Raw genomic sequence first — 144,179 nt, forward strand, 5'->3', positions numbered from 1 at the left:
ACACAATGCCCCGTCTGTCCAATGTAGGATTTCCCGCAGGACAGAGTAATTTCATAAACGATGTTTGTGGCACACTTGACGAAACGCTGGCCATGCTTCTTCTGACAGCCAAGCATTTGGCTTTCGCAAGGTATGCGACGGCTTAGCTGGGCAAGGTTTTGGGGAGCGGAGAACACCACCGGTACATTATACCGGTTAGCCACGTTTTTCAGGCTGTTCCTGACTTTATTGGTGTAGGGGACCACTATAGGCAACTCTTTTCCCTTCGTCTCTACCCTGCTCACCTCAGCCTTCAACTTCTTCAAAAGCATTTCTGTCACAGGGACCAAGACCGACTCAGGGAAGCCAGCTGCAACGAGCCTGCCCAATTGGTTGTAAGAACTGGCTTGCATCTCATGCACACACGACCTCCGGAGCGATGACTCCAAGCATGCCTCTTTTCATTACCTTTTAGTGGGTCGAATTGTACGGCAGGAGCCCTTTTCGCGCATGAGGGGAGTAAGCCCAACAAATGTGCCCATCTGAAAACTTTAACTGTAAATCTAAAAACTGAAGCATGCCATTATCCAGTAGCTCATAAGTAAAACAGCCCTTTCCCCAGGTTTCTAAAATAATCTAAAACACTACTCACTGTAGCCTCACTCGAAACGGAGCACTGCTTGTTTAAAACCACTAAAAAGTCATCCATGTAACGAAACACTTTAAGGATTTTGTCATTAATAACATGGTTAAAACGATCGTGTAGAGAGCGATCGATAGATGATAAAAAGATATTGCAAAGTATAGGGTCTATACAAGAGCCTGTGCATATGCCTTTCTTCTGCAGGTAAGGTTGCTCGTCAAAGAAGATGAAAGTACTCCGGAGATAAAATTCTAAAAGGACTAAAAAGTTAACAGTGATACCAGCGGCGTTTTGGAAAGCCACCGGGCCGCTCTCGTCTATGCAACCTTTAACAGAGGCAAACAGGTCCCGATAGGGCACTGAATAAAAAAGGTCTTCTACATCAACAGAAAAAGCATAATCTGTCATTTTTTCTCCGAAAAAATGGGCTACTTCCCCTGAGCTTTCTGTAAGAAAGGGGTCAGTTACTACGAGGCTATTCAAACTTCTCTGAAGGAACTTGCTCACGCAATGCTGCCAGGTACCAGTTTCACTCACAATGGTACGGAATGGAGCTTCGGGTTTATGCGTTTTCACGGAAAAGATTTAATGCCCCCCTCCCCTCTTTTCCTCCTCTTTTTAGTATGCAAGGTCACCAACTAGCCCAGCAGTTAACTCTTCTAAATTCTGCATTCCTCCTTCGGACGCAGAGATTGGCTTTTCTGTAACGCTTTATTGATTTATGTTTTAGCGCGTCACACGTTGAAACGCGCCGTTTGAAGAATAAGATAGAAGAGGCAAATAAAACAAACCTGCTGTTTTATCAAGAGCATGCGTTAGAATATAAAGAGCACTGCTTTCGTAAGTTGGGTATAATTTTACTAAAAGAAATATCCCGTGCTAAGTTTGTATGATGCTGTATGCGTTGCGTACTCACAAGTATCCAAGTCCTAGACGTGTAAGTTTAGATAGGAGCTAAGGCCCCAATTTTGGCCTACGGAAAACGCCCGGACTGAGGCGTTAGTTTCTTTGGGGCTGTTATTTCCTCCTCTTATATTTCGAATAATTAGGTACAACGATCAATGTGTCAACTCTCAGCAACCTCCGAATGGTAGATTACATGTCCTATTCAGCAACGCGAGAGATGAATTGCAAGAAATGAGCGAGAACTTGAGCCGGAAAACTACGAGGACAGATCTGAGAACTGATGTGCAGAATACTACGGTAACCTTGCAATAGTCTGGCAAGGAAATACACGCCCATGATTGCTTTTCAGTCCCTTAAAGCTGTAAATTATTCTTGACTAAATAGCGTCGACGGGAGGCCACTATCACGAGAAGAAAATCTACAGATGAGCAAAGATGGGTTGGAGCGCACATGGCAGGCACTAACAAGGCATGATTAACGGATTATAATACTGCAAGCCACGAGCGATTCCAGACACCCGTCAAGAATGCGTCAACAGTCTCGTAATTACCCCGTTGTGGGTCTCCTACAGCCCCACGAGCCAAGCGCGCAGGTGCGTGTGTGTGTGTGTTCATAATCTTTTTGTACGACTTCGCAGGGAACAATCGATATTGTAGAAGGTCGTAGGGAGCGAAGTGTAAATAATGAGGCCTTAGTAAACAAACATTGGGGCACCAGGTGCTTCGGCTCATCTCAAGACCCTCCTTCTTCTGCTGCTATATGCCTGTTGGGAAATGCCGAGGTTGGCATATGTCCCTTACCAGGCAGTCGAAGCTATCTCAACTCGAATTCTTGCCATATTTCTTTGTCGTTGAAAGAACATCGCATAGCATCACATCAAGTACTAGTTCTTGAGCCTCTTTCATCGCGTTTGCTGTTTCATTGATCGAATCAGAGAATAATTTTACTGCGCGGTATAGTTATGCGGTCGTTGTATTCAAATAGTGGACACGGTAGTCCTTGCCGAGGCATGTCACTCACCAAGCCGTTCTTCTACTTCGCGCTGGGCTTGCTTCTCTGGGTTTCCGGAACGTCAATTCATCGCCTACCCTACGGTGAAATACCGGCACCGCTTCGTCAACCTGACGAACATTTCGAGGCGCCAACGTGGCACAAAGTCAAGCTAATGGAAAATACCGCCCCTCTCCAGCATGCTCCAGCCTCCCCACCCCCCTGGTTTCATATCTGCGCATCAATTTATCTTCAGGGGGCACGGTGGGGCTTGCCGAGGCATGTCACTCCCCAAGCCGTTCTTCTACTTCGTGCAGGTTAGTTCTTGCTATTCTACTTTTGGTAGTGACTGTCCTTTCTTGCTGATACTGCCGTGCCCACGACAGTGTTCTAAAATATGTCGCGAGTGTTTTCATGTTCTAAACTTTTTGCTGTGTGGGGATGTTGAAACCAATCCTGGACCCTCTAACGCCGATTTATTGCATTAAAAATTATGGTGGTTTACGTGCCAAAACCACAAGCATAAAGTTTTTTAAGGTCAAAATTTGCTGCGAGAGGAATTAGCCGACTTGAAAAGAAAAACAAAAAACATGATAGTTGAAACAAGAAAACTGTTTCATAGGCTTCAAGCTCAGATATAAAACACAGTAAAGACGTTTCAAGAGTCTGTGAATACTAACGCTTGCAAACTCATTGATATTGAGGATAGAAGTAGGCGTTCGAACATAGTTATTCATGGTATCCTTGAAGAGCCAAATGAGACAGAGTCTGATCGAAAGCGCAAAGTAATTACAGAAACGCTCGAGAATAAACTATGTGTTAAGCGTGTTTCCATTGGCTGTATTCACAGACTTGGTAGGAGTGGCTCTAAAAGACCGGTCACAATGTTTCTTCAGGATTATAATGAGAAAGCAGCAATATTTAAAACTGTTTCTAAACAGAAGGGAACCAACATTTTCGTTCAAGACGACTATGGCAGGTCACTTTAAAGAAGCGTAAGCTATTGTGGGAAAGTGCCAAGAATGATAAATCACTCGGAAAGAAGGTTTCACTTCAGCATGATGAGCTACGCATTAACAATATGTTCATCTGGAATGACAAAAACCAACGCGAGATAGCCACTAATTCCCGTACTGCTCAACATTCTGATTGACCAGTGAATGAGAGGCTTATCAGATTACTAAACATTAACGCTCGTAGCATCGCGAATAAGACAATTCAACTGGAATCAATTCTTTTGTCGCATTCGCCCCACGTTGCATTTATAACGGAAACCTGGCTTCATAGCGAAATTAGCGACAAGGACGTAATCCCGCCTGCCTGGAAAATAATTCGTAGAGATAGAACTTCTAGGGGCGGTGGGGTGGCTGTTGTTAGGAAGTCGTCGAGGCCATTCTGGTATCAGACTCAAGCAACACCGAAAGTCTGTTCGTAAAGCTGAATATTTATGGTCATGTGATTGTTTTATGTGCGGTGTACAGACCACCTGACTCTGCCCCCGATTAGTTATTGATTAGTTATTGGAAGTTAGCATTCCAATAACTAATCCCAAGGCTGTTGCTAACCTTTTAAATGACCAATTCCACACTGTCTTCTCCCCGTCTACTGAACCCTCTTTCCAAACTTCACCGTCCTGCTCTTATGACGTTAACATTTCTCATCAAGGTGTACTTAACTTAACAGAAGGCACAGTTCAATGGAAATAAGCCATTAGTGGTTGATGATTTTACCTTGCCGAACATTGACTGGAATCGCATTATGTCAGGTGCCGGTTCTCTCCTCGACGCAAATGTGCTTTTTGATATGATGCTCGACCACAACCTTGTACAAGTAGGTAGTTCGTGAACCTACCAGATTTGGTAATGGTCTTGGTTCGCTACTTGACCTTGTCTTTCTTGAACGCTCCTTTTCAAATTATTTTGTATCTATCGAACCTGGGCTGTCTGACCGCGAACTTATTGTTGTATCGTTCCCGTTGAATGTTACCCGTGCGCATGGCACGCATGCGTCTATGATTGTGAAAAATTTTCCGCAGGCTGATGATGTGCGAATTGCAGACTATCTTGATTCTTGTCTTTCTGAATTTTGCCAGAATGACGTTCCGCAGCTTTGGGAAAAGTTTAAAGCAATGGGTTTATCCTGCATTGATAAATTTATACGTAACAAACTTAAAAAGCCAGCTAAACATACACCATGGATAAATAGACGCACTATTCAATTCAAACATAAAGCCAAACGCCTAAGAAAGAAAGGCCCAGCTACTGACAATTTAACCAATGTTCGCGTCGCTCTTTCAGAGGCCATTGCAGAAGCAAAAAAATTTTATTTCAGTAACACTTCACCAAATTTTATTAAGGAAGATCCCCAGAAGTTCTGGAACTCTATTAAGGAACGGAATAAATCCATAACGAACATTATCCACGATAGCATTCCAATAACTGATCCCAAGGCTGTTGCTAACCTTTTTGAATGACCAATTCCACAGTGTCTTCTCCCTGTCTATTGAACCCTCTTTCTAAACTTCACCGTCCTGCTCTTCTGACGTTAACATTTCTCATCAAGGTGTGCTTAACATGCTCCTCCGGTTACAAGTAAAATCATCTGTTGGTTCAGACTGCATTCCCAACACCTACCATCGGCGTTATGCGGAACATTTAAGTAAATTCATTGTAGTAATCTTCCAGGTCTCTCTGCATTCCGCGGTACTTCCCCTCGATTGGAAAGTAGCACGTTTTGTCCCTATATTGAAAAGAAGGTGACCCAAGCTCAGTCTTGAATTACCGACCGATTTCCATATTATCCTCTTCTCGTAAATTAATTGAACACATTGTTGCTGACTACATCAATAATTTCTTAAACGAGCGTAACATTTTATCTCCTTTCAAACATGGCTTCAGGAATGGGCTCTCGACAGTCACTCAATTAAGCACAGACATTCACTCGCTTGTTTCAGTCCTTGACAAGGCTGGCCAAGTAGATGTGATATTTTTTGGATTTTCAAAAACCATTTGATGGAGTTCCTCATGGCAAATTAATTTGTAAATTAGAATTCCTTGGTCTTCCTTGCTTTATCCTGTCCTGGGTTTCTGCTTACTTAACGCGTCGAAAACAGTACGTAGTCATTGATGGGAAGCAGTCCGATTCTCCTTCAGTTTCCTATGGCGTCCCTCACGGTAGCGTGCTTGGCCCACAACTATTCCTTATTTATTGTAACGACATAGTTGATGTGATAGAGGCCCCTGTCAATGGTCGTCTTGTTCGTAGGCAACAGCATCATTTTCAACGATATTATTAGAGTTAATCATCAACTATCTCTTCATTTAGCCTTAAACAACATTCTTGAGTGGAGCAACACGTGGGGAATGAAACTTAACTCAGATAAATCTGTGCTTCTACGTATAATAAACAAAAACCTACCCCTGCAGTTTTTTTTATTCTATTCGCTAAGACCCCTTGGCCGAAGCGAGTGAGTACAAGTATCTTGGAATTACAATTACTAACAACCTAAATTGGGATAGCCACATTGCTGCTACCGTCTCTTTTGCTTTAAGAAAGCTTCATCTACTTCGCCATAAGTTTAAACATGCATCCCATGGAGTAAAACCATTAGCCTATACCACTTTTATTCTACCCAAATTGTAATACTCGTGCGCTATTTGGGACCCGTTTACCAGAATCAACATTAACGCCCTTGCAAGGATACAGAGAAGAGCCATACGTTTTATTTTTTCCGAATACGGCCGAGAAGAGTCTATAACTGAATTACTGAGGACAAATGATTTTCACACCCTTCAAACAAGGCGAAAAATAACACGCCTGAAGTTCCTTTACACCTTCATAAACCATAAACTTTCTTTAGATCCTAGTCCATACATAACTCGTTCTACATCCAGGAAAACCCGTCATTCCCACCTCCTCGCTCTCTCTCCTTACGTTGCCAGGAAAAGTCTCTTTAAATTTTTTTTCTTTGATCGAACTATAGAAAAATGGAACCTCATCCCTTTCAATCATCTGAACTCCCCTGAATCAATTCAGACTCATATTATTCGTATTTCCTAAGTAACATTGCTGTTTTGTGCTATATTGTTTCATTTCTTAAGTTTTATATTTTGCAAGTACGCCTCTTGTACGCGTATTTTTTATTTGTCACCTTGCTCCTCCTGCTTGGGCCACATGGCCTGCAGTGTGATGTAAATAAAATAAATAAATAAAAATAAATCACTGTTCCCACGCAGTATCACTATGACTGACAAGCTTTAAATGCCATGGAAGCCGGTAGCACAATATCCAATATTTTCATGTGCCGAAGGTCGTATTTAGGTCACATGGAAAGTCGTACATGCTTGCTTGATGCGTGTTCCGCTGGCTCAGGGTGACGTGTTCCATGATCGCCCCCAGCGATTAGATCATCTCACAGCTTTACTTGTTCGGAGGGAATTGACTTCGTCAATACTAATTGACATTAAGCAATAGGATATAATAAATTATCGTTTTCTTGTTTAATTTATTGAGCATTACCACTTCGGAAACGCGCCTCAATATTCACGCATATACACTGCCTCATATCGCGTATTGACCTTTCTTCGGTATGTTTTATACAATAACTCTCTATGTTCTAAACATAGCGATATGCTTGAAGAATCATTCATATAACATAAAGACCTGCATAAATGGTGGCAGTGATGCATATAACTTACATATCTGCATAAATAGTGGTACCATTCTATAAGATCTCAGCTCATGACCTCAATTATTCGTATTCTACTTAATTAAACAATTTTTGTAGTTTACGGCGCACACATTCGTAGTTCTTGTTTTTCATAGAGGCCTTTTATTTCTTCTAAGCATGTGCACGTGTGCAATGAAAGTTTGAACAGAACGGATCGGTGCGTAGAACACACGAAAAGTTGGTTGTCTTTGTGCTCGATACACGGTTGTCCCTCCTTGGGGACCATCACGCTTCATTCTTATAGACAGTCCGAGCTCAAACACATCAAAGTTCCTCTGATGTCACTCCGTACAATACAAGCCTAGTAAAACGGACCGTTCATAGAGTAAGGCCAGGCTTCATTCGGACACATCAGCGAGAGAGCGGCTCCTCCACGTCCGCCTTACAATTTTAAAGCTAAGCAGCGTCTTCTAGAAGCCGTAATGTCGTCCTTTGTTGTCGGGGGTTTAGAGGGGCCCAACTCAATTTCAAGCTCGAGTTGTTTCGAATGAGCCGCACACGCCGTTGCGGGAGAGGAGCGACGCGGGTCGAGTGATCTTGGACAAACACCTTAGCTAATCTTTTCAGCATGCCGTGCTGCCTCAGAGAACGAAGCTAGTGGCGTAAGTCGGTTAGTTGACAGAGGCTGGTGCTCACAAATTTTGGCGGACAAGCTCTGAAGACTGGAGAGCAGTGGAGTAAGTGGCGACGTTGACTGTTGTTAGTCAATGTTGTTGTTCTTGAGTAGCGCGTCCGTGCGAAGGGGCACATACTCGCATTGATTCAGTGAGTAATAATTGGGTGTAGTAAATGAAATGTCATAGGTAAGAACAGCAAAAAAATGGAATCGACATGCCGGCCATGTGAAAGTGGATGTTCAGCAAAGCTGTTGAAAACCACGACTACAGCTGCTGAGGGAGGTATGCAATGCTTTATTGCTTAATATTAATGGTAGTGATGGTAATTTCGAGTAATGGTAGGAATGGTAAGTTTGGCAGCACGCCGCCGCTGGTCGCATTACAGTTTGTTTTCCCGTTCCCGCTCCTCGTATTCATGCTGCTCCCAGAAGTCCTAACTAAGCGTTGCCTACCCATACTGATGCTCCAACGACAATAAAATCAGATGCAAAGCTAGTTATTTTATATACGAAAAGCTAGTGACGTCACTCCGCACGTCGCACGCTGCCGTAGCAGCAACAGCTTGCGCAATAGCAATCTTTACAGGGAAACGTATGCGAGGAGCGCTACCATTTTCACATTGTTATCAGCAATGCCTTATTGTCAATGATGTGGCTTGGACGCTTGTTTTGTGCTTGTTCTTTATCGAAACGAATGCTGCTCTGTATGTTGCTTGCGTGATGCCAAAGCATGTATGCACTTCTTGCTTCAATCACTGAAGGTTCTTTTTTTTTATCGCTGAAGCTAACTTTTTTTTTTTTTTACGTGAGGACGCACCGCGAGAAATCCCGGCTATACTATATAGAGGCTACCAGCTCCACTGTAAAACAAAAATTTAACAGAATCTATCTCACAATGAGTGTCGATGGTAATGCGCTTAGCATTGAATCAATATAGTGACACAACATATTGCCACCGTCGAAACTAGTTATGTATCAGGCGCTTTCTGCTGCGTCGATCCTCTTTTGCGCTTGGATGTATTGGTTGGATGAGCGTCCCCTTCGAAACGGGGTGGTGGGTTGCACCACCATGCTTTTATTACAGTAAACTCTCACTTGTACGAACGTCAGTTTATCGAATATTTCAGAATAACGAACTTTTTAAAAATCCCCGGCAGTTTTCTTATAGATTCTATGCAAAGATGTTCCACTTAAACGAATTTCGGAACGGTCGATATTTCAGTTTAACGAACTCGCTCAGAGGACCAAGGCTTGCACTGCACTGCAGGCGCAACCGATGCCCAACCTCATCAAACCGCCGCTCCAGCGGCAATGTAACGTCGCTTGCGCTACAGCGCCCATGGGGCAAGGCGGCGGCGCGGAAAACGAACGGCAACGAGGCATGGCCTCTGAGATTGCCCGCACAAAGCGAGCAAGCATGTAATCTCGGAGGCCATGAACAAAGTAACATTGCTGGCGCTTACAACGCCGCCAGAGCAAAACGGCGATCTGTCACAGCACAAACCACGTGGTGTCTGTTTTTTTTCGATCGGCTAGTCGTGGCATGGCCGTCGTCTCTTTCTTTCGTCTCGTCGGTGCCGCGTGTGCACACAAACGACCCACGTGGTGTATTCTTTATTGATATGTACAAATTCCATTTCGCACATTTCTAACACTATGGATGCCATGTCTTTTGCTCCATCAATTGCACTTCAAACTTTTGGCTCTGAATGTGTTGGTCTAGTGAATATTCAATTTAGCGAACTTTCAGTTAAGTGAACTATTTCCTTCGGTCCCTTGAAGTTCACTCAAGTGAGAGTTCACTGTATAGTGCTTAATGTCCTACGTACGTTAAAGAAAGGAAAAGAAAGAAAAAGAAGAAAACCCACGAAGAATTGCCATAACTAAACTTTCTGAACCTCTATTGGAAACTTTGTTTTTGTACGCCTCCGTTGCTTGTCATTTCCCTACTTTTTTTTTCCACCAATATTCCAATCACCTCTCGTTTACTTTCCCCCTGGTCTCGCTGAACTCAAGAGCTTCAAGGAGGCCAGTGATTCTTAAATCGACCACTGGGCAGATATCTTCACATTCTAATATAACATGTTCCATCGTTTCTTTATCGCTTTACCGCTGGAAGCACATGCTCTGTCTTCCTTCTTATATTTCGCTTTATAAGTGCGTGTTCTAAGACATCCTGATCTCGCTTCAAAAAGTAATGAACTTTAATTTTAAGTTATTATAAATTGTTTCATCCCTGATTTCGTTTTTTCTTCTTGGGTAGTTGCTCATAGCAGGTTTCTTTTCCATTCCCTCCACCCATGACATCACCTCAGCCTCGCTGACTTTCCTCTTGACCTTCTTTGTGGCCAAGTAGCTCACCATACTGGTCGCATCCTTGCTGGTAAGCTTCCTAGTTCTTTTGCCCCACTGTGAATCAACGTTTCTTCCTGTAGAAATACCTGAACACTCTCCCAACCCATTTACTTTCTTCTATATTCCTCAGTCATTCTTCATAATCAATCTTACTCTGAGCTTCCCTCACTTCAAAACTTGTCCAGCCAATATCATCCTGCACAGCCTCATTCGTGGTCTTCCCGTGAGTCTTGTAGTCTTGCCACAGAACACTGGGCGACACCTAGCGGCGCCGCCTCGAAGCATGCGCGTGGCCTTCGAAAGGAGGCCGCGCAGCCTCTCGTTCAGGCACTGGCTCATTTGTCCCAACTAAAGCATACATGGATGCGATGCTTTAGAAGTGCGACGCGATGTGCCACTTGTCGCATTGATGCAAACGCAGCGAGTACGTCCCAAGCGCTGCTTGTGTCGTGCGCCGAATTCATTTAAGCTGTGGTCGTGCTTGCTTGGGAAAAACAGACCAGTGACAATGACAGGTTACGACAGCACTTTAGGGCCTTGAGTGTATAAAATAAGGAGAAGGCTCGAATCTAGCTTTGTACTGCAAAAGTTGATGTTGCTACCCACGGTTGAAGATTGCCGAGGTTGTCAGCCGTGGAGAAATAAAATTAGAACGTGAGTGAAGCGGTGGGCATAGCAAACAGTGGAGACGGTGTGTTCGTTAGCGTGGCTTCAATGGCACTTTTAAACAAAGAAGCGCGCTTGTTAGGTTGCTACAAAGCTAAGATCACCATTCACATCTGTTTGTTTTTATGCCTTCAGTACCAGTCGTGCGCGTTGGACGATGGACACATATGCTGCCAAATTATCAGGTTTGATGAAATTGTGCTTGCGTTGTACGCAATTTTTGTTGTCTGCCTCTCTTTTGTTGCTGGTTTCGGAATGTCTTGGGCGAATTCACGTGCTGTCTTGCTGTAGCGAAAAAGTTCCACTAAGCATTCACAGTTGTTAGTAGCATCATATATTTACTTTATATAGTGGGACTGTACAAGTATATACCGATGGTTCGGTCACGCCATCTACCACAACGGCCGCATTTGTCATCCCACAACTTGGAATTACTCAACGATTTCGATTAGACCACAATCGACATCTACGGCTGCGGAACTTGCGGGAATACGGGAGGCTGTCCGTTTTATGAGAACGCAGACACCCCATAAATGTACAATATTGTGCGATGCCAAACCAGCGCTACAGGCGCTAAAAAACTTTTTAAACAAAGGACCATATTATCTGCTCGTGCTGGAAATCGTCGAACTTTATCACAGTGCCGCGTTAAGTGTCCACGTGATCACCTTTCAAAGGGTGCCTAGCCATTGTGGTGTTTTTGGTAATGGACTCGCTGACAGTGAGGCAAGATCGGCCTCCTCTTCCTCTGATGAAGTACGGTTTGCCTACTCGCGACCTGACACCGACTCCATGATCAAGGCACTCATGCAGGACCTTACAAAGGCTTACAGAGCCCACTCTGATAACATTCACAGACGTCTACGTATGATTGACCCAGACGGTAAATTCTGTTTGCCCCCGAAGCTTACACGGAGCAAAACATCATTGCTACACAGGATTCGGCTCGGCGTTGCTTTCACCCGTAGCTACGCACACCTCATCGGCCAATCGAACAACCCTGATTGTGTACACTGCCAGATACCCGAAACACTGCAACACGTACTGTGCGACTCCCCAGCATATATGCTGGAGCGAAGGACGTTAGACAGTTTCCTAGACAGCGTTGGCAGACAACTACTGTCGGAGGAAGCTATCCTCGGCCCATGGCCTGACACTGCAATTTCAATGCGTGCAAAAAAAGTGTTGTTGAAGTTCCTGCAGGACACCAAGCTCGACGAGCGGCTCTAGCGAAACAACTGTCTCATGTACATAAGCACTCACCACTTCTCTTATCATCATCATCCATCCAAATACTTTCACTCCCCTTCCCTCTTCCCCAGTGCAGAGTAGCAGACTAGAGCGCACTAGCTCAGGTCGACCTCTCTGTCTTTCCTATCAATAAATTCTATTCATTCGTTCCCGTCCGCCTCGTCTTCGTTTTGTGCCGTGTATCGGTCTTCATAGTTGTCAAATATATGGTGCCTGCGTGACCGACCGATAGTTCATTTCCTGCTTTAGCCTCCCGGCTGGATACCGTATGTACGACTGCCAAAGATGAAAGCTCAAACCAAAAAAAAAAAGAAGAAGACGTTGAGAGCGATGCATGCCGAGATGTCAACCATCCTGATCGACATCGCACCAGCATCTGGGTAACCACAGCTCTGCCCGGCGTCTCATTCGTCGTGCGTCATGCGGTGGCCGTGCGTAGCGGCCTGCTGAAATGCCGCCGAGGTTGTGCAGTGCCGCGGTGGTGTGCTCGTGACGACATGAGAGGAATCGCCGAGCCTAGCCGCACGCGGCCTCCTCTGCAGGCTCAGCAAGCGCTCCTCGATCACTTCTCCCTGCTGGCGCCAGCGTGTGCCGCTGAAGTGAGCAACCCGCGTTTCGAGTCTTTTCCTCGACACACTCGGTAGAGGCACTAAATACAACAGGTATGCTACCGAACTCTTTTTACTAGCGCGCCAATCAAAACCTTAAAATCTCTGTGCCTGTTCACGAGCGTCTAATGCATGAGGCGAACGTATTTGCCACCAGCCGGCATTGTAGCTGATAAGTAACGTAAGTGGCGGCAGTATCTCATGCACAAAAATTATCATTTCAGTTCCGATTAGTTAACGTTTCGCAAAGCGAGATTGGCTGAATGGGAAACATACGGGCGCATACACTCTGTTATGTCGAAGCTACGTAATTCACTTTTGTTTGCATCATTAATGCAAACAAAAGTGACCTCCTATGAACAAGAAGAACGTTTGATTGGTCTATTCAGACAACCCTGCGGGTCACCGCCCGATGCTTGCGTCAGCAGTTACGAAAATTTGACGTCAGGAGATTGGAATAAAAAAAAATGGCTGTGGCTTAGCTAAGGTTAAGCCCAGGATGCGAAGCATACTAGCCTTTATTTTAGTTGTTGAACCACTGTTTAGCCTGGTGAACTGCTCTTGCTTGGCTGTATTTGGTTCGGCTAGACGAAGAAACAACTCATGCGTTACTCTGCTTCGCCTTCAAGAGTGGAACGCGACAGCGTTCCCGTCGACCCGCCAAGGGGTGTAAGACAATGGGCTACGGCGCAGCGACTACGCGCCCCGCATTGGACGCGGTGAGCGTCGAGCAACGCAGCGTTCGGCGCGGCAACGAAATGTGCGCCTGAGCAAGCGACGCACGCCTGAGCGTTAGAAACAGCTCGTTTCTAAGGCAACACCGCATTCACTAGAGGCGCTTTTGTACCGCTTTGAAGCATCGTACTCGTGGCTCAGTAGTAGCGTCTCCGTCTCACACTCCGGAGACCCTGGTTTGATTCCCACCCAGCCCATCTTGCAAGAGTTGAGCCAAAGCCACCTAGAAAATCAGTCTCTGTAGCACGCCGCAACCTTCGCTTCTCATTCCAACGAGCAGCTCTGTCTCCAGGAGGCATCTCACCTCGTGAGTGTCTAGCAGGGGCAAGCGCAGCTGCTTATATACCGCCGCGACGCCGCGAGCGACGGCGCGAGTTGGAGCCCCGTTTCTCCTCTGTCGTGACGTCACGGTGTCACGTGGTATTGGAGGCGACACCGCCGCGCCTGAGCAGCTGGGTTGAGCTCTCGTAATATGCTTCGCATAAAACATATTAGAATAGTTTTACATTATAGGGCCCCCTATTCCAATCGGTTTTCTATTCCAATCTTCTGACGTCAGATTTACGTAACCGGCGGCGTACGCACCGGGCGGTGACCCGCAGCGTTGTCTAAACAGCCCCATCAAACGTTCTCCTTGTTTATAGGAGGTCACTTTTGTTTGCTTAAAAAAAATCGCCTACATTGAGCGGTCCTCCTTATCTAATTGGCCGACGAGAGGGGAGGAGCACGCTCAAGTGGATGGGCTTTTATGGCGTCGAGACAGCGCAGTCAAAATAGGCAGCTGGAGGAGGAGAGTGGTGCCGCCGTCTGCGATTGGTCCGCTTCCTCTTACTTAGATTGTGGTGGTTGGTCAAAAATTGCAGCGGCGTGCAACGGACAATTAAAAAAAATTCCACTAAAACGGATCCTCAGCAAAGAAGAGTTGGCAGAGCGAAATCGTATAAGTGCCGAAAGGTCCCGATAACGTTTTACGGCCACGCAAAAAGTTTTGTTATACGCAAATAAACCCACACTCTCCGGCAGGTGCGAATAGCAAGTGCCTGAGTGATCGGCAGGCAACGATATTCTATCCCTTTACGAACGGGGGAGTCTCCGGGTATTCAGAACAAAAAAATCATGTTTGTTCGGCATATTAATGCATCTTTAACGCGTACACGTCATTTTACACGTCGTTGAGTTATCGCGGTTTTGTTACGTCGCGTGGCAGACGGGCGAAGTGGGCGCAGCCCGAATATTTTTGAGGAATAGCAGAGGCGAAAAGGCATTTGATTCAATAGAGATACCAGCAGTCGTAGAAGCATTACGTAATCAAGGAGTACTGACCACTTGCGTAAATACCTTGGAACATATCTACAGGGATTCCACAGCTACCTTAACTCTACACAAGAAAAGTAGGAAGATATTTCTACAGAAAAGGGTCAGACAGCGAGACACAATCTCTACAATGCAATTCACTGCGTCCTTGAAAGAAGTATACAAGCTATTAAACTGGGAAGGCTTCGGAGTAAGGATCTACGGTGAATATCTCAGCAATCTTCGGTTTGCCGATGACATTATTCTATTCAGCAACACTGCAGACGTGTTACAAGAAACGATTGAGGACCTTAACAGAAAGAGCGTAAGAATGGGGCTGAAGATTAATATGCAAAAGACAAGATAATGATGAATAGATTGGCAATGAAACAAGAGGTCAGGATTGCCAGTCAGCCTCTACAGTCTGTGAAGGAGTGCGTTTACCTAGGTCAACTAATTACCGAGAACCCTGATCATGAGAAGTAAATTCATAGAGGAATAAAAATAGGTTGGATCGCATACGGCAGACAACGTCAGCTCCTGACTCGAAGCTTATCGTTATCACTGAAAAGGAAGGTGTACAATCAGTGCATATTGTCGGTGCTGATATGGGGCAGAGACTTGGAGATTGACAAAGAAGCTTGAGACCAAGTTAAGGACCGCGCAACGAGCGATAGAACGAAGAATGATGGGCGTAATGTTAAGAGACAGAAAGAGAGCGGTTTGGATCAGAGAGCAAACGGGTATATACGATATTCTAATTGACATTAAGAGAAAAAATAGAGCTGGGCAGGTCACGTAATGCGCAGGTTAGATAACCGTTGGACCACTAGGGTTACGGAATAGGTACCAACATAAGAGAAAGGCAGCCGAGGACGGTAGAATACTGGGTAGAGCGATGAAGTGAGGAAATTCGCGTCAGCTATAGTTGGCATCGGTTGTCGCAGGACAGGGGTAATTGGAGATGGCAGGGAGAGGCCTTCGTCCTGCAGTGGTCATAAAATAGGCCGATGATGACGACGACATTGATGATGATGATGATGATGACGATGATGATTCGCGAAAATGCGCCAAATCAGCAATAATTATTTGTATTTTCTTCGGTCTTTTTAAGCATAATCAGCGTGTACTCGTCATATCAGATGGAGAGCTATCGCGGTTTGTGTGGCGTCCCGTGACGGACAGGCGAAGTGGGGGGGTCCCCTGAAATTTTTTTTCACCAATGGTGGAGTGCTGATTGTAGAACTGGAACAGAAAAGTCTGGAATAGTTTTACGTTACATAGCCCCTAGTTACAATGTCTGCTAAACAACAACTGGAATGCTGGGGACATCCTCTAATCGTACAGCACCTTCTTTGGGAAGTAGGCCTTAGGTCTGAAGCCGTGCTTTTTTTTTACTTATTGTCTTAAGTCAGAATCTTACGGGGTTCTGAGCGTACGATTCGGCCAACAGGCGCGAAAAACGACAACGACCCACAGATAGACAAAAAAGATTTTTGCGCCTTTCGTCCCAATAGGCAACACCAGCTTGCCCAAATCTTCCTCCTAAAGTGTGCGCGCGCACGCACACACACACGCACACACACACAGTGTTCGCCCTTGCACAGACCAACAGGAGCGCGTGGTGGCTTCCGGTATAAATTTTAAGAACGCTGACGTGATAATGATTTGCGGCTGGAGCTAGCCTTATATTACGAACTTTTTGCGAAATTGTTCCTGAGCTGTACCGATGAGTGCCAGCTGGCGGCAAAATATTGAGTCAGGTACACTTGCAGCAACGACAGAGATTCGGCTTTTCTAGTGCAATGAACGTGCTATATAATGTGCCCCAGCTAACATGTGCTCCGTGTCAAAGAAGAAAAGCGTGTGGATGAACTCAACCGAGCGTTGTTAGCAACCTCCTGGAGAAGTCTCCATCATTCTTTGTATTCTTTTGAATAGAGTAATTATGTAGCACTGGTTAATTAACACGCGTTTTAGTTATAAACTTTACGGCAGCAATGTCCATGCACGGTTTGCAGAGCCCATTCGAAGTCATAATCTTCACTTGTTTCCGACGCTTTACCGTTTCTGCAGCTCTTCTAACCACGCTAAAAAAAAAAAGACACAGAGGCGTGGAAAGCAGCGGGCCGCGGCGGCTTTTTAATAGTTTTGCGGGCTTTGCCCTCTGCACACTGTACGGTTACGTTGCGGTCGTCAGGCCAGTAATCAAGAAGTTTTCTGCCTTGTCGATTGTAATAACTCAATTTATGAGAATACAAAAAAAAGGAGGCTTCTCCGAAAGGTCGCTAATGGTCGCTAACGTATCTGCAGTTGGTTTCATCCTCGCAAATAGCTTCGTGTTTTTCCCCCTCTTACATGAGCCCTGTTAGTTGGGACATCCTGCATGAGCGTAAAGCATGCCGGATGGAAGTTGCGGCGGCGGCGAGTCGTTGCCGAAAACTGCGAATGCCGCGACGAACGAGAGCCCGTTTGCGCAGCTTCCCCGTCGACCGAAGCGATGCAAGGCAACTCCTATGCTTTCATCAGACCGGTGCGGCGCGAGGACATCCCGGAACTGCTCCGCATCAAGAGGGCGCTGAGACAGCTCTGCGGGGAAGCCTCGGCGCAGGCGTTTCACAGAATCGACCCGCAAGGCTTTTTGGTCGCACTCACGGACGCAGGTGATCACGAACTACGCCAGCTTGCTTGTATTCTGAGTACCGACCGTTACTTATGGACATGCTATAGTAATTTCCGCAGTTCCGCCTAATTTCTGAAATGGAGGACACGCGGTGCGTGCACTTACGTCAGCCATGATTGCCTCGGCAGCGCATCGGAAGCGCTCAGCGTAGCGTTACCCGAACGACGCGGTTGGCATACATGTACAGAGTGTTGTCGACAATATAACTATACGCGAATATACGACACGAAACACCGTTTACGCCTTTCTTACGATCAAGGACTGTATTCGTTGGTGCATCCATTGGTAAGAGAAAGCTTTACCTCAGGAGCTGCTGTCTGAATTCATCGAAACAGCAAGATTATTTTGTTAAGCATTCACTGCGTTCATGTTGATGTTATTGTTACGTTTAAAAAAAGGTAGAGTGTTTCATTGTTGTTAGCAGGTCTTTTAGGACATCAGTCTTACAAATGTCGGCGAAAATTTGAGAGTTGCTAGAAGAAAGTTAACCATTAAGTTCACAGTTCTCTAACAAAGCAATAAAAAACGACGTTACGATTCTCTAAACAGCACATTCCGGGACATACACAGCGAATAAATTTGGTGCTTTGTACACCTCTAAATTATGTCACTTATTCCTGAAACAGGATTTGTGCAAAAGTCACATTCATATAACCGATGTAACGTAACAGGGTGTGAATTCGATCGAGTTGGCAGTTTATATTTCGTCATACAATATCGTGCCATGTGCAAAACACCTTTCTGTCCAGTTTATAGCTCGTTCTTTTTTAATCTGTAGAGAGTGCACCGATTTCGGCATGTTTTGTACTAATAATCATACTTATACGCTTCTATCAATGTAAGAGAGGCACTGGGCAGAACTAGGATATGGTTTTGATTCAGACTTACGAAATCGGAAACTTAATTCTTGCTCCATTTTTTTTAAATGTACCGATTTACGCTAATCTTTTATATAGATATAAAAAATTTTAATTCTGGGGTTTTGCGTGCCAAAACCGCGATATGATTATGAGGCTTCCGTAAAAAAAATATCAGGCCCTAAATAACGCTTTTGCTGTCGACAGTAAAAACAAAATTTAGCTTTAAATCCATTGGAATAGGAAAATCGTTACAATTTCCGAGCCCTAGCTTCCTCTTAAGGCGGCGACAAAGGTTGACGGAGCAAGGGGAACACTTGACCCTTTACACGGTCTGTCAAGCAAGATAAGAGGTGGGCTGGTCTGACATCGCCCGTCACCTGTTCTCACTTTCCCATCACTTTGACCGTGCCTATCTTTTAGACCTTATATTAACAAGAGACACCAGTCCAGCCGCGGCTGCACTGTTTCCATCCCTCTTGGTCATTGCAGACGCGTGAAATGACACCACCCGCCGCGGTATAGCCCAGCTGCTATGGCGTGTTCTGCTGCTGCGCACCATGTTGCGGGCTCGATACCCGAGTTCGGCGGCCACATTCCTATCGGGGGCGTCATGCGGAAAGAGGCTCATGTACTTAGAATGCACTTAGATTTAGAGGCTCGCTGAAAAACCCCCAGGTGTTCACAATTAATCCAGAGCCCTCCGCTACAACATGCCTCGCATAGCCTATAGCGCTGCCTTGGGACGTTGAACCACATGAATCTATGAATGACATGCCGCCGTGCGCATTGTTTATTGGTCTTCATAAACTAATAAGTGCATCTTTGTCTCGCTTACATTGCACTCTGAAAGAACGTGAAAGTTTAAAGGTACGTACGGTAAATGAAAAATATTCAGCCGTGTTAGATAAGTAGATTATTTGTGTAGAAGTCTATCCTCGCCCTCTGTGAGCCAATATATGACTCATAGTTGCGTATAATATTGCCACTCAGGGCATCGCTGCTGCACCTTCAGTTTGAACCGCCCGAGCCCAAGCGTACGAGGTGACCCCACGCGACACCCGCCGCGTTGGTTTAGTGGCTGCGGTGTTGCGCTGCTAAGCACGTGGTAGCGAGATCAAATCCGGGCCGCGGCGGCCGCATATCGATGGGGGGCGAAATGCGGAAACGCCCGTGTCCCGTTCATTGGAGGCACGTTAAAGATCCCCTGGTGGCCAAAATTATTTCGGAGTCCCCCACTACGGCGTGCATCATAATGAAGTCATAGTTAACCCGCCATGGTTGCTCAGTGGCTATGGTGCTGGGCTGCTGAGCGCGAGGTCGCAGGATCGGATCCCGGCCACGGCGGCAACATACCGATGGGGGCGAAATGCGAAAACACCCGTGTACTTAGATTTAGGTGCACGTTAAAGAACCCCAGGTGGTCGAAATTTCCGGAGTCCTCCATTACGGCGTACCTCATAATTAGAAAGTGGTTTTTGCACGTAAAACCTCAAAATGTAATATTTATGTCGCCGTTTCGGCCCATCAAGCCCCAGAATTAATTCGCCCCACACGACATCTCTCTCTGCCTGTCTCTGTGAATCAGCCATGCAATAGTCGAGAATAGGTGGCGCCACTCGAATTTCTTACAGCGCAGCTCTTAGGCACCCGTTCCTGCGTTGAGCGTCAGCGTAACCGAGCGAACGAGCACAGCGAAAAATGAAAGAGCGAACACGGAGCGCAGCGAGGGTTGAGAGAGAGAGAGAGAGAAGGAGATTCTTGATGGGAAGGAAAGGTTGGGGAAAAGTGCAGCGCAGTAACTGTCTCTCAGTAGAGGACACCTCAACCGCGCTGCACAAGGGGAAGGGAATGAAAGTAGGGGGAGAGAAAGAGCACCAGAAACAGCACGCCGCGGAAATGTGAGGGAGCTAAAGGCGGTCGGCGAGGCCGACAGCCTCGGCGAATGTCAGGAGCGCACGTAGAAGTGTCCTGTGTCGTGAAGGGCAGCCCGAGGGGTGCAGGAGTTGTCACGGTGTCGCACGGCAGGCCGTGCCCACGGTAGACACGGGCAAGGGACGCGCGCGCGAGCGACAAGTTGGGACACTCACACAGCAGGTGCTTGAGTGTCTCGATCGCGCCGCAATCGCCGCAAAGGGGAGAGGGGGCTCCACGCAGTCGATGCCGCCGCTCGGCAGGCCACACAGAACCGGTCCGAAGGGCGAGGAGGAAGGCTCGCTCGCGCCTACTGAATCCCGTCTGCGGGAGATGACGCGGTGGGCGCCCCTGCGCCACTCGGTCGTCGGGATGGCGGAGCGCGAGCTCCCGTCTGAAGTGAAGGGTTGAAAGACGGTGAGAGCGAAAAAAAAAGCGCGAGAAGGAAAGCGGAGGAGGGAGGTGCAGGGAACCATGAGGAGAAAAGTGGAGTGCCGCACGAGACAGACTCTCCATGGCAGTGACCAGGCATGCGGCGAGCGCGTCTGCCGCTGACGTGGTCTTCAAACCCACTGCGCATGCGCTACTTCGCCTGCGGCGCCGCCATCGCTAGAGAATGCGCTCCAGTCACGCGTTCCCGTGTTCACGCTTTCTTTCTGAACAATGAGCGACGCAACCGGTGGAAACGCTTCGCCTGCCCCTGCTGCTAAACGAGCTGCACAAGCAGAGAGGACTGTCGTTCAGAATGAAATTCTTTGCCACTATATATTGGTAATTTAACATACCTATTCAAAATTCGCATTAGGGAGTATTATATTCGTCGGTGATTTTTTTCGTCATTTCTTTTCATTTCAGAAGCTCAGTTTCTTGTTACGAATGATGGATTCGTTATTATGCAGAAGCCTGTCCTTTCGATCTAGCTGTATTTAATATTTTCCCTTAGTCTCCCTCCAGTGAAGGCCTCTTCGCGCAGGCGCAGGCGAAGTGTGCGGCGGCTGCTGCATCAGCATCCTCTCCGACAGCGTGGCGACGGTCGGCTTCTGGTGCGTTCGGCCCGAGATGCGCCACAGCACGCTGCCCGAGCAGCTTCTGCAGGCCGCACTCCGGAGGGCCGGCGACAGAAACGTGATCCTGCGCAGCGACGGCTGCACCGTCCGCGAGTTGCAGCGCGTCGGGCTCTTCCCCCGCGTCGGCCGCTGGCTGTTCCACAAGGTGGGACCGGCACTGCCGCGCCTGGACGCCCTGCCCGAGAGGGTCGAGGGAGTGCGCGTCAAGGACTTCAACGTGCACAGGCACGCCGACACCGTTGGCTCGTACGCTACGGACGTGCTCAAGATGCCCATGCGCGACTACCTCAGGTGAGCTGCAGAGTAATCCAAGCAACCGCGGACACTCGCGCCGTCGTGCTGACACGGTGTCGACGGCGCATGCGCGGCACGCGCATGGTGCTTAAATATGTCTCCAGTCTCTCGCAGTACGTTTGGATGCAAAAGACGGCGCGCCGCCAATTCCAGTGCAATAACTTTTTTGTGAATATGGGTCCTAAAAAGCTAGTGCGCGCGTGCACTTGATTATACGAAGACTGGTGATGGTACCACTTCATTATAGTTCTTGTCAGTGGGTGATCTTCTTATTTTCTTGCATGATATTTATACTTGCGCTTTGCTTCTGGCGCTAAGGCAGGTTGGAATCGAGATATTGCGGCTCACATCTTCAGTCGTACGTTGCGTTCTTACGTGCTTTGCTCTTATTTGCTACTGATGTCCTGCGCCACGGCCAATGGTCAACTGCCAGAGAAACAGTGCTCCAGGTTTCTAATAGCGACCGATACGATGCATGGTGCGGACAACTTGTATCACAAGCAGCTTCTTCAAAGTTTTCAAGTTGAGTTATAGTACAGGATGTTCACATTAAGGAAAGCAGCGCAAATTTTGTGTTTCGCCCCTCAATCCCTTCTCCCAATCTGTTTTGGTAAGCATATAAATGTTCGCCCTTGCCTTTTGATCCAGGAAGTATACGGGGGGGATCACATTTAAGTTTCATGAAATTTTTAAAAATCACCTGTGGCAGAAATCATCATTTTTGTCCTTGAGCTATTACTAGCACAAGAACTCTAACTCAAATGAATTAACAAAAAATAAGAAAATGGCAATGGCGTAAAATGACAGAGAAAGAAGATAGCATGAGAGAACCTGGGTAATGCTGCGCCAGTCTCATCGCGAAGTCAGGGATAGCAGGCATTTATTCGTTGCAAAACATGGCGCGAAATACGAACAGCTTGCATGCTCGTTACTGCGAAGCCAAACCACAAAACACATACGCAATGGGAGAACATGAAGAGTTCCTTGCGCGTACTTGAAAATAAAATAATGTTGCGCGCATCGTATGTCCCGCTGCATATAGCCTTTAAATAAAACCATTCAAGAAAGCTTCGCTTAACGCGAGTTCCAACGAGTGCACTGAACATGCCGTAAGTTTTTTTTTTTCGTTTAACATTGTTTCTGCGCCCCCAATGTGCGGTTGTGTTGGGGGATCGCAGACATAGCGGCTTATCGAGAAGTGACCGTGTCTATAGCAGGCAGTGCAGATCATCGTGTGTGCGAAAAAGAAAGTCCACTCGGAAAAGTCCAGGAATATCGAGAATCTTGCGCAGCGCACTAGCATATAGGTGAACATAACGAAAATTTATGAACACCAAGCTGAAACTCCTTTTGTTCTTACGCTGCTGTTGCGCTGCCGTGCATGAAGTCGTGGTCTCGATCCCACCACTCTTTTTCTTTTTCTGTTCTTTTTTTTTGCATTTTTAATGCGTTCGCATCCTTATGGTACCTCACGCTCTTTCCGGGGCTATGTATGTATGTATGTATGTATGTATGTATGTATGTATGTATGTATGTATGTATGTATGTATGTATGTATGTATGTATGTATGTATGTATGTATGTATGTATGTATGTATGTATGTATGTATGTATGTATGTATGTATGTATGTATGTATGTATGTATGTATGTATGTATGTATGTATGTATGTATGTATGTATGTATGTATGTATGTATGTATGTATGTAAGCACGTACGTACATAACCGTTTTCCTGCCTACCTGGTTCCCTGTAGCCAAATGGGTAGCGCATCGGACTGCTGTGCTGATGGAACATGGTTCGAAGCCAACCTACGGACCAACTTGCGTGACTGGTTATGTGACTGTAGGTGTGTGTAGCTCCTCAACGAACGTCTTTCACGCCGACTGTAAATGCAGACGGAGTCAAAAATTTGTCCGACATAGCGCGTATACGCTATGTGCAGTGTCAAAGTTTGAGGACTCAACGTGCACTTCTACTCTGTGCGAGGCAACATGTAGCAAGTGAAACCTCCATCCTTGTCGCGCGCGCAGTGCCTTGTCCAAGCAGCCGGGAGTCGTGTTCAAAGTGGCCTTCGCGCGCAAAAGCGTGTGCGGCATGGGCGCCGTCGAGCGGGACGTGGGCGGTTGCGCGCTCGTTCGCCACCTCATGGCCAACGGCTTGCGTGAGGCGCACCTTCTGCTGCGAAGCCTGCTCGTCGAATTCCCGCCCGCAACCTCGGCGGGTGTCTGCATGGTGGCCACCGGCAAGCGCTTCCCGCCCACCGAAAGCGGTCCTTCTGGGGGTCAAGGAGGCCGCGGCCACCCGACCTTCTTCTACGAGCCCCTGGGACTGCAATACGTCTCCACTATGCTCATGGCGTTCACGAAGAGGGAGCCCGCTATCGATTACAATCGCATGTTTGCACTGTACGCCGTAGCTCTGTCTTCGTGTTTGTGATATTTTTTCCCAGCAAGCTTGAAATGCCAATTTACGTGCATATATTTATGAGTTAGCATTGTTAGGGTACTTCGCGCACTTTCTGGTGGCCATGTATCCATATGTGCTTGTATGTTTTGTACCTAATCGATTCCCTGCCTACCTGGGTCACTAGGTAGTCCGTGGTCGAATGGGTAGCGCGTCGAGCTCCTGTGCTGAAGCAACAGGGCTCAAAACCAACTTTCAGACCCACTTGGGTCACTGAGTATATGCCAATGTGTACATACGTCCTCAACGAACCTTTTCACGCCGACATGGGTCACTGTAGATGCGGGAATGGGTAGGTATCACTGTTCGAAGAAAGCCTGACGCCACCTTGGATCACTGGGTATGTGCCACTCGGTCTGTGCTTGTCTTCAATGAATCTCTTTGACGCCAACTTGAGTCACTGGGTATGTGCCAGTAGGTCTGTGCCGCTCTTCAATGAACGTCTTTGACGCCAACTTCGGTAGCTAGCTATGTGGCTCTACAATGACAAAACCAATCCCTTAAATTTTTCCGATGTTGAGCACAATCAAACCCACGTCACCCGGGTTCCTCAAAGAGAGCGACGCGACGCATTAGCAGGCTGCGCCATGAATTCACGGAGTATGTGCCACTCTTCAATGAACCTCTCGCCAACTTGGGTCACTCAGTATGTGGCAGTGGGTGTGCGGCAAGCGAGGGAACAGTTACCAGCATTCGCAGGCACCGACGCGACACGCTTCTTCTCTCGGAGGCCACGCCTAGAAATCTTGGCAGTGTCACCGGATGGCGCAGCGTGTCCAAAAAGAAAGGCGCGCAGGAGCCCGGTTGCAGCATTACGCGTTTCTCGGCGTTCGCACGCCATTAATTCTGGAGGCCATGTGCATGCTTCGCAGCGGCGGCGTTAGATGGCGCTGAGGGCTCTTAAGGAAGCGCGAAAGAGGAATCCTGCTGCAGTACGCGCAGGATTCCTCCAGGATTCCTCGCAGGATTCCTGCAGTCCTCACGATGGGTGATGATAATGGAAGGAACGAGGTGAAGGACACATTACATAAATGTTATCACAAGCGTAAGTCCAGGCCGGTGTCGACCAAGAAACTGTACGCCGTAACTCTCTCTTCGCGTTTGTGATATTTCTCCTGCAAGCTTGAAATGCCAACTTACATGTATATAGCGTTGTGAGGGTACTTCACGCACTTTCCGGCGGTCATGTATCTATCTATGCTTGTATGTTTGTACCTAACCGATTCCCTGCCTACCTGAGTCACTGGGTAGTCCGTGGTCGCATGGGCAGAGGGAACAGGGCTTGAAACTAACTTTCAGACTGACTTGGGTCACTGAGTATGTAGCAATGTGTACATACATCCTCAACCTTGGAGTTCTCTCAAAAATGTTTCGTCTAGGAACAATCAAGCTTATCAATATCAAACTTGGTATAAACAAAGTGTCTTAAAGAAACGTTTCAGCGGATTAGGCTTTCCTCCAGGGACTGGACAAAACAGCCCCTCTTCCCCTTCCCTTACGTAGAGTAGCAGGCCAGATGCTTCATTTTCCGGCCGACCTCTCTGCACTTTCCTGTCATTAAACTACTTCTTCTTCTTCAGTCATCCTTGTCCTGCTTCAACTCTATAGCTTCGAAATTCCATATTTTAAATTCAAATGAAAAAAAAGAAAATTAAATAGACTAGCGGGTCACCTATTTTTTCCGTGACTAAGAAGTAATTTTGCGTGGGAAAGTAGAAGAAAGAGGAAGAAGAAACCACCGTCGGGGACGCCACGCGAGCGTTCGTGTGCCCGGCACGGCTCGTCGCCGAAGCCGCCGTTTCTCGGGACCCTTCCAAAATCCGTGCTAACGGTTCTGGTGCATCTAACCAGCCCACACCTCGGCACGCTGGCCACCAGCCCTCCGTAGAAGCGCCGTCCCGAACGTGGGCCCATCCGCATGAAGGGAGTCGACGGGATTCTTCTCCGTGTCCACGACACCGGACGGCTTGAGTGACGTGGACTACTTCGCCGGTACCGTGCCGCCGAAGAAACGTGAGCCACGCCAAGACTCGTCTTTTCTCTCTTCGCATATATCTTCGTAAGGGTAATTTCGAACAGGCTGCAGACATGTTCGACTGCTGTTACCGTGGCCTGAAGGGCAGGGAATCTTCGGACAATGTGGTCCAGAAGCGCACCTTTCTAATGAAGAACACTGGTACGAAGCCGTCCATCGGACCGCTCTCCGTCGCTACGGTAGACCACCCGACACACGAAGACAGCGAGGAAAAGTGAGTGGCAAGGGCCGTCGTTCGATTGGATTCATTGTAATTATTAGGATAGGGAGGCATGCCTCTCGAAATGGCTTGCTCAGCGTCAAATCACCTGCAGTGAAGACCGTCATCACATGCACGTAGCCCTAATAGCGCAGTTATACCGCGGGTATAGCTTGGGACGAACAATGAAGTAACTTAATCGCTGCAAACTTTGTTCTTACACCATTGTTTCTCTTTTCTAGGTAAATAAAACGATAAGTGAAGGTTTCGTAACACTGTTTAGTAACGTAAAGGAGTCATTCACTGAAATGCTACTCAGTGGCACTTGCATGTCCACAGTGTTACGTCCAGCTGTCATAGCAAAACTGCTGCTGTGAATAGACACGATAGATAACGTCTGCTCCAAAATATTCGCTCCAAGCGGGCGATCCAAATTTCGTCGTATATATTAAGAGAAAGTTGTGATCGTAGAAGCGAGACAGCAATCTGTAGAGGCGATATTGAGAATGTAAAGGGTGGTCCGAGGGAAAAATTAGGAGCATGTGGGGTAATTAGGCACGTTGTGAAAGGTTACCAGCATAATATTTATTAGGCTTTGGAGCTCTCTCAAAAGTGCTTCGTTTTGAAACAATCAAGCTTATCAATATCAAACTTGGTATAAACAAATTCCCTTAAACGTTTGAGCGGATTAGGATTTCTCCAAAGGCTAGACAAAAGTTCACAGGAATAGATTTTGGATTTCTAAGTTTATGTTCAATAAGCTTCAGAGCTGTAGATGCTTTGGGAAAGCCGTGTAAAGAAGCCCTGACATGCTTCTTTAAGCAGAAAATGAAATTTCCTGCAAGCAAACGACTCATTGATGACACAAATACGGCATACGTATACGGAAAGCCTTCTACAATGAAACCGTTCACATGCTTTAAGTGCGAGGGTGTTCATTTGGAAGGGTAATTGTAAGCGCCACCAGCGCGACGACATCTGTGGCTCCTCGCGGTTTGCCACGTAAAGTATGGACTTTTGAACCAAGGATGACGCAAGGGCTTCCTTCAGTGCAGTTCCTGCGATTGAAAAATGGTCAGGAGAGGGTTAGCACTTCCGGTCTTCATTTCATTCTTACATCGTGCCTTCACCACATAGACAGGAGTTTTCAAAGGCAGGCCGCCACGCTTCGTAACGCTGGTTACCTGAATGATTTATTGAGAGCCCTCGGCAGGAACACAAATCAAGAGCTGAAGGGCCTGCAGAAGCATGCGGTTGTGCCGAACAACGACGGGTCTCCAGGGTCCACCATCGCAGTGGTTTCGTACGTTCACAGATAGGCACAACTTTATAAAACTCGCAAAGTTCCAAGGGATCAAAGAAATTGCTCTGACCTCCCGGCCACAAGTCGTAATAGATGTGCTTGCGAGTGAACATGGATAATTTTCGACAATGTACAGTTAGACATGCGTGTAGTATGAGCAGGATGGGGTGAACTGCTTGCCCTTCTCGTGTGTGCTGTTACATGTGCTAAACTGGGCAGTGTACTAATAAAAATAGCAGTTTCGCCCGAAAGGCGAAGCATCGATTGCGATAGCAAGTTAGTAGACAGCCATCTGCCGTATAAGCTTAATAATATTTGGGGTTTTGCGTGCCAAAACCACTTTCTGATTATGAGGCACGCCGTAGTGGAGGACTCCGGAAATTTTGACCACCTGGGGTTCTTTAATGTGCACCTAAATCTAAGCACACGGGTGTTTTCGCATTTCGCCCCCATCGAAATGCGGCCGCCGGGTGCCGTATAAGCTTAAACACACTCGCTTACTAACTAAATTAACAAGCACGGTGTCCGCACGCACATGCGAACATGCGCCATCACACTCGATCACCTTGGGCACTCGCTGACAGTGACATTCATGCTGTCTGTATCGCTTCAACGTAAACTGAGCGGCGAGAACACATCACACGCAAAACTAAAAGCCATCGGCCCACCTAGACTCTGCCCTCAAAGCAAATTGCGTTCAAGATGAAGGCCGCGCGACAATGCGAGTCCATGTAACGCAGCGTTTTGGGCGCATTGTCGCGGCATGATGGACGTCGGTGTGTACCCCGTCTTTCTGTGTCCTCGCCCTTTCGTGCGCTATAAGCCACATGAAGCGAGCCAACGGCATTCGAAGTTGCTGCCGAAGTACACCCCCCCCCCCCCCCCCCCCCCTAACTCCCCTCGTCTCGTTTCCTTGCACGCGACGGAAGACGACACGCTTCCTCCCCGCTTTCCTTCCTTGCGCACGCGTGATTGTGCCGCAATCGTCGGCACACCCTCGCACGCTTTCACTCGCACATACAGCATACGGTGCGTGGTGACGGTGTTATCGCCGTTAGAATTTATGTGTAACATCACGGCGACGGCCAAATGCGCTTGGGGTGTTTATATAATTGCTATCGCAATAGAAAAACAAGGTAGCACGCGAACAGTATATGCCGGCGCTGTTGTCACTTGGCTGCACACTGTGGTAGCTGTGCTTGTAGCGCCCTTCTTGAAGAGGCATCATATACATGTTATCGGCAACAAAAAGGGCACACACGCGCGTGTAATTCAAATAAGGGCCATCGTTCTAAATAACAAAAAGGGCAGCTAATGCGTGAGAATTCCGTCATTCGCTTTACCTAGGAGGAAATATAGATATTTTTCTCCCGCGTCCACAAGCCTTCCATAGGAATACAATTGAAATACGCAGGTATAATTAATTTTCCTGTTTTCGAGAGTTTCGCTTCAAAAAATTCACTTGTTGCTCAGCGGCTTTTTTGTTTCCTAGGGATATGTCCCTGATTAATGTTGTGCTGGCCAAACCAGTTTATATGTTAACATTAAGCCAGAAAAATACCAATTTTCACTGGAAGGCTTAGCTATAATATATGCAGCGCACTCAGCAACTGCTGTCAAGGGTCTTGTAATTTTCTGAGATGTGCTTTCTTTTTTCGGACTACAACTCTCAGACGTCAGCGGAACTTTGTGATTCGGGCAATGCGACCTGAGGAGTTAGAAGCGGCCTACAATATTCGTCTCCAGACAAATTACGTGTTCTCCAAGAACACCATCCAGACATCGTGGAAGTTGCAGCCGGATAGCTTCCTGGTTGCCGTCAGCGACGACGGTAAGCATCTAAGCAACTCTAAATAGTTGTGCATCAGTGAACATCCTGAAACTTAGACGGCCTTTAGGATCGGCTTAACATAACCTCTCGACGTTTTGGTTAAGATTTCAGCAAATAAATTGGAGTTGAAACGACTGATGGAGGCTCTTTCAAGTGCATTAGCCTCGCTGCCTGCAACGCTGATACATCATTTTCAGCAGACAAACAATGAAGTATATTTTCCTGCGCGAGCGTAGCACGCACTCCCTGTGTAGAAAAATGCATATGTAGAAAATTATAGTTTATAAATGTAAAGCCAGTTCCACGCAGTGGAAGCTCTCGAAACAGCGAAGATGGTGGCCGTTTTCTCAAGTTTGAACTCAAGTTCAGTGCGATTTTCATGAAAGTCTTTTGTCTTGTCGTCATTTTGCTAGATTGGAACTTCGATTTGAACAGTTTGGAACAGTTTGGAACAGTTTATCACACACCTTGCAGCTGTGGCCGCACTCACGGTCGAGGAATTCTCTCTTGAAGCGGCCATCGGCACCCTCCGTGGGAGGAATCTTTCTGCGCCGACGTCTCTGCTCGTCCCCCTGTTCTGGAAGTTGGGGGTTAGCTTGCCTCTGCTGTCGCTTGGCTTGCGTTGCTTTCTCCTAAAAGTGGGTGTTGGCTTGCCTCCACTGGCGCTTGGCATGCGCTTCCCGTTCTCGATCCTCGGTGGTAGAAGCCTCCATCCTGCGCTTTGCTTGCGCTTCTCGCTCTCGAAGCGCGGGATTAGCGCGACGTTGGTGCTGTCGCTCTCGTGCGAGCTCCCGCTGCCGCTCGCGCCGAGGGGAATCTATGGGGCGAAAGGGCGCGCGCCGGTGAAACACCTACTCCTATACCCCTCTCCTGCACCCTCCCCCGGCGGGCGCTGTGCCCCCTGCCCTCCTGCGTGACACCGGACAACGGATGGCGAATGCTCGACTTAGAACAGCTCCACTGTTAAAAGTGATGTGTCAGCGTGCCGCGTATCAGCGTTTTCTACGCAGGCAGAGCGCGCACTCCCTCTGTGCCCCCCGTCATTGGCCTTTGATACACAAAACCGCGCATATCACCATCAGCAGCACGCACTATCCCCCCTCTTAAACTTACCTACCTCCAGTTGCTGAAGGCTGGTGGGCGGCCGAAATCCTGTCCTGTCCAATTATGTTGTCAAACGATAAAAAGAGGTGCCTCGAACCTGAGTCAACTGTTCAAGGCGGTCAGGACGAAGCGATGGCTTGACGGCTGGAAAGCAGAGAGAAGTGGTGGTGGCGGACATAACTTTCCCGCCATTGCACCATTGTACAGCTAGCGTCCCCTACCAACTGCCCGCAAGCTTCCTGCTTCTTCCAAAGCCACTGCAACTGGCTGTGCTATAAAGCCCAGGACTTGCGAAGCGAACGATAAGAAATAAAGTTAGCCTGCGTACTCGAAGCAGCTGCGTGCTATGAAGGTCTGTACGAATGCGCACTTCCACACCGTCAAAAGTGCTTTCACCTGTTCTACAGGTCACGTAGTAAGGGAAAACAGGGCCTGAATTCACAAAAACGGTCTTACGCTAAATCTGTTCGTAAGAACCGACGTCAGCCAATGACAATGTTGGACATAATATTAGCTACGGTGGCCGGTCAGTGGCGTAGAGCACTTACGAACAAAAAGCTTTGTGAATTCGGCCCCAGAAGCGGTATATAGCCCCACTGAACTGAGATAAAGATCTAAGGACTCTACGATGTCGCTGGCACTTTCTTTCTGAACGAGTTCTCCACTGTGCTGTGTGCGGTGCCGCACGAGTTAACTTCGTGCAGATGCATCGCTGCGCCTGCGTGTCACGATGTCATTGCAAATCGAGAAGAGTGTAGTGACCAGTAGTACACTGTGTCGTCTGTTGTGGGTGGCTTAGCCTTTTCAACAAAGTTGATGCATTGGAATAGAAACGATTTACTTGATGCTAGTGAAGCGGTGACTGTGGATTGTATGTCAAGAGAAACCCGTGCGAACCAAAGGAATATAATGCATTGCAAGCCTTTACCAAAGTGTCCTGACAACGATCCATGCACCGAATTTGTAATTGACCTCTTCAATTTTAAGTAACACATCACGAAAAATGCTGACAAGATTGAAAGAAGTAACGGGTATGTTAATGCTTCTTTCATTCTTACATGCCTCTTTTTCGCTTTGTTATAGCTAAGAGGAAAATTTAGCCCCGGCCTAACTCCGACGTCGGCTATACGAATACATGTAAAACGCAGAAATGCTTTTCTGAGATAAACACTAGGCCTATTTTACTGAAACTTGTTGTATTTGAGAGAAAGTTAAATTCTTCTAATGACTGCTGGAAGCGGAATATTTATTTAGGGCCCGAAAATTTGAAAACGAACTTTTAAAAATTCGGTAAGTTCGAAAAATAAAACTGGACCATGAACTTTACAAATTCGCAGCTCTGCACTAAGAACAGATATCACAGTTTATAAATTGCCTCCGTTAGAGCATCGAAAGCGGACAATTTTGATATATAAATTTACATCTTACGTGAATTTTTTACATTGTTTACAAGAGCTTTGCAAAAGCCCTACTCACATATTAGAGATCTATTTGAAATGCAGGCATAATATACCAATTTTGCCCGCTTTAAGTTTACTATTAGATAAAATTTACACAATTGCGATAGCGTTTCTCATTGCTGAGTTACAGAGTTGTAAACGTGATAGTTTCGTTTTCTGAAGATCAACCATCTTTTAACAACTTTTATTAAAAAATCGATGGCCTAAATAAAAATTCGCTGCCAAGACTCACGAGGTCCTAACTTTTTCATTTACATTCAACAAACCTCATTAAATTAGGTGCGGTAATTGCCGAGAAAAACGATTTCTCCTTTCCTATGTATTTAGATAGGAGCCCCCGAATTAAGGCTTCCTCTTAAGACAAAGCTATAACTCACCCAGATGTCGCTTCTTTTTAATTCACCTCCTTAAACGAGCCGGACTGACAGTTGTACCTGAAGTGGAAGACGTGTACGTCCGAGCACCAATGATCCGACTATCCCGATGCATTTCCTCTGTTAACCGAGAGTTTGCACGACACCTGTACTTCCAAACTAGCAACTTGCAGGAGCACCGCAAGGTTGTGCTGAGCGGGCTCCAGTACGATTTGAAATTAAAGGTCGGATTGCAGGTGGCGCGCGCTCCGTTGTCACAATTGAGCGCGAAAATTATGCAGACTAGTGCGAAAAGTGCGGCGAAATCGAATATGCCTTTGATTAGCTAGAGAACTTGTTATTAGCTTAGGGGGCCGAACAATCAGGAGCAATTCTTACGAATTTGAGCTTTGCGATTACGGGCACTACGGCTGCAACCTCGAAATACGTCTGCGCTAGAGTCTAGAGCAGAGCTCCGTCTTGAGCAGAGCTCGCGGCTTGAGCAACTGAGGGAGCGCAAGCATTTTCCGCACATTTCTTCGAACCAACGCCAGTTAGGTATAGTAAACATCCAGCGAACGAACATCGTGCACGGTACGTAACAGGCAGCGCTTCAAAATTGCGGACAGTCTATTCACAACGTCACTGCCTTCCAACTTCTGAAATACACATTCTATGTTTTATCCTCTTAACAAATACGCAGTGAAATGCTTCTTTTGTTGCTTTTTCAATACCTATGCTCCCTCTTAAGTCAGGTGGTTGTGTTCAAGAGTCAACAGCGCGCATGGACTTCGCGTTTCGCAGACCAGTGACCGCTTTACAGATGCTTAGTAAACGCGCACCACGGGGGACCACCCAGGTGAAGTGTACGGCACCATCTCGATGGTCAAGTTCAGCGAAGACGTGATGTTCCTGGGCCTGCTGGTCGTGCGGGAGGACCTGCGCAACAGGCGCATCGGTACCGAGCTCCTCAAGGCGGGTTTAGAGAAGGCGGGCAACAAGAACAAGTTCATGCGCTGCATCCTGCCGCTGGAGCCCTTGTTCAACCGCATGAACTTGTTCATGAAGCGCTCGCCCGTGCTGCTGGGGCGCAACGAGCCAGCCAAGGTGGACGAGGCCAAGCTGATCGTAGTGGATACGCGTGGTGTGACCGTCAAGCCTTACGACCCCGCCATTTGGGACAGGCTGCGAAAGTGAGTGGCAATAAGATCGGCCGCAGCGTAAGGCAGCACTACAGAATTAAGACCCGGGCCGTTATGGTGGAAGGCCGGAGTACGGCGAAATTCGACACCTCCCTATATCAGTGGGAATGCCCTGATGCGGATGAATTAGTGATACAAAGATAAATGAGGCTGCTTAAATTTCACTGGCTTTGTTTCACTAGGATCTTACCTCATGGGGTCCACAAAAAAGAATAGTGTGGCGAGAACATGAGCGGCAGGGTCATGGTGTGCGAACCAATGACGAATGCTGAAAGGAATTGGAAAGATACCGAACTCGCTAAGGATCTCGCCCAGTGGCAAATATTTCGCAATAATATTAATGAGCAAGCCTGAAAAGCAATGATACCGGTATAAATTGTATTCGCAACAATCTGACTCAGGGCTAGTTTACTAAAGCTACTGCGCGCTAACAGTGCGCTCGGGGCAAAACAAGGACGAAATAAGGGAGCAACGCAAATGCGCCTGCATGCACGAGCCATAGCAGACTGAACGCCTTCGCCCACCTGACCTCCTGTGCCGTATCGTTATCGCATCGCCAATGTGCCCTGACCAATCCAACGACTTTTTTTTGCTCTCTCTTAAGCGATTATTTCATTAGTGCAATAGGGCTTGCACAAGATCCCCGCCAGTATGACACCTTGAAGCCAGAGACAATGAATAAAATGCAAGCCAAAACATTCCTAATGTACGACGATAACTTCCACCGCTATTGCATGGGCAACACGCGGATCCAAGCGCAGTCGTTGATTTTGACGGCGCACTCTGGAAGCATGATATCTGCTCAAGTGCCTTGCCCGCGCTCAACAGACTCTTAGCGGTACACACGAATGACCCTACGCTGCTCACGGCGCAGGTACGACGAGGACCTGATGACCGTGGACCGGTCGAAGCTGCTGCAGGCCTTCATCGACGAGGAAGGCACGACCACCGACGTGGCCCTGCGAGAGGACGGCTCCGTGGCCGGCTACAGTGTCGTGCAGCTCATGACCGACGGCTCGTGGTACTTCTACATGCTGGCCGCCGACACGAACGACGTGGCGCGCATGCTCATCAGCAACTTCGTGCACGGCTGCCCGACGGCCAAGGACACGGGCGTCGTGCTGGTCAGCCCGCTCTGGCCCACCGAGGAGGAGTCCTTCATCGTGCGTGCCCTCGGCTGGAGCGTCACCAAACGCTCCGTCTGCCGCTTCAGCGACCACGAGCTCAAGTTCGACTACAGCAGGATATTTTCCATGTAGACATTCGTAAAGTGGGGCCCACGCTGCCTCGTTCTAGCAGACGCCGTGCAAGTGCTGAAAATTAAAAAAAAAAAATTAAAAAGTTGTAAGAAGTCCCCACGCAGGGGCATGTGTGTTGCACAGGGGATCGGTAGCCTTATTTGGCCCTGAATCCGACACATTTTCAATCGAAATGGCTACTGCTCCATGATGGTCACTAGGTCCCATTGATTCGATGCGACAACACTGTTACAAAATTGGGGCTTTTCATGGGACTTGCACCATGTAACCTACTAACCTCATGCTTTGGAATAAAGGAAACGGCAGCTTCGTTGCCATTCTATATTCTTTCTATGTTTTCTTTTTTTGCGTGCATGTGCGCAGTTAGCATGCAGCTGCTTCGAGTCCGAGCAATATTGTACCGAGATGCGTCGAAACCATCATTTTAGCGCAGTTGAGGCATCCCTGCCGCTTTTCCAGAACGTTCTCTGCGGGTCGCTTTAGCTGAGTATGAACTTGTGCGCCATTCTTACTGGCGCAGGAAGAAACATCTTTATTACCTAATTCTTAAAACTCTTCGATAGATAAGACCACCAAGAAGGCCAGCGCTAACTTATTTGATGTTCGCATGACCGACTCGCTAGGTTGAACACAAGTATGCTAAATTGTATTTTCGTAGTGTACTACGATTCGGCATGCAGCTTACTGTCGTAACACATTAGTGTTCATAGCATTTCATGAGTGTTTCAAGAAAGCCCGCAATTTATGAACTATGTAATGACACATGGGTATACGACCCCTAGCCTTTGCGAGTAAAACTAATTCGTCGTTGTTAGCGTCGTATGTTGATAAGCAAGCACTGTGCTTTTTGGCGGCAAAAATTTATAGAGGTGGGCTCCTTGCGATTATTGATGACCGATTGGATGGGCCTATCATTTTAAAACACACAACTTTCATTGCTTTTTCGCCCGTCGTCGGTGTTGGCCAATGGTCGGTGGTTGGATTCGGCAAGTAAAAGAAAACGTAATCATTTTAATACACACAACTTTCATTGCTTTTTCGCCCGTGTTCGGTGTTGGCCGATGGTCAGTGATTGGATTCGGCAAGTAAACGTACGTACATTCGTTCGTTCGTTCGTTCGTCCGTCCGTCCGTCCGTTCGTTCGTTCGTTCGTTCGTTCGTTCGTTCGTTCGTTCGTTCGTTCGTTCGTTCGTTCGTTCGTTCGTTCGTTCGTCCGTTTGTCCGTCCGTCCGTTCGTCCGTTCGTTCGTTCATTCGTCCGTCCGTCCGTCCGTCCGTCCGTCCGTCCGTCCGTCCGTCCGTCCGTTCGTTCGTTCGTTCGTTCGTTCGTTCGTTCGTCCGTCCGTCCGTCCGTCCGTCCGTTCGTCCGTTCGTTCGTTCGTTCGTTCGTTCGTTCGTTCGTTCGTTCGTTCGTTCGTTCGTCCGTCCGTCCGTCCGTTCGTTCGTTCGTTCGTTCGTTCGTTCGTTCGTTCGTTCGTTCGTTCGTTCGTTCGTTCGTTCGTTCGTTCGTTCGTCTGTCTGTCCGTCCGTCCGTCCGTCCGTTCGTTCGTTCGTTCGTTCGTTCGTTCGTTCGTTCGTCCGTCCGTCCGTCCGTTCGTTCGTTCGTTCGTTCGTTCGTTCGTTCGTTCTTTCGTTCGTTCGTTCGTCCGTTCGTTCGTTCGTTCGTACGTTCGTCCGTTCGTCCGTCCGTTCGTTCGTTCGTTCGTTCGTTCGTTCGTTCGTTCGTTCGTCCGTCCGTCCGTCCGTCCATCCGTCCGTCCGTTCGTTCGTTCGTTCGTTCGTTCGTTCGTTCGTTCGTTCGTTCGTTCGTTCGTCCGTCCGTCCGTCCGTCCGTCCGTCCGTCCGTCCGTCCGTCCGTCCGTCCGTTCGTTCGTTCGTTCGTTCGTTCGTTCGTTCGTTCGTTCGTTCGTTCGTTCGTTCGTTCGTTCGTTCGTTCGTTCGTTCGTTCGTTCGTTCGTAGTGGGTGGCTAATATGGGTCTTTAGCAGCTTTTACATGAATGCGACAGTGTCGCATCGCATCGCATTTCCAGCGCATCACATTCGTGTAAACAGCAGTAATGCGCTAGGAAGGCGCATCGCATTAATGCGCCAGGCGAGGGTAGATTTACGGGCGCGAGTCGACTCTCGCGGAGCATGTAAACGCAGGATCGTCGCATTAGTAAAATGATGGCGGTCCCGGCTGCCCGCTTCGAATTGAATTTGGCGTTGCTTTTGTAAAATGCACTTCGTTCGCAGCAAATGATTGTGTAAAGGGCTTTCGCTTAGTCTCAGGCCGCTTCGACGACAGGGTATTATGGATAACCTTGTGGTGCTTTCAAGATCGCTTCTCGTTTCGAACGAAGCGAAGCCTAACGAAAGAAACATTCGAGATTTCAGCGCTACCTACCTATCGCTATAGTCTGAAAATAGCCGCAACGACGACTAATGGCCTCCGAGATCCGAAGATCTCGCTGGCCAGCTAAAGCTACAAAAAACGTGCGCTGTTTCGCGTCCGCTACACTATAGCGTATAGCGTACGCTATAAGTTGCGTACGCTAAACTAAAACTGTCTATTTCTCGGCACTCAACCACCAACGTGCACTCGGCCTACTACCGGAAACCAGTTACACCGGAAGTCGGTTGCACTTCACTTATACGACACCATATGGCGCTACGTTTTTGCGAGAGTTAAGGCGCTACATGTAAACGGCGTCGCATCGCCTTTCCCAAATGCGCTTGGAAATGCGATGCGCCACTGTCGCATTCATGTAAACGGGGCTTTTGCAATATATTACGTATGCAAGTTCTCTGTGGCGTTATGAGCGTGTGGTACCCGAGCGGCGCAGAATTTAGTACGTTGCCCTGACAGATCTACAACACCATGGCACGATCAAATTGAGGGAAGTGAGGGGAAACTATGGCACATCGAATCGCAAAGTTCAGTGTGTGGGGATCAACTACACAGCCTTTGCGAAAATTTCATTTGACTAGTACTCGAAAGTGTTATGTAATAAATAAATAAATAAATAAATAAATAAATAAATAAATAAATAAATAAATTAATTATACGAGCAACGTTTCAAATGGGTGAGTAATATGCGCGCAATGTTTTAAATTGTGTGGTCAAATTTCATACAATTGAAATCCTTGACACGACTGCTCGAGAGAAGCAGATTCACTGGAAACTGGGTTTTGATTCTGCAATGCCGCACAAATCGGGAGGGGCATTCTCTGAGAGTCCAGCTAGTGGACATGCCCATTTCGTCTGCTGCTGAAGTGCTGATTAGCTGGAGTGCCTACCTCCTTCTGACGCGTACCCCAGCCCAGCCAATCAGAACTTTAGCGGCAGACGAAATAGACATGTTGACTAGATGGACTCTTACAGAATAATCCCCTGCTCGCTTTAATTTTTTCGCAGTATTTCCCCATCGGCATGACTCGGTCGTGGCGGTAATGAAACCCAACGACATCGCGCTTTGTATTTCGAACTTCATAACCACAGATGCTATTTTCGGCCGGCCCGCCAGTGACAGGCATGTTGGCTCCTGCATGCTGTTTTCCACAGACAGCGTGTTGGGCAGTGTGTCCTGGTGCCAGTTCGCCGACGAGCTGGTTATACTGGACCAAGTGACCGTAGAGCGCGACCACCACGGCATGGGCATTGGTCCAGAGCTGATGGCCGCTTTGGTCGACCTGCTCGCCTCCAAGAACCTCATGGTGCGCATAGCGGAGAATGTCGAGGAGGCCTTCGTGCTTGAGATGCCTCTTTTTCCTTACAGGCGAGTAGAGCAGACACTTCTGTTCGATAGTGTCATGCTGTATTGATGATGAAGAATGAGAAATACTCAACTATGAGTTAAGAATATAACTTTCTTTTTTTTGGGGGGGGGGGGATGAACTTGTTCCAGAATGGCGATTAACACTCAAACCACAACGATAGCGGTAAGCATGCATGGTCATCGGTCATCGGATCTGCGCAGAGGCGTTGCGACTCCGAACCTAACATAGCCTTAAAATAAATGAGAATAAATGAGCTTTATTATTTCTACTGATGCAGCTTTAGAGAGTCCCGAAAAGAAGCAAATTAAATAAAGAAACAGAAAAATACGACACCTCCATACTGCAATTTGACGTTGAAATTCGACCGTGAATCTCAGTATGCCTGTGGAGATAACTGCGTACATATCGGTTACTTCGTCTTATCTATATTGTAGACCTGAGGACACAAGATGGCACGTGTTCACGCCAGAAATATGTAAGCTTAGTATAATGTATTATGTGGAGAGAATTGATGTACGCAAACTTAATTGCAGTCTTCGTTCAGCAATAGCATTTTTTTTACTTATCAGCTGATCAAATATTAGGACATATTAGCAAGACTATTACTGCACATTTTGTTTCAAGGAAGTGTTCTTAGTTTTATTTTTATTTTTTAACTCCCTATCTAATATTTCACTTGAGACAGTCGTGACTCGGTGTGTAGCAACATAGTACGAAAGAAATGGAAGAATGCTAACGTTGGGAGGCCCCACCACTGCCACAAATATTTACTCTCAGATTTGTCCATCTTAAGGCATTCACCATTGACATGACGAAATTCATACGACGACGGCTGCATACGCCATTCAATTCTCGCCCATTTAGCGTGTTATTCTGCGACTCTTCGTTCTCATATGCAATGAGTTGTAAGATTATCATGCTCCTGGGCACATAAGAAATACGAAAGCAAATGTTACAGCGTTTAAATCCCACTTACATCAACTTCTCTATGCAGGCTTCGCCTTATGCTTAAGTCAACCTGCAAAAGGTAGTTGATGCCATGGTCTGATTCCTCTCAACAAAGAAGGTCAAGTACGAAAAGTGAGGAATGGAGGGCCGTGGGGCGGTGGCACTAATCCATGCGATGGCGCCCTATTTTGTGCGTCTTAACCACAGATGTTGCCGACTTATACGCGTAGTGCGCGATCTATAGAAGCGCCACTGATGAGCACCTAGCGGGCGCTTTCGTAAGCATGCTCGGGGCCAGTAACAGACGACAACCCTTTGCGGCAAGAATGGATAACTTCGCGACTGCGATTTCTCCTTTCTTCGGGTGTCAGACCGCTTCTTCGGCGGTAACAGCTGTAAGAAGGGCGCTGGTCTCTATGAGAACGCACATGTACACAATCTTACCGGAGTTTGGGACAATCCAGTCCGTATACGTGCCAGATGCGTCCCTCAAGAAAGTGTAACGAAGCCCAGCTACAAAGCAAAGCTCGTGTTCTGTTGCCGCTTCGTTTCGTTGACAAATGCGTTGTCTCGATTGCTTTTTTATTTCTGTTTTTATTCTTTTTGTAATTTGTTTACCCTAGCTGCAATGCTTCGCCTCAATAATAACCACACATCGTTGAGCAAAACGTCTCTCAAACGACTCCACATGGCACGATTCCGGACCACATTGTAGTGATTTTGCGACCGCTGGATGAATACACGTGGTATCACCGAACACCCGCCGTGAAAATTACCTCACGATAAGCAACTGTAAAATTGTAATGGTAATGGGCTCCCTCATCAATAAAGTCACCAAAAGCACGGGTAAATACAAGTGCGAGTTAGCGCTGGACCACGGATGCAATTCCGCTGCGTACCTCGACGAACTGTCCTTCCCGCTAATGTTTTCTCAATTTGACATTGTCTTAGCGATCTGTTAGCAAATGTACAAATGCAAAATATTAGTGTCTTCTAACTATTTTTTTTGTGTGTTATTCAGCCACTGTGATTGACTCCCTTGCTCATTTTCCTAGGCGATGGCCTGCTTTCCTGTAAGTAAGGCCTGCTGCCACAGACGTTCTGTCGTGTGGTCGATAGCAAACTTCTCGACAACGCCAATTCATGGCACCGGAGCTTGCACATTCACGCTGAACTTTAAAAGTGTAAGGACTCACAGCGCAATCATCTTTATCTTAGCGGCTCTTCACGCAGGATCTTGCACACATTTACAGCCAAGCTATTAGCTTCTAGTTGGCCGGAATTTTATTGTGGTAGCTATTATGTGGACACTCCAAGCGCATTTCTGCCGTCGGAGTCGCCGTCGCCGTGATATTCCAGATAAAGTCCAACGGCGATAAAATTGTCGCCGCGGGCCGTATGCTGTATGTGCGAGTGAAAGCTTACGCGGGTGAGCTCAATCTAGTGCACGAGAGATAGGAAGCGCGCAGTCTTACGTCATGCGTAATGGTCCGGGAAAGGGGAGAGGGAGGGAGGCGCGTTTCCCTCCGGGAGGCCCGTGCGCCTCCGCGCGCCCGCCCGGGCTGCTGTCTTGAAAGCCATCTCAGACGTGTACAGAGACCGCCGTGCGTTGTATTAACGCGATAGCGTTAAGGAGCTCGTGTCGCAGAAAAGCCGGTGTCGTCGGCGTCGGTGTCGGCGTCCGCGGAGTTGACCGTGAGCGATAAATCACGGCAGGCACTCCATAAATAAAAAGCAACTTCCAAGATGGGCTGGGTGGGAATCGAACCAGGGTCTCCGGAGTGTGAGACGGAGACGCTACCACTCAGCCACGAGTTCGATGCCTCCAAGAGGTACAAACGCGCCTCTAGTGAATGCGGTGTTGCCTTCGAAACGAGCCGTGGAAAGTTTTTTCGCTTAGTTCGCGTTGATGCGAATGGCAGCACGAAGGTCAATTCACTCGCTGCTGCTGGTGCGCTTACTAACTCCAGCGTTTTGACAGCGAGTGTCCGCGGTGATCGAGCGAGACGTGTTCATATTTGCTTGTGCGCTCGTGGTACCATGCTCGTTAACTTAGTTCGTGGTAACTAACTGACCTTCATTTATCAGAGTTGACTCAGTCGGTGGGCAATCAAGAAAAGCTCGCGTTATACAAGCTTTCTTCTTTTGTTTCGGCAGAAACGCATTACAACGACATGTGATTTCGTGTCATAGACTCAGAAGGAGAGCATGGCAAATAACCATTGGTTCAAACTTGCAAAGAAAGTAGGCACTTGTCCTCGCTGACGTTCTTATCGTCCTTTTCTCGTTTCCACGCAGCGGTTCAATAGTTCTTAGCCGAACGAGACGGTCAAACTGGGGGCCTTATCACACACCGGTGTCCACTTATGAATATATATAGATGTGTCTATCTTCACTTATTCCTTTCAGTCGGATTCGCACTGCAGTGCTTTTAGAGAAACCACCATTTGAAATCTTCCGCCCTTCTCCTCCGCGCACCAGATGGAGGATACCACAACGCTCAGCAGACCAATCCCGACGCTCCCCTCGAGACGTTTCCTCTGTTCTTTCTTCGAAGGCATTCGACGCTGCTCCTGAGCACGTGGCCGGCTCCTCTGCAACTTCAGCGCCTCCAGGCGGATGTTGCCGGAGTTACCGTGGCGCCGTTCGAGAGCCAGTACATGGACAAGTTGCTGCGGTACGATCTGGACGTGTTCCACTGCCATCGTGCGCCGCTCGTCAAACGCCTGGTGGAGGGCGAGTACAGCGTTTGCATTCTGGCCTTCAACGAGGATGTGGAGGTGCGCGTGCGCAGTAATGTCTGGCACTGAAAACTTAGCGCAACCTGCGCAGCTTTCCAGAGGGAACTCTGGCGTTGCAACGATTGTTCAGCTATAGCGTGCGGTGACGGTTAGTGTATGGCTTTGTCTGATCGTTGTGTTTGTCGCTTCAACGTTCTTGGGGTGTAACTTGACTGCCCTTTATCGCCCTCTATATGGGACTAAATTTTGAAGCAACCCTATATTTCCAAACGCGTAAAGCAAATACATGAGACTTTGCGGAAATGCGCAATTATTGCGCATTGTATCAAAGTTTTACCGCAACGTCTTGGTGAAAATGAACAATTTGCAAAGTCATTATGCCATTTGTAGCCAAAGGACGAAGGTCAGGTAAAACTAGGTGCTGGCTCAACCGACATTCTTCCAGCGGCTATACAGACACCAGCGCCAGAATTGCCGTTCCTGAATTTTATAGCGATGACGCTATGATCTTTTCCACGCTGGCTTTTCCGACAAAAAATGTCGGCGCGCCTCCTGTTGTGATTACTACAGGCAGGACAATCGTGTTCTTACGTATACACGTGCCAGCAAAGGTGCCACGCGAACAGGCGTCAGCCTTTTAACTTCTGATAAGTTGAGTGAACACGCAGAAAATGTGGTAATAGCAGGGAAACAGCCACCAGCTCTCTACTTCTTTTAGACACAGGAAATCTGGCCGCTGTATAACCCGCAGCAATAGCCCAGTGACTGCGGCGTTGCGTTGCTAAGCTCGAGGTACCCCCCCCCCCCCCCCCCACCTCCATGACGGCGTGCCTCATTTCAGATCGTAGTTTTGACACGTAATACCTGCGAATTTAGTAAATATTTTGGTCCCCCGTTGCAACGTTTGCGTTCGCCAAGATTTCTGCTTAATGCTGGATTGCCTATAACTCGCTGCGAGAGCCTTCAGGCAGAAAATGGCGTATCCGTTCTCGCCAGACTCGTTATCGAAGTCGCACGGTTGTAATGACGCAGGTGGAGCACTTTACCGCAGCTATTAACGGTCTGCTAGAAACGCTCAAAGATTGTTATTCTTCCACTTCAGTGTGATTCGGTTCATTATACGTACACTTCAAAAAAATCTGCCTGCGTCAGTATATCTTGAATTTTTTCTTTTAAATGCTACAAAAATATCAATAAATTCGGCACGGCGTATTTCGAACAAATCAATTTCCTCTGTTCCCGTTTATTTAGACATGAGTTACCGAGGTAAAGCTGCCTTCTAATGTAGTTGTTCCCCCGACAAGAGCACCGTAATTGAGAACGAAAAAAAATATACAGCGAGTGATACAGCAGAACATTGAGTGCCACGACGTTACATAAAGGCAGTTGTGCACAACACGTTACTCAACAATCATGTGCGGATGGAGCTGCGCGTCAGTGGTTTCGTTTGGTAACCCTGCGATACCTGTGCGGCGCAGCTGCTGGGCTACGGCGTGGTCCAGGAGATGAGCAACGACACCGGAGACGTGTCTGTGCTGCTTGCCGATGACGATGCCATCGCGGCCACCCTGTTGCGAGCGTTGGCGCAGAACCCCGCCACGCCCAGGCTGCTCACACTCGCCTCACCCGCGCCGTCCGACCGCCGGAGTGACTGCTTCGCAACGCGCATCGGCTTCAGCGTGCGCCAGGCGCACGTTTGTCGCTTCACGCGTCGGAAGCAGGTCATCGACTTCTCGAGGGTGTTCTCGCTCGGCGCACTTTAGGCTGCACATATCTCGCGGGTGTAACGCTGTTGACGTGTACCGTACATGTTAGGGAGCGGCGCACTTCGCGTTGACATTCCGAGCGTTTCCGGCGATCTCTCGGAAGGCAGTAGAATCGGGGAACAATTTTTTTGTAATACCGCGGGGACTTCAAATAGTCGAAATAAACGTTATTCCGTCGCTGTAACGATGTGATTCTTCCTTTATAATGTAAACACCGATACCTCGGGGTGGCTCTCGCAGAACTTACAGTCGGCCGAAAAAGTTTACGGGACACGAGATTTGCGAAAAAAATTTATTCCCGCGAAGCCAGCGCACATAAGCTCTAATATAAACTTTCCCTGCGCAGTGAACTTTGAGACTTACACAGTGATAAATTAAATTAGAAGCACCACGCCATAATTGGCAGAACCGAAATTCGCATTTGCCGTGGTGCCCGTGTCCCGCAAACTTTTGTAACCGACTGTATGCGCCAAACTGGGCGTCGCGTAGACTTTGTGCTGTCAACTGTACTGTGGAGTGCTGTGAGCGTACCCATGTGACTGCTTAGCGGCTATAAAATTAGGGTGTATCATTTGCAGTTCCACGTGGCGTCCCTATTTGCCTATGTGCTTCCATATTATTGTTCATTGTTCAGTGCAGAGGCCCGCAGCCACGAGTGCTTGATACACACGTGTCCACTCTGGAGATACTCCGAAGCTCATATTTGTTTCATGTTTCTTATATTAATTTGCCAAGTGTTTACAGTAGCAGTGCATCGATAATTTGAACATATATGTATGCAGCTACCGTAGATTGTCCACGGCGCTTCAGCACTGTTACAATAAACACGCCACATCAAATTCTTGGTGTCTCTAATGACGCTGATACTTTGCTGATACCCCCTACTAATCTGGTTGCAGAGAGCCACGCGTACCAGAGCACAGCAACAGCTACAATGAAGCTGACAACATAAGCTGATGTTGAATGCACTCTTTCTCGGAGCTCGGAGACGTTTACATCGATTGAAGATTTAAATGGATATTGAATCCCCTATGCAACATCACACCTCCTTCGAAGTGGCATGCGGAGAATATATAAACGTTCAGTTTTCACGCCGTGTGGACTGTGTACAAGTGCAGACTATAGCATATTTTTATTCAGTTTATCGCTTTAACCTGACAGTCACAATGCGATTATCACTGCTGGAATGCTCCCAACTGTTTCTCGTGTAGCACTTATTAAACTTTGGAAATGCAGCCCTGTACTAACCTCTACCACAAAAATAATAATAATGAAGAACAGCTACACCCGAAAATATATTCAGGAGCTTTTCATTGACTCGGCAACGATAAAGTTATTGAGCTCATAGCCACTGCGATAAAAAGGCTGGCTCTACCGTAATGGAGAGTACATGTAAGCATGAAATGACTACCGGCAAAGCAGATTGGTTGGAGTGATTAGGACGATTACTCACAACCATCTCACAAGCATCCCCGGTGCGCCGGACACCGCCGACCTGGTCACGCGGCGTGGCGCCACCTCTCGAAGGAGGCGGCGCAAAACCCGCGCCGCGGAACTCACGGACCGCTGGCGTTGAAAAGAGGACAGGCAGCCCTGCCTCAGCTGTAAAAGATGACAATGAAGTGCGTGGTGTACTGTATTTGCTTTTTGAACGTCGCTATTGGAAATGACACATAAAACTTCAGCATACTAGAAGTTAGAGCTTCAGGGATATTGTGAACAAACGTTAGGAAGAACTCGGAAGCAATATTTTTTGTAACTTGTCTGTGCAGTAACTAGCGTATGAAATGGGCTTCTGTACATAGGGTTACGGTCCAGAGACCGCATTTTCTATATTCTTTACTGGTTGGCCGTATGATCTCATTTTGTTCTCGCAACGAATAACGGCTCTCGCTTTTGGCTACAGGTCACTTGAAGGCCACCTATGCCGGAGCAAGGAATACGGCATTTGGACTTAAGCTTCGCCTCCAGGAGTGGAACGCGATAGCATTCTGGGATCTCCGACTGCTTCTCACGCTTCCGGGCAACTGCACCTTATGTAACCGTAATGTTCATGAAGGCGAGCTTTCTGGTAGAAACGCGGCCTCCTGCGTGGGCCGATCCCGGAGGTAGCACCCACGGCCGCGCCAAAAATATTACGTGATTTTGAGGTTTCTATTATTGTTTCGCACTTTTAATATTTCACTCTAAGAAATATTAACATAAGAGGCATGCGCTGCCGGTTTCTTGTTTCATGATATTCGTTTGTGCGATGTCATTCTCAATATTCCGAGGAATAACTTTCTCAAAAATGTAATACAAGAAGCAACTTTGGTGACAGAATGGTGTGGCAATGTAACCCGCATATACCGCATGTCATATAGCAAGGCGTGGCATATGCATATATCTAAATATATATGGGCTTTTTTTTTCTCACAGGGACGCCGGCGTCGGACGCCGACGTCGACACGGGGCCCTTAACTCTATCCCGTTAATACGAGCGATTGAAGAATCGTGCATTAGATTTGACCTCTACGAAATATGTACGGCTGCGGCCAATGAGACGAAAGAATATGTTCTGACACAGCACACCTCCAAGCCTGCAGGTTACACATTGAATGCGCACTGTGACCGCAATATACAATACTCAGCAAAGCACCCAAACCTCAACAATATTTGCTGTAAGGTCATCAAAAGTACGTGGCGATCATGAATGAACTCTGTCTTTCGGCTGTTATTATTTTTTGTTCAGGGGCTGAAGTGAACGTAGATTGAGGCGCACGTCAAAAAGCCCAGGTGGTCAAAATTAATCCGCGGTCCGCCACCGCGGCATGCCTCATAACGAGATTGAGGTTTGACATGTGATAAACCGATATATATATATATACATATATATATATATATATATATATATATATATATATATATATATATATATATATATATATATATATATATATATATATATATATATATATATATATATATATATATATATATATATATATATATTACTTGCTTACTGCTGCTAGTTTGATTCCGCCTGCACCGGAACGTACAGTTTCAGTATCCATAAAACTACGGGCACATTACATTCTGCAAAGCATGAAAACGTTGTAAGCACCTGCCTCGCTAGACGGCAACGAATTTACCAATGCGATTGGCATTCTTTGGGATTTTCACGCGCTTTCGGGGGACTTTCAATGTAAGCGTGTTTCCAGCCAACTTGGGTACACTGGATAGCCCACGGTTTAATGAGTACGAAATCAGGTGGCTGAACTGTCGGAATATAATTCGAAACCAACCATCGTACCAATTTGGGTCGCTGGGGATGTGCCGCTATTCAATGAACCTTTCAATGCAATTATTATTCTTAGAGTACTTCACGGGCACTTCGGGGGCTATGTATGTATGTATGTATGTATGTATGTATGTATGTATGTATGTATGTATGTATGTATGTATGTATGTATGTATGTATGTATGTATGTATGTATGTATGTATGTATGTATGTATGTATGTATGTATGTATGTATGTATGTATGTATGTATGTATGTATGTATGTATGTATGTATGTATGTATGTATGTATGTATGTATGTATGTATGTGTGTGTATGTATGTATGTATGTATGTATGCATGTATGTATATATGCATGTATGCATGCATGCATGCATGTATGTATGTATGAATGCATGTATGCATGCATGCATGTACGTACGTACGTACGTATGTATGTATGTATGTATGTATGTATGTATGTATGTATGTATGTATGTATGTATGTATGTATGTATGTATGTATGTATGTATGTATGTATGTATGTATGTATGTATGTATGTATCGTCGAGGAAGAACGAGCCTCGAACAGGCGCGCCGCGCCGCTCTCCTCGCACTGGTATGTGCGGATCGCCGTTTCTCCCATCGGCAGCTTGGGACAGCAGCCGTTAATTGCGAATTAGTGCGATTCTAACGTGTTCTGTCTGTGCTTGCTGCGATGTCAGATTATTCAACGTCAACGTGCTACCACTGCGCTGTATTCGGCTGCAAAAAGAACCTTCGCAAATGAACATGAAGGGCTTCTTAAGCCGCGGCGACTTCGTGGACTCCGCCTCTGCGGTTGCAGACAAGCGTCCGATTTGAATCACCAGCATAAACAGAAAGGACTCGACGCCATCAAATTCGTCGCGTGGGTGTTCAGGATATATTGTTCCAATGAGCGCACGCCGACGAACTCGACACCCATGATCAAACTGTGGTCTGAACGAAAGGTGCGTATTCAAGTCGGTCAACTTTTGCTGATGGCCGAAGTCAACTATTTCTTCGTGCACGCACAATAAAGTTATATTGTTCGAATCTCTTCTAAGATTATCATGCTCGGTAATTAACGTTCTGGTGGAAGTTGACCTAGTATGTATCACAAAAACTGTAGGTGCCGAATAAAAAAAAATGAAGGTGCGTTATTTTTCGTTCTCTAATGTGCGCGGCTACCCTTAATTCACATGGGCTCTCCCTTACACCCGGTTTTCGTCGACAAGTTTTCTGGCCGTATTACGTCTGGCTGTATTACTCCCGAAAATAAAGTTGCTGTTGCAAAGAGCAGTCGCTCGTTTTTCAGCTCTATCGATTCGGCGAGGTGCCCTTGTACAGGCAGCACTCTATAGACCTAAGAATATACGCATATTCTTTCAACGCATCGCATGCGCCTTGCTTGATTCTTCAATATTCGCGACCATTCTCATTAGGCTGTTTTACCAATGTTGACGTCCTTTCCGGTCCAATTATTTTGCAGTTCCTTATTTTGTAAAGCCAATTCAGAGTAACAAGTAAACAATGCTAAGAAAATCGCACCGCGTAAATTTTAGGAGCACGAAGGCTAGCGAAGCAAGTTTCCTGGAAGCTTTGCAGTTACCTGCATTGGCATGTGCGCAGGTGCGGCACACCGCGTGACACACGGAGACAGCCCTGATTGTTGTCACCTGAGTGATACCTTAATAGAGTTCAAGGCTAGACATACAATAATAACATGCTACACGTATATGATACGTATCGACAATGTTCAGTCTAGACTCGCCTCTTATTTCGATCGCGGGCAGAGCTGTGGCAGCGCCTCTAGGCTCGTCACTGTGCGATAATGCGGCTATTTCTAAGCTAAAAGCTTAGTAACGACACGCTAACAAGTTTCGCAATCCCCAAAACTTGTTGGCACCTCTCAGGAAAACGCGAAAACTTGCCGTTCGTCGTCAACAGTACTTTCGTGGTGCATCCTCTAGCGCAATCCCATATACCAGCATGGCGCCGTGCGATAGAAGGCGCTGTGATATCAAAAATGGCAGCGCCCTCAATAAAACGGTCTATAGTCCGTGGTACAATGGTTAGAGCATCGGGCTGCTGTACTGGGGGATCAGGGTTCAAAACCAACCATGGTAACACTGCCGACTGGCCATTGCTGCAAGTAGGTTTCAACTCGTCGTGCCCAGCAAGCGGCTCAAGTAAAGGTGCGTCGGCGTCGCTCTATACAAGAACGTTTTCACATACGCCGTTTCACGATCGAATCCACCACGTTACGTCTGTCGCCCTACGTTGACGACACGCTAGTGCACAATAGTGTCGGGGGTATCTATATGGGTCACGCAACGGACTATACGGCCAGAACAACACCGTCGCAGCCGTCTGCAGGTATGTCGGTCCTGTGGCCGCCAAGGATACGGGGCAGCGATTTATGCCAAGGCACCTAATAGCTTACAGCAAGATTGCGTTCATACCTTGCTAAGACAGTGCTCGGGAACGAGACATGCCGCTCACCATCCCTGGGGACTTCAACACCGATCTCTCGAAGCGCCAAAACGAGTGGTTTCCGGCGTGCATGAGGGAGGCGTTTGGCACCAAGCGGGCCTCCATCGACATGGTACCCGCGGCGTGGTCCCCGCGGCGTGGTCCCCACGGCGAAGTCCCCACGGCGTGGTCCCCACGGCGTGGTCCCCCTGTAGTGTGCTCAATCACATTTTGTCCCCGCAATCAGACACTTTAGATCTCACCCGTATGCATCGTACTTCGTCGCTCTCTGCTCGTCGCCATCAGCGACAGACGAGAAGATGATGCGCTGCGGTCTACTAGAGCTGCCGTACCGCTGTATATGTCATCCTAAAATGTACCGGTGTATTAACATATATTTCGTCTGTGCATATTCAAATGTATATTATATTTAAGGATGCATATAGAAAGCAATTGAAGCACACAAAAATAAATAAACGTCGTGCACTTGAATATGCCATACAACCCTGCCTCCGTCTCGCCAATTCAACCGTGAAAAGAATCAAACACGTATAACCCCGAATTGCGCACCTGTCGATAGAAAGAATGCTAATCGCATTACCGTCGCCAATCATCTCCGTAGGACGACTGCGCACCATTTGTTCACGCTAACTCAAGTTACTCGCCATGCGCCACTGGGTATGTGCCGCTCTACAATCACAAACAAACAAACAAACAAACAAACAAACAAACATTTCTATCTTGAAGGGCGGAATCGAGCGCGCGTCATACATACACTCAGACAAAATTGTCTGAATGACACACGCGCCACGCGCGGACTTCGCGGCGGCGTCGCCAGATAGCGCAGCGTGTTCAGTACGAAGCCCGAGAAAGGAGCACAGCTGCATAAACGCCACATACATAACGGGTCTCTGCAGCAGCGATGCGGTGTGTCGCTACACTGCTTCAGTGCTAATCGCGTTAACGTCGACACTCATCGTAAAATGAGTTCTGTCGGATTTGTTTTTTTTTTATGCGTCCAGTCTCATAAGCCGTGAGCCGCGGATCGACCACCCGCAAGATCACACGCCGAGACGCGCGCCGCTGCCACCTCCGTCATTTCAAGACCGTCTCATCATCGATTTCTTTGACTTTCGATGAAGCCGCCAGTGGATGGGCTTGGCGCGCGCTTTAATAAAGCGGCAGACGCTCTCGGGTCTCGTTTCGCTGTCAGCACGAAGGATAGCCGCACGGCGCTCCGATCCTAACGAGAACCGCGCCGAAAGGAAGAGGGGGCCGAGGGAGCGCATATATTACACCGCCAAGAGGCGGCATACGTGCGTTATACTTTTCATAAATTAAGAGGCGTTGAGCAACGAGCCCCCCTCGAAGAGAAGCCGAGCGGCTGACAGTGCCGACAGCGGCCGGGAGAGCACGGGGCTGAGGGAAGACGTCCCCCCCCCTCCCCCTCTGCTTCTAACGTTCCACAGGTTCGTTTTCTTATGAAACGCCACGGGCTAAGCGTATATTAGTTTTCCCCAAAGTTCCCTGCCGCGAGGGAAACCGGGGACGGAGAGAAGGTGCAGGGATGTGTTCCCTGACATCCCCCTTCATATGGCTTGTTTTCTCTCTCTTTTTTTTCACTTCTCTTTCCCTCCAGCTCGTGAGACCAGCGATCGTCCGGCAGCTCACTCGGCTGCCTGCGGCGTGGCCGAGTCCTAAAACGTTTGCGCAATAAATGTATGTATATAGCAGCTTTACGTGATGGTGCGTCGGCGATGGCTTTTCATTGCGTAACAGGCGAGCGCACTGAGCTCTGGAATAAAGCGCGCACCACGGCGCCATCCCTCATCGGTCGCTCCTTATTACGCCGGAGGATTACACCGACTTGGGTGTTAATTTGTCACCGCGCTCTCGTTGAGAGCGACTTATGCGGTACGCGCCTCGCTCGCTCTTTCGGCGCTCCCCGTCTCGCGCTCGCTCGCTCTTTTCTTCCCGGAGCCGCGAGCTGCAAGAGTGTCTTGCGCAAGCTGTGGCTAAGCTGAAGTAGTGGACTATAGAATGGACGCACGTGTACTAGCGCGGGTGCGTGCATGCTATAGGTAATGCTCGTTTCTTCTATGTCTGAGTGCGCGCGTATGTATGTATGTATGTATGTATGTATGTATGTATGTATGTATGTATGTATGTATGTATGTATGTATGTATGTATGTATGTATGTATGTATGTATGTATGTATGTATGTATGTATGTATGTATGTATGTATGCGTGTGTGTGTGTGTGTGTGTGTTTGTGCGTGTGTGTGGCGCGCGCGCGGCGGAATGTTTCTGTGCTTGCACAGTTTCCTACGATTTCGCATAATTTCACATAATTCATTGACGGTCATGTGGCTCCTTCCCGTATGTTGCTAATGCGGCCATCCCGACGAGGCACACAGATCAGCGCACCCGTGTCATATTACCGAAGCCTTACATAACTAAAACCATGCTCAACCTTGTGGGAGGCAGGCATCTTTCCCTCTAGCTAAGCAGAAGTTTTCTCATTTAGATGATCGCACACCTCACATAGGTACCTCCCGATTTTTATACCTTTCTTGGCAGTGTAAACTTGTTTCCTGTTTTGTTATAATCCTGCGTAATTATTTGTCACACGTTCTCAATAAACAACTTGTTTTTCGTGTCATGGCTATTTTTTTCTTGTGTCAACCTCTTTTTCTTTCTTTTCTTTTCGCTGCAAATCGCGAATATGTTCCAAGTGAACCAGTACTGAATTTTTCTTCAGTGTGACTTTCCGTTCGCGGCGTGATGAGAATCACGAATTCACATGGTTTTGCGCTGTGGTGCAACGTCTCGTCCAGTAACGTGATAGCTTTGCCGACGTTTTGGTGGCTATATAAGACTTTGCGCACATCTATAATTATTGCGCGGGTGCAATAAACAAGGACCAAGCCACAAGAGCCGCAATTGTCCTTGTGGCTGTTATAACAGTTGTTTGTAATACACCATAACAAAGCACGCCGCTAAAGCATGATGAGCTCCGGAGGGTTGCGAATGACCTAAAGATGTTTCACGAAAATCCATCTCCAAATGAAGTGGTGTGTGACAGACGTCTGGTAGCACCAGCGTGGTACTGTAATGATGTCCCAAAGATCCATCCACGATACTACTGAACGATTTGTAAAATGGCATTTGCTCTTTCTTCTCGTTTTTGTCCAGCACAGGATTTTACACGCATGTTTTAAAATGTTCAGGCAGAACTCGTCTCCCGATGACTATCAAAGTTATGTCAGTTAGCATTCAATCAATGTAGCTACACACCGTATCGCTGCATACACCTTTATTTAGAATTTATAGTGCTCGTTACCCCGTACCTGGGTCTAAAGAACAGCGAGATAGACAAATTGAACACCCTAATGCGAAAGACCTACAAGCTGGCACTGGAGCTTCCACCGACGACGTCGACGGAGAAGCTACTCAGCCTGGGCATCCACAATACTTGGGAGGAACTAGTAGAGGCCCACAAGACGAGCCAGATAGAGCGACTCAAGCTCACCAGCACGGGTAGGGACACGCTAATAAGACTGGGCTACCCAGTCGAATATGAGTCTACAAAACAGCGGGTTCCTCTACCCCTGAGGGAGAAGATCACGGTGGCCAGCATCCCGAGAAACATGCACCCTGAATACCACAGAGAAATGAGGCGAGCGAGAGTGAAAGCTCTACGTAAGGCCTACGAAGGACCAAAACAAGGAGAAGTCCGATAAACCAACGCGGCAAAGTACAAGAACAGAGCGGCCCACGCTATCAGCGTGATCAACGGCCAAGGACAAGAGGTAGCAGCGGCCTCGGTAAGCACTCCAGACATCGACTGCGCGGAAGAAACGGCGATAGCCCTGTCGGCCACTACGGGCCAGCGAGGGGAAGATCTAATCACAATCATCACCGACTCACAAACAGCATGTAGAAATTACCAAAAGGGCCGCATTTCCAAACAAGCCCTGAGCATCCTCGAAAGACGAGACAATTTTCCAGAAGTGTACATTGTCTGGGCCCCGGGACACGAGTCCCTGGCGGGTAATGTAGCGACTAATACCGCTGCCCGAGATCACATTCTCCGGGCTATCCCACCAGGTTCACGAGCACCGGTAGACCAACAAGATAGCGTCCCGAAAAGCCGATATCCTGAGTCACTACAGACTGGGTAGAAGCATATATCCACCCCCGCATCCCCAGCTGATAAGAGAAGAGGCGGTGATCTTCCGAAGACTACAGACCAGCACATTCCCGCACGGCACCCTGCTACACGCCATGTATCCTACGAGCTATACTCACAAATGCGCCTTCTGCTCTACGCCCGATAGCCTCTACCACATGGTATGAGAATGTATGCTTTTTGGCGCAACCATGTATTCCTTAGATCCCAACCAACTCGCCCAGCAACAAGTTCTACTCAACTACATTTCTAGTACAGTGGGCCCCTTTTCTACCACGTCTGCTTCAAGCTACATCAACCATTTGTGGCATACTGTGCAGTCAGTGTTCAGCGCTCGATCGGTCGTTTCATACTCTGCCTCCTAAGTGTTTATTTTGCTTTTTGGCGCAACCATGTATTCCTTAGATCCCAACCAACTCGCCCAGCAACAAGTTCTATTCATAGATAGATAGATAGATAGATAGATAGATAGATAGATAGATAGATAGATAGATAGATAGATAGATAGATAGATAGATAGATAGATAGATAGATAGATAGATAGATAGATAGATAGATAGATAGATAGATAGATAGATAGATAGACAGACAGACAGACAGACAGACAGACAGACAGACAGACAGACAGACAGACAGACAGACAGACAGACAGATAGATAGATAGATAGATAGATAGATAGATAGATAGATAGATAGATAGATAGATAGATAGATAGATAGATAGATAGATAGATAGATAGATAGATAGATAGATAGATAGATAGATAGATAGATAGATAGATAGATAGATAGGATTATGTCAATGTGCATTAAGTAGGCATTGAATGTCAATCGCATTAATATAGCACTAACAGAAAGTGGGGATGGCTTCTGTATACCCTGAGTGAGATGGTTTAAAAGCAGCGTTTACCCGCCGTGGTAGCTTAGTGGTTATGTCACTGCGCTGCTAAACTATTGGATAGCGGGTTCGATACCAGCCACGGCGGCTGCATTGCGATTCGTGCACTTAGATTTAGGAGCATATTCTACAAGCTCGGGTGAACGAAATTAATTGGTAGTCCTCCACTGCGGCGTGCCTCATAAATATATTGCAATTTTGGCATGTACTAGATCAGAATTTGATTTTCAACTTTCTTTACCTCACACGTCTCAAAAGAGTAGTGGATTATTTTCAACGGCTTCATTGATTTCCCGAATTTTACTGCGAAGCGTTTAATGCGACTCGAAACGCTCGAAAATGTTATACGCCACTTTTCGCTTTTTCTCTGTAACTACTGAATCACTCACCAAATTTATATTTTCGGTAAACATGGGGGTAAGAACAGGTTTCCGAAGCCTGTTCCCCTCAGCACAGCAGCCCGACGAATATACCCATTCGACCACGTACTACCCAGTGACCCAGGCAGGCGGGAAAATGGTTATGCAGAAACATGCATAGATACTTATTGGCCCTGAGGAAAATGCGTGAAGTACCCTAAGAACGCTGGAGCATTAAAACATTTAAAACTTCTGCGCTTTTTGGCGGCATGGAACCCACGTCATCTATATATTCGGACAATCTTCTCTGAATGAATATTCAAAAACGCGCCACACGCAGACTTCCTGGCGGCGCCGCTAGATGGCTCAGCGTGTCGAAAGGAGAAGAGCAAGGGAACAGCCAGGGTGCACACACACGCTTCCACATGACGCATTTCATAGGTGGTACTACGGTGTGTAGCTACGTTGATTCAATGCCAATCGCATTAACTTCGACGTCAATCGTGAAATGGGTTTCTGCCGGAATTCTTTGATGATGTTATTTTACGATTTTAGCCTAAAGGCGTGGTGTCTCTATAGCAAATAGAAAGCTAGCTCGCTAAAACAGTAACGAAGTGAGCAACAAGTGCAAAGGAACGTAAATCACGTAGCTGCTTCGTGACGAACTCTGCGTAGTGGGTAAGAGAGATTGTTTGGATACAAAACAATAGCAAAATCGGCGATCCCGGCCCAGTCTATGGTGCATCTGCGTTACGTAAATATTTATTTCGGAATTTCTGGTTATTTGTTTCGTTTTATGTTCCTAAAACTTATTTCTAATACTTTCTTATCCTTTTCACCACCCTATTATTGGCCGATCCTCAAGAGTGGATTCAGTCTGTACACAGGAACAACAAACGAATCCACTGCGTGGTACATAAGCATGAAATACATGGCCGGGCACTTTAGAGGGAATAATGCTCGCAAGAAAGGCAATAAACAAAATGTCTTGGCTCGAAAAGGGAAAATAAATTGATTGATTGACTGACTAATTGGTTGACTAATAGATTGAAATATCTATAAATTAATATATTTCCCAACGAAACATACCTCCAAAATGGAGACCATCAGGATGACCTTGTGGTCTCGTAGTATCGGATTCGATCCTCGCAAAGGTGAGCCCACTTAGGTGCTAAAAAATAAGAAGATCGGCAAACTATCTTTCGATGCGTAAATTATAGGTTTCAGTCACTGGGAAGTGTTTGATGCCGTTTGCGGTTGCACGCAATTAACTAAACGAACAACTTTCTGAACGTTCTTTCTTTATTTGTTTGTTTTTGTATGATATTTTCTTTTGTTTAAATCAAATACGTACTACTTCGGAAGATTAAGTAAATTTTTCAGCGCACAATTCACGGCCAATTCCCCAGTGTGGGTATGATCTATAATATGAGGTCATCATCATCATCCGTTCGCCTCGGACTGCCACGAAAAACATCAGCCTCCGGCGGACATCGGCGTCAACATGTCTGTGGCTATAAGTGGCAGCCAAACAAAAATTCCCACGGCACGTCGAGCGTCTCAGGCGAAACCCAAAATTGCTGAGCGAGTGTGTTGCTCCGAGGGCCTCTTGCCCGAAAACTACGTCGAGCTGTTCACAAAGATCGCGGGGAAGTTCGAGCTCTGCCTAGACGAAAACGGTAAGAAGTCTTCGCAGCCGGGCGAATTTCTTCATCAACCGCATAGCCTTCGCGCTCAATGATATAGTACCGGGCTCGTAGGGATGCGTTTCACAAATATTTCCCGAGAGTGCAAAAAAAAAAATCTGGAGTTTTACGCGCCAGAACCCCAATCTGATAATGCGGCGCGCCTTAGTCAGGGAACTGCGGATTAATTTTTGACCATTTGAATTTCTTTAGCATGCACCTAAATGTAACCACCGCAAGCGTTCTTGCATTTCGCTGCCAACGAAATGTGGCCGCCGCTGTCGAGATCGAATCCGCGATCTCAAGCTCAGGAGCGTAACGCCTTTAATTAACCGCTGGGCTACTGCGACGGGCCCGCGAGTTTTCATCAGCTAGGCAGGAAGCTGGGCAGGCACGAACGGAAATGTACACGCTGGCTCTCGCTATCTGCTTTGCCGCCTATATGTGGAAGCAGAGTCTTCTAAATGATCTGTGAAAGCTTTCTCGGGCCGAAAGAAATACGATTTATTTCTATATACGTCTTTTTGAAGCGACAATAAGGCACCGTAAGTCCCTCAAGCGCGTTCATATACTGTACTATAGATGCCGCGAGGAGCGACTGAACGCAGTGAAGTCGGACTTTTTTGGCAGACTGTTCGGGGCACCCATGTACGATGAAAGCCCAGCGCAGCAAGCTTGGAGAAATAACTTGTCAAGTTTGTTCCAATATTTATCTTGCTTAACTAGAGGGAAAGTCAGATTTTGTTCAACTTTTCAATAAAATCTACTCAATTTTTCGCGCACTTTGTCCAACGAACAATCGATTGTCCAGTGCCTTGGATCCCTAAAGAAGCAAGGTTAAGAACGTTCGCTTCCACAAACAATGAATCGCTCCGCATATATGACATCGTCATTAGAAAAGTGAACCTCAGAGCACTTCTTTTTCATTTTCTGGTGGTATAAGATTAACGTACGTTGGTGCGAGGTATGCCATACTGAGTGTGCTTAGGGCATAAAATGCGAATGAGGGAACTGCAGTCATTGCCACAGCAGCACCGTCTGAGGGTGCGTTGCAGTTGTGGAGCAAGGGACTTTTCCGAACCATACGGCGCTGCTTGGATAAGCTCCTAATTGATAGCCTCTAGCAGGCGACCGATTAGGACTGCACAGTATTGCCATGTGAAAATCCACGAGCAGTACGAACTGAGAATTCCAGAAGAGTGCAGCCATCACCTTGCTTGCTGTCGGGACACACCAGGCCTTGTTTGGAACTGGAAAAGGAGGATTGCTTCCATTGCGCTGACTAATATTTAGTCTCAGGCTCATAAAGCATGCTAAACCCAGGGGCCCTATTCTGTAACGCTTCGCTTTGGAACCCGTTCGCTCTCGCGAACGCCATTCGTCGGCGCTTCGCGGTCGTCATCCCTGGTGGGCACGACTACAAATTTTGTTGTCGTCACACAGGCTGTCAATCATCTGGACAGCGAACCCGTCGTCTGCTACGAGAGGAACCGCGCAGAAATGATTTGCTCGAGCGTCGCGCGCGGTCGCGAACATGGGTGTGTTTCAATTCTGGCCACCACTGGAGACAAACAGCTAAGGAAACAGCCGAGACAGCTTCGCGGCCATGTTATGGAACCCGTTTCTCGCCGTTTGGAAGACGTACAGAATACGCTTCTGTGACGAGACGCCATCTCATGGCGACAAAAAAAAGGTTGAGAAAAGTACACACTATTTCTGCATATTAAGTCTTTGCGCTGTAAACCTATGATAAACACAATGTAGCTCGCATTAAGGGCGTAGTATAGCTTTTCTACGTTTTCTTATGCGCCGACAACCTTCCTGTCGGCTTTCCAAGCGTCCTGCTCAGCTGCCATCTTGTTTGGACAGGAAAGTAGCCTGCACCGTTTTTGACTTCGATGCTGTCTTCGCGAAGCTGTGTGCTTAGACGTCTTCATGAGAACTGGGACGAGACTTAAGATGGCCGCTGTCCATTTAGCCGTCTACTTCGCCGTCTACGGCGAGTATTGCAACACAGCCCACGATATTTAGGGTTGCTATGGTAACTGTGGCCATCTGCTAGTCTTGCGCTGGCCGGCGCGATGAGAGGCGCTGGTGGCGGCTTCTTTGGTTGTGTTACTAGGGAGCGTTGTCGAAAGACAACAGGACGAGAGGCAATGGCGCGACGCGTTCGACATGAACGAAGGGTAGCTTCGAAGGCACTACAGGCTCTCCGGAGACACAGTGCGATGGATTTGCGACGAGCTAAAGTATCTCGGACCCCAAAATTTAGTAGCTTTAACACTGCGACGTAAATGTCCTGGGCGCTGCGCCTTTTTTTTTTGTCACGCTCTCTTCAGTAGTGCGTCTCGAATGTAGAAGCTACTAGGTTTCTCTCCGCAATAAAGGAGAAACCAGCAGTCAATGACGCTTCCGTGACCACGGCGAGGTTCTCGAAGTTGTGGGATGTACGGACGTAAGTCTCATCGCAATCGTTCCCCCTAAGAAGCTCAGCCCCGGCGAAACGAAATCATCTTAGAGCCGCGCGGCCTCCACCTAGAGAGCTGCTTTCATTGCTTAACGTATGGCGCACGACCTAGCGACAAAAAATAACAAAGCAACACAGATAATATTAAACCAGCCGCTGTCTGCGGTGGAAGCTCACAGTTATTACTGGAAATTAAATGTGCAAGTGTTGCCTACAAAGCAGCGTTTTTTTATCAAACTAGCAACATCCTATAATTACTATATTGCCGCTAAAGTACAAGCAAAAATTATGACGTGACCTTACAACATAACGCATCTCGTTCATTGGTCTCCATCGCGCCGGGACGTTCCACTCTTTCTCCGAGTGACGTAACCCAGACGTAACAGCCAGAACGAACCGGTCCCAAAGCAAACCTTTACAGAATATGGCTCCAGGTTTCATTAATGATCACGTGCCATGCAGGAAAATGTGCAAGATCAGCCCTATGCAACAGCTGGTTTTCCTACGACGTGTTGCATGGCGTGTGATTCTGCTCGTGAGTGCGCAGTCATATGGAGCTCGTTGAGGAGACCTTGTGCATGTCAGTTTTACTTTTCAGTTGTTTTTTTCTCAGGTGTGCACAATTGCGGTCTATTTATATTCCCATTAGCTCCGAGAATGCCTCTGTTTAGTCGGCGAACTGCCATCAGGTAATCTCACACATGACTGATGTTTTCTCGAGTACTGACGTACGCTGGCTGGCCGGCGACATGGCTCGTCTTTGAAGGTTTCCCTTCCTTGAATAAATAGAGCATCCCTTATTTTTACAGTAGTATGTCTGTGTATCTTGGTAGATCCCAGCCGTAGTCGTTCTGCATTTTAGTTTGATTTCGGGGATCGTCACCTGCCCGCGCAGTCTACAGCCCGCAATCTACTTGCATCCATAATTTTTGGCGCGACTCTTGAAACCTCCACCACGAGAGTAAGCTTTATGTTCGTATGCAAAAAGCTTTTTGAAAGCTTTGTGTGTTAGGCAGACGGATAATGAGATATACCTACACGATGGCTAATATTTGTCACAGTGGGCCGATATAGATGAGAGGACGAGTGCAATTAGATTATGGTCTTTCATGTCCAATTATTAAGTCTACGTTCATACGAAGACAGAAAGTCTATGGATGTGTTCGTTTACCTCGTCTCTCTACTTATTCTGTTCCGAAAAGCTTCACAAGTGCAAAACAGGCCAGCAAAATAAATAATAGGAGCTCCGTTACGCCCTTTGACGAGTATTCTACTTCTGCAGACAAAGTGGTCGCCAGCCTGGCGACCATCGAAGTCTCAGAGGACACCGTCTACTTAGGCCTTATGAGCATGAGCCGGCCGGACAGCTGGCCGTACGTCTACCAGCTCTGCAAGGACACGGTCGAGAAGCACGCCGACAAGAACGTGTTTGCGCGCGTCACGGAGGAGATGGAGCGAGCCTGCAAGATCACCGACGTGCTGCCCGTCCGCTCGCCCTGGATGCTCGTGAAGACGGTGGCCAAGGTGATAGAGCCCTGCAGACTTGTCTACCGCATCCCAGGAGTCACAACGCAACCGATGACGCCGCAGAACCTGAAGGAAGGGGCTCTTTACGATGAGCAAGTCATGAAGAGCCAGCGAGACGACTACCTCTCGGTGGGTACTGTGCGTGTTAACAATACGTCGCCCACATATAGCCGCGTCTGTGGCTATATACTAAGCAATAACGGATCTCGTGCTGCTGAACACAGCATCGAGAACTCCAGCTAGCCAGCCAGTTGGGCAAGCTCGTTTCTTTTGCTGCATTCGTCCCACAGCTAGAGTGGCAAAGCCGTGTGTTTTTGAGAATTCCTTTCAATGGCCTCCGAATTTGCTGTGAACTTGCTGTGAACTTGCTTGCTGTTAATATAATCGGCGATCCCGTCGATCACCGCTTACAAATGACTGCGCGAACGCCATGCCGAAATATCAGAGGTCCTAAGACAACTATAGTACAACGAACGCAGACAAGCACACACAATATAAATGCTTGTTCATGCATCGACTGCTCGATTTCTACTGTTTGCTAAAATGTCATTTGGCACTTGCGAATATGTCGCGACCAATTTAGGCTAGAGTAGTGAAGGGGGCTCAAGAGCTAAAAGAATAAGCAGTTATTTCCTTAATCAACTCTTCGCCCGCCGTTCAATGTTCCGAAAATGCTCGCGGTATTGACGCAGGGAAGTACGTTATGAAAACGAGGGCCCTCGCTATTTTCGAGGCACAACATGTAATAATCTTTTTTTTTTCTTTAATTCTTTCATGCCTCATTCACATTTAGGTAGGACGCTGTATGCGTAATGTCACTTCGTATGCTACATAAAGTCCCAGCCAACGTGCTTTCCAGATCACGTATGTAATCTAGAAAGCACGTTGGCTGCTCCATATAAGCTCCGTATAAAGCTCAAGTGCGATAATATCGCAGCCGTGAGCCGTATTCTGTGGCTGTGAGTGAAAGTGTGCGAGGTTGAGGCCGAAGATAGTGGCTCGATCTCGGGCGCGCTAGGGATTAAGGCGGGTAAAAAGCACGCCGTCTTCCATCGCTCTAAATGGGCGGAGGGGGGAGGGGTTTACTCCTGTGGCAGCTGTGTATTGCGCGATTGAGCGCTGCTGCGCGGGCCCCATCTTGACAGTGATCGGTGGTGTGTACAGAGTCCAGGAGTGCCCGGAGCTGATAGCTTCGTGTAGGCTGTGTTCTCGGCACCTAGTTTGCGTTCAAGTGAGGCAACAGGAAGGATAATTCGTTCGCGGCGGCTGCCACTCTTCCTCACGCCACCGTTTTGACGACGATTTTCCGCGGTGATCGATTGAGATGTGTTCATGTTTGCCTGGGCGCGCGTGAGACCGTGCTTGTTAATTTAGTTAGTAAGCATATGTTTACCAGCTTATAAGCCGGTAAATCCACTATCACTTCTCCGCATAACTGCCTAATAATTTGCTATCGCAATCGATAGATTTTTCTACCTACTGTAGAAGCGTCATTCACAAATACAGCTTTCGCAAAGTCCCTATTATAATGGCGCCTTCAAATGGTCACATTTCATAGGCGTTGACCTCCGACAAGGGCTCCTTCAGCCGGGTGGCTTATGAAAAAGGCGCCGTGTGTGGCCTCCTGGTGGCGCAGCGACTACACGATGGCTCCGCGATCGCCACGCACCTGGTGGCGGACGACAAGCACGTGGCCAAGATGCTTCTGCTGGAGGCGCAGAATAACTTCCCACCGGCTGCGCACAAGGGCTTCGTGCTCGTCGTGCCGCTCATGGAGGAAGGCGATAAGCACGGCTCCTACAATTTCGCCGAGGACCTACAGCTGGTCGGGGACAGGGAGTCCTGCTTGCTCTTCAGCCGCTCCGCACTGCCTATTGCGTACAAGAAGATCTACTCTCTGGGAGACTTCGTCTGATCAGCGTCTGTGTGCGCCAGCGGCCTTGAAATAAAAAAAGTTCGGCAGCATGTTAGATTCCTGTAATACGTGAAGGCGAAAAGCTGCTGCACATCTGGTATTGCATAAAGATATATCGTCAATGGAAGAGAAAATAGTCTAGAGGAATTCGAAATCCCACAGGTAACGCCGGAAGAAGTAAAGAAAGCCTTGGGAGACATGCAAAAGGGGAAGGCAGCTGGGGAGGATCAGGTAACAGCAGATTTGTTGAAGGATGGTGGGCAAATTGTTCTAGAGAAACTGGCCACCCTGTATACGCAATGCCTCATAACGTCGAGCGTACCGGAATCTTGGAAAAACGCTAACATAATCCTAATCCACCTGAAAGGGGACGCCAAAGACTTGAAAAATTATAGACCGATCAGCTTACTGTCAGTTGCCTACAAACTATTTACTAAGGTAATCGCAAATAGAATCAGGAACACCTTAGACTTCTGTCAAGCAAAGGACCAGGCAGGATTCCGTAAAGGCTACTCAACAGCAGATCATATTCACACTATCAATCAGGTGATAGAGAAATGTGCAGAATATAACCAACCCTTATATATAGCTTTCATTGATTACGAGAAAGCGTTTGATTCTGTCGAAACCTCAGCAGTCATGGAGGCATTACGGAATCAGGGTGTAGACGAGCCGTATGTAAAAATACTGAAAGATATCCATAGCGGCTCCACAGCCACCATAGTCCTCCATAAAGCAAGCAACAAAATCCCAATAAAGAAAGGCGTCAGGCAGGGAGATACGATCTCTCCAATGCTATTCACAGCATGTTTACAGGAGGTATTCAGAGACCTGGATTGGGAAGAATTGGGGATAAAAGTTAATGGAGAGTACCTTAGTAACTTGCGATTCGCTGATGATATTGCCTTGCTTAGTAACTCAGGGGACCAATTGCAACGCATGCTCACTGACCTGGAGAGGCAAAGCAGAAGAGTGGGTCTAAAAATTAATCTGCAGAAAACTAAAGTAATGTTTAACAGTCTCGGAAAACAACAGCAATTTACAATAGGCAGCGAGGCACTGGAAGTCGTAAGGGAATACACCTACTTGGGGCAGATAGTTACGGCGGATCCGGATCATGAGACGGAAATAATTAGGAGAATAAGAATGGGTTGGGGTGCGTTTGGCAGGCATTCTCAGATCATGAACAGCAGGTTGCCATTATCCCTCAAGAGAAAAATATATAACAGCTGTGTCTTACCAGTACTCACCTACGGGGCAGAAACCTGGAGGCTTACGAAAAGAGTTCTACTCAAATTGAGGACGACGCAACGAGCTGTGGAAAGACGAATGATAGGTGTAACGTTAAGGGATAAGAAAAGAGCAGATTGGGTCAGGGAACAAACGCGAGTTAATGACATCTTAGTTGAAATCAAGAAAAAGAAATGGGCATGGGCAGGACATGTAATGAGGAGGGAAGATAACCGATGGTCATTAAGGGTTACGGACTGGATTCCAAGGGAAGGGAAGCGTAGCAGGGGGCGGCAGAAAGTTAGGTGGGCGGATGAGATTAAGAAGTTTGCAGGGACGGCGTGGCCACAATTAGTACATGACCGGGGTTGTTGGAGAAATATGGGAGAGGCCTTTGCCCTGCAGTGGGCGTAACCAGGCTGACGATGATGATATCGTCGAAGGGGTAAGACTTATTGCTAATTAAGAAGGCGTAGAAATACGTAAGCATTTCTATGCCTACCCAACGACGAAACCCATCCATCCGTGCGTCGCGTAAGACACGTTATAAAGGAATCAACGTATAAAAAAAAGCGAGGCAGCAGCACTCGGCGCGCTCTGTCCCCATCGCAGACCGCTTCAAGATAGGGCCCGCAGCAGCAAGCGAATTGACCTTCGTGCTTCCTCTCGCTCCAACGCGAACTAAGCCACGAGAACACAGTGCACACGAAGCTATCAGCACTGGGCGCACTCTGCCCCCATCGCAGATCGCTTTCAAGATAGGGCCCCCAGCCGCAAGCGAATTGACCTTCGTGCTTCCTCTCGCTCCAACGCGAACTAAGCCACAAGAACACAGTGCACACGAAGCTATCAGCACTGGGCGCACTCTGCCCCCATCGCAGATCGCTTTCAAGATAGGGCCCCCAGCCGCAAGCGAATTGACCTTCGTGCTTCCTCTCACTCAAACGCGAACTAAGCCACGAGAACACAGTGCACACGAAGCTATCAGCACTGGGCGCACTCTGTACCCATCGCAGATCGGTTACAAGATAGGGCCCCCAGCCGCAAGCGAATTGACCTTCGTGCTGCCTCTCGATTCAACGCGAACTAAGCCGTGAGAATGCAGTGCACACGAAGCTATCAGCACTGGGCGCACTCTGCCCCCATCGCAGACTGCTTTCAAGATAAGGCGCCCAGCAGCAAGCAAATTGACCTTCGTGCTGCCTCTCGGTTCAACGCGAACTACGCCAGAGAACACAGTGCACACGAAGTTATCAGCACTCGGCGCACTCTGTCTCCATCGCAGATTGCTTTCAAGATTGGGCCCACGCGGCCGCGCCATACGCAGCCGCGCGGCGCCGTAGTACAGTTGATCACAGTTGATAACGGTTCGCACTGAGAGAAGGCAGCGTCACCTTCCACGTCTACGTATACGAGGTCTACCAAACGTGACACTGTTCAATTACGTGCCGTACTACAGCACGCATCGACCAGTGCTCATCTTCCACGAAGCAGCGGCATCACCCAAACGCACCATCATCCAATTTGAAGATAAAGAAGAAACGCAACATGAGCTAAACAAGAGACAGGGCGCATAATAAATGTATAAATTTGCTTCATTTGCAAATCTCTCTCGTCATTTTGTCCCACGTCCACATCCTCTGGGAGTTATCTATAACATGATGATGATGATGACGATGATGATGATGATGAAGCCTCAATCAATGGCACAAACCCACTATGGGAGATAGGCCACGAATCGGGTGGTAATATGATTGAATAAATAAAAGAAATTGGTTAATAAATACCTAACACAAAACGTAAAATAAATATATAATCCAAGATGAAAAATAAACTGTGAATACTTGAGTAAAAGTAGTGATCAGTACTATAGTAAGCCTTGCGTTGATATGAATACTAAAAAAGAAAGAGAATAATAAAAAAAACATATACTTAACCTTGAGTAACGTAATTTTTTTGAATAATAATACTAGTAGGATTTAAACTGTGCAATTGTGCTTTTACTTTTTGAATTTTCTAGACTAAAGTAGAAGCAAATCAATTGTGGAAACCAAGAACTATTAATAAGGCATCCTTTTCGTGCCACATAGAAAATGATAAATGGCTAGGCAAACGTTCCTGTGGCTGTATCCCAATACTGTTGCTCCAAGGGAGAGAATAGCAGTGCTGTTTAAAGGCAATCCTAAATTTTAAAGTGAGATTTCTAGACATAACTTTCGATGAGCAGAAAATCGCCGACAGGTTAATAAAATATGATCTATACATTCCGGTTCATTGCAGATGTAGCATAGAGGGGATACCGCCAGACCACACCTGTGCAAGTAAAAATTAAGTGCTGGAATACGGCAACGCAGCCTAGCAAATGAAACTTCGAATTTTCCGTTAGGACACCATTACCGGTTCCAAGAATAATTTAGGTGCAAAGAATTTGTACATTTTGCTAATGACAGGGCTTTTTTGTCTTCGCTCAAAGAAAATTGTCTATATCTGGCTGCAGTGACGTGCGCTGTTGCCGGTAGCACGGATAGCACAGGACCTGTTAAAGAAGCTCGGGCCAAGGAATCGGCTATTTCATTAATATGAATGTCTCGGTGGCCTGGTACCCATACCATACGAACTAAACTTAAGTGAGGCGGAGCCAATGAATAAAACGTGTTCAATGTTGTCGATTTTGTAGACGCAGTAAGTGCGCTGCATACAGATAGAGAATCTGTGACGATAATACCTCTTGTAGTATGAGCGGGTAATTTCCTCAAGGCAAGAACTATTGCCAGAAGTTCGGCATGAAAAACTGATGTGTAATATGGTAGGCGAAGTGAAAAAGACCAGTCGAGGGACGGTGAGTAGATACCCACGCCTGCCTTCTAACATGAGTGAACATTGCTACTGCTCGCCTCTTCTTCGTTATCTCATGATGGTCTTGTCCTGTGTCCTAGAAAGTGGCGCGTACCCACTATGGGGGATTGGCCAAGAAGCCGGCGGTTTTCCGTAAGGTTAGTAGCTAGCATTTTGGTGCTGCAACTGAGCTTCTCCGCTTCGCGGCTCTCTCTCGGTGTTTCTCGCAATTATACCAAACAGAGCAAGCAGCATACGATGACCAAACAGCAGATGATTAGTAGCAAATGCTTACGCATGATTTGGATAACCCCCACAGGAAATCCTGCGTGTAATTTTTTATTCACTTTAATTTCCATTTATTTGTCATTTCTATAACTGAATTTAAAAGCTACAAGTAACTTCCCCTATGCTGTCCTTCGTGTCATTGTTCGTTGCCTTCTTATGATATGACTAACAGAAATCGGGCCCCTCGGTTTCCTCTTTTCTCGTTCTATCTGTATATAGAGAGAAAAAGTGACTGTGGTGTGTTCCGGACCACTGTCATCCGCACTTCACCTTTCGAAGCAACAGGAGGTGTGTCGAGTGCGCTTCTGAACGACAATTTGCATTATGTTGCACGTGATTTAAATCGTGGATCCGAGACCTCAGAGAGCTGCTGCGTAATTCTAACGCATTTCTCTCGCATTTACCACTAAATCAGAACTGTTTTACCCCCACATTTATGAGCTATCTTACACGAATAGATGATTGCACGAAATTACCAAGCTTAACTGTGAGAGCAATTATATACGTACACTCGAGGCGCGTACACCGTTAGCGTCGTCGTATACTCTCCGTTGACGGCGCATGCGCAGCCCGCGCGCGTGGTGGGTTAGAAGAGCGCAGAGACGGGCAGTGCGTTTAGCTGCAAAAGCGACAAAGCCAAGTGGACTCACCATCACGCTCCGCTCAGTCTGCTCTGCCGGAGGTGTTGGCCGGAGCCACGGCAGGCTTCCGCTGCTGCGGCACTGTCAGCGTTGTGTGTGCACACGCATTCGTGCTCCCGCAGAACAGCTGTGGGCACGCCACACCGTGGTACATACTAATGGCATCTTCGGCTGGCCGTTTCGGAGCGCTTTAGACCGCTCTCGCGAGCGGCGTTGTCTTCGGCTGGTTGAAAGAGGGCGCGCACCTTGCGCTCAGCTGATTCTTTCCGATCCCTCTACTCCATCTTCGAGCACTCTGAGGGGCACCCAGCCCTGTCGTCGGAGCAATCGTCGAAATTGAAGCGTTTCCCGCAACGTCATCACAGCGCAGCGTCGCCGCTGTTGGCGACGGTCCACTGTAACCTAGGCAACCTAGGGCACAGCATGCTGGCGTCTCGACGAACGCTCGTCCCACCGGTGCGTCAGAAGCTTTGGATAGGCGTTGGAACATTGGACGTTGGCAGTAGGCCCATGGTTATGCATCTACAATTTCCTCCCCCAAGAGCGAGTCACGCGTTCGATTTGCGCGCTTGTACTCTACCTCAGAGTTCGTGGAACGCTGGATCTGCCCGACTCTGCTTAGGGGGAGGGAGGCGACCAGTCGAAGATACCATAAAGCTAGAGCTAAATCTGTATTTCTTTGGACGCAGGCAAACGCCAATACAGTTTGCCTTCGCTCTCACGTCCTGCACCATCGTGGTGTGACGCTTCAAATGCCACTGCGGACGCCCTTCATCGCGCCAGCATTCTGGGGTGCCTTCAGTGCAACGCTAAACATTCCTACCGGTTTCAATGCTTCCCCTTCGGGCGAACTTGCCAATGTATTTTTTTAAAGCGAGAGCTTTACTGGCTGCGAATATGCGATGTCACCGCGCCCATGCTCCGAGGAGGCGCATGACGTCACATCGCGTTCCTCGTCGTTGCGTTGGCCTCCGCTCGCTTCGCCAGCTGCGTCGCATGTCTGATAACATGTCGGAGGAATGAAAAGGAGAGCTCGCGTGCGCCGCAACCACAGTTGAGGTGGCAGTATGGATGGCGACAATTCTGATAAGCAAGAGGAGGCCTGGAATCGACATCGGAACGCGATGAAGAGGAAAAGAATCGCCCAGGAAACAGACGAACAGCGCGCCGAACGAGTGGCTAAACGCCGCAACATAGCTAGACAACCAGACTAACCTGGACTTGCAATCAAGATTAACCAAGGCTAACAATGCTATATCTTAGCTTTCGCTACGTATATCCTGGCATAGCCGAGCTAAGCCACTGGCAATTTTTTTTTTTTGAATTAGGTAAGAAGACTATTCGAGTACGATACGAACTACGCATAATATATGTATGAAACTTTGTGCACCGGTATGCATACATGCAGCACCTCTTGCAGAACTAAGAACAATAACGAACACTGCATTGTAATGTTGTAGCGACGGCAAAGTATTGAACACTGTTAAACGTATGAGTTAAGAAAAACTTTTTATGGGGCGAACTTGTGACTAGAACATGTACAGGCAATGCAAAAAGTACAACGATTATAAGCGAGGACAGTCGTAAAAATCTGAACTGACGGTTCGAGTCCATCCACTGTTTATACAGTACCACCGTATACATTACAAAGCGTTCACCGGTGTTCGTGCGTGCTCGCGTGCTTTGGAGAATTATTAAATTCTGGGGTTTTACGGGCCAAAATCACGATTAGATTGTGTGGCACACGCCGTATGGTGGGGAAGTGCGGATTATTTTCGTGTGCCTGGGGTTTTTAACGTGCACAGTACACGGGTGTTTTTTTCTTTTTTTTTCTTTCTTTTTCATTTAGTCCCCATGAAAAATACCGCCACCGGGGCCGGGATATGATCCCGCGACCTCGTGCTTAGCAGCGCAACGCCAAAGCCACTAAGCAACCACAGCAGGTATGTTTGAGAATTCGCAATATTATTGGCATCGCGTGCAGTATCTGGTTGGACAAGACTATTTGCTATAGAATTGGGGACAAATTCAAGAACTTTCGGATACAGTTGGCGCTTCCTGCGCCGAACGATAACTTGACAACAGTGATTATCCGTTAAATAACTGTGAAAGACGGTCGGCTGCAAATAGAAAGAGAAAAGAAACAGCGAATGAACGGAAGTGATATTTTGCGTGTGCCTAATGGTTATGTGGCCCTTGTGCAGAGAAAAACAACAACAATGACCAAGACCACGACGACGACGTCAACAACAGATTAAACTAAAAATAAAATTTGGGGGTTTCACGTGCCAAAACTGCGACCTGATTATGAGGCACGCCGGTTTATTATTGACCACCTGGGAGTTCTTTAAAAACCATATTCGATACCGGCCGTGGTGAGTCCGAATTGCAATGGGGGCGAAATGTCAGAACGCTCGTGTGCTCAGATTTAGTTCCCCGTTAAAGAACCTCAGGTGGTCCAAATTAAACCGGAATCCTCCACTACGACTTGCCTCATAATCACACCGTCGTTTTGACCGTGACTTACTGAACTCCATACCTGCACACATGTCCCATAATTCTCCATCGCGCCTGGTCTAGCTCACCCCTTTTGACGCTATAGGGACAGAATGAACGAGAGAATTCACAATTATATTTATATTCTGTTCGCTGTCATCTGCTTATGCTGTCTGTTCCAGCGCTGGTGCTGCTATTTCGGAAGGTACAAAGCGCTTACAATGTTTGTGAATGGATAAATTCACAATCATAAAAACGATTTGCATGTTTTGCAATGTTTTGCACTTTAATAACAATAGCAGGAGGTGCGCTGCAGGAAAGGAAACCAACGAGTACAGGCAGCAGACAGTATAACTCTCCGTTCCATGCCTCCGAAGGAGAAGGCAAAAATTGATTTAAAAGATTCATAGGATAAAATATAGTGCAATTGTAAATGAATACGATATAATAATAAACAACCTTATGTATTTACTATAAATGACGAAAAATTATTGTGCCGACGACATACATATATGCACACTATGAAAACCTTCAAACTGCGGGTATCTTCATTGTTGGCTACTAGCAGCTTTCTTGAGTTGATTTCAGATAGGCTAATGTCAGATAGCACATTATGTTTCACGGCTGCGTACCGTAATGCAAGCTTGAGCAAGGCAGTCGATCTGGCGTAAGCTTGCACAAATAATTTCTGAGCCCTGTGTGCGACCGATAGATGGAAGCTATTTCAAGGAAATATGAGAAATCTCTTGCAGTGTTGTTTTACATCTAGGGGCGTTGAAAGCTTGCAGTGAGTATTCCAGTGCTTTAAAAAGCGCTGCACTACACGTTGTGGCACGTAAATGATCGCTGTACATAGCGGATGGAACTCTTTCCAAACTGCGAAAGTAGCTTTTTCGCATGGCAAGGGCGGCTGCAGTGCGGAGGATACGTACGCTGTAGAGATGTATGCGCAATTCTTTTTGAAGTCACACGAAACTTTTAAAAGTTTAAATAAGTGTCCATCGTTACGTCCTTGAATGTAAAATGCGGAGACGCGAACTCTACATATTGGACAAGGAAACTCTTGCTTGGGCTAGTTGGTTCATGCTTGAATTAGTAAAGGCAAGGCGCAGAAGACCAGGACTGTCGTGTGTCCTGTCGTGTGTGTTCTTGTCGAGTCCTGATCTTCTGCGCCTTGCCTTTACTAATTCAAGAAACTGTTGTTAATTTTACGAACTCTATAAACACTGCGACTTAATCTGCAAGAACATTGCGGTTTGTTAGTTCGTAGCTATACGTGCAAAAAGGCAATACGAGTGTTTATTTAACGCTGTTTCACAGAGAAGCGGACTACACGCGCCGACATTTTATTTTTCAGGTTAGAACAGACAACTTTGGGGCTCAAGTGCCACGGTGTTCGCAAAATTCAGCAACTATGCAAGCAATTCGTCACAGCAAAACAGCCTCCGCCCTCATTACAACGCCTCCCCAGCCAACCGTATACAGAGTAGCCGATAAAAGGTTTGTGAAAGCGACACCAACGGTCACCGGTTGAATGAAAGTTTGCGCGGGCGGCTCCTATAGAAGCTTCCCATATCTGTGTAGTTCCAGAGTTCCGGTAGGTCCTGGTTTTGACTCGCAAAACCTGAGTATTTAATATATCTGCAAAAGAGTACGCATTTGGGCTGATTGGTTCGTGATTACGAGCAGAAATAAGCGCTAAACGACGGGACGAAGGGAGGGACAAGGGATACGGCGCTGACTAACAACCAAGCCTCTTTCTTCTTTCAGCGAGCATATATTTACTTTACCATTTGTGGGGTTCTCACCCGTGCTCTTGGGACAAAGGAACGACAACACAGCAGTGCAAACAATCACTGCGGCATTTAATACACCTTTCATAGACTGATGCCTGCTAGCCGATTTGCTATCCCCAAAACATGCCGATGGGCGCGCGACAAATCGCGGAAGTCCGACTCACCGCGACCGGATAACGAGCGATTATGTTCGCCCCATGCTGGATAGCAGCGCCTGGCCGTTCGCGCGTACGGTCACGCAAACGGTGGCGCGTTCGAATGATCGTGTTTGTCCATTCCGGGGTAGGCCTCGCGTGACGGTCTCGCAGAAGCATGGATCGGCGCACGCGCAGAACGTCCGCGCCGCCTTCCGAACCCAAGCCAAAGAGGAAGAGCCTTCTCCTTTATGCGTCCAAGTAACCCCGCCGTTAGGTGGCGTTAGCAGAGCAACACTCGTGCCATCTCTCGTACTACCCTGCAAGCGTACCGACCGCCGCAGTAAAGCCCCGCGGCGAAGCCGGATTACAGAAGACGGGAGCTATGCGAGAAAACAACATATCAGGGGACGCGTGAGAGTTGCGCATCCCCACACACTACCGCGAAGCAAAAAAAAGCAACAGAAATTCAGCATGCGCAGGGGCAATGAATTGTAATAACTGAGATAGGAAGGCTAACTCCTTTGGAAAGAGTAAAATGGAGGGGAGGCTTACATATGTTTCGCCGTTATTGTGGATGTGGAAGTTTTCAGAAACAAGACGTGCGTGGTTACCGTGGTATTTCGACAAGGTCGCATTTTTAAAAGACGGCTTGCAGCCGCATTCATTGCAATGCAGTGTCAATTTAGTATATCTAGCTTGTTTTTTTAACCTTGTGAGATTGTTCGCCCATGCGGTCATTGATGCGCCACCCCATTTGACCGATATACAAACGCTTCCATGAAAGAGGAATCTTATAAAGCACACATTCCCAGCAGTCAACAACAAACTCCTCCATATCCTCCTTTTTTACAACTTTCTTTGTTCTCTGTCACTCCACTGAGTTCTTGGCACAGGCTACCTAATTTATTTCGAGCAGTGAACAACAACCTAACGCCTGCCCTGCTGACTTTTTACAGCGAAGCTGTATATGGCTAGGAGTCCGTACATATTGTTCTCCGTGAACAAAAACTATCATCATAAATGGATCATACCCTCGTAAGCCTTCGTGCTCCCGTAAGTAAGCAAAAAAAGCAATCGCTCATAGCCCCGTAAGGTAGAGGCTACAAGCACTCAGCAAAGTGAAGCGAACAGTGCTTAAATTCTTTCTAATCACGCATACAACATACAGAACAGCATGTCTAAAACTGTCATCCTCAATGGCTCATTCCCCCGGTAGCAACGGCTCATCCCCCCGGGAGCAACGGCTCATTCCCCCGGGAGCAACTGCTCATACCCACTTGAGTAATGGCTCATAACCATGTGGGCAATGGCTCATACCCCCGTAAGCAAGAAAAAAAATGCAACGACTCATAGCCCGGTAAGATTCATAGATACTAATTTTGCGTGAACTAGCTGCGATGACACTAGCCTTGTAGTCGTTGTAGCTGATTTCAGTGTCGATGTGTTGGTATCGCAAGGGGAGTGGTTTACCCGTTCCGTGCTGCAGCCATATCCCTTGCGATGCTACGCCGATCCGGCCCAACCGTACGTGCATCGATTTGGCATTATCAAAGAATGTGATTGCAGTTGCGAGTGAAATAATGACCACCGATCAAGACAACAAATGCGTGTCCGTACCTTTCGTGACGGTGACCACATATCAAGACAATAAATGAGTTCGCACCTTTGTTCAAAATTATGTGTCACCTCCGTGCCGTGTGCTAAACAGCTTCGCTGGTCAACCACCTGCACAGAGTGGAATGGCGCATGACTTTTGCAGAGTATGCGCAACCTCGTGTACATATGGGATAACCGCAACCATTTGCCATGAGTGATTCTCAAATTGAGCGGCTGCTGATTACTTGCTTTTTATATATCTGTTTATTGTATTATACATTATACAGTGAAAGCTCGTTAATTTGAACTTCAATAATTCGAATTTATGGATAATTCGAACTGTACGATTTGGTCCGGCCAAGCTCCACAGAAGTCTATGTATAAAGAAGTCCGTTAATTCGAACGCGAGAAGGTTCCCTCACGGATAATTCGAACTACGCTCGCCTGGCACACGGCCAGAGAAACGCACCTACTGCCTACACACAAGGCTGTATTGCCTCCGAAACGGAGAGAACGGCGAGAGAAGGCAAAATCGGAAAAAAATCTAACCGACGCGGGGTCAGCCAGACGGCAGCGGCGGCTGCCGCCTCTCCGTTCTACGTAACCTCCGAGACTTCTTGCCCGCTGCGAATCTCGGAGGCTTCGCAAATCTTGTACAACTGCTAATGCTGTGCGGAGATGGCACGGCAAGCGCCAAAACACAGCGAATCAAGTACGTCGCAGCTGCGCTTGCAATCAAGAACCAACGAATCAGGGCCTTCGCCTCCTTCACATGTTCAGCGTCTTTGTCTCGGCACTTTTCATCGGTTGTGCACCTCTGTTTTCAGCTTAGGAGGCATCGGCCGTCGCGATTCATTGTGATGGTGTTAAGCCTCGGCTAACGTTCGTTTCATTGGACATCGGTGGTGTGGCACAGTCGGACCCAGAGCTTCGAATCGAAGATGGCGTGTGCCCGCAGCAAACGCCATCACTTTTTGACTCGCCAAATTTCTGACATGCCCTACTGCTTCCAAATCGCAGTGTACTGTTGCTCTCCTTCACTTTCGTTAGTTCGAACTTTCGTTAATTCGAACTGAAGCGGCTTCCCCATGCGGTTCGAATTAACGAGCTTTTACTGTATATCTAAATATATCTTTTTTATGATTGCTGCCAACCGCATCTCTGCATCACGACAATCCTCGCCTTTATGGCACCTGCGTTGAGCTGAACTGTGGCTTACCATTTCAGGAATCGCGAAGGAGGCTGAAATGCCGGCTGATTTTTCTTTTTATTCACCTTGGTTTCCATGCGGCGTAATGTGGAACCGAAATTGTCAAATTGACGCAATATAGGCCAAATTATTACTCTTACGCAAGGTGGACAGCGGGTGCCTACATGTGTATACCGATTGCTTACTTGACGTAAACCTAAGACAATGACTAATGAGAGAAGGAGGAAGCACGAGGTAGTACGTTTAATCAAGAATGGCTTTACATTCCACCTCCTTTGCGTAGTGTAAAGGTTGTGCCAACGAGGCGCGCCCACAAGGTGTATATCTCCTAGCAAATTTCTCGTAAATGTGCGTGTACGCTTGCATGCATACGCGCTTTTACGTTGCCCATGCTATGTTCACCACGGGCCTTTTTTTTCTCTGCCTCGATATAACGGAAGGACGAGAAGTTGCACATCGCAAACGGCTTGCGCCATCTAGCTCTGGTCATGAGAAAGACAGCAGCGTCCAGTTTCGGCCACCGGGTGCCGCTACCGAAGGCGCCCTCGGCCATCGATTCGTGAACCTGTATTTGAGTTTGCCGCTCGTCACCGCTGCGCCACCACGAACGCATTTGATGCACTAGCGGCTTTGTTTCCTTCACAAATGCAACGTAGATGGCGGCACTCGCTAGATCTCACTAAGACCGCTGGCGAGGCAGAAAACCAATAGATGGATTCTCCGGATCGGCTTTGTTATACCGATAACAGACACACACTCCCCCGCTCCCCCCCCCCCGGCCAACCTTTCCCGCTTTTCCACTCATTAAACCGTCTCTCTCGATCTCTAAGATTATAAATCAATTACAGCCCTGTTTCATTTGTTTTCAGAGAAAACCAATTCTTATTCCCATGCGTGCTCCAGAGGACGGAAGGGGAGTGGGGAGAAGGGGGCATACTAACACAAATTTCCTTCTTTTTTTTATAGGGCTGGGGCACGTGCCCACCAGGCATGGTTACCATGGTTGCCCCATAAGTTCTGCGCCTCAAGAACCTTTATCAAGAACCGATATCGAAACTATGGATAGTCAATTAACAGATAATTTTGCTGCACTACCTTGTGGAACTATATTGGCTTTGTTTAATCTAAAAGTTTATTACATGAAATAAATAGTTTCATTTACAAATATACGGACATGTAGCTTCACTTTTGACGTGGCTTACGCGAATAGCAGTTAGAGAAATTGACCGTGTAAGGTGTCAAGAACAATGTAATCATGGTGAGCTTTTAGTCCTAACTATCACGTAAGTGTAATGACCTGCAAACGCAGTGGTCGTCATTTATTTGTTCCATACGAAATTCTGTCAGAAAGTAAACCAATTTTGAATGTAAACTCTTAATTTGTACTATTCAGCGTTCTGAGAAAAAAGAAATATAAATAAATAAATAATGAAGAAGTAAAAACTACATAAATAAATGAACAAATTCTAAGGTATCACAGAACTGCCACGCTGTTTGACGTCGTCTAAGCTTGCAAGCCACGGCAAACGACTACGGCAATCCATGTTTACCATGGCTGTCCGATAAATTCAGCGCCTCGAGAACCTCTAGTGATAATCGAGAAAACATTTTGTCCACCCTGAGCAGTCTCGGAGATCGGGAAGCGCGCCTCTTGGGAGGTCATGACCTGCAGGACGTCTTTTTTTTTCTCTCTCTCTCTCTCTCTCTCTCTTGTTTCCTTTCCTTTTTTTTCTTTCGTTTTTTTAGCAGCACCAAATGTTTAAAAAATTTCCTGTACACGACTGCACGACTCCAACCATTAATCTGAATTATTCGATGAGGTGACCATTTCTCCCACAAAAAATTAAGGTGCTCAGCTGTATACTTAACGGTAATTACGCTAATTAACTTTTTAGAGTATTTTCTTTATGCGGCACATATTTCAATCGTTGAATTGTAGCTGGTGAGCATGCCAGGCCTATGGACTTTGAAAGAATTCTGAGGATGGCACCAGTTTCGAGATGTTCGCCGTCAAACTTGCGCTGAAAATGCACTGGAAAAGGCTGTTTCATGCAGTGCAGTACAAAACTAACTGGAGCGCCAATGCATTTCATCGATCGGACATCTTGAAAACTGATTGCTCGAAACTGGCGTAGTCCTGAGAATTCGTTCAAAGTGGTTATGCCTTGCGAACTCACGGGCTACAATTCGTAAATTGAAATACGTATATGCTGTAGAGTAACTAATTAAAATGGTGATTCGTGTAATTACGTAATTATTCAATTGGGCATTTTGATTTCTCGTATAAGTAGTGGCCACCTCATCGCGCAACTTAGATTAAGTGTTAGAATTGTGCTTTCAACCACGGGCAGCATTTAAAGTTTGGCGCAGTTAAAATAAGAAAAAAAAAGGGGGTGGGGAAGAACACCTGGTACATATAGCGTTGCACTGCTGAGTACGAGGTCGTGGGTTCGTTCCCGACTGCGTCGGCCGCATTCCGATGGTGGTTAAACACAAAACCACATCGTGTACAGTGCTCTGAATGCATGTTAAGTAAATCGAAGTGGTCAAAGTTAATACAGAGCCCTCCGCTACGACATTGCTCATATCCCATTGTGGAGTTTCAGGCACTTTAATCCGAGCATTTATTTCTCCTTTTTCTTTCTTTCTTTCTTTCTTTCTTTCTTTTTTTCTTTCTTCTGGGGGGGGGGTGAGGGAGAACCCATGTATCCCGGATACCTTCATGTTTCCGCAGTTGGGAGTACGCCATACATTAGTGACGCGCAGTAATATCCTAGTCGTGGAATGCTGTCGAGGATATTGCACCAGAATGAACCTCAGAAAACACCAGAGGCAAAATAATAGTAATAATAAAAGAGCAAAAGCGAGAAATGAACTCCACTTATACTTGTTTCTTGCTCGATTTTTCGCTAAACGTGTCCAACTTGTAATCGGGCTGTCAGCCCTCACTTTTGTGAGGAGCAACCGGCCTTAATAAGTCGCCCATAAACGTTCACGTCGTCGATTCATATTTAGAGTAAACCCCAGTTATCATAATAATATCACCTAGTTCTTGGCCTATCCCCCCCCCCCCCACACACACACACAGTGGGTTTGTACCATTGTTGAAAGAGTCAGTATGATCATCACCCGGTGGCCACAGAAAGAGGCCCGTTCGCAAACCACGTGCGGCATGCTCGCTCCTGCCTGTAGCGCACGGTGCGAGGGAGCGGGTTGCGGCTTCGGAGGGCTGCCGAGTCGAAGAAGCCAAAGAAGAAAATGAGTGAGCAGGAGCCGCCTCTCATAAAAAACGGTGAGTGCCGGCGCAGAGCGACAAAGCACGAGGACGGTGGTCGTCGCCGCAATCGTTGCGAACTCGCAAGTAGCACTAGGAGTCTGTGCATTCGCCGATCGTGCGAGTTGGCAAAACTTGAAGCCCGGCTTGCAGCGGTCAGCCATGTTTCGTGGTGGCGTGTACGTCCGTGTTTGCTCGCTTCCGTCCCACGGTCCTGTCGTTCGAGTGACAAGGGGACGCTGCTTTTGTCTCGCTTTCCTATAGGTAGTCAGAGACGCACCGACGTTTCGTAATCCAACGTCTGCCGGCATTGGGCCGTGACGTAACGCTAGCGCCGATGATGGACCCCGCATTCAAACGGTCGCCCTGGCAAACCAACAGCAACGCTGCCTAATTCTAGCATTCCTATCAATGCGCAAGCATTATAGGGCTAGTTCCCTCGGAAACCTATCTGTCTGTCTGTGATGCGTACACGATGGGCTCCATAGGTATACATGGGATCCTTCGGAAGCATATATATATATATATATATATATATATATATATATATATATATATATATATATATATATATATATATATATATATATATATATATATATATATATAGAGAGAGAGAGAGAGAGAGAGAGATGGGAAATAAGGAAACTGAGCGAACGTTCGCCATCATACGACTAGAGGCGCTTAGGTACGTCAGAGGCGTATCTGTGCAAGAGGAACGACGTGAAAAAATGATTACGCGCTGTCTGACAAGTCCCACTAGGGAGTTTCTGCTGTAACTTTTTTTCGTCACTGGGTCATTTCCAAGGGAAGCATCGAGCCGCTAGGATGACGCTCTCTAGCTTCCAAGTTTGGGGGCCTTTTATACACTGATGCCATTAAATGCCCAACGAGCATAGAAGTGGTCAACGCTCTTCGAACTAGTGATGTCTCTTGAGCCATTCTCTCGACAGGATAACTTGTCTTGGTCGGGCGGGTTTCTTTTTCTCCCTGGCGAAGACAAGACCCTCTGCTGAAAAGTATGGCTCCACCGACACCCCTTGTTCGACCAATGTGAATAGCTTCAGATATTCATATTCCAGTGTGCATTTGTCTTCATAGACACTGAGATTACATTAAGGGATGAAGGAGTAAACGAACTACCATTGTCTTCTTTACTAACCAAATGAAGAGTGCTAATTTAGGGGGGGGGGGGGGGGGCGGTTGTGCTTTTAGCAGTACAAAACGGAAGGAAATTGAAAGAAAAGGCAACTTACCGCCCATATGAGCTCAACTGACGCTGCCCATGCGAGGCTCTACCAATTCCGGTGGCGGCTGTCTCCTTACTCCACTCCCTCCGCTTGTATAATGCCGTCACAGCCACTGCATTAAGAAAAAAAGAGGAGTAGGCCAGGGGGCTCATTTTCTTCAAGCGGCCGTGCTTCTGCACATAGAGTAACAAAGCCATGGCAGCATCAGTCGTTGCTGGTTTTCAGGAGTGTTGGTGGACTCTGCGACCACAGCAAGTATTTTTGAGGAGCTCCTGGTGCTGCTGCTGGTGCACTGGAAAGTGGCATTAGAAGCTGTACCACTACGCAGAGGCGCGGTCGCATGGATACACGCAATTCTTCTAGTTATAGCTGTAAGCCCGCCACAAATGCGGCATGAATAAGGCGCTCTTGTCAGCCCGTCTAATGTACGTCTTCGCAGCACCCATTGGTTACTAATTAGAATGTCTCGTGAGGTCCCGCCTGTATTTCTTCAGAAATATGCTGCACTAATTGTAGAAAATGAACGTCACTTATACGGAAAACAAAAATAGGTAGTTCTTGCAAACAACACTTAACCGACCACTCTACAGCGCCTTAGGTTTAGCAACATGAGGACTGTGCTGGGAATGTAGACAGTGCGCAGGTGGCAGGCCTCTATAGCCGCTGTTTCAAAGAAATACTTAAGAGGTAATCGCGACAAGCACGTCTTCCGTCACCGACAGGGTTTGCTTCTGTCATGTCGATGACATGCCTTTTGTTTCTTGTCGCGAAAAACTATCGGAGTTTCCGTTCGGCCAATTGGTGCGCCTGTTGTCGGTCCAAAATATGGGCAATGGCGCACGCACACGTGTAATTACGGCCGCCGCAAATTCGACAGCCAACGCAGTAAAATTTGCGAGTTATTTCGAGCGGCCTAGCTCGCGTGCAAGCGGTGAATACTACTGCGATATGGCACTCTATAGACGCAGATAGACCTGTGGTTACATGAATGCTAACATGCGGCTGTACGGGAGGATAACTGTGGCGTGAAATGTCCTCACGTAGCTCGCGGCTTCGGGAAAACCTACTTGCTTGCAGGCGTTCATCAGTGCAACCCATGGTGTCTCATCCACGTAACCTGCGCAGCCAGCGGAGGCGACGCCACTCTGCGGCGCACAGCGTCACCACTACCATCACTAACATCTCTAAAACTGCGCAGTGGGTTATGACGGACACCATATTGGATGGCTTAATGATTAATTTGGCGACCCGAGGTTCATTATTGTACACAACCAAAGGAGGGCATTACGAGCAGTCTTCTTTTGCATTCTGCCTCCGTCGAAATGCGGCGGCCTGGTGGAATCAAACGATGAATACCTCAAGCTCAGAAGCAGGACGCCGCAGCCACTAAAATACTGCGGTAGGTAAGCCAGGCCACGTGACGCTCCATTACTTAGGGTACGCAGGAAACGCGAGTTTGGGCGCAGTGGCGGCAGTGAATATGATCGGCGAACACCCGTTCCGGCCGTCATATGCAATATATGCAGGAGGAACCGGCATTTATCAGGTGGCACGTGAGCGTGCGTTTTCCGCAGACAGGTGTAAAAAGAGGCGCCCGCGACATGCTCGCTCTCTGCTCGCCCAGCGATGTCCCTGAAGGACCGCAAGTACACCATCCGGGAGCTGAAGTACGAGGAGCTCCCGCAGCTGGTGAAGCTGTGGAAGAACATCGGCTTCATGGTCAGCGCCGACCTCGTCGACTCCCTGTGGAAGTGCGACCGGGCTGGCATCATCGCAGCAGTTGCTGAAGACGGTGAGGGCGAACGTTGAGAAGAATGAACGTGGTCGAGCTAACATAAAGACTGTATTCCAGCTCCTTTTCCTACGTCCGCGTTTCTTCAGTGGTCCGAGCGACCCGAGCCAATCGCTGCAGGATTGGCACCAGTCGTGAGCGGAAGGTGATAAGAAAGAAACAGAACCGAACAAAGGAATTAGTATACTAGTCCATTTCTCAGCGCGATGAACAACGTAAGCGGACGAGAACAAAGGAACAAAAAGAAAACGATAGAGCGGGGGAGGGGGGGGGGCAGCATGGGTTTATTAATGCAACAGGAAATGCTGCTGCAGCTGGTGGTGTGTATAGTTTGTCATGATTTAACGACTGTGTAAACGCTGGCACAAATGCAACAGCCAGAGATCAAGTAATGGTATGCAGGAGACGTTACAATACAATTTCAAAGAAAACACGGATAACGAAAGATGAACGCTACTTTCAAATGACAAATGGTTCAAGCCGAAGCTTGGAAAATCGTACTGTTGAACGATTTTTTGCGCTTGCGCAAGTGCATAGCTGTACTTCTTTCCGTAGCATTACATCAACCTGAACTTTAATTTTGGCAAATGATACTGATATTTCACGGATGCATTCCGTGTCTTAGTATTCTTTAGCATTGAATACTCGACCGCAGCAGTTACCGTGATTTCATAACGTTGCTCCTGCATCAGTGCCTTAGTATTTCAATATCTAAGTTCACCCTTGCAGGAAACGTCTTCTTTCAGATCTGATCTGCGCATGTCATTTAAATAGGTTGCTTGTTTCCGTATTATCGCCCACAAGAACGTGCAGAGTGATTCTTGCGCTCACAAAATTAAAGGATTGAATATCCACCCTACTCCTGGGCATATACATTGACAACATTTTTACCCGCCGTGGTTGCTCAGTGGCTATGGTGTTAGGCTGCTGAGCACAAGATCGCGGGATCGAATCCCGGCCATGGCGGCCGCATTTCGATGGGGGCGAAATGCGAAAACACCCGTGTACTTAGATTTAGGTGCACGTTAAAGAACCCCAGGTGGTCGACATTTCCGGAGTCCTCCACTACGGCGTGCCTCATAATCAGAAAGTGGTTTTGGCACGTAAAACCCCATAATTTAATTGACAACATATAATTGATAAATTAAATTCTGAAGATTTGCGTGCCAGAACCACGATCGCGTTATGCGGCGTGCCGTGATGGCCGACTCGTAATTAATTTCGAGCCCCTGGGGATTTTAACGTGCATCTAAGTACACGAGATTTTGCATATGTCCCAAACAGAAATGCGGTCACCGGGACCCGCCGGGATCAGGCCCGCGACTTCGATCTCAACAGCGCCACGTCATAGACATTAAGCTGCCGATGCGGGTTCGAAGACATTTCGTATTTTCACGACACGGTCTAACGTTGACAAGACATCAGTTTATCAGTGATTGGTGTTTAGGGTGTAGTTCTTGAAATGCCTTCTACGGGAAATGACGGACACCAAAATAAGCAGAAGCGCTTCCTTCACACTGAAACAAATTTAAGATAACTTTTCTCCACAGTGTAATTATTTCGTTTCATATTCCAACACAGAACGTGCGAAATGTTGCCTCGACACGCTTCGTAATTTCTTTACGAGCTGCCCATCCGGGCTCTGCCCCTACCATCCAGGGGATGAGCTCGTTAGGCAAATAGCAACGATGCGAGTAAAGTTGCCTAGCTAAGCGTAGCATTTACTGGCTAAAGACGTCGTAGCATCACGTGGCACCGATGTGAGCCATGAAAAAGCGTTCTGTCCGTGATGTTTTTTGTGCGTGCATTTATCTATACTGCACGAACAAACATTTACCCCATGCAACACTACAGGGTCAACTCTTCGGGTCTTCCAGCCGCCTATGTAGAAAGGGTTAGGGTACTGCTTGCCGCAGGCGAAGAGCTTCATGACGTACCGCTGACAGGCAGCTTGTGGCAGCGAACTCGCGTACTCGGTCAAATCTGCCGCAGCAGATACCATGGTAGCCATGGCGCTACTAACAGAACGTGTTGCCCACCGGCTTTTTTACACACGTCTCGCACTTCGATTTGCCGGCGGCGCGCGCTACATCACACTGTTTGCGACAGGGCGAGCTCTATTATTGGCTGCGGGCATTACGCGGAAAGAGAACCCATTCCTTCACTCTTGCAGACGGAACACAGCGCGTCGAACCCCCCCCCCCCCCCTCCAGACGTGGTATTCGAGTAGTGCCTTTAACAAGTTTGTCGCATGTAACAGTAATCTACATTATAAAGTGAAATTGGAGTCATAGTGGACAAGCATAAGGTGCAACTGAACCGCAGGAATGTCCTTGGTATTGCTCTTTTGCCACGAAAGTGGCAAGAAACATAGAGGTTCCTGCAAAGATTACTAGATGCAACTATGACGCTTGTGTCTACGAGACCTGCAAGCACCCCAGCTGAGCCATTATGGGAACGATGCTTAGGTCATGGATTTGCCTAAACTTCGTCCTGCTGACTTCAAGTGGGTTTATGACTTCCAAAGTTCTTCAGTGTCAGCAAGGTCTCGCTTTGTAAATGCGACAATTTGCAACGATTGGGCATGTGCGTGGAGTCGTACTGCCTTCTGCGTAAAAAAATAGGTTCGCTTCGTAATTTGTGCCGATGATGGCAGATAAATCGTAGCAAATAAATCCGCAGGAACGTCCGAAGTTTACAAGCACAAAAATAAAGAAAATCCACGTACTAGCTATCACTCCCATGCTAGCTGAACAATCGCAGAGCCAAAATCATCTCGAGTAACTTTAGCAGAACAAGTTTATCGCAAGAACCACGGCTTCCGAAAGATTGTACACGGGCGCAATGCCGGAGGCCGTGCAAGACCAAATAGCCCCACACAAACGCTCGCGCGTGCCGTTTTCACCATGACGTCATCCCGCCCTACGCGCGCACAGGCGAGGTGATCGGCTCGTGCTGCGCCCCGTTCGTGGGCGAAGGCATGGCCAAGCTGTGGCTGCACGGCCTGCTGCAGCAGTACCGCAACCAGGGCCTGGGCACCCAGCTGGCCGACCGGGCCATGGAGCACATCGGCGACGCGAACGCGTACACGCTGTGCATCCCGGAGCACGAGCACATCTACCTCAACAAGTACCAGTTCAACGTGAGCTCGCGCCTCTTCCAGATCCTGGGGCCGGCCGTGCCCCGCCTGACGGGCGTCATCACGTCGCTGGCCGGCGTGCGCGTCATGGAGAGCGAGCGGGGAGTCCGCGAGCTGCTGCTCGAGTACGACACCGACATAGTCGGCTTCAACAGGTCAGCGCCGGTGGGGGGAGGGCACTCGCTTCTTCTCTGGGCACACGTCTTGCAGAGGCTTGGCGACGTGTAATGTGAGCCCACGTGTGCTCAGATGTATACCGTGGCGTAAACGCACAGTAACTGCTGGGTGAAAATGCGGCAAAGTCGGAAGAAGACAAGTACCTTTGTCGGAAGTGCCCTTTTGCTATGCACCTTGTTTGTTTACATGTTTACCGGCTCTGGGTAGCGATGTAAAATTTACTGTGTTTCAGATGGCCGAGGAAATATCAAGCGGTTTTTTTTATTGTCTTTTGAGACAAATAAAGAACTGTAGCAAAAGAAATATTCGCCGAGGAACTATGTTACACTTAAGTTATATACATCGTGACATGGAGCAATACGTAATGGAAGCGATGTAGGTGGCGCAATTGTTATACAAAAATAATGGAGCGAGATTCTCTTCCCACTCGACCACGTGAAACATCCATCTGCAAACAAATAAGCTTTCGTGATTTTCGCAAGAAGTCTGCAATCCGTGATAGATAAGTTCTCTGAACAATTGGCAATTAACTTGCGACACACATCCAGACTAACAATTTTACTAAATTTAGTGAGATATAGTAATTTCGAAAATTTGGATTGAATACGAAGCTCAAAACATTGGCGTTGACGAATAAAAAAAGAATTTCAGACTGGGCAAGAATTTACTTGGTGTCGGAACGAGCACTGCCATTTTCGACACGACGTTCGCGGTAGACAAAGTTTCCCATCGGTCGAATCTGTGTGCATGCTTTTATTTTGCTACTGATGTTTTCTTACTAAACTTTCTGTTAATTGACGGATGACCAAAAACATAGTAAACCGCTGAGAGACAGCGAAGTTCGCGGTAATCTTCCTATATATGTGAAAATATCACGTTCGAATTTGACGGTAATATTTTTTAGCCACTGTCTCGCTAAGCACAAGTGACCGCAAATATTTTTACAAGAACGGAAGTCGTAAAAGAAAGAATAAGATGTGCGTATAATCAAGATTTACAATACGAATTAAGCACCTTTTGTTACTGTCATCATCATCATCATCATCAGCCCAGTTACGCCCACTGCAGGGCAAAGGCCTCTCCCATACTCCTCCAACTCCCCCGGTCATGTACTAATTGTGGCCATGTTGTCCCTGCAAACGTCTTAATGTCATCCGCCCACCTAACTTTCTGCCGCCCCCTGCTACGCTTCCCTTCCCTTGGAATCCAGTACGTAACCCTTAGTGACCATCGGTTACCTTCCCTCCTCATTACATGTCCGGCCCATGCCCATTTCTTTTTCTTGATTTCAACTAAGATTTCGTTTACCCGCGTTTGTTGCCTCACCCGATCTGCTCTTTTCTTATCCCTTAACGTTACACCCATCATTCTTCTTTCCATTGCTCGTTGCGTCGTCCTCAATTTCAGAACCCTTTTCGTAAGCCTCCAGGTTTCTGCCCCATATGTGAGTACTGGTAACACACAGCTGTTATACACTTTCCTTTTGAGGGATAGTGGCAACCTGCTGTTCATGATTTGAGAATGCCTGCCAAACGCACCCCAGCCCATTCTCATTTATATTCAATTCAAAAATTTTATGATCCGACATTTCAAAAATTTGTACATTTGTGATGTTCGTATGTACGAGCTAGAAATCTGCGCTATAATATATAGGGAGAAACATCTGCAAGAGCCCTTCAAAGGCCCGTTGTTAATTTCTGTCAACCGGAAATGCCTCGTCTTGCTATTCGTCACATTCCGGCGAGTGTCGCATCCAGAGGATAAGCACAAGGTACCTCTCACGTAACGCGCAACTCTTATGGACGGCTACCGACAGCCCGTCGTTGCGCATTGTACTTGTACGTTGTTGTATGTTGTTGTATGCTACACAACAACATGAATCCCATGCATGGGCTACTGGACACGAGGTTACGTCAATGCGCAGACAGGCGTGAAATACAGCAGTAGCTGCAAACTAACATCCATTAACTGCAACGAACGCTATATTCGTTTGTTCGCTTACCAATATACCATATCTGCTTCTGGGAAGAAGACACCGGACCACCCCGAAAAGCTGCATCAATTTATGTGTCAGCAAGGCGCCGTGTCAGCAGAGTTCACGGTTTAAGACATCCGAGTCCCCGGCCCGCCTTCGGAAACCTTCACTCCTTATGCGAATACCAAAGTAGTATGGTAGATGAGGAAATAAAGAAAACATAGGTCAAACAACATTTGGGTAGGGAACGTAAGCGGAGTGCGTTAGCTAATCCACATACAATGCTACAAATAATAGAATAATGATCTAATTAAAGAGGTCATCATTTAATTACTCTAGTTGGCTTAAGGGGAACGTGAGCGTTCCATTGTGGAATCCGCTGCTGGCTACGCGCACCTACATCGCGATGGCTAAGCCCGTACGCGTACGCACTTTTCGATGGCAAGAAGCTACAAACATTCGACTAACTGTCTCCGTGGTGGTTGTCTCGGCCCCGTGTTGCGCGCAGGACGGCGCTGCTGGACCGCATGCTGAAGGAGAAGAACACGATGCTGCGCGTCGCACTCCGCGACGACAACCAGATCGGCGGCTACGGCTTCATCAGCGAGGGCGTCCACGGGGCGGCCATCGTGCGCCACCTGAGCGCCGACTCGATCGACATCGCGGAGCTGCTGCTGGGCCGGCTGTTCAGGGACTTCGCGGCGGTGGCCTCGCGCGGTGTCTGGGCCGTGGGCTGCATCCAGAGCTACGAGTCGCACAGCTTCTTCAAGAAGTTCAACCTCAAGTCCATCCACGAGATGAAGCTGCTGCGCCGCCGAGGAGTCGACAACGACATGTCGCGGGTTTACGTCTTCTACTGATGTCGCCGCCCTCCCCTAACCCCCTCCCCCATCCCCTCCTGCGGAGCTCGCACTGTGCAGCATTGCCGGCAGCAGCCTTGGAGAGCATCGTACCACCGCCGCCCATTCCAGGTGCCGCACTTTGATGTGTGTCGCTCGAAAATCGAAAAAACAAAAACAAAAGTTGTTATGCAAAGAATGCTGTCTGGCTTTATATTTCGCCTGTATGAGGGAGGGTAAATAGGAAAAGGTTGAATTTCTCTTTGGAGGAGAAAGCGCGCTGCGAGGAGCAGGTTCGACAACTGGCGTGAGAGCTCGAATTTCCTCGCAAAAGTTCGAAGACACTCCAGATCCGCTCAACGTTCCTCTACGTCGCCTTAACGGTCTGATTTACTCATCATACTTGCTCGCTGCCTCCTCCTGGCGAACGTGCTTTCTCCACGCAGTTTTGCGAACCTAGTCACACAACAGGTGTTTGGACATGGGTCGTATACATAGAGGTTTCTTGCAGTCGGAGGCACTTGTGGCCGTTGCCTCCCTGTGGGCGTTCTATAATTCGGAAGGCTTGTGTGTCACCGTTGTCGAGCATGCATTGCTGGCTTGCCTCGCCCCCGACGTGTTTCCTAAGTGAGCCATTTGTCTAGTCCCGAACTTAAGGGGAAAAGACGGGTCGACAATCTCATGAGAACGCTCAATCATTGTAAGTCAGACTCGGATATGCATGTGATTTTAAGGTCTAGAAAGCCCCGATGAATTCGAAAGGACATGCTTCCTAATCATAGGAAGCGTGTATAGGTGTGTGTCTCAGTCTGAGTGCGTAAACCAATATCAGTGGGCGCGAGCCTGAGGCACAGGGAGTTCCAGTGAAGCGAAGTTTGTGGGACCCGAAGTGATTTCAAGCGAGTTTGAATCGCGTGCGATTAGAATGGCTTTTGTGCCCACTTGACTTCATCATGCGAGGCTGCGATATACACCGTGTGTCGCAGTTAAGTTTGGTCAAGCTGTTTAAAAGAAATGAAGGAAACAGGCTGCTACATACCAGTATAAAATCTACAGGTCTCGTGATCGAACACCGTAACTCTTAAAACCACATCTTGCACTATGTTCTTAGCAGCTTGGTTAACGTTAGCTGGGACACGCTGCATATCCCACGCCCCTACATTCACAACAGCGGTCCGTCGCAACCAGCAAACCTTGGTTGGGAAACGGAGACAGAGGCTGACTCAGGGCCCCAAAAACCAAATTTAGGTGTCATCTTGTACAGCAAGCTCTTTAGACATTTCTATGTGTAAAGATTTGTCACACCCTATGAAGCACTATAAGGTATTTGCAAACTAACAGCATGCGGCACCAGCCCCTATACTATTTCCCCACCCGTTTCACCTGCAACGGGTCAACGTAACCTGCTGATTGTGACGTTCTTACGAAGGTAATAGATACCTTTACCTGAAGCTTTTTAGGGGCTAATGCGACCACGGGAAAGGCTGGGGCTGTAGTCGCCATTATGTGAATGGAGTATCACGTGTGCACAGCCGCCGCGTCGAAAGTAAGGTAGTGGTTTGAGAACGATTTTTAGCATTGCTAGGGAAGCATTAGCAGCTCCGTGGTTCGTAGCTCATCTATGATAAATAATAATGCCGTAGGGCAAACTAATGAAATAAAAGAACGACAGATTATAACAAAAAATATCAGTGCCCTTCCACTCTGGGAAGAAGGATTATCAGCGAAGCTGCGCATGTGGGCCCCTTAATGGCGAACTGCACCTCCGCCGCGGGTAGGCCCGGCATTGCACACTATCTTCGGGATTGGGTCACGTATGGAGAGTGCTTAACGCCTGCTTCACCTACACCGCGGGTTTGCCCGGCATTGCACTCGGCCCACGTCGGGGGAGTTTCATGTCTGCACACGAACACAACGCTGGTGGAACTAGCCCTTAACAGCTTCGTTGTCATTCTCTGTAAAATTGCTTATGTAGTTGCGTCCTTAATTAACACTGACGACGTCGAACGCAGGAGCAATGGCACGAGCACGTTCGCGCGGTTGCGGCGAGGGGCGCTAACGAGCCAGCTGTGGATAAAGACGATGCTGGAGCCAATCCTGATTATGATAGTTTTGTGTCTACACATGGACACGATCCTGGGGGAACTATAGCCCTTAACAACTTCGCTGTAAAAATTTATTTAATTTTTGCGAAAATTCGCAATTTTTTGCGAAACTTCCGTATCTTGTCCCCGTCGGCGACGAAGTACAAAGTCTCTATAGCTGCAGAGTATAAGTACTTCCGAACAGCTCCGGAAGTTTTCAGATAAATGACTCGGAAGGCTGTAGGAAAACGTACCGATTCATTATATGCGTGTCATATGGCATGTACTGAACAGTTCGTTCAGGGAGCGAACGCTGCGGTTGCCATGACTGCCGCCGTGAAGCTCGCGCATTTATGTAGCAAAACCTGCCTGCCCAAAAGAAATGGTCTGCAGCCTGCACCACCAATCAGCGCAAACGGTACGTTCAACGTGCACACCGCGTAGTTTTGCGGATACATCTCTCTTGCGACAGAAATTACATACGTATGTATGACAGGCGGATGTCTACCTCATTGCCTAAGAGAGCACGATAATCCAGTCCGCAAGGGAACCGATGGCAATCTGTCGCCGTGAAGGTTTTTGCGGTGTAGCCATCACAGAGAAATCAAGAGATATACAGCGTACGCAGCTTGTCATTTGTCTGCCTCCAGGTACTACTAGCGCTACGCCATGAGAGCCTTCACAAGGACACACCAACAAGCCCAAATCTCCAGACTGACCAACCTGTCATTGCATCGTCGAATGTGTGATTGCTCACCGCTTTTTCAGAATTGTAGCATTATTTGCCGTAACGGGAAATTGCACGTGGAAGTTGTAGAAGCAGCGGATTTTTTTTTTTTATATAAGACAGTGTCAGCCCTCCGTTCTTGTCCTCCTCGGACAAGTAAATGTGGTGTCTTGCACGAACGCCTTCACCATGTTGACAGTATCCGTTGTGTGTACTCATTGTCTAAGATTTTATAAAGAGAAAGGTATATTCATTCTTTGGTCGCTTGCCGGGCGATTGGTGTTTGTCGGCATTCCTTCGGCGGTTATTTATATATATATATATATATATATATATATATATATATATATATATATATATATATATATATATATATATATATATATATATATACAGAGAGAGAGAGAGAGAGTGAAGCTGGACTCCTTGGTACGTCCTGGCTACTGCATTGCTGAGTAGACAACTTGAGTAACTGGGCATGCGTCAAAGGGCATGTACTCATTCTTGGCCGATCCACCATAATGGATGGGCCACTGGGACACAAGTTATATAAAGGCTTAAATGTATTTATATATACTCGTATGTTGGACTTCACCACTTCTAAACGTACTAATAAGGAAAATCGGAGTATATCTTGGCTGCGAACCAAAGAAATCACACAGCAAGCCACTACCGCAATATCCTCCATCTCGAAACTGAGAATGAGCCAATTCCGAAACGCACAGTCATTCGTGTTCTCGGATTCCACATTCAAGAGGATGGCAAAGCCGACACTTGAATGCTAAAACGTACACAAAAACTCATTAAACCAAACAACTACAATAACTCTGTACATAGCGAAAAAAAAATCATGCACACTAGCTATGCAGAATAGTTGCAGCATTTGCAGTTCCCTGCCATACTGTACTAGCTTAGATACCTGCACTTCACAAAAATATAGCGCACGAAACTCGATAAACAGGTACGGACAAAAGTAATTGAAACAAGGGAGCTGTGACCGAACTCGAACGACTCTAGCAGCATTGGGGGAAGCTATAAATTGAATCATGCATGTGATCCAGTCAGCGCTCATAGCCAAGTCACACATCTCGATCTGTTTGATTACCCGTGGACCGGATCGTGATTCTCGTCTTCTATTGCTGAACCCTTGCTAACGTGATGTCGCTAAAACAGCATACTTGTTTTCGCAATTGGAACATTCGAACGCGTAGACATGCCCCCATGACATTAGCGAGCTTAGCTTAAAGCTTAATTATTGATGCGAAAGCATCAATAATTATGGCTAATTGAAGGAAAAGCCGGCGTCTGTCGTCTGGACAAGCGAAAAATGGCACCTAAATTCCCATTGGCTGCGATGCCACGTCACGAGCGTGTCTCGACGAATCAGAGCGGGCGAAAGGGGACACCTGCTGCCACGATAGCGCGCCAGGTGTTGCGTGACGCCAGGTGTTGGCATCGCCGCGACGCCATACCGCCCTCGCATCTCGGAAGCCTGTGTTATCTGCGCGTTCCTCGTCCGCACAAGCTCTCGCCTGCGATCTGACTGCGCCTCGGTAAAGCCAAATCAAAACGCGCTAAGGTTTCCCAAGCGCTTCAACGAACTCGCTTGCCCGCGAGGCATAACTCGAAGGACCGCTCAGCGGCGATCAAATGGACATTCACGCTTTCGCGTTCACAATTCATAAGAAGTGCTTAGGCGTCGTTTTGTTTTAGAGCGCAGCTCTTTGGCGTCTGTTCCTGGGTTTCGCGTCGTCGTCGGCGTTGTCGGCCTCGTAACCAGCTCCGCCCCCCTTCGCTGGAGTGGGAGACGAAGGACGCGAGCCGCGAATGGCGGAGACCAATGAGAGCGGCCCCTTCAGTGACGTGCGCGCGCGATGCTGGTGTCATGCGGACCCTCCTTACGGCTCGATGCGCACTCGTGTCTGGTCTCAGCCGATCCGCTCGTTTCGTACTATCGTCTGCTCGCGCCAAAGCTCTCGCCCGCGCCTGTTTGGTTCTGTTGGGTCGGTCTCGTTCGCGCTTGTTTTGGTTGTTATTGTGTGAGATTGTTTCTTAATCTGATTGTATGCGCTATGCGAATTGTATAGTACTTTCTGGAAGCCATGCGGCACCAGCGATCACACTGGAACCTTTGACGAGTCATGTATAAACGCCGGCTCGCTTGATCCGCAGATCAGATTTTCGACCATTACCGACTCTGCTACATGTCTCTCTCAAATTCTTTGCTTCAAAATATCGCGAAATGGAAACACGTATAGAGCTGCGCTCAAATTTCGCATTAGGGAGTATCGTAATCGTCGGATAATTTTTTTAGTGTATCAACTCAAAAGCTTAAAAAGCGTGAATGCTCGAAAAGTAGTGACAGCTGCCGACAGCGCCTCCTGGTTTGTACCAAGCAAAAAATGATTTATTAGCGCGAGCCCTATGAGCCAGAGGCCTTATACATTAGTCTGCTGCGTGACACGAGGAGAGAAATCCGAAAGTGAGGCATCGCTTTCAAAGTCGTTACTTTCCTTTCCTCCTTTTTTCGTGTACAAACAAAGAGCCCGAGAAGTGCGAAAGCAGTTAACGTCACGGGCGTGAGTAGCAGCTTACATTTATCTTGCATAATGAATATGAAGATATTTAAACCAGAATGAATCAAGCTCTTTCGCTGTACGATAAAGTAGCCGTCAGTGAAATAAAGCCGAACGACAGTGAAATGAAATAAATGGCACCTGTCCGAAATTTCGCTCGGGGGGGGGGGGGTGGAGGGTCACGTTGGAGCTCGGCCTGCTCCTTAATGAATTAGATGAGGGATCAAATACATGAATAATAACTGCACTGTCATTGCCAAAGATGCTGCAAACGAATTCTTGGACGCTACGCACTGTCAAGACAAGTAAAATATTTATTTTTTCATTAAAGAGTATATTCGTATGCCCCCAAAATTTTGCAATCAACTGATACGAATGCTTTCACGTTTTTTATCTATTAAGTAAGTAAAGAAAGTTAGAAATCAGCAAAGCAGTGCATGCCGCTGATATGATAAATGGCTTTACATTTTAATGAAACTATTTAATGAAACCTGTGAATATTTTAACGAAACTTTGTCATTGAAGAACCTTGTTTACATTTTTGTACATATATGCAACGGCCAGGGAAAAATCTCAATGACGCTGTCCTTCGTTTCAGTGTATTGCGCAGGAGGAGCTGTCTCCAGCCGTGTATTGTAATTGTACTGAAATTATAGTCGCAACAGAGATCAAATATAAAAATCAGGAGTTCTGCAAAATATACATTAGAAATGCGAAGATACAATGGAATACATAAAGGCGAAGACAAAGCTTGGTAAAGAGCAAAAATTTATCACTGAAAACACGTTCACAGCATGTATTTGCATGCAAGATATTTGAATATACGTATAAGTCTCCAATAAATCTACGTATCTAAGCAAAAGTCACTGTATACAGGGTGTCTCAGCTAACTTTAGTCAGAGTTCAAAAATATGCCGATGCACTCTAAGGTGATGCGACCAAATGCATGTTGCTTGCTTTTGTATGTATTGTGTCACACAATTTTTGTATTTTTGCCTAATTAGATTTTTAGTCAAGATTAATTAACCAACTTCTGAAGTAAGGAAGCTACGAAAAAAATTCCAATTAGAAAGTTGTAGAGTGGTTTGCAAAACGTCCGAATAAACAGTTTCTGTCTTTCTATCCATTAAGTATATATATTAGTGTATTTCAGCTTACTGATGATGCCAGCGAAATGCAAAACACCACGTGACATGCCCGCTTGCGCGTCGTGATTGCACTGCTCCCAGACGTTCCACGCACAAGCAGCCATAGGCGCGCTGCCGCTTAAAGGTGACAGGGCAGCGACGCAAGCGTTGGCTGTCCCATTTACGCCAGCGATGTGCTTCCCTCGCGACAGTTCGCTATAGTGATAAGCAAACGCAGATGTTATCGCTTGTTCTCCCGGAAGCAACAAGTCCGTCACTTCGCATAGCTGTAAGGAAACTGAACATCCCTAAATAAAAAAAACTCAATTTTCAGAAAGCTGAAAATGGTAGAATAAGAGTATCTCAAATGGCCAGACGCCATCTGTCACTGAATTTACCTTTATTTTTCATGCGCTTTCGCAGCAAGTGCTCGAAGAGGTCACCTTCTGCAGCGATACAACACTGGGATCTTCTGAGAAGGCTTGCTGTCGCTGCCGTGAGCACCGTCGATGAAATGCTGTGGCAGACTTCAATTATCTCCTCCTGCAAGGCTTCTGGAGTCGTCGTTGCCGTCGTGTACACGTGATTCTTAATATAAACCCACAAGAAAAAGTCAAAGGGGTTGAGGCTGGGTGACCTTGCCGGCCACAGGACAGGCCAGTTTCTCCCTATCCATTGCCCTGGAAAGGTAACATCAAGCCATGCTCGCGCTTGACTGCTGTGGGCTGGGGCCCCACCGCGCTGATACCACGTTGCGTCAAGCTGGGCTAGTGGCATGTTGCAGCAGAAGTCTTTAACCGGCCCTTTGAGGAACTCACTTACATACCTATTGCCGGTCAGAGTGTTATTCAAAAACATTGGGCCAATGACTCTGCTGTCATATATTCCGCACCAAACGTTAAAAAACCACTGACATTGGTGGCGGGATATTCCTATAGCCAGTGAGGATTTTGCTCACTCCAATAGTGTGCGTTGTGGATACTTACTTGGCAATTTCGGGAAAGTTCGCCTCGTCAGTCAAGAGTACCTTGATGAGAAAATCAGAATCCTGCTCCTCATGAATCAAAATCCAATTCGCAAAGTCAAGTCTGTTTTGGAGATCCCTTGACTCCATGGCATTGAAGCAACTGCAGATGATAGTGGGGCAGTCGAGCTGTTTTAAAAATCCTCCAGGTAGCTCAGTTGGACACTCCGAGCTGTGCGCCACGCTGCGCGTGCCAGCGTGCGGATTAGCCGCCATGAAAGACAAAACGTTGGAGTGAACCTCATTATTTATGACTGAAGCTCTCTTCCTCTTTTTTGTGAACTTTCTGGTTGCTTTAGCGACTCGTCGGTGTCTAATATTGTCATCCGGCTAGGTCGCGTACCCGGGTGCCAGCTTTGAATTATTCTTGCAGCTTGCCGTCTCTGTCCGCTTGCAGCTCCAAGGGCAAGGATCATGTCTGTTTTTTCCTCGTTTGAAAAAGGAATCACGAAATTGCTCGCGCTCTTACAGCCGATGCACGATAGTTCGCTTATCACTGTCTGGAACTACTACCTACCACCACCATCATGTCCGTCAGTCGCTTTACGCAGCGCAAGCGATAACGGTTGCTAACTTGAATCGAACAGCCAACGCTTGCGTCGCTGCCCTGTCGCCTTGTAAGCGGCAGCGCGCCTATGACTGCTTGTGCGCGGAACGTTTGGGAGGAGTGCAATCACGACGCGCAAGCAGGCATGTCACGTGGTGTTTTGCATTTCACGGGCATCATCAGTAAGCTGAAATACACTAATATATATGCTTCATGAATAGAAAGACAGATACTGTTTATTCGGACGTTTTGCAAACCACTCTACAACTTTCTAATTCGAATTTTTTTCGTAGCTTCGTTGCTTGAGAATTAGATTAACTAAGCTTGACTAATTATCTAAATAAACAAAATAAAAAATAGCATGACACACTGCATACAATAGGAACCAACATGCATTTGGTCGCGTCGTCTTAAAGTGCATCGGCATATTTTTAAACTTTGGCTAAAGTTCGCTGAAACACACTGTGTAGTGCGTCAAACAAGGAAAACAAAATATGTTGCGCAATCAGAGATTCACAGATCACAGAATCCATAAGCCCCCCCTACATACACTAGCTCCGATGCATCGCGCGCTACGGAAGGCGGTGCACTCACTCCCCGCTTTTCTCCGTTACGCACGTAACGCTGACCCACCATCATCGGCTCACCTCATCCCCCCTCCCCCACCTGTGCTTTCTCTCGCAGATAAAGCATGCGGCGCGCGGTGACGATGTTATCGCCCTTGGACTTCATACGGAACATGATGTCAACGACAGGAATGCGCCTTGAATGTTCATATAATTGGTATTGCAAAAATATAGTAAGTGCGGTACTGTATGTTTCGGATGGCGAGACCAAAGGCAGCTGTCGAAGTACACTGTCGAGCACGGTGTGCAGCTTGATCAGTGATGTCGGATGGCTTCCCCAACGTGCACGAGCGATTTTTCGAATAACGTTGAGACTAGGAACAAGTGATGAGGCGATGGTATCCACGACTTGCCGCCATTCCATCCTGTAGTCAAGCCTGACACCAAGAAAACGCACTTGTCTGCGTTATTTGTAAGCCTCCATTGCAGGCGGATAAGTTCGTCGTCCTTCTGCACATTCCAGAGAAGAGAACAAAGGGTGATTGGCCCACTGATATTTCTGATGAGACTGTCGCCAGGTAAGCCGGTCTGGGAAACACTGTCTTCTGGGCTATTATTGGCAGACGTTTATACTGGTAACCGCTAAACCACACACAAATCTCCTGTTCAATATCAACGACTTGTAAACGAGCAACAGATGAACCGCCCTATCACAGTGTTCGTTCTCCATGTTACTTTGTTCAGTCACACCGATAGAAGCGTTATCCATGACATGCTCACTTGTTTTGTGTATTAGCTATCTACCCAGCTGCAACACGGTTATTGGTGCCTTTAATTCCAGCGTTTAGCAATCACCATCGGCTTGCAAAAATATTCTTAGATCCTGGCGAACTTTTGACAGAGCAACAAAGAAATAGTAAGCAGATGACCCAACTTCTTTATAGTTTTCATGATGCTATTAATTGTACAGAATTTCTTGTTGCAAAAGCTCGAGGATGTTAGATTTAACTCATATTTTTCCTCGTTCTTTCTCGTTTTCTTTTTCTTTCGGACAACCAAACTGGCATACTCACGAGCAGGCGCCCACGCGCGTGCTCAACATTCGAAACAGAAGAAGAAGCGGTCTGCCGGCAAAAGGCTAGGTCGTTCGTTGTGCTCTTGGACAACAACGAAAAAAAAGGTGCGTCTTTCCCAGTCATTGTGCTGCTTCGTTATTGCTGTTCATTCCGCTAAATGACTAAAAAACACGCGACGATGTTGAAAGCTTGGAAACTGCGCTTCACTCTGCTCCATAAGTGAACGATTCTCGGTCGGTACACCTTTGACGTCAGCGCTACCACCGCTGTTTCTTCGGGACCGCGTGCAGGCGCTCGAGTCATGTCGAGCGCGAACGACCCAGAGCCCGTTGCCAGCACCAGCAAGTCCTCGGCCAGCACGGGCCCGAGGGAGTACACGATCAGGCCGCTGCTTTGGGAGGAGTTGCCTCTCACGAAGGAGCTCCGTCGCGAGATAGGCTTCGTGACTGGCACTCACCACCTCGAGACCCTCTGGAAGACAGACCCCGGAAGCATTTACGGAGCAATAACCGATGACGGTGCGAGAAATTTTAGCCCTTCCCGCACGGCTGGGTCTTGCGACGACCAGACGCCCCGCGTCCGCGAAGAGTACACTACGTTCCAGCTATCCATGTTCACCATTTTGTAGCGCCTTGGGCAGCGGCCGCGCGTTTCTTCTGCTATTACGTAGTAGCGTTTGTGAACAGGAGACGAATTACACGCCGCGTTCGCCTATCGAGCGTCTGAAACGCTGGTTCTTGTGAGCTCACCTTTGTGGTGACTGTTTGGTATGTGTAGCATGCTAATGTAACTCTACACTACTGGGCATCCAATTTTTTTCTACAAGAGCGAGATGTGTTTGAAGGAGCAGGCTATACTGACGTAACATTTCTGACTTTTCGTCTTTTGAATTAATTACCGAAGATCCCGGACGTCAAATTCCCAGAAAAATATACTGGGAATCCCCAGAACCTCTTAAAATAATATATATAATGACAGCTTTTATACGAAGGCGTTTGGGTTTCGTTTCCAGAGAGCTGTATTTGTTGTGGGATCATGACACAGTAAGTGGTCACGGGGCAGCAGGACATCGGGATCGTTTTGGCAGTCCGGCTCACAGGGTAGTATGTCGAACGAGTGCCAAATACTCACGTGGCCACGTCACTGCTTCTGTGTCATTTCGTAACGACATATAGATCTCCGGGGAAATGAAACCGAAAGTGGTTAATAGAAAGCATTTTATGGTGACTCCTTATTTGATCCTTTGCGAACTAAACGTTCTTGCCTATCTCCTTCCGTTAGATTAGAGCAGCGCTGCCTATCCGTAGCAACGCTCACCTTTTCTGATTGAGGCCTGTTCACAGTTCACGCGAGAGCGAGAGCAGAAGTGGGCGGCGCTCGGTGCCCAATCAATGCACCAATGAGCCCATGCCACCGCACCAGCCTGTGCGCCAGCTACATCCAGTAGCTGCGACTCTAGCATGTGAAGGGGGGCGGAGTTTCGGAATTTATTGAGGGTGAAGTGGCTATCATGCCCAGAGGACCCACGACCCCGAAATTGTCGTACGGTTACATGACTCACCTCAAATGAACGCCTGCTACATAGATAATCCTCATTGGCTATATTCAAAGTTATACTTTACCTTATTACTTTACACTTATCATGAAACCAAGAAATTGATTTTTATTTTAAATTTCACTGTCCATGCATACATCGTCATGAAAATTTTGGATGCTATAGACATCGTTAGGTCGAGATTAACATTGTAGCCCTATTTTGCCGTATTTTAAGCGGTAATTTGCTTTTATTTAAGGTGAACCGATAAAATGAAAGTAACCTTCCGTGACCTGGATTAGAGATTTCTATATAAGGCTCCGCATTAAAACCTACTGCGAAAACCTACTTGCCCAAAGGCTCCGGACTACAATGATCTTCCCCCATCCGTTACACCTGTGCTTGGGTATCGACAAAAGACGACCACCGGAACGTGTCTTATGTGCTCTGTTCCTGTGGCAACGTCAGATGCTCTACACCTGCTTTGGCGGTGCTCTGGAAGACGGGCGATAATACGTAAGATCTTAAGAAAGGCTGGACTGAACTCACACGTACCTGAATACTACACCCATCGGGGGAGGGACAATCAGTTTGCAGAGACACTGCTGGGGTTCCTGCCCGACCCAGAGTTCCAACCTTCTATAGTACTTTATTTACTCTCATACGCCATGAGGTAAACCCTTCCGAAACAAAAATAAACTACAAGAAAACACATATTATTTTTGCTTAGTGTGCCTTAAACTACGTGCTCAGTTCAAGACAGATGCTATAGTGCACTTCCTCGGTCTCAAGAAACTGCTGAAGTCTGCATAACAGAACTTCGAATGTGCCACTAGCTCCTGTTGTCACAGCAGAAATTTTGATGCCTGGGCATCACTGTTCTAGCCTGTTCCATCCTGTCACTTTTTCACCGCACTGCAGAAGGAGATTATTCCGCCTATGATAAACATGCTCTGGTGTCACTGAATAATCCTCGCGACTTGCTCGAAATGGGCAGCTTGTGCACGTTTGTAGCAGAAAGTTGCTTCTGTCAATCTTCATTAGGCTTTGCCACATTACCATGCAATTATTCTGGACCAGGTAGAGTATATTTACATATGCTTACCATAACATCACAAACAAAATATCGAATCAAAACAAATCGCTTTGTAAAACCTCAATAATGCGTGTTCATTTTATTGCGAGGCATTCCTGTCGAATCGAGACCGTTTATTTTCTGACCATGTTTGTAGGCTGCTCTCGAAGCCAGTACAGTCTATAACATAGCGTCTCAAACGCAAACCTGGGACTGCATCTGGAGCGCACAGATTGACAAACGCCCAGGTAGCGCTTAAGGTGAGCACCGATAAAACGATGCGCAATCACTTATTTCTTGACACATTTGTTATCGGATTATAGGCATACACCAGTTTTTTCCACAACTGCGCATTAACGTCAGCGATGACGCACATCGGGCTTGCTAGGCCCCAATCGGTGAATCCACCAGCGAAACCAGCAGTGATGTCATAAGTTAAGACACGGTCACAACCAATGAGCATTGAGTATTTGTGTCAAGTGATGCACTACTGCTGCCGACCAACACTGTGTAAGTTAACTACACAATCTCAGAATTATTCATGCTGATTCATAATGATGTAGACATACTCTAAAGATGTCAAATTTTAAAATTGACATAATGATCATCTTTAGCAGTGTCATATAAACATTTCGTCTTTACAACATGGGGTGCACGTTTCGCTTGAGAAAAATCATTCGTGCGAGCCATTCTACTAGCAAACTACCATGTTTCTCATTGTACACGTCGGGCTCAACTGTAGTTGCGGCGGCTAAATTTTTTTCTGTAACACTTGACCTGCTACGAACGAGCGAGCCCTTGTACATCGCTTCTCGCACTCAACTGCTCGGCGGACGAACAAACGCCGATCCTTCCTCGTTCATCACACGCCATCCCCGTTGGCCACATCTCGCTTGTCGCCTAAAGTATCATTCAACCCGTCGCAACCTTCGCCGCGCAATCAACGCAGGCGAGCTGTACGGCGTGTGCGCCGTGCCGTTCGTGGGCACAGACATGGCGTACCTGGCGCTGCTGGGCGTCGTGGCCAAGTGGAGGCGCCGAGGCATCGGCAAGCGGCTGCTCGACGAGTCCTTGCGGCACGTGGGTTCGCAGAACATCTACCTCCACTGCCTGCCGTCGCAGGTCCGCTTGTTCAGGCAAGTTTAAGCGGTGCCAAGCAGCACTACTGTGCAAGTTTGCTGCGGTCTCAGAATAACTGTTTTTTTTTTTTTAAGGAGGTATCCCTAGCTCGGTGCAAAACTCCGATTTTCATATTCGAATACGTGCGAAACGCATAAATGTACGATTATAAAATTCACTCTATACCGATTTGGATGAAATTCGTTGCATTTGGAAGAGAAAGTCAAATTATGGCAGCTGTAGGAGGCACGATTTTGATTTATGATGGCACACTTCTCAACGAAAATTTCCGAGAGTCAGTAGCTTCCGCAAGGATAAAAAAAAGAAATGGAAAGTTTACAAGTCCGCAACTCTGCGCCAACTACAGTTATTGCATTTCTGTAAGCTACATCTGTTACAGCATCATAAGTTCACAAAAGTTGTATGGAAGTACAGGCTTACGTTAAATTGTTATAGTATATACGAGGGCCCTGCGAAATGGCATGCTCACTAAATAGCGGTATATTTCACAGTGGTTATATTTCACAGTTTTGTCCGCTTAGACGCATTGACAGATGCAGTTTGCAGAATGGTAACATCATTACTTATTACTGAGTAATACACACGAAAACTTAGTTCCTAGGTTTCTTTCTTTTCTTTTCAATTTTCATAAATTATTTTAAAACATTATTGATTCATTGTAAGAATACTTTGTGTATCGCATAGAAAGCGGGAAACCAAAAGCAAGTTTGCATAATATGCGGAAAATATTATAATAAACTAGAGGAAATACGCATCTGTATTCATCGGAGGGTGACAAGCATTCTTTATGCCCCTCTTGTCTGCCGAAATAGCTAATCACAATTGCACTTGCTCGCTCGCTTCTCGACCCGCCGGTTCACTCTGCGTCCGGCCGCCAACGTGCAGGGACAAGCACAACTTCCAAATGTACGCCCGTGAGCTCAGGTCCCTGGGTCCCGGGAAGCCCAACGTGTCAGCACTGGTGCAGACTGTACCGGGCATCGTGGTGGAGGCCGTCGGCGAGGAGACGCTTCCGATGGTCGTGCGGTACGACGAGCGAGTCTTCGGCTGCTCACGCCAGAAGTTCGTCGAGCTGTGCCTGGCCGTAAGCGGCATTCCACCCTGCCTTCATTGCTCGATCACGGTGTTTCTACCCGTTGAGATAACAGTAGTATTCACTTATAGTAACCTCGCGCATACGGCACATTTTGGCTGAGACCAAACGTAAGCGTCTGCACTATCGAATAGCTGCGTCCCCTCCTCTCTCTTTGTTTTTCTATGTTCTGTGTTACAACGAAACTGTGCGCAATAAATAACGACACCCAACAAACCTGCTGTAGCCCCCGAATGCGGTGTTGCTTATGCACTTTGATAACTGACATCAGTGATCATTTTCCAGTATTTTCCTTTATTGCTAATACCAACCCTAAACATGCTTCTAAATCACCGGTGTCTTATTATCGCTGCATTGATTCGAAATCCCTCGACACCTTTCGTAATGAAATATGTACAGCCAACTTTTCCCATATATTGTCGCTACCTGACGCAGATGTTGCGTACGATGCACTAATGATTGTGTTAAACCAAATATATCAAAACTGCTTTCCTTTAAAATGCTGTCGCAAACGTAAATCAAAGAAACCATGGATTACGAATGCCTTATTGAAAAAAATAGAAAGAAGAACGAAACTATATGCGCAATTCATTAAATCCAAGGATCCCGTGAAATTTTCTCAATATAAGAAATATCGCAATATCTTGAACAAAGAACTACGTCAAGCCAAGTACGAATACTTCAGCTATTCGTTATCAGATAATTCTAGCACGAACCCTCAGCATCGATGGCATGAACTAGGTAAACTGCTTGGACGTCGCTACAACAGTGGTCCAAACTGCATTATGCGCGATGGTGCTGTGCTGACAGGGAAGGATCTCTCAAATGCTTTTAATGATTTCTTTGTGAATATCACAAATACAGCAAGCTCTCCTATTAATTCAACAAACACGTCAATTCACCAAGCACCAGGAGTCTCGATGTCGATGTTTATGCCCCCTACAACCGAAAATGAAATAATTTCTGTATTCAGAAATCTTAAAAACAGTAGGGCTTTAGATATTAACGGTTTTCAAATAAAACCTCTAAAGTATGTAATTGATTTGCTAGCCCCAATATTAACACACATATTCAACCTTTGTCTCGGTAGTGGAGTATTTCCTAAGCAGATGCAGATTGCAAAAGTTATCGTGATACACAAAGGAGGCGATACCTCTGAACTGTCAAATTATAGGCCAATTTCTATTCTACCGGTAATTTCTAAAGGCATAGAAAAAATTATTCACACGAGAATAACAAATTTCTTAGATAAGCATTCCGTTTTGTCGAATGATCAGTTCGGGTTCAGACCAAAAAGATCCACTGAGTTGGCACTGCTCAAGCAAAAGGAACTCATCATAAATGCATTTGAAGACAAGCTCCTTGTCCTCGGAATTTATATTGACTTTTCGAAAGCCTTTGACTTAATCAATCATGACTTGTTAGTAAATAAACTAAACCACTACGGTATAAGAGGGATTCCTAATTCTTTGATACGGTCATACCTTCAACATCGTAAACAAATTGTAGCACACAATGAAGCTCTGTCTGATGGCCAATACATAAGATCGGGCTTGCCGCAAGGCAGCATCTTAGGCCCTTTGTTGTTTTTAGTTTACTTAAATGATATATTTTACACTAAGCTACCGGTGAACCTTACTGCCTACGCTGATGACCTTACGGTGCTCATTACGGGTAGTAGAGAAAATGACTTATCCTCTAGAGGCAATGAGTTCTTGCAATACATGTGTCAGTGGTCGCAGGAAAATTACCTAAAGGTGAACACAAGCAAAACTAAAGCCATAGTATTTCGAGCGAAAAACAAAGTTGTAAAGGATATTATGCTTAAGTTTGAGAACAACTATATTGAAATCGTGCGTACTATCAAGTGTCTGGGAGTAACCTTCTCGGAATCGCTTAATTGGGATGCCCAAATTAATAACGTAAGATCAAAAATGAATAAAGTGAATGGGGTGCTATGTCGTCAACGGTATGTGCTATCAACAAAAATTAAACTATTAATCTACAATGCTTTCTCAGTTCCAATACTTAACTATTGCCACACTGTCTGGGGCACAAGTACGAAGCATAATTTATCCAAGATTACTCTTACCCAGAAACGTGCGATAAGATTAATTGCTAACATACCATGGTATGCCCACACAGAAAGCTATTATTCCGAGTTTAGCATCATTCAAGTGCCTAATCTTTATGCCTTCAGATTAATTCTTATGTACAAGAATGCTATTAGAACAAACAACGCAGATATGTTGACACTGTTCAACCTTCAAAGCAATGTGCCCATATACAATGTACGCCGTTGCACCACTTGGTCTACACCGTTTTGTCGGACTGTGTACCGATTTCAATCAAGCGCCTATAAACTTCCCTGTTACCTTAACACACTTGAACGTAATAACATCTCCCTGGAAGAAATATCGAAAAATAAGTTAATTAGTGTTTTGCCGCTCCTGCACTAATGTATAGTGTTTCATTATGTTTTTGTATGTCGCGCTATTGTTTCTTACGTCACACAATGTTAACAAATGCGCTAAGGCTGTTGTCGATTTTGTACGTATATTTTCTTACTGATTCCTACTGTATTTTTTGCCCTTGTAAGTTTCACAAATTTCGCAATGTATTCCAATGTGTCTAGTATTTCTCTGCGTTTGTCATGAATAAGCTGCTTCTCGTCATACTGTCATGTGGGGCGTAATGGGGTTTTTTCAAGCCGCTGCATGCGGCTTTTACCCTTACGTCCGCTCTCATTCTGTATTCTGTGGAAAGAGAGAAATAAAGATTATTATTATATTTATTATATTATTATGCCAGAAATTCTCTCCTTAAGGGTGATATCTGGTGTGGTAACCGCACTCTTGCCACAGAATCTCACTCATACAGTGAATCTCTCCCCTTTGCGGGGACTGCGGCGCGATCGAGACACTCCAGCATCTGCTATGTGAGTGCCCCAACTTTTTGCTCGCGCGCGCGTCTCTTGCCCGTGTTTACCGTGGGCACGGCCTGCCATGCGACACCGTGACTGAACTCCTGCACCCCTCGGGCTGCCCTTCACGACACAGGACACTACTACGTGCGCTCCTGACATTCGCCAAGGCTGCCGGCCTCGCCGACCGCCTTTAGCTCCATCACATTTCCGCGGCGTGCGGCTGTTTCTGGTGCACTTTCTCTCCCTCTACTTTCATTCCCTACCCCCTGTGCAGCGCGGTTGAGGTGTCCTCTGCTGAGAGACAGTTACTGCGCTGCACTTTACCCCAACCTTTCCTTCCCATCATCAAGAATCTCCTTCTCTCTCCCTCGGCTAATTGTAAATGTGAGCGTCTTTATGGATTGAATTGCTATGTCCCCTCTCTCTCTTTCTGTCAAAAAGAAATTCTACGCAGTTAACAGCCACACTTAAAGAATCCTTCATAGTCCTCCTTACTTGCTGTGGTGTTGCTATTGCACCCTATAAGTTATTTCCTCATCGACCACATCTAATGTGGCACCGAAGCTCTCTGCAGCAGGAGGGACATATTGCGTGATAGGCAGGATCTATTCGTTAAATATTCATTTCAACATCAGCAAACGACAATGTCCAGTGATGCATGCAGACAGGATCGATTCTATGCTCCCGTCTGAGTCTTTGATTGTCACGGCATGTACCGGTGAAACTTATCTACGCCCATTACAATCAAAACATTAAGTACGTTCATGTCATGTTTCAATAGTTCTTTAATAGTTTTGTCTAGGATTTGAAACACTATTGTTGCCAGAAAAAAAAAGGTTACAGTACTAGCACGGAGCCTTCGATTGCGTTACAAAAGTGGTGCAGGAGCGAACACAATTTTTTGTTTGCCGATATACTTCAACAGAAAGAAAGAAAGAACGAAAGAAAGAAAGAAAGAAAGAAAGAAAGAAAGAAAGACGTGGATGAATTTCCTTTGTAACAGCTACAGAGTACATACTTTGCAGTTGCGCAGCCTGCGTGTCGTCACACATTTATGCAAACACTCAATTTATTTTTATGATTCTGGAAAAATGAATTATAAAGCTATATTTCCCTGAGATGCAAACGTTTAGATTTTTTAGAGGTACACACCGGGTGCTTCACGTAACTTGAACCAAACCTTTAAAAAGAACATGTGCACAGACTGGATGATTGCGAACAGCGACATATTGTTTTACAGCGAAGCTGTATACCTTTACCGTCCAAGGAAATTTTCGTTTCCTAAGCAAAAAAAAAATAAAGAAACTCCCCATACGTGGGCCGATCCCGTAGGTAGTGCAATGCCGGCCCGACCCGCGGCGGAGGTGAAGCAGGCTTTAGTTAAGCACTCCCCATACGCAGACCGATCCTGAAGATAGTGCAATGCAGGGTCGACCCGCGGCGGAGGTGCAGTTGGCCATTAAGGGGCCCACATACGCAGCTTCGCTGGTCAGCTTTCTTCACAGTGTGAAAGGGCACTGAGGTTTTTTTAGTCGTCTTAGGTTGCTATAAAGCTTTTCATTTCGCGTGATACATCCGGTTTGCATTGGCAGGGTAGGGCACTAGTCTTACTTCTCGTTGTCCTCTTTTGAGCGCCAAATTAGCAGGCTGCTTGAGCGGGCAAGATCAGCACTCTCCCGGGTTTGCTCATATCGATGGAGCAAAGCTTTAGCACCTTTCCAGCTGGCCAACTGCATCAGGGCGCCGTCGCACACCATAAGGCATCCATTCCTAGTGCAGGCTTTCTTGCACGCACACAAGCATTGCGGCGCACCACCCTTCGCAGGAGGCGGACGTCCACACCGCAGTCGCGCGGCGCGGCGCGAAGACCGTGTGCGGCTACGGATTCTCGACGGGAGACATCTACGGGAAGCGCATCGTGCGCGGCATTTTCGCCGACTCGGAGGAAATAGCCGAGGCACTTCTGGCATCCGTGCTGCAAGACGCACCGTGCGTCACCGCCGTCGTGAAAATGCGAGACGCGGAGGAGGTCTACTTCGAGAAGATCGGCCTCAAGCGGTGCTCCGACATCAAGACCCTCTTCCGCTGGCCCTTCAGGGGAGGAGACTTCATGAAGATATACGCCATCAGCTAAGCCTGGTGGGCCGCGAGCCACATTAAAAGCCCCGCCGTGTCAACATACGTGCCCAAGAATTTGATCATTTGTGCTGCCTCCAATTGGCCTATAGATAAATACCTGATCGCGCTTCGATAAGGCTTGGGCATTCTAGATGTCTCTAAATCGTGACTATCAAAGAAACGATAAGCACGAGCCTTGTCAGGGGCCATGAATTTCGGCTCACAGTATTAAGATGCAGGTGCACGAAGTATCTGCCGGCGGCCTTCCGTGATTTGGCGATGTCGGATGATGTTGCGGATCAATGTCACAGATATTTAGAATGTTCGGCAGCTGTTGCAAAATAATGTTCATGTTTAGCTGCTTTATTTTTCTACTTCCCGGGTCAATACGTTCTTGTCCTTTTAATAAAAATATGGCAACGCGGTCCACCGTATGTGGTTACTTGCTGACTACTCTTAACCATTTTCGTATTCATAACTCCTTCTTGCCTGGCATGCATAGGCGGTATGTGTCCTATCTCAGTGCTCGGTGACGTTCAAGATTTTAAACTTGGTTTGTGCGCATTGTATATCGGTGTTTTCTTAACAGCAAACATTCCAGCATTCCAAATTAGAGTCTCTAAATGAAATATAACGTTGAATGTCACGAATGAATATCCCTAGGGGGCCCCGTCGTCAATTTCGCCGGGCAAGGCGGACATCGCGATGACTGAAATCTGTGCCTGCGGTCACCCTGCGTCCGTTCAGGCGTTTGAGAGAAGCTGCTAAAAGCAGAGCTCCGAGACCAGTTCGACGCGCAACCGGAGAGGAAAACAGAAAACTAAGGAGACAAGTGGCATGCGTATTTAAGCTTGCTGCTCGAAGCTTGCTCCGATAAGAAGAGATTTGTTGATTTGTGGCTCAGAGACTTAACCACAAAGCATCGCAAACGGTCCGTGGTAAATGTTGCCCAACCTGTATTACGTCGATGTCAACCCATGCTGCGTGCAAATCTCACTTTGACAATACGCAATAGGCTACTTCGTTGACGCGAATCCGACTCGAGTGCATCGAATCGTAAGCCAGGCCTCACATAACCCAACCCGGCAGCGTTTTCAGTCAGTCAGTCAAGAACTTTATTGAAGTCTTGAGGAGGTTCAAGCCGTTGGAGATCCCACGCGGGGAACTCCTCCGGCCGAAACCGTAGGCGACGCCTAAGTCGGGACGGGAATGTGGTGACGCTCCGCCAGTTCTTGGGCCCTCTGGATGGCCTTGAGTTGGAGTTTAAGGTCCGGGCTTTTGAGGGCTTCTTCCCATTCGGGCTCACTGGAGAGAGGGCCCTTTGGTAACGCGGTACATTGCCATAGCATGTGCGAGAGTGAACAGCGTTTTCACAAAATCATTTCTGGTGGGTGAATTTCTCCGCGGGAACCCGCGTCGAGGCGGTAGAATATAGATTCGCGTTGTCGCATTCTCAGCTTTGAACCGGTGACTGCAGCTCATTGGGCAGCACATCCACTATGCTGAGTGCACCGGGCTGAGTTAGCCTACCAGCACAGGCGACTTGGCCCTGCACGATGTGATGCCTTTGTTTTTAATTTGCCCAGTGGATCCACAGAGGCAAATTCCAGCCCGACAACCGTCTCAGTACATTTACGTTGGGGCAACCTGACTTGCCATTCACCCGAACTTGCGTAGGCACGGTGTTTCACTTTATGTACCGACGTCCGGCAGGCACGTCAGACCAAAGAATAGCGAGTCGCTGTTAACTTATATCGTCCAATGAGCTTCTTCGCTCCCTGGTGGCCGGTTCAATAGGAGAATTCCTCATAATAACCAAAAACAAGAAATTCAAACGAAGGTCCATCGAAACATGCGACGTCACGAGTCCCAAGGATGTCGAAGAAAACTGAAGACGACACAGATGTCCTCTCAGAGTGAGTAAAGTGTTTAGACCATGGTCACGCCCTAATAAGCAAAGGCGTGACCATGGTCCAAACACTTTGTCACGATTTTGTAGTGGACACTAAACTCATGGACGGAGCGCCGACTCCCCTCCTCCCTACGGCCACAGGAACGCTGTCGCTACTCACAACGACGTTATTGAATTATGCTACATGTCTAGAACGGTCTTTCCACCCCCTCACCCCAAGTTCAATAGAACGCAAGCCGTTTCGCTTAGACTTCTACAGACCAGCACATATCCGTGTCTGTCCGTTGTCCACGAGGCTTACCCCGACGTGCATCGCGACGACGCCTGCCCGTCCTGCGGGCAGACCTCAACTCTAGCGCACATGCTCTGGAAGTGCGGGTCGACATGCCACAAGTAGGTCAAGGAGGAGTGGGACTCTCTTCTGCGTAGCCCCGCTCTAGAAAAGCAAGTCCTGGCCGTCCGGCGTGCCCTCGACCGGGCCGGTGGGCTAGACCTGCCGGTCCCGACGTGGGACTAGCCGAGTGCGCGACGAGTTCGCGTCCTTGCCGAACCTGCAATAAAGTTTCTTCACTCACTAACCTCATGGACTGCCTGTGAGTGACGTGATGATGGTGATGTTGATGATTCTTTAAGTGCGCAAACGAACTGACGACGAAGAAGAAGATGATGACGATCGTTAGAAGCTTAATCCCCTTTGAAACGGGGCGGTGGCTTGTAGCCACCACACTCTAGTCTTATCATGAGAAGCCAACAAACAGTGACACCAAGGAAAACATAGGGGAAGTTACTTGTGCTTAATAACTGGAATGAAGAAACGATAAGTTAAGGGAAATTAAAGTGGATGAAAAAACAACTTGCCGCAGGTGGGAACCGAACCCACAACCTTCGCGATTCGCGTGCGATGCTCTACCAATTGAGCTACCGCGGCGCTGTTTCCCCATCCACTTTCTTGGGTATTTATGTGTACTAGTAGAACCCTGGGAGTGTTAGCCAGTGCCACCACTCACAGACCTTGGAGGCGGACGTGGAACGTCCTTTATGCCGCAGGCGTCACGAGAACGTAATCTTTTTGGGTGAAGGCAACTGGTCAATAAGCCTACATATGCTACCTGAAGGCATCAATGTGGCCGGATTCGAGACCCTCGTTATGTAATAAACGAGAAGAAGGGGGTTAATCGAGGGGCCCGATTTTTATTTTATCATGATTTTATGTCATATCATGAGAAGCCAACAAACACCGACACCAAGGAAAACATAAGGGAAGTTACTTGTACTTAATAACTGGAATGAAGAAACGATAAATTAAGGGAAAATAAAGTGGATGAAAAAACAACCTGCCGCAGGTGGGAACCGAACCCACAACCTTCGCATTTCGCGTGCGATGCTCTACCAATTGAGGGTGCATATACAGCTACTATACCTGTGAAATCAAAGTGACTCGTGCACACTTATAACTGATCGAGATTTAACAGAAAGTAACTTCAAAAATGAAAAATGGCTGTGGCTTAGCTAAGGTTAAGCCCAGGATGCGAAGCATACTAGCCTTTATTTTAGTTGTTGATTCGCTGTTTAGCCTGGTGAACTGCTGTTGCTTGGCTATATTTGGTTCGGCTAGACGAAGAAACAACTCATGCAGGCGAGCGCACGAGCTGAGACCCGGCTATGTAGCTACGCGGCCGCAAGCGAGCGCACGAGTTGAGCCTCCGCTTTCGCAGCTGTTATGACGTCATATGGTAGCTACGCGGCCGCGCGCGGCGCAGCAAGGAAGAGCGTGGTTGTGCGGCTAGTATGCTTCGCATAAAAGAATAAGAAAGGTCAAGGATAACAGAGTAGCAGTAGCACACTTCCCAGTGCGATAGTTGTCAGACCCGATGCCGTTGAAGCGTTCCAGGCAGGTTGTCGAACTGAATCGCAAGTGAACCGAAAACCGAAGCTTCTCACGAGAAAACTACAGCGTCGAAGACCCTGGCGTTCTTCCCGCGGCTGCTTGGCGTCGCATGAAACGCGACAATGCATCATCTGGCAATGACGGTAAAAGAAAGAGCGAAGAAAAATCCCCCGTTGAACCTATGGAAAAGACAAGTACGTGATAAAGAAGTGGATATATTTATTTAGCACCACAGTGAAATTTTCGGTGTAGGGCAAATTTCCTCTACTCGTATACTGGAGTGATACCAGGCCATCGGTGCACGTTGATAATTGCGGAGTTAAAACCACTGAACTAGGAGAAACGCAAACTTGGTAGCAGCTTCTAGTAGGGGGGAGGAGGTGGGAGGGGGTTAATTATCGAGTTAAAACAATTTATCCACAGTAACTTGAGAGCAAACTAAACCAAGAGAAAAATTGAGAAAGTCCGGGATGAAAGGCACGTTAATTTGAACACTTTGAACCTTTGACGAACCGCTGAGTCGTGCTTGATGCTGGGAATCCAAATTGTTGAGAATGTGGGCACCTCCCATTCTCTTGGCACAAAAAATTCCTTGGCACAAAAACAGGTAATTTTTACCCGATTATGTTGTCGCGGGGAATACCGGTCTTAAGCGTTTATTGTCACAGGGCTGGTCTGGCGACCTGCCCTCCGTGCCCAACTGCGGAGAGGATGAAACTATAGATCATTTTCGCTTATTCAGTCGCCGTTGTCTTACACAGCGAAGCTGTATTTGGCTAAGGCATTTCCGTCGTCCGCGAATAACTCGCGAACTAGCTGGTTGGCGCCCCTCGGCGAAACCGCGCGAGCGAGCTCGTGCGATGCGGCTCACGCGTTCGTCGTTGTCGTCTCCCAGCGCTGGCTCCGTTATCGCTCATTGCTTAAGAGGTAATGAGCCATTCATAGGCAAGAGGAAACCATCGTCATCATTATCAACTACAACTAGCATCATCAGCAATGGCTCGGGCATCGTCGTCTTCTTCACAGCTGGCTCCGTTGCCGCTCTTTGCTTAAAGAGGTAATGAGCCATTCATAGGCAAGAGGAAACCATCGTCATCATCATCAACAACAACTACTATCATCAGCTATGGCTCGGGCATCGTCTTCTTCTTCCACAGCTGGCTCCGTTGCCATTCATCATTCCAGCGTAGGATTTCATTTCTCTTCTGTCGTCGTAATGGATAGGCAGCGTTAATTTTTTTTATTATTGTTATTTACGGTGGTACGAACCAGTGCTTAATCTTCTAACGTCCAAGCGCAGTTCCACATGAAGAAAAGTTGAACAAATTGTTCACCCTTATATCTGACAGCGCATACTGTCTTCACGCAAAAAGAATGACAATGAAATGTTGCTTGAGGCACAGCTTCATTAGTTAGAAATTAATAATGTAGTAATTAGTTTCTTGTACAATCCACAGATGAAAGATCCATTCACCATATAAAAAACGCAACTAGGGACATTGCTTTAACATTTCCGCGATCAAATTAGCATTCTGAAGCACCGAACTCAGCGTAGCATATAAGATACATTGGGCATTACGTTACAGGGTATGAGCCATTCATTGTCTTACGATGACGGACGCATCTAATAACAGAGGAGATACGAGAATGTGTTATGCGTACCTATAGTCACGATGACCACCGATCAGGACAATAAATATGTTCGTACCTTTGTTCAAAATTCTGTCACCTCTTTGTCATGTGCTACACAGCTTCGCTGGTCATCCACCTTCACTGAGTGGAATGGCTCATGATTTTTTTCTTTAGAAACAAACATTTTAGAATCAAGGTATAGACAACTTGGCTTAAAATTTTCCATTATGAATATTCTTTCTCTGGGATCCTCCTGTTTTGAAAACTGCCACAGGGACGTTTGCTCAGTTGTGGAAGAATTTATAGTTGTTTCGGATAGATCTTCTTGGGTTCCTGATACGTTATCTTTATTCATTTCTTCCGGACAATTTTACCAATTTTACTAGTAACTGCAATTTCCTGAAACCATCCAAACCTTGGCCGATTCCCCACAGTGGGTATACGCGATCATAAAAGGAAAACGAAACGAAACGATGCCTGTGTGAATACAGTCATCGCAACAGACGCCTCATAGCGTAGAGAAAAATCTAGAATCGGCATCTTCACTCCTGCTCTAGACTGGTCATTTTCAATTAGGATTCCGGAATACTTATGCGTATTTCAGGCGGAATTTCTAGCTGTAGTATTAGCCTTACGTAAGCTAAATTCATCAATATCGACGGTAGTGATAATAACGGATTCTTTATCTTTGTGCAGATCGCTCACAACAAACAGTGTTGCTAGCCTTTTACGTACACTTCATTTTCTAGTGCCTGACCACATAAATTTGATTAGATTAATTTAGGTGCCTGGTCATAGGGGATTATACATGAACGAGAGTGCTTACAGTCTCGCGAGAGCGGCCCTCAAGCCCTGTAGTATCATTACTTCCGGCATCAGCTTACCTGACTACTAGTTACCGGAGATATTCAATTCTTCTAGACTTCTTGAATCCAGTGATAGCAATTTTTTCAGAACATCAAGACCCCCTATTCCCATGGCACAAGAATTCCTTTCACACCAGATAAACTGAACTAATTTTTACCCGGTTACGCTGTCGAACACCATTATTAAACTTTTATCGTCACAGGGCTGGTCTGGCACACTCCCTTCTGTGCACATTCTGTGCAGCAAATGAAACCATTGATCATGTTTTCTTATTCTGCCGCCGTTCTTGCACTTTAAGGAAAAACATTTTAGATCCAACGTTCACGCAACTTAGTTTAAATTTCTCCATTTTAAGTATTCTTTCTCTAGGAGCCTCCTCTCTTGGTAACTACCCCAGGAATGTCTGCTCAGCCGTGGAGGAATCTATAGTTGCTCCAAGACGTGTTTCTTAAGTTCTTCAAACATTATTTTTATTTGTTTCCACATGAAACTTTTACCGATTTTTGCACTACCAACATCTTCCTAATACCATCCAAATCTTGGCAAATCCCCCGCAGTGGATACGCGCCATCGAAGAAGGAAATCCAATCCAATCCAATCCTGTGTGTCATCACGAAAGGAAACCCGGTTCTTGGCCAATCCCCCAGAGTGGCTATGTGCCACTAACGTCAAGGCTCTACATCTACATCTACTAAACCAAACGAAGCGACGTTGGCAGGCTTCCGTCTTTGTGGGTGCTTACTACCCTTGTAAACACACCCTGTAAATAGCCTCCCCGCCTACTCTGCTTCTACGTGACTTTTTTTGCTGGATGTACGGGGTACCTCTTCTGACGACGACGGAGCTGAGAGGGTAAGCAAACAAAATGGCTAGAATCCAACTGCAATGTTGGAAAACGTCATATTCTATCTCGGCAGGACCCCCCACGTCTGGTTTGGGACCCATAAGGACGATGTCACCAGTGGGACACGTTGTGGGGCTAGTTGTTCAAGTACATCTTCCAGTAGCAGCTCCGTAGCCTTTCCGGCAAGAAATTTGGTCGGCAGTTCTGGCGGTAAGTACCCAGACGTCGAGTGAGCCTTGCTTGTGGTACATACAAGTCGTGCTGGCCTTGTCTAAAAGCTGACCAGATGCTCGATGCTGACAAGACCTTCCACATGTTGAAAAGCATCGGGGACGACGCGTTCAATCTGCTCGTCTTCGCCAACGCGACGACCGCTGACGTCCCAAAAACCGGGAGAACTCCCCATCTGATACGACGTGCATAAACTGATTATGCATGACTAGGCCGAACTGAAGAAAAGTATCACTGACGATTACGATACTCTTTATTGCGAAATATTAGCGTAGCTCTATGCGCGTTTTCATTTCGCGATATATTGGCTGGCGCGGACAATCTCTCTCGCGCGATACGTTCCAAATGAAGCGAAGTGCGGCGCGCCTGCCTCGCCAAACGGGAGATCGCGAGAGGCAGCGCGTGGGTGACGCGTGCGTGCGATTTACAGCAGCCACCGCTCAGCAGTTTGTTTCCATGCAGACGATGCGTGCTACTCTCGCGCCAGATCGTAGCCATCGTCGCCGCACAGCCCGTCTTGCGCGGCACTACGCTTTCCTTCTCACTCTTTCGTTCCACCAACGACGAGAGCGCCTGTTCGTCGCGGGGAAGCCATGCCACCAGTGTCGGCGACGACAACACCCAAGGGAGCGTCATAACGAGCCTTACTGCTCACCATCGCTAGTTGCAGCAGCAGTGATACCCGTCACATACGCTGGTACCGCGGACTGACCTCAGCAGGTGACGCTGCGGATGAGTGTTGCTCTCCCCACCTCACGGCACCCTTCCCACCCCCCTCGGAATCGCAGATAATACCACCCACGCGGCTGCGGATGCCGTGGTCGCCGGCAACTCAGTGCATGCGCAGCCCGTCTCCCCTCCGCTCTTCCACAGCTTTCCGCCTCATGGTTCCGCTGCACACAACTCCTGCGCTTTCCTCCTCCTCTCTTCGCTATCGGCTTTCTTCTTTCATCTCCCGCTCAGCGTTCGCTTTCACTGTTCGCGGCACTCGTTCTCTCGGTACGCCGACGCCGCCGACGCTCGTTGCAGGAACGGGCTATTAAGAGCTATAGCCCGTTCTTTCCAATTTTATGGTTGTCTGTGCCATTAACCTTCTGCTATTGGTCAAAATTTTACCGGCTGCATCCACATCACCTGCCTGTTACGCGACGACACACAACCACGAAAACTCACGATGTCAAAGTGGCGTATAAGCACTAAAAATGCAATAGTACGAGAAACAAAACAGTTTTTTTTTTCATAGCCAGAGATTGCTCCGTTCTGAAAGGAATAGATGTCTCCCCTCTGATCACTCGAGCACTGCATACTTAAAGCTGCTGGGGAGAACGGATTTCTCCGCGCATAATAAAAATTTTGCTTGGCAGTATAACGTATCGAACTCTTTCGGCACGTATACCAAATCACTCTGGCAACTTTTCTTTTTTTTTTTGGCCGAGTATGCGTTTCTGTGGCATTTTAACCCTCCATTGCACGACACCGCGATATTCGACCAGCCACCGCAATTTAGGCAAGAGAAACATGAACGATTGCAGACGCCAGTACCGCCATCCTTATCAGCTCATCTGCTTTCAGTGCACTAGCCAGGCCCAACCGACACCCTCTCCACTTCTGCGTGCTCCTCGCCTCTTGTCAGGCAACTAAATAAGAAAAACCTGTAAAAGTGACAATGCTGTTCGCTTTGAAAGAAAACCAAAATTACCAAATCGAGGAGAGCGTTTCATTAGGCTGTTCGAAAGCTGTGGGTCATCACCCGATGCTGGCGCTGGCGGTTACATGAATTTGACGTCAGAGATTGCAATAATATCACATGAATGGTTTTACGCTATGGGATCCCATCGGGATGGAAACCTTATTAATTTTCAAAATTTTGGTCGAAGTGTGGTGAACAGACAACTTTCTCAAACAAATTGTTTCTAATATCATTCTAAGACTCATTCGCGTCGGTCACAGAATGCATGAGAACACAGGCCATTAATGTTTTAATCTTCGCGCGAGGTGGAGGGATATTCTTATCTTGCGTCGTCCTTGGGGTCACCGCGGCGTTCCCGAAAATGCTGGAATTACTCGAACGCAGTTCTTTGTTTCAAGGCATTCTTTCCATTTTGGTCTTTTTGCGCTGTTTGGTAAATGTTGGCCCCATTCTTGCCCAGTTTCAATAGAAAGCTGATTGCGATCCTTTGCTGTGTCTGTTCTTCGATCTTTACTTCAACAAATACTAAAAAGGGGCCGCACAATATGCGCACGCATAAAAGTGTGTATTGTCATATATAGCAGTGCGCCTCTACCGGAGGACAACCGGATCCTTTCGAGTGGAGGCAACGGCGCCGTTACACTCATGCAGAAAGTATCCCTGAAATTCAGGGGCCTTTCCCACGCGCATGGTTGAATGCCAAAGCACTGCGACGTCTGTCCAATGGCGCCCCGGCCTCGTTCGCGTACTCACGTGGACGTCCAAAGGAGCCGGGCGCAGCTACTGATTGAGAAGTCGAAGGCTTCTCCGTTGGAGCGCACGACGGAACTCGCTGAAATCATCGCGCCGACTGGCAGCGCCGCGACGCGTGGCGCCACACAGTTGCCGCTTCCCGGCAAATGCATCTTGATGATGATGATAGTGATCTAAAGAAAGGAAAGGCGCTTGATTCTGCAACCCATGAGGGAGCACGGCGAAGCGTCGTCAAGGGAGAGGGAGTGGGAAGTGAAACATGATAGAGAAAGAGGGAGGATATGGCCTAATAGACTCCACTAAGCACGGCAGGTGGCAGTCCTGAAATGCAGCTTGTACGACCCTAATCTATGCCGGGTAGCGCTTGCGGCGAACGCTATGCGCTGTCGGACGATCTCGCCGCTGCCACCAGTTGTAAGGGTTGTAGGTCGTAGGGAGGAACTTGGGAGGAATTAGGCGTACAGGGTTTATTTACAGATATTTACATTAGAACAAGGGATACATTCGACAGTCTAGCGTGACTCCCAAATGGAGCACGCAAGACGAAGCATACAGCATGCGAGCACGAAGCTCCAAACACACTGACGAGCACGCAGCTCACGAGCACGATCACAGAGTACACTGACGAGCACGATGACGAGCACATTCTAGCAGCCGACAAACAGCTGCTTATAAACATTCCGTGCTCCCTAGGTCCCTAGGTGAGGGAAACGTTCGAGTCATCGTAGCCGAGCCGCCTTTGAGCGGGAGGGCTTAAACGCACACGTACGCACAGCTTTCACTGCCCCCACCGAGGCCAGGCGGGCTTCGCAGAACTCGAGGCTTACGTCTTGACCAAAGGAGGCGCCTCTTATTCCCCTAGCTGACCCCCGCAGCGTGGCCGCCGATTCTCCATTGTTCTCCATTCCCTCGGGAACTCCCGCGCTCACGGCAGACCAGGTCGGCGGTGGTGGGTTCAGTAACATGCCTGGTTCCTCGTACTCATCTCGGCCTTCCCGCGACGGAGAGTCGCTGACGCGGCGTATTGTCCTCCACACACAGTAGACTTAGTGGCGCCGTTCGACTGGAGAATGACGGTGGCTTCCCAGAAAATGCCAACCCTGCTGCTGCAGCTGGCTGAGAAAGCCTGCATATTGGCACCTCGGCAGGCCATTCCTAACAGCGCGAAGGTGACGGCCGGTGCCGCCGCTGGGACCATGTGAATTTTTGCACCATCTCCGGTGACGCCGCTGGATTTTCCTCTTGATGAACCATATAATTATTTCGCATTAAAATGGCCGAAGCATTCGACTAGCTATTGCAATTGGTTGGTTAATTAATGGCGTACGGTTTAATGGCACAAAGCAACGGCGCTTTCTTTTGGCTAGGCACTGCCAATGGAGCCAACGTGTTGCATCTCATAACTCCATGTTGTGTCAAGCAATTCCCGTCCTCGGACTGCTTTTCTGAGTGATATTTTTTAATAGTAACTTTCAGAATATGTCACAACATTCACAATAAAGAAAACATGTGAAAGCATTTGGCGAAATATGTTTGCCGTTTACCTAAACTGACTGAGTGCTTATTAATAAAGAAGATCTGCTTGGCTTTGTAGTACCAAAATCATGACTTTCGCACTTGTGACGGACTGTAAATTGTGTGGTTGGTGGTTCGTTTGTTCGTTTATTTGTTTGTTTCGATTCTCATTTTACCTTGCACTGCCGCTGCTGCCATGAGCAGTACATTTGGGCGTAAGCGTTGATGCGCTGTCCATGGTGGCGGCGTCACTGAAATAAAATTATTTATGTATTTATTTTATTTATAACATACCGCAGTCTGTAGACCAAGCAGGGGTGGCATAGTACAAAGAAAACTAACAAATAAATTCAGACAATATACAAAAATAGAAGTGGTGAAAACATGGTTCATTAATAGAGCACACTATAGTAACTATATACAGGTAAAAATGATGCAACACAGCAAAGCACTAATCACAGACATTCATTTGACACCCATCATAGTTTGAATCCAGTGGTCACGAAGAAAAAGATACATAACTTTCAAATTCGGGTTTATCCATTTCCAGAAAGGCTTAATTCATATTGTAACGTGGAGTGACGTATGAAGAACACAGTAACAATACTGTGAAAAACGAAACTAACTTTTATTGGGCGAACCTGCATGTGCCCACAACAACAGGCTACACTTAATGAACGGCAACAAGGGCGAGCGCAGTGGGCGATTGCCAAAATCTGATCAGTGGGTCAAGCGCGTCGGCTTTTATAAATCAGTCGTCGAATGTTCCAGAGTAATCGCTGGGACTCGCGTGCCTTCCACAAAGTTCTACATTGTTGGCGTTGCGCACACATGCAATCAGATTACACATGGTTCGGTCACAGACAACGGATGGAAGCATCGATAACATTCCAGAAACTTCCGATACATGCAGGCGCGTCCTGCGCTGTGCGATAACATTTGTTAGGCGGTCAAACGTGTCGCCCGATAAAGACAAATACGTACACGTGTCAATACCCCCCTCTTAGAAAGCATCGACCCGATGCTGCAAACGAAAGTCATAAAGAAAAACACCCGTAGCAAAGAGAACAACAAAATTAGGAAGATCTGAAGTGAAGGCGCTAAAATGACGGAGGACAAAAAAGAAACACACACACACACAGGGCGCCACTTCCAACAATGTTTAATCAGGAAGAAACGCCACTGATTTATACTAGGAGCGCAATCACAGTTTCTCAGGGCACATTCGCGTTCAGGAAAAGCAGTTCTTTGCGTGACAGTGATATGGATGCAACACTGACGCAGTTATCAGCTGCTTCAATGATTCTTTTGGCCTCAATTATTAATCTCACCCATTTGTCATGGCTTCTGGCAACCACAGGGCAGGCGTGGAAGTCTGGCTTACATTTGCAATTTCTACAATGAATTGCCAGGTGGCCCTCCCTCCCATTGTTCACTTTGTTATTGTGTTGCCTCAGCCTGTCATTCAGGCACTGCTCTGTTTGGCCCACGTACTTTCTACCACAATCTAAAGGAATCTCATAACTCCTGCCTGGCAATCTACGCATTTGTTATCGTGTTTAGCAGCACAGGCCGGTGCCTTGCGGGAATAAGGGTTGTTCATTCTACAGAGCTTAAAGAGCTTGCACGGGGCAGAAAACACGACATTTACGTTAGCTCGCTCTCGTACGTCTATCAGGTACGTACGAGAAAAAAAAGAAGGAAAAGAAAAGCGGGAACACGGAACTGCGAGAAAGGTTAGTGTATCAACATAGCCTTTGCCCTCACCAGTCGTTAAATTGATCGATTAGTGCCATCTCTCTGCTATATTAAAGACGTTCTGTTAGGGTTTCACAAGAGTAACGCCGTCGTTGATCACATAAAGTGCGCCGAAACAGGCTATATTACTCGTGAACGGGAAGGGAAAATATTAAGTGAATGGTTACTGTCGCAACGCCTTGAAGCAAGGCCACTAGCCATTATACATAGTCAGCCCAATAGCACACGTGAGATTTGACGAGATTTAAGCGTCAATCACGCAGAGTGCATTTCCGACGCGTTCCCAGAGGAAGTCCATTTCGCAGTGCGCAATGCTTGCGCTGTAATCACTGGCGAAATGCGTGCGATCGTGTTCCCACTTCGAGACAAAGCGCACTCCGTCTTGTGTAGCACAAAGCTCACCTGTACATTCGTAGTTACGGCAGCGTTGGTTATTAGCAACATTTCGTGGTCGTGTTGTTGTTTCTCAACTGCTAAGCATGGTATTATTTTTAACTCATAGTTAAAGATAGTAGGATTGGTATAATTTAAAGTTCATGTTGCTAGATCGTGTTCTTTTCTTATCATTCACCGTTCGCAACCGGTCGGTCCCAGTGATAACGTGGAATGTAGCGCCGCTCGGACAACTGATGAAGCGCGAAAACGAATAACATTGAAATAGATCGAATTGCTACATTAACCCGGCCTAGTTCGCTTCAGGCTGTCCCGCTGGTCAAACACGGAAGATTCAGCCGCGTCCCAACTGATTCACAATCGATAACTGCATTTGAAGTATTGTAACGCAGAACACTATTCTTAAAATCTTTCGAGAACTCTTCCCGTCATAGGCATACGTTACAACGGTTCTTCACGCTTTGCCCGAACGCATCCTGTACCGCAACGCACGAGGCCTGTTATCGACCAGCCCTGGCTCGAAGGCGGGCTTTCCGCAGTCTCCTTCTATCGACCGCGGACGCGCCGTAATGGAGCCGCAGTGCCGTGCACTGTTCCTGACAGCGCCGTCGCTCGAGACGCCATTGGACGACAGCTGTCCTTGGCAGGCGATAAATTGCGCGCCGGCCCACCCTCCAACCAGCGTTCGAACGCGCCGCCCCAAGAACGGCTTTGCGTTGCGTGAGCCGTATTTGTCGGGACATAGCGATTCCTATAAAAATAGCTAGAGCTAGGCTCTAGTGTTTACGGTAGCTGCAGTCATGGCGGCTCAGCTGCAATGTGGACGGTTAGTATATACGTAGATTTGCTGAAGCTTCGTCCTTCTGGCTTGAAACGGCTTCGTGACTTCGGAAATTGATCATTTTCAACTATGTATTGCGGAATAACTGCGCGAATTTGCAGCGATTATGAATGCGCGCGGGATGCTATTGCCTTCTGCGCACTTAAAAACGGAATCGCTTCACAATTTAAGCCCATAAGGCAGATAAAAGCTTAGTAAATAAAGTCGCGAGAACGTCTGAAGCCGCATGCACGAAGATCACACAACTCTATTAACTATAATCGTCATTCCCGTGGTGTGGCTGAGTGATAGCGGCGCCACATTTCCCTCGGTTAGTCTCAGTACAAAACAGTGTGCACTGATAGTCCTCGTCCTGGCCTCCTTCCTTATAGCCTACGAAGACGCCATACTGAAGGTAGCCGTGCCACTCGCACACACTTCCCAATTACTGTTAGCTGAGTTCGTGTGCGCAGTTCGCGTGCTGTTAGCAGTTGTCAGGAAAGAACCACGCAGATCCAACTCAGCGTTGGAATTTAAACAACGTAAAGCCTGTTTGAATCAGCGAGGTAGCAGCTGGCAGTGGTGGATGGCACAAACCCATCCTTGTTGTCTGTATATATATATAGCTGGTAGCTGTATAGCTGGCGATGTAGGATGCTTGTGTGCACTTCTTTTTAAAGATCTTTCGGTCTCCCCTTACCCCTTCTCCAGTGCAGGGTAGCAAACTGGATACCTATATTCCGGTTGACCTCCCTGCCTTTCTCATTTCTTTTATCTCTATCTCTCTCGTGCCGAGAGAAGTTTGTTGAAGAGAAGTGCATAGGCACAGACTACAACACATATCTAAATACATTTTAAGCTTGTACCACCTTGTCGGTCGCACATATCCATTCCTGGAAGATTGGTCAAGAATGGGAACATACCCAGCTGCACATACCCACTCCTAATTTGTAGTCTACTAGTGGAGTCCAGCGTTGTTTGTGCGGACGGCTGCACGTAAGGGCCGCGCGGAGCGGCCAGAAGAGACGCGTGGTTCGACACCAAGACGGCGGCGGAGAGTTACAGCCATTGAGGGTGGGGTAGCCGCGGTTTACGAAGAGCGCATAAGCGGGTAGACTTTGAGTCGGGGCTCCCAACGGTCGGTTCGCAGAAGCAGTGCCGTGGCTTTGAAGTCAACCCCTCCCTGCTCAACCGCACCATGACGAGACATTCCGCAAACGGACCAGATGCCCTGACGGGGCGTGGAAGTGCTTTCTTCGTGGGAGTGTGTATTGCGAGTTTGTGGGACAAGAGACTCGTTGCACTGCAAAAATTTGTGGCAACGGCCTTGACGTATTGGAACCCCGGATAGTGTCACCTTGGAGCCCCATGGTGTGCACACGCAGTGTGATTGGACAAACGATGGGGCGAGGAGGGTATTGGGAATGCTTTTAGGTACGTGCAGGGCCGTTGGAAGGGGATTCGGGTGAGATTCGGCTAAGAGAAAGAAGACCAAAATTCTAACCTTGGATTCGTAGTTTGATGTCCGTGTAAATAGTTTCCATTCTATAGCCTGCCTATTCTGTCTTAATAAACAGTTAACCCCTTTGCAGTCAACCTCACTGCCTTGCCTACGGTAATGTGACTTTGCAACATCCACAACAAGTTTCCCTCACTCACATTGAGACGAACATCAATTCTATTCAGCAAAAGAGAGAGAGAGAGAGAAAAAAAAAGGTTGTTTACATACTTACGCCTTACTCCAGTGGGTTAGGCAAATTAAGCTAGGTTTAACATCGGAACAACGCATACATAATAATGCAGATTATCAAATACTTCGACACAGGCACGTACCCAGGATTTGTTTCTTTGGGGGGGGGGGGGGGGGGGCAACTCTAGGTAACGTCTATGCGAATGAGGGAGGGGGGGTACTTTACCAGTGCAAATGTGAATAACGTCCCCCATTCGCCACAAAAACGCGTAAACCCACAAAAGAGAAATGAAATAAGGTGTATTTTGCAAGGTGCGCCTGTGTGATACACCTCTCCTTTACTTGGCAAACAAGGAACTACGTCAAATGGACTTGCGCAGGAAAGAAGCGCAGGAAGAACACCGCCAAGAACAAGAAGCCAAAGTGTAAAGTAAAGATTAGTAGAATACAACTTAAAAAAAAAACAGCAGTTGGCAACCAAGACGCACAGACCGCGCGGAGTTGTGTTACTTCGCCAGCCAATCACAGAAGCAAACAAAATCGTCGTCATGCGGCCTTTTCAAAATGGCGTCGTACTTGATACCTGGGGAGCGCCTGCTGTTCTTGAAGAGTCCTTTCATCGGCGGAAGCAATGAGGTGTGCAGCAGACAAGGACAAAGTGTATGGAGTCAGCATCTCACTCTTCAAAAGTCTGCAGGGCCGTCCATTTCACTGCTGAACCCGTTTTACTCATGAAACTTCACTGCCAACTGAAGTGAAACTTGACAATAAATAGTTGCAGCAAAGCAAGCATGTTATTTCAATTCAATAAATAACTAGGGTTTCGCCATTCCACTGTAATAGGCGATGCAAAAGGTATGAATTTACGTGCTAATAATTTTATTTTTGTGGTTACCGCCTTGTTTGGGTAAAAGGAAAAGTTTGAAGTACGAATTGTTTGCAGCCTCCCGGGGCAACAGTGGCTGGCGGTTATGAGGGTATGGGCGGGGCTTCACTGTAGACTTAAAGGGGTGGAGACATCAAAATTTTCGTTCATGCGTTTGTTGATTCAAACGTCGCGTCATGCTTCAGGGAGCACGATACACACAGCGGGATTCATATTTATCCGATAAATAATTTAATAATAGCATTATTATACCGAGCGATTTTGGTTTCGGTTTCTGGGCTCCGGGGGATGCTATGACGTCACAGAGGAGGAAACGCAACATGGCTTGGTCACGTGGGCCACAAAAAATAGTGACGTAAAACTATGCTGCGTCGTCTGCTCGCGCATACGCGTGCTCTGCCAGCAGAGGTCAACTGGCGATTCGAAGTGCATGACGCGATTATTATAATTATTGCGAAGAGCGACAACAGCGGTAAGAAAATATTGCGGCTCGTGAGAGTCGGTGATTCATTCCGAAGCGCCGTAAGCTTTAGCTTCGAAGTGAACCGGAAAAGGCCTAGCCACGATATCGGCGGCGCCGAACGATCAGAGGCGGTGAAGCTATAGTGCCTAGAATATACTGGCTAGTGTACCGTCCGCGGCCTTTCGGGTGGCACCAAATGCAATGAATGCCGGCGGCTGCCACTAGGGGCGCTGCAGTGTAGGTGGGTGCCGCCGCACCATCCGGTCTTCGTAGCCCGCCGTGTTTCCACAGCATCGGCAAGCGGGCTGCTGCTCTTTTTGTTTTTATTAAGCTGTAGCAGCAGCACAGTTCAAATGTGGGCAGCTGATTTATAAATCAGGGTTTGTTTCGATTACAACAGGCTTCTCTAGCGCTTGTCGCTTGCGTGAAAAGCGTGTGCTAGCTCAGCTGGGCTTCGAGCGGGAACCTGATGTGTTTCTATGCTGGCGAAGAGAAAAACGTAATTTCTAAGGCAAATGCCTTGATCTGCATGTTCCAAGGCCGTGTTGCGAGGTACAGAACATATCACACGATCCAAGGAAGGCCAGAAAGGAACCAAAGCATGTCCAGCCCTGTATAGGAGATGCTAAATGATTAGCAAATTTAATTATTCATATAGTGATTGGATTAAGGGGGATAAGGCTGAATTAGAGGGATTAAGGTGTATTAATTAAGGAGGATTAGAGTGAATTAGAGTAGGCTTCACAAGGCGTTCGCCTTCGTGTCTCTTCGGCGATAGCTAAGGACACTTGTTTTTTATTCTAGCCATGATGGCAGCGTAATTTTTTTAAGGGTAAGTTTTAGGTTACATTTTTCATTCTAATAAAGTAAAGGAATTCTAAGGTTACGTTACTGTTCTATTGATGTTATATTAATGCATAACCATTGAAAACCGCTGTAACAGATCATCTTTTGAAATGAATTGAATTTCGCTGTACTTTCTTTTTATTTTATTTGCTTCTATTTCTGCCTATTATCTTATTGTTGTGCTCATAGGTTTGAATGTTTTTAATTGTTTGTACACCATGTACCCATCTCCTAATAATGCCCATTTGGCCACGAGGATAGGATAATAAGTAAAAAAAATTGCCAGTAAAATGGACTGCACGCGGTGTTCTGTGTACTATACATATTTTAATACCTGGTACACACGTGCAGATTTCTTTTTATGTCTGATATAAGTGAACGAAAATGGGAAACAGATCTTTAATTTGAGCGTAACAAATATTTTATTCTCTCGTAACAACAGTCAAACGCGGGCATATAAGACAGGCCTAGATGAGATAATGCACACATACATGAAGAAGATAGATCTAGTGGCAGTGACGCAGTTTAAAGAGCTTCTGTCGTTGCCTTTGCGCTTCCCTCTCTTTGTTGATGCCTTAAAAAAAACGAAACCTCAAGAAAACAGAACTTCACAAGTGTTGTCAAAGCTGGTTTTTCATGCTCTGGGCAACCTAGTTGGGGAAAGGCCAGTGTCTGCAGCTGACCTGAAAAATCAGCTAGACTCGCTACATCTAACTTGTTTTTGCTAAAGAACACAGTAAAAGCATCTTCCACGGCCTTCACAGCGGTTGAAAAGGTCTGACTAAGATAGACAAGGCCTCCATTGTCAAAATGCGTATTGAAATAGTGAAGCAGCGTCGGCACTAGCTTCAGCTTACGCAAAGGAAGCCTGCACACTGTGGTTAAGAATTTTGGGCAGTGATCTTTCGTGCAACATAACAGTATAGTAGATCAAAGCACTACTGCTCCTTTTTTCTTGTTTTTTTTTTCCCTGGTCACGAAAAGTAAGGTGCATGCTTAGGATACTCAGGAAATATCGTAGGTATAGCGTAGGGTTTCAGGCGTGGTTTATCGCGGGGAATCTCGTGGATAACGCCGTTCACGGTGATAGAGAACGCGCGTCGAACTAAGCTGTTTTCGAAATGTTTTTCACAAACCACAGCAGTTGGTACCGGCCTTCTGTCCGCTCTCCTGATCATTCTTGCCCATTCTGCTGCCGCTTCGTACCAGTGGTGGAGTGAACAAGGATACACGCCCTTTGTTCGAGCGGTAACCGCTTCGACACAACGGCACAAAGCAGCTCCTCCAGCTCCTCTCCTTGCACTGTCTCTACGGCATTTTTTCACCGCCGCCGCATAGTTCTTGTAATGACAGGCACACGAACACAGCAGCGACGCACTCACCCTTTGACAACACCAACAACAAACATGCAACGCTGTAATAACACTGAAAACGCCAACAGAGATACCGACGCAACAGCTGCGAAACTGATATGCGAAGCAGACGACACGCGCAGTCTGCACCCACCCGTGTGGCAGCGACCTCTGTCGGCCACCGTGGGCATTCATTGCAGGCGGCGCCACGCTCTTCCATTGAAAAGAGCGGATGCACGGCACACTAGCCAGTATAATCTAGGCACTATAGTGAAGCTGCCGTCGATGCACAGAGTGACCACTCCTCGGACGCTGATTGGCCGCTTCGCCGTTCGGCTGCCGCACAAATGGGTCCCGGGCCCGTGCTCTCTACAGCTAGGAAATCTGGCCGTTCGCGAGCAAAACCGCCGTCGCACGGGGGCCCGCGAACGGCAAACGGCGTGCGGCGAGTTTCCGTGCCGGTAACGTGGACGGGCCTTCACATTGAGAAAGGCCAAGCGAAGGAGAGACCGCTCCGAGCTGCCGAACTATGCGACTATGCGAGGAGAGAAGCAGACAACACGAACGCCGCATATCCTGGTCCCTTTCGGAGTCGGCCGGCTACTGTTTTACACTCAAACGTGCAAAGGCCCGTCGGCACGGCAACTCGCTGCACGCAGTTTGCCATTCGCGGGCCGCCGTGCGGCGTTCGTGTTGTACACTTCTCTCCTCCTGTGTCTGTGTCTGCACGCCTTACCCCTTCTTTGCATTAAGAAAGTATTTCTATATGCCTGTAGCTCGGTCATAGTGGAGGTTATGCTCGGTCGCTCGGCTTAGCAGGCTCCGTAATCGGCATTTCATCGCTACTCATCATACGTCACGTTTTTGTGCTGGTGTGCTATAACGTCAATATTTTCGTTCCTCCTCTGTGACGTAGTAGCTGCCGCGCTAGCGCTGGGTCTCGACTACGAGAAGGAGTTTTTAATGACTTTTTGGAGCTGAATTAAAATTATTTTGAAATGTTTGCAGCGTCCGATACCTCGTTCTGGGTGTCCTTGCATACGGAAGCAGCCTGCAACATGTTTTTTATAGCCTTAAAATTTGGTGTCCCAACCCCTTTAATTTGTATCCAAATATAGTAGCGTTTTTTTGAATTAGCTCCGGAAGAAGTATAGAGGAATATATATTTGCGGAACAATCACAGTTCTTTTGGATCCCTCGTTTCTGCTCTATCAAGTGCCGCAACAGACTCGTATTGTTATTTGGGAAGTAACGTAAGGATGCGTGGCTGCCAGTCCCGTACAACCGCGTAGGGTGAAGGACGCTGCGATTCTAGACGCACTAGGCCCACCGCGGAAGCATAGAAAGACACTTACATAAACACAGCAGAGAAGTGGCTACGTCAGGCGGCTCGACTGATAACTGTAGAAGCGTCATTGAAAACACACAGAATTGTTCTTCACTTCCGGTGGCGTTTTTTCTACTTCTTTTTTAAATAAAAAAATGTTGATCTATAAATATTTCATAAACAAGGTTAAATTTGTCAATTATCGCTATTTCTTCTTGTTTGGCTGTTGCCTCGGTTGCTGACAAAGGATGCCTTAGTAGATCGCTTAATTTCTCAACTCCTTGCGACTCTTGTTTCTAGTTGGCAATTTTGCACGAAAAGTGCCGTACAATTAGGCAATAACCAGACGAGGTAACGGATGACATTCTTGTTGCTTATGGGTTTAACGGTTATTGCAGGGTTTGATGCTGGACGCTGTTTTGCATTATTTTATTTTCCACCTTATCTAACCCATATCGCAGGTATACGGTTCCGAGAATCTGTCAGCGTCGCGGCGGAGCCGCTACTCGCGGAAATAATGAAGCAAAAGGAAAAGTTGAACTTAATTGGCGTTTTCTCTGGCCGCAACTCGTTCCACGTGCATACAGTCCAGCGGACCACGAACCGAATCCCTTTCCTGGTCCCTGAATCAGTCTAAACAAAGAAGGTTGAGCTAACGAAGCAACAGCGATGCGCGTGACCGTCGAAAAGACGGTGGCAACTGAACGCATCTCGAGCTAATCGCGTGGACACCGAATCGGTGAGGAAACTGGCCTTCACATCCCAGGAGACGCCAATAACTACCGCCATCCAAAAGGACTGAAAAAGGCAGCAAAATGTTCACCGTTGAATAGCTGTCCAGTCTCAACATTGATTTGGTGGCACTCTCGGAATGTGTGTGGGAAGTAGTGGCGTGGACGGGGAAGGAGGGGGGGGGGGGTATGCGTCCTAATTTTGTGTGGGTGGGCGGGGGTACGGCAGGGCTCCCCCGCGCCCTCCCTTGGCTACGCGGCTGCTTTGACATGAGGTGTCGTAAACTTGGGATAAACAGCTAACGGCAACAGTTAGCCTCAGACGCTCTTCGTACTCGGTAAGAATTTGATTCCGGGTCAGTGATGCGTGAGCCGCTTTATGACCGTCGTGCCGTTGGCGACGTGCCATCATGCCGTCATAGTTGTGCCGCTTTCATTGTTGTCAACAGGCTTGCCATTTTATGGTGTACTTGAATCTTTTAGAATAGAATAAAATAGAATTTATTTAGGGAACGCAATAAAAGTGCAGCTGTCAAACCGGTTAACGTAAGATCAAATTATTTTCTTACTGAGCGTCAGACCATCTCCTCCAAAATTTACATAAAGCTAATGGCGTAGCAACGAAAAAAAAAGTTGAATTTATTTAAAGAAGTATATGTAGAAATATATGATGTACTTAATTAGGAATACATTTCATACATTCACGCGGTTAGGCTTCATCAACGCATCACATGCGAGATTCTGAGTGGCCGTCGGAAACTATTTTTTACGCCATACACACGTAGTTTACAAACATATGATCAACAACTGGATGCTGCATAGAAAAGCAAGAAAGAATGATGATCTTATTTCGAATGACGCTTCTTGAAGAAAAAAAAAAAAACAGAGCCTGCTATACTTCCCACTGCTACTAAACACAGGGAAAGAGGAGAAATGAAAGAAATGACAGGATGGATGATGATGGCAACAAATTACAGGGATGCCAGGTGCATGATTTTGCAGCAAAGCTAATGCCACAGGCGCACATCGATGTTGTGCAGATGTTCTAGAGCATCCCTTAATGAAGATTGTGGCATATCTTGTCAAGCCACCGCTGATGCAAAGGAAAGGTGCTCAAAGACTTGCCGTAGAATCTATACGCATCAAAATAGAGATGAAAAGATAACAGCACATCCACAGATAAACTTCGTAGAAGTGCTAACTGTAGAAAGTCAATAAATAAAGATATCTTAGCGCTTTCATCACCTTTCATAAACAAGCCACTCTATACCTGGACGCATCGAACGCTTGTTAATCAGCTTTTCGTCACCTGCGTTTACTTCAGTGAAATTCTACGAATGCCCCTGCAGGCGTTAATATTCTAACTTTCAACATTTGCGTACAACGCACCTATCCTGCAGAACTCTTAATGGAATAAAGGAAACGGTCGTGCCTGCGTGTTTCTTGGACTCGCCAATTCAACGGCGTTCCATCTACAAATGACACCATGTGCGCATCGTTTAGAAATATGACGCGTTTTCTCAAGGCTCTAGAAGGCCCGTTAAGTACATATATAGCGCGGTTTCTTTTCTTAACAAGTCTTGCCAGAACACCACAGACTATCGCACGGCTTTATAGTGTGAATTAGGCTCTCAGAGATTGCGTTGCACGTCGGTTACAGTGAACGAAGCTTCACATCTCTTGGCATGAATAGCGTAAACGCCGTAAGCGAGCCATTGAGCGCCAAGTGTCGTTGCCTATTATATGTCAGACATTAATTCAGTCTAGAGTTGGACGGAATATTGTCGCATCGTGTAAAATTATTGTCAAAGAAGAGGTCACTGACCACAGTCAGAACAAATGACGTTACGAAATCCATACGGATACCTCGTTCACATTCTTGTGAACACGGGGTATTTGTCATTATGATATTATAATTTTATTATCTTTGTATACCCGTATTCTACTGCAAACTGCGTTCCGTTGAAATGCAAGTGAGCTGTAAGGGACTCCTCTGTAATCTTAAGTGACATTACTTGCTGTGCATGTTTTGTGTGTTGGGATGTGCAATGAGTTCATTTGAACTTTGCGTGAACTCTGCGTTACCGTTTTTTCGACTTTAGTGTGCCTTTTAGGTTAATATTTATTCTGGTTTGCGTCTGTGGCTTAGCCGACCTGTCTCTGGTATGCGCTGCTCCGTCTTTTTTAATCGTTTTTATTTTTTATTTTTTTTACGTGTACTGTTTGTCTAAAGGAGAAAGAGTAGCGAGCACCACCTCTGTTGCAGAGCTCTACACACTCATCTAACTTTTTTTAAAAACAAAAAGGAGAGGGGAGGGGGCAAAGTCATTTGTTTTAATTATGGCCCTCCCCACCCCCCATAGTTACCTATTTCCTTGTAACAAGTCAGAGATTGGGAACGACTTGTCATCATTTTACGGAGAACGCCACTCTCTTCGCCGGGACACGTAACAACGTTTCCCAGTAGCAATGTTTCCCAATAACGTTGTTTGCCAAAGCGAACAAAAGCGCTTTTTCTCTACCTCGAATGGTCGTGGCAGATGGTGCCACTATTGTATAAAGTATGTTGCAACGAAACGTTTTCATATTTAACCTGATGAGAGGACACACGCGCTGCATCAACAAATATTACCAAGCAATACCCGCTGCCGAATTTCATGTCTCAAGAACAATTTCTTGCAGGTGATCGTGTTTAGCCGGAATAATCTGACCGTGCGAACAACGCAGCGTGTGGTCCGTTATGTCCAACAAGCTGTGAATGGAATGAATGATACCGCATTTCCTTGCTTGCATTCGGTGTTTTATCGCGTACAGTCGACAACGTAAGAATGAGAAAACTATTCAAAAAAATATTCAGATTTTCGGATAGTGACTATTTGACCATTCATTCGAGGTCCGAATTGAATAAGACAACACTTTATTCGTTATTCGGAAATTTCGAATCTTTGCACACCAGTAAGACTATACAGTGCACCGCTTATAGGGGGCCTGAAAACATGCCTGAAGACGCGCTACTGTACCTGTCAAGGAGAAATTTCTGGCATTTCGGGGGCCACGCACTGTCGACGCTCTTTGGGCATTTCATAAAGAAGACGAATGCTGCACCAGAGGCAGCACGAGAGGAACCGCTAAAACGCTGCTCAATTGTGTTCGCCACCCGCCGCGTCACTCCAACCGAAATCATTGCGCTTAGGCGACGCAATCACGCGAGCGGCCGGCCGCAACCCTCGGACAAATCGCAACGTTGCGCCGCGGTTGCGTGAAGCGGAAATTGCTGTCGCCGGCGTCCCGTTCGCGGGAACAGCGCGGGCTTGCTTCTTCCGAGGCTATACGCAGCGGAGGACGACGCCGTCTGTATACGGGCATCGTTCGTGGCGGACTCTGGCGGTGCTGTACCGCTTCTGTTGCCGCGTTGCAAAGCTGGCACCGCAATGCAAACGGGAGCCCGCCGGCGGCACGCGCCGGCCCCGTTTTTCGTGGACCCATTGTTTCCGCCCTGCCCCGGTCGCGTGGCGCCCGTCGAGGTGACCGCAGGGGGTCGCACCGACCAGAAAGCCCAACAGGACGCGCCGACACAACAGTGCATCGGCCACGTGGTCGGGCCGAGGCCGCGAGAAATCTCGTTAACAGCTCCGCCCGTTCGCGCGACGAAGAGGAGACACCCCCCCGTCGTTTCACCTCACCGACCCTTAGTTTGTTTTCCTGATGGGCGTTTACGTTGTTCTTCGTTTTCCTTTCGGTACGTTAGTATCTCTGTGTCGACCTGCATGTCGTAATGCGTCTTCAAAGTGTTAAGCAGAAATGTACCATCGAGTTTCCCGTCCAGACGCCTTGCATATTTTATTCACATTGAATCGGCCTAGACCACTACCTGCAGGCTGTGTGAGGTGAGCTAAACGGGGCCTATAGGGTTTCGTGAGTGAAGCAGGGAATCCGGATTGTTTATCAGGTCATTTCAACGTTTCAAGGCCGTACCGTGGTTGCTGAAGTATGCCATCGGGAAGAGCTCTGGATCAATTTTGGCGAGCTTGGCTACAATCTACTAGAGCGCGTTCGCATTCCACGCCATTGTCGTGTGGGTGTTGCGGCAGGGTATTGAGGCAGCGGCATTAGAAAGTCTACGCAGTGTCACAACCTCGGAACAGCGCGGCCAGGGAAGGCATTCGTTTATAAATAAATGGTAGCTAAGACGAAAGCTTAAAGTTTGAAATAATGTGTGAGTGTATTGAAAAAGTATGATAAAAGTTAACGCTGTGTAACACATCTATGAGAACGTCCTACGTTCGTTTAGTGCCCATGCAGTGGAGGAATATACAGTAAACCTGCCAACAGGTTACAGAGACGTTTTACCTTATTAATATATTTTATAGAACAACGAATGTTGACAGCCGAAATCCTGCATTTATCTCCGATTGCAAACATACCAATTCACCGAGGTGCAAACAAAACGACTAACTCGTTATCCCTAGGGAAAAATGCAATTGGTTCACGTTATATGCGTGAACATTTTCTAGCCTAAAGAATAAGTGCGCTTGATTTTTGCAACAGACCCATGTTCACGTTGTTAACGCAGCGATGACAAATACGTCACCTTTATGCAGCTTAAATGGTACGTTGCCACCTCTTGATTCACCGGGAAACTCTGTACAGACAATCTTAGTGCACAATAAAATAAGCATGGACCAGTCTTTTACTCAAATTCAAATGTGCATGAGCTGATGAAGTGAACTAGCCAAAGAAAAAAGCTTCACTGGTCAGCTTGACTGGCCCGCGATTTACCGCTCTTCAACGGAGGAGACAGAGTCGTATGCGCGAGTGTTCCTTATTAAGACAAGCATATCAAAGGCATTCGCTATGATCGATGCACAAAGAATAGGTCAAAGGCGCGGTAACCAAATTAACACAGCAATAAAGGTGAACACAGGCAAACTTTCTGCAGAAGAAAGGAAATCGAGGGGCCCGATTATCATTAGTGAAATAATATATATATATATATATATATATATATATATATATATATATATATATATATATATATATATATATATATATATATATATATATATATATATATATATAAGATCATTGCCTTACCAAACCAGCAAACAATGAAGCCCAGGAAAGCATCGCGGAAATTAGCTGTAGTTGAAGTTGAAATGTAGAAAATTATTAGGTACGAAAAGCTCACTTGGCGCCGGTAGGAGCCGAACCCACAACCTCCGCACGAGCAGAGAGACACATGCTTGTCCCTTTTCTTTTTCTCAATAATTTTTTCCTCCTCCTCCGCGTTACACGTGAGTTGGGTCATCAATTGTGCTACACCTGCCGTGGTTGCTCAGTGGCTATGGTGTTGGGCTGCTGAGCACGAGGTCGCGGGATCGAATCCCGGCCACGGCGGCCGCATTTCGATGGGGGCGAAATGCGAAAAACACCCGTGTGCTTAGATTTAGGCGCACGTTAAAGAACCCCAGGTGGTCAAAATTTCCGGAGTCCTCCACTACGGCGTGCCTCATAATCAGAAAGTGGTTTTGGCACGTAAAACCCCAAATATTATTATTATTCGCAACTTTCACCGCCTATAGGTGGCGCTACTCGAAATTCAATATGGCGGTCGTTAAGGGGATCGTGCAGACGCCACCGGCTAGTGTACACGCTGCATCGGATCGCATAGTGTTTCCGACCGCAGCTTGGTATTGTCATGTCTTCATTTCAAAGACCACTGACTCTGGGATCTATTATGACTCACATCGGGGGTTCAGAAACGCGTGTTCGGTGACTGGTTGAAGGTGAAGAAGTGTTGAACGCAGGACACATCGTTTGCTACGGCTTGAAAGAATGCACAGACTCGTCGTACACCGTCCAAAGATTGTGCATGCAAACATGACAAGTGCGGCAGAAATCGCTCGAGCTGTGGTTCGAATTTAGGAGCGACGAAACCATAAAGATGAGTACATGTGCTATTTACTGCCTTTGTTTTTTGTTTTTTTCTTGCGAGTCCCTTCTGTGGCCGCACTTCAGGAAATTAAAACAGCTCATTGTATTTACTGCAGAGGCGTGAGCGGGCCCCAACGCTCCGTGAGAATGAATAGCTTGCTGCTGGTGCGTGTGGCATGGTGTACGTGTACTACATATTCGGTCGCCCACTCTTAGTTTGAACTCGCGATCAAATGGCTGCGCTCTTCAGCCTGCAAGTGCGACCGACACTTGTGCGTTTCCAGGCAGACTGGTTTATGCGTAAAGGGACCACGAGTTGCTACTTCACGAAGTCTGCATTTTTGCTACGATGCGCGGCTGTGAGCACGGCTACACGCTAAGAGGGGCCCCGTGTACTGCCGCGGCTTCGGTGTCCGAACCCTCGCCTCGCGTTGCCTGGCAAACTATGCTGCCTTTATGCGCTAGTAAACAAAGGGTATTCGCTCGCATTCATTTGCTAAAGCATCGTCTATGCAGTCGTGCAGCACATGGAAAACGTTTAATGATGCCACAAAACTGATTTCATCATCGTTGGAGCATTACATTGATTTGGTCATTCTCCGATGAACCGTAGAACTCGATTCGCGTGCCCACACCTCAACAGTGGTTCTTCCAGTACTTACCAGAAGTTTTTTTTTTTTTTTTGAGCTCAGATGCGAAAAGCCGCTAAGAAAATACTGCACGAAGGCAGCGCGAAAGGAAAAAAAAGCTAAACAGTGAAAGGGGAGAAAGAGCAATACATCACCTTTATTCACATAACATGAAGAGTGCCTGTCCTGCATTGGAGCGACAAATTTTTTTTCTTACAGGGCCACTGCTCTTGCAAAGCAGGCAAGCAAGCAGGCAATACAGGCTGTGAGCCGTACCTGATTGTGCAGCATATCCTCACCAACCAGCATGCACAAAAGTTTGAGGAACTTCTCTTCTATGAAGTCGCATTCAGAGACTGGGACAAGTTAAGAATTTACAGAGCTGATATGAACCATTTGAGTGCTCAGCAGCTAGCAAAATTTTATAAGGACATGGTTGCTGTGAGCTCAGCAGAAGCAGTTAGAATTAGTGCCGAGACTGCTGGGCAAAATAATACACAGTGGCAAAGAGAGCGAATGCTCAGAATAACAGGAAGCAAGTGCCACACATTGTAGATTTGTGCCATCAATAACAAACAGCTGGCAAAACAAAATTGAAAAACTGCTGACGCAAAACTTCCAAGGAAACGACGCCACGAGATATGGCAAGGCGTGCGAGAAGCCAGCTCTCGAAGAGTATGCACTTAACACATTGTTTTCGTGACAGGCTTCCCAATGCGCAATTTCACTGCCCACTCCTTTTTCATTCAGTCAAGAGTTCGACGAAAGTTCGTCTGGTCAGGTAACATGATGATGAAGAAATTACGGCCACTGACCAAGTCAAGGTGAAAAAACACACAGAGACGTTTCGGGACCCGTACGGGTTCCTTGATCACACTAAAAGCGGGCAAAAGCCGCAAGTCGTTTTTATGCCAAAATGTGACGTAGGGAACGGGTGTAGTTAGCAGGAAGATTTCCATCAGTCCTGTTGATATTGTTGTCAGTAGTTTGAATAAATAAAGATTCTAACAAGAGTCGCGTCATCGAATTTTTTTTTTCCTTAGCTATTACAGCAGCGTTTTCCCAATCGATGCGGTGACTGTGATTATCGGCGTGTTCAGCAAGGGCGTTTGATACTTTTTTCTTGTTGGAGACGTCCCTTTGGTGCTCTTTTAATCTTCTCGTGAACTTGCCCGTTTCACCGATGTAGCTGCAACTGCAGTCTGCGCATGGTATCTTGTATATGACACCGGGATAATTCTTGCTTTCAAGCTGATCCTTCACGTTCAAGCTGATTCACGTTCAAGCTGATCCTTCACGTTCATTAACGTGAAGGATCAGCTTGAAAGCAAGAATTATCCCGGTGTCATATACAAGATACCATGCGCAGACTGCAGTTGCAGCTACATCGGTGAAACGGGCAAGTTCACGAGAAGATTAAAAGAGCACCAAAGGGACGTCTCCAACAAGAAAAAAGTATCAAACGCCCTTGCTGAACACGCCGATAATCACAGTCACCGCATCGATTGGGAAAACGCTGCTGTAATAGCTAAGGAAAAAAATTCGATGACGCGACTCTTGTTAGAATCTTTATTTATTCAAACTACTGACAACAATATCAACAGGACTGATGGAAATCTTCCTGCTAACTACACCCGTTCCCTACGTCACATTTTGGCATAAAAACGACTTGCGGCTTTCGCCCGCTTTTAGTGTGATCAAGGAACCCGTACGGGTCCCGAAACGTCTCTGTGTATTTTTTCACCTTGACTTGGTCAGTGGCCGTAATTTCTTCATCATCATGTTACCTGACCAGACGAACTTTCGTCGAACTCTTGACTATATTTCCTACAGAACTAACTACGGGCAAGACGTCGTAACCAAAATTCGCCGGTTTGTCGCATTTACGTGCAGAATAGCCGCCTTCAAGTGCCACATGTCCTTCAACCAGACGTGCAAAGTTGAGGGCCTTGTCCCAAAAAGTCTGCGCTTGAAGACACCGGTTGCATCAGCGTGGGGCCACAAGATAATTCTACAAGCCGAAAGGAAATTATTGGCAGCAAGGGTTCAAGAATGCCGACAGAAAATCAAGGATTTGGAAACGGAAACGTTCTTCGCAAGGCGCCAGCTAGAACACACCATTCTTCAGGACTTCCCGGACGTACAGCTTCATGCAAATTTCATGGCGACATCAAGAGACCGCCAGTGCAGGAAGTCGCAAGAAAGTAAGCTTGACGCTCTTAGGCCGAAGGAACCCACGCAAACCAGGGAAGTCATCCTCAACTTATCCTCCTACAAGCCTACTGAGTCTGAAGCCGCTCTTCTGCACAAGGGCTTGAACTTCAACGCTGGCGCGTCACCCAACCCAGCTAGAGTAATCTGCGCCGTGGAACGCGCCGTCTCTCAACTTCCTTCCGAAGTAAGAGAAGAAGCTCGCACCCGCGCCATTGGTGTTCTTTCAAAGTGGCGGACGCGCAACCCTCAAGCCCGATTTTCACCTGCCGAAAAACAAGCAGTCAAGGGCCTCCGGAACAATGACTCCATTGCCATCCTTCCGGCAGATAAGGGAAATGCCATCGTGTTGCTCGACAGAAGTGACTACAATGAGAAAATGAAGGATTTGCTATCAGACGAGGATACGTACGTCGCGATCCAGAAAGACCCCACGGTCAACCTGCAAACAAAACTGCAGAAGCTCCTCTCCAAGGTTTTTAAATTTGTTCCACCGCAGCAAAAGCATCTCTACCATCGCCTCTTGTGTACTAACGGGTCCGCACCTGCAATATACGGACTACCAAAAGTTCACAAGCCAGGCATTCCACTACGGCCTATTGTAGACTTTACAAGGTCACCGCTGCACCGGTTATCAGGTTACCTACACCAAGTGCTGGGCCCGCTCACCGGCAAGACAGCGACGCACATTTCAAATTCTTCAGCCTTCGTGGAGAAAGTGCGCGACGTCTTCCTGGATGAAGACGACATTATGGTGTCATTTGACGTGAAGTCGCTCTTTACTTCAGTGCCTGTTGACCTGGCCGTAGCTACGTGCAGAGATCTCCTGCTGGCGGATGACACGCTCGCTGAGCGCACCCCTTTGGAAGTAGAAGACATTTGCGAGCTTTTAGACTTCTGTTTGAGCAACACCTACTTCACTTACAACAAACAGTTTTACAGGCAGATCAACGGAACTGCTATGGGTGCTTCCATTTCCGTTACTACCGCTAACTTGGTTATGGAAGTCATTGAACAGAAGGCCCTCACTGACTTCGCTCCCGCGCCGAAGGTTTTCGTCCGCTACGTAGACGACTGTTTTTGCATTGTGCGAAAGCCGGACGCTTCACGCCTCCTACGTCTTCTCAACTCGGCAGACGCAGCCATACAATTTACCACAGAATACGAGTGCGACAACAGCCTTCCCTTCCTTGACGTCCTCGTGCGGCGAAGTGGAACGAGGCTCTCATTTGCCGTGCACAGGAAGGCGACTCATACCGGCCAGTACTTAAACTTCAATTCATGCCACCCGGCTTGCCATAAGCAATCCGTTGTCTCATCTCTCGTGACGCGGGCCACACGCATCTGCTCAAGTGACCATGAAATGCAGAACGAACTGAAGAAAATTCGTCACGAATTATCCAGGAACGGGTACCCTAAGAAGTTTATTGACAAAATGGAAGCCCAGGTCCTCCATCCAAAGCCGTCTCAAGGCAAGTCGCTCATGAAACGGGCTGGCGTCCCATATGTTCCTGGCGTCAGCGAAGCTCTTAGCCGCGTATTCTCAAGATACGATCTCAGAATAGCCCACATGCCATCCAACAAGCTGAGAAATCAGCTTGTTAACGTGAAGGATCAGCTTGAAAGCAAGAATTATCCCGGTGTCATATACAAGATACCATGCGCAGACTGCAGTTGCAGCTACATCGGTGAAACGGGCAAGTTCACGAGAAGATTAAAAGAGCACCAAAGGGACGTCTCCAACAAGAAAAAAGTATCAAACGCCCTTGCTGAACACGCCGATAATCAGTCACCGCATCGATTGGGAAAACGCTGCTGTAATAGCTAAGGAAAAAAAAAATTCGATGACGCGACTCTTGTTAGAATCTTTATTTATTTATTTATTAGCTATTGCATGTCATGCAAGCATTGTACCTGCAAGATTCCAGGTAACCGACATCCCCGCGACACCTCCATGGACATTGCCAAGACCACTAGTGAGGCTTCAGATACCCGGAATTAGGAAGAAATCTCACGTTTCCTCCATTGGCTTGAAGCAGCTCACCCTGTCCCATATATTTACTTTATATAGTGGGACTGTAGAAGTATATACCGATGGTTCGGTCACGCCATCTGCCACAACGGCCGCATTTGTCATCCCACAACTTGGAATTACTCAACGATTTCGATTAGACCACAAATCGACATCTACGGCAGCGGAACTCGCGGGAATACGGGAGGCTGTCCGTTTTATGAGAACGCAGACACCCCATAAATGGACAATATTGTGCGATGCCAAATCAGCGCTACAGGCGCTAAAATACTTTTTAAACAAAGGACCATACTATCTGCTCGTGCTGGAAATCGTCGAACTTTATCACAGTGCAGAGTTAAGTGGCCACGTGATCACCTTTCAATGGGTGCCTAGCCATTGTGGTATTTTTGGTAATGAACTCGCTGACAGGGAGGCAAGATCGGCCTCCCCTTCCTCTGATGAAGTACGGATTGCCTACTCGCGACCTGACACCAACTCCATGATCAAGACACTCATGCAGGACCTTACAAAGGCTTACAGAGCCCACTCTGATAACATTCACAGACGTCTCCGTATGATTGACCCAGACGGTAAATTCTGTTTGCCCCCGAAGCTTACACGGAGCAAAACATCATTGCTACACAGGATTCGGCTCGGTGTTGCTTTCACCCGTCGCTATGCACACCTCATCGGCCAATCGAACAGCCCTGATTGTGTACACTGCCAGATGCCCGAAACACTGCAACACGTACTGTGCGACTGCCCAGCATATATGCTGGAGCGAAGGACGTTAGACAATTTCCTAGCCAGCGTTGGCAGACAACTACTGTCGGAGGAAGATATTCTCCGCCCATGGCCTGACACTGCAATTTCAATGCGTGCCACAAAAGTATTGTTGAAGTTCCTGCAGGACACCAAGCTCGACGAGCGGCTCTAGCGAGGCAACTGTCTCATGTACATAAGCACTCACCACTTCTCTTATCATCATCATCCATCCCACTACTTTCACTCCCCTTCCCTCTTCCCCAGTACAGAGTAGCGGACTAGAGCGCACTAGCTCAGGTCGACCTCTCTGTCTTTCCTATCAATAAATTCTATTCATTCATTTATTTATTCAAACTACTGACAACAATATCAACAGGACTGATGGAAATCTTCCTGCTAACTACACCCGTTCCCTACGTCACATTTTGGCATAAAAACGACTTGCGGCTTTTGCCCGCTTTTAGTGTGATCAAGGAACCCGTACGGGTCCCGAAACGTCTCTGTGTGTTTTTTCACCTTGACTTGGTCAGTGGCCGTAATTTCTTCATCCTTTTTCATTCGTTCGTCGCAAGCAAACGAGTGAAGGCTTACCTCGCCTTTGACTGCACGGCGTGTGCACTGAGGCACACAGCCCATTTTGTTGCTCTTGTACGTCTTGCCCATTTTATCAAACACGTAACCCGTCAAAACAGTGTCTCTGCAAAAGGCAACCTGTGTCTCAGCTGCGTAGATCATTGCAGAGCTCTGAAATACCGCTGTAAAAAGCGACCCCAATCAAATACAAAACAAAGGCTCCAGCGCACCGCACTAACTGAACACGGGCGACGCGGGTACGAAACGCGGGCATCCCCTCGTTGAGGCTTACGACGGCTGCCGCATGGCGTCGCTACCATCTGTGAAAGTTGCGAATTATCAATTGTGCTACGACGATAGATGTCATACCGGCCACTAACTTGGGTATTTATGTTTACTAGGTCCTGCCCTGCGAGTGTTAGCCAGCGCCACTGAGAGCCATGGCAGGCGAATATGGAACTTTCTTTTTCTTCCCAATGCTGTCACGTGACACGTGAACTTACGAGAACTTACGAACCATCGTATGCTACCTAACGACATAAAGGGTGCCATATTTGAGACCTTCGCTATGATATAACGAGCGAAGAAGGGGAACCGAGTGGCTCGATTTTGTTAATCATGACAATCAACGGACAATAAAGCCAAAGCAAGCATGTGGGAAATTAACTATGGGTGCAATTGAAATGTCGAACTGGCAGCCTTGACGTTATTCATGATGGCAGCTACAGCTAACCACTTTATTTAAATCCTTATTTCAAGTTACGTGAAACAACCTGTATATTAAAGTGCCGGTATTCCTTTAGGCATGACGAGCTGCGTACGTCAAAAACGACGCCAAGAACCTTGGCCACTGTACCTTGCCACCATGGTGGTACAAGAAGAAAAAACAAACCACAGGTTGCATCATTCGTTCGAGCACACCAGTCTCCGGTGTCATTTCCTCCGCCGTTGCGAAATTTGCCGCGAAGCCGAACAAACGTGAACGACCCGAGCGGAGCGTCGCAGGGCCTTCCTGCAGCGAGAAGCCGGAACGTTCCCCCTCATTTCACCCGCGCTCCGGGCGATTTGGACACGGCTGCGTGGCCTAGGAACCATTCGCTTTCCTCGTAGCAGCGATGTCGCATCTTCCCACGCTGCGTCAAAGCCAGGCCCACGGCGTCACGCAGGTCCGCCTGCCGGTGAGGCCGCGAAGGCACCGCACCGCTGTTTTGTCACACTCCAAAGTTAACCCAGCCGGCTCGAATTAACATCCGAGCCATTAGTCGCGCTGGGTCCTTGCTGCTCTTGTTATTATTTTTTCTTGCTCGTTCTTCTTTCCTTAGTGCCCCAGTTTTTACAGACGCCGAAGCACGAAATGGCTTTTCGTTTTGGTTTATCGGTTTCTCGAGAGTTGACAACGCTTCCAAGTTAGTACACACACAAAAGAAAAAGAAAGAAAAGAAAAAAAGGGAAGAGAGAGAGAGAGAGAATGAGTGAGGAGACTCGAGCGCTTTCACTTTTAGTTATGTATGCCCCAACCAAGCATAGTTCCTTCTGACCACTGGTCTGCGACCATGCCTTCTTTCAACTGAGAGGAAAAGCAAAGCTGCGTAGAAAGGAGTTGGCTCACTGTCAAAACACCGCATAATCTCACCTTCCACCCACTGCCTGTAGCCACCAGTGCAAGCGCTTGATTCTAGGTTTCGGTACACTGTACTCTCCCTGTCCGTGAGGAAAGGCAGAGCGGTGTCTCCGTTCTTTGGAGCATGCCCCAGCTTCTTCTCTCCCATCCCAATCACCTCGCGTCCGCATGATCTCTCCCTCTAGACCACTACGGACTCCTCTCTCTTCCCTCCTGCAAAGGCGAAGTGATGGAAAACTGCTGCTCGGGCACAATCTATTACGCGCAGTACAGCGAAGGCTACCACCGCGAGGATCGTGCTATGAATGTAAAGATGCAGCACCCGTTCGACCTCAATCTACATCAGCGTGCAACACTGCGTCGGCCCTTCTTAACGAGTCACGCCGTCTAAATATAAGAATATTACGAATAGCCTTAACGTAGGCGTAATTTAATTTATGTGCGAGCAGCGGAGGTCACCAACACAGTATATCCGCAGCGACATACTCAACATGGGATCTGTCTCTCTAGCTTTCCGTCGAGCGTCGCGATACTGCACCGAACTTGTGAGACGCACCGTACCGTTCGCTCGCGTGCGGGGTGTCGTCGAATCCCGGCGGCGGCCGGCGTTCGCGTGTCCGCCGCCGTCCACGAGCGTCCCAATTTAACGCTCAGCGTGGGCAACGAAGCGCGCGAAATGCGGAAACACATTCCCACGTGCTTGAAAAAGCAACCGACCGCCCGCGCCCTCGCCGGCTAACGAAGTGTGGAGCTTCCCACAAGTGGTCCCGCCCGGGCTCCCCATTCAGATTTTCCCCCTGGGAGCACACATTCGATATGCCAGTCGGTAATGCGACACCACGGCTGGCCACCACTGCCTGTAGGGGGTCCCATGCACTGCTGCGGTTAGCAGTGACACCCAATATGGGGAGAAAAGAAAGCAGGAACAATGCGCGGTGACATAGTGCTGTTTCTCAAGCGGCGTAGGTTGCACGCGAGAACTTAAGACATTTATTTGTCTCTCGGTTAGCTGCAAAAAAAGCGCGACTGCGAGAGAACAGCATGGCGCAATCAAGTGGAACGAAAGCGGAGAGTGGGAGGACGAAGAAGAAATGTGGGAATATTTGAATATAATATATCTATTTAAGGTAAACAAAAAGGCTATCAAAGTTGTTCAAGCAGAACTTTTTGTTGCGCTAGTTGGAGCATGTTACTGAAGTACTAAAGCGCCAAACAGACGTCTTTGTCTCTTGTGTCGTCTGTTTGGCGCTTTAGTACTTCACTATCAAAATTTGTTGGCGCGCAGCAATTTCATTTAACTACAATCGCATAACGCATAACAGTGCGAATAGCCGCGTGTTAAAGAGGGAAAATAAGAGCTGCGAAATGAATAAAATGTCAACACAGCAGTTAAAGATCAATGGGCGATTGAGAGCGTTAAAAATTTAAGAATAGCTATAGAAAGAAAGAAATCTGAGGCAGAACCCTTCTTACCATGAATGTCGACGTCAACGCGATTAGCATTGAAACAATATAGTGACACACCGTACTGCCACCGCCGAAACGCGTCATCTATGAGGCGTTTCAACCGCATAGATGCATATGAGGCGTATGAGGCATATGGGGATCCTCTTTTTCGCTTCCTTCTGGACACCCTGCGCCATCTAGCGACGCCGCCTCAAAGTATGCGTTTGGCGTGTGTGAATGTGTATGTAGACAAGATTGTCTTAATATATATGATAGAGGTTCGTTGC

General features: G+C 47.3%; 6 protein-coding genes across 7 annotated transcripts in view; all 6 read left to right on the forward strand.

Moving 5' to 3' along the window:
• The first annotated feature begins 12,486 nt into the window (after positions 1–12,486).
• LOC135900390 (uncharacterized) lies at positions 12,487–24,055 on the forward strand. The gene is made up of 4 exons (XM_065429880.2): positions 12,487–12,797; positions 17,252–17,434; positions 21,199–21,583; positions 23,620–24,055. Exons 2-4 carry the CDS (start codon positions 17,272–17,274, stop codon positions 24,023–24,025), a joined length of 954 nt encoding a protein of 317 aa, XP_065285952.1. The 5' UTR covers positions 12,487–12,797; positions 17,252–17,271; the 3' UTR covers positions 24,026–24,055.
• Positions 24,056–25,762: 1,707 nt separating this feature from the next.
• Positions 25,763–44,184, forward strand: LOC135900389 (uncharacterized). 2 transcript variants are annotated; one of them, XM_065429877.2, is made up of 5 exons: positions 25,763–26,301; positions 29,263–29,420; positions 38,343–38,556; positions 42,063–42,285; positions 43,725–44,184. In XM_065429877.2, exons 1-5 carry the CDS (start codon positions 26,141–26,143, stop codon positions 44,007–44,009), a joined length of 1,041 nt encoding a protein of 346 aa, XP_065285949.1. In that variant the 5' UTR covers positions 25,763–26,140; the 3' UTR covers positions 44,010–44,184. The 2 variants fall into 2 exon arrangements, with proteins under 2 accessions (XP_065285949.1, XP_065285950.1); XM_065429878.2 differs by lacking the exons at positions 38,343–38,556; positions 42,063–42,285; positions 43,725–44,184 and adding exons at positions 33,197–33,530; positions 34,414–35,129 and having other exon boundaries at positions 25,769–26,301.
• A 12,486-nt stretch (positions 44,185–56,670) lies between these two features.
• LOC135900440 (uncharacterized) lies at positions 56,671–62,863 on the forward strand. Its single transcript, XM_065429943.1, has 3 exons — positions 56,671–56,898; positions 60,654–61,027; positions 62,457–62,863. The coding sequence occupies exons 1-3, from the start codon at positions 56,724–56,726 to the stop codon at positions 62,811–62,813; spliced, it is 906 nt and encodes a 301-aa protein (XP_065286015.1). The 5' UTR covers positions 56,671–56,723; the 3' UTR covers positions 62,814–62,863.
• A 15,324-nt stretch (positions 62,864–78,187) lies between these two features.
• LOC135900439 (uncharacterized) lies at positions 78,188–87,687 on the forward strand. The gene is made up of 4 exons (XM_065429942.1): positions 78,188–78,334; positions 81,191–81,358; positions 84,295–84,652; positions 87,158–87,687. The coding sequence occupies exons 1-4, from the start codon at positions 78,301–78,303 to the stop codon at positions 87,507–87,509; spliced, it is 912 nt and encodes a 303-aa protein (XP_065286014.1). The 5' UTR covers positions 78,188–78,300; the 3' UTR covers positions 87,510–87,687.
• A 9,534-nt stretch (positions 87,688–97,221) lies between these two features.
• LOC135900388 (uncharacterized) lies at positions 97,222–107,528 on the forward strand. The gene is made up of 5 exons (XM_065429876.1): positions 97,222–97,319; positions 97,506–97,733; positions 100,774–100,960; positions 101,850–102,048; positions 106,809–107,528. Exons 2-5 carry the CDS (start codon positions 97,517–97,519, stop codon positions 107,115–107,117), a joined length of 912 nt encoding a protein of 303 aa, XP_065285948.1. The 5' UTR covers positions 97,222–97,319; positions 97,506–97,516; the 3' UTR covers positions 107,118–107,528.
• A 29,649-nt stretch (positions 107,529–137,177) lies between these two features.
• Positions 137,178–144,179, forward strand: part of LOC135900362 (uncharacterized) — a 12,803-nt gene continuing 5,801 nt past the window's right edge. Inside the window, exon 1 of the mRNA XM_065429832.2 lies at positions 137,178–138,438. Within this exon, the coding sequence (XP_065285904.2) occupies positions 137,178–138,438 (1,261 nt within the window). The remainder of the gene's footprint in view (positions 138,439–144,179) is intronic.

This window comes from Dermacentor albipictus, chromosome 1 (assembly GCF_038994185.2).
Source record: "Dermacentor albipictus isolate Rhodes 1998 colony chromosome 1, USDA_Dalb.pri_finalv2, whole genome shotgun sequence".
NCBI classification, from domain to species: Eukaryota; Metazoa; Arthropoda; class Arachnida; order Ixodida; family Ixodidae; genus Dermacentor; species Dermacentor albipictus.

What these genes read in the sequence shown, in the direction of transcription:
- LOC135900390 (XM_065429880.2), top strand. Translation starts at nt 17,272, where the DNA reads ATGCAAGGCAACTCCTATGCTTTCATCAGACCGGTGCGGCGCGAGGAC. An exon ending in GGTCGCACTCACGGACGCAG is followed by an intron (nt 17,435 to 21,198) that starts GTGATCACGAAC and finishes CTCTTCGCGCAG; the next exon opens with GCGCAGGCGAAGTGTGCGGC. An exon ending in CCCATGCGCGACTACCTCAG is followed by an intron (nt 21,584 to 23,619) that starts GTGAGCTGCAGA and finishes TCGCGCGCGCAG; the next exon opens with TGCCTTGTCCAAGCAGCCGG.
- LOC135900440 (XM_065429943.1), top strand. Translation starts at nt 56,724, where the DNA reads ATGTCTGTGGCTATAAGTGGCAGCCAAACAAAAATTCCCACGGCACGT. An exon ending in GCTCTGCCTAGACGAAAACG is followed by an intron (nt 56,899 to 60,653) that starts GTAAGAAGTCTT and finishes CTACTTCTGCAG; the next exon opens with ACAAAGTGGTCGCCAGCCTG. An exon ending in AGCGAGACGACTACCTCTCG is followed by an intron (nt 61,028 to 62,456) that starts GTGGGTACTGTG and finishes CACATTTCATAG; the next exon opens with GCGTTGACCTCCGACAAGGG.
- LOC135900389 (XM_065429877.2), top strand. Translation starts at nt 26,141, where the DNA reads ATGTTCGACTGCTGTTACCGTGGCCTGAAGGGCAGGGAATCTTCGGAC. An exon ending in GGTTGCCGTCAGCGACGACG is followed by an intron (nt 29,421 to 38,342) that starts GTAAGCATCTAA and finishes TGTTTTCCACAG; the next exon opens with ACAGCGTGTTGGGCAGTGTG. An exon ending in CCTTCAACGAGGATGTGGAG is followed by an intron (nt 42,286 to 43,724) that starts GTGCGCGTGCGC and finishes TGTGCGGCGCAG; the next exon opens with CTGCTGGGCTACGGCGTGGT.
- LOC135900439 (XM_065429942.1), top strand. Translation starts at nt 78,301, where the DNA reads ATGAGTGAGCAGGAGCCGCCTCTCATAAAAAACG. An exon ending in CGCAGCAGTTGCTGAAGACG is followed by an intron (nt 81,359 to 84,294) that starts GTGAGGGCGAAC and finishes ACGCGCGCACAG; the next exon opens with GCGAGGTGATCGGCTCGTGC. An exon ending in GACATAGTCGGCTTCAACAG is followed by an intron (nt 84,653 to 87,157) that starts GTCAGCGCCGGT and finishes TGTTGCGCGCAG; the next exon opens with GACGGCGCTGCTGGACCGCA.
- LOC135900388 (XM_065429876.1), top strand. Translation starts at nt 97,517, where the DNA reads ATGTCGAGCGCGAACGACCCAGAGCCCGTTGCCAGCACCAGCAAGTCC. An exon ending in TCGCAGGTCCGCTTGTTCAG is followed by an intron (nt 100,961 to 101,849) that starts GCAAGTTTAAGC and finishes GCCAACGTGCAG; the next exon opens with GGACAAGCACAACTTCCAAA. An exon ending in TCGTCGAGCTGTGCCTGGCC is followed by an intron (nt 102,049 to 106,808) that starts GTAAGCGGCATT and finishes CACCCTTCGCAG; the next exon opens with GAGGCGGACGTCCACACCGC.